We start from the raw sequence: 144,179 nt of genomic DNA on the forward strand, positions 1-144,179 counted from the left end.
ATATGCCCGAGCCCCAGCAACCTGCCGCTCGCCTCTTCCTCCATGCAGCCACCCAGTGTTCTGTGTGGGCGCTTGGAGACCAAGCAACTCACTGCGCACCTCCACCTCCTCAGGACAGCCCCCCCCATTGTTCAGGAAGTTACTCTGAGTCCAAACAGTTTGCCACCCAGCTCTTCCTCTGGTTGCCGCCGGAGCCCCGGCAGGTTGCTCTGAAAACAAGCGCTGTGTTGCGCGGACTCCTCTGCAAAGTTCCCTGCTGTCCGTGTTCACTGCCTCAATGGGGAAAAGGGTATTTTTCAGCCTGGACAGGGCAGCCTTCCCAGGCAATGTTCCCAGGGGCCTGGAACTACCTCCTGGGCCTGAGAGCCTCACCCTTCACAGACGAGTCTCCTTAGGCTGCCTCTCCTCAGAGAATCTGCCTGCAGTCCTGGAACCTTTGCTCTGCCCCTCAGCTTGTCTCTGCAGCTCTTTCACCGAAAAGCCACCTAGGACCTGGGACCCTGTTCTGCACCTAATGGCCTGCCTATGCAGGCCGTCCTCTGGGCAGCTGCCGAAGCCTGGTGGTTTACTCTGAAACCAAGCGCTGTGCTGCGCAGCTTCCTCTGCAAAGTTCCCAGTGGTCCATGTTTACCGCTCCAGTGGGGGGAGGGGTGTCTCACTGGGCCACTCTACTTCACAAAGTTTCCTGTGTTCCGGGGCTACCGCCCCATCCGGGATGCCTCCCCAATGGGAGAGACTCTCCCGGCAGCTATGAGTTGGTCCCAAGTCACTCACTATCTCCTCTTTTGAATCCTGCATCCTGGAGCAACATAAAATGCAGCCACACTCTAGTCCACCATCTTGGAAACCAGACCCACCATCTTGAAAACCAGACCATAAATTTTAATATTATATTTTCATTATCAGTTCAAAATATTTTTAAATTTTTATTCTGATGTATATCTGTGGATTTTTAAATGATATTTCTTAATTTTCAAATATGTGAGGATTTCCTAGTTATCTTTTTATTAAAAATTTGTAAAGGTCTAGCCTGTGCTCAGCATTCAAAATCATGTCATGTTTACTTGGAAAGAATATAAAATTTATATCTGTCAGTTGCATTGTTCTGTACATGAAAAGAAGGTTATGTTTATAAATGATTGTGTCTGTATATGCAATTAATTACTGGAAGTGTTGGATCAGAATTGTCTACCATTTTGTGAATTTGTCTATTTAGTTGTGTACTGTCAGTTTTTGTTTTATGTTTTGAGTCTATATAATAAGGTTTAGAATTGTTTAAAGAAAAGAAAGGAAGTTACATTAAGTCTTCAAACATCATTGGACTTCTTGGCGTCATACGTAATTATAGTACTTTTGTAAAATCACAAAGACAATAATAGGTTGTGATATTTCCTTTCTTAAAGTTTTTTTTTTCTTTAAAAACTTGGGTTTGTAATCCTTGGAGCCAAGCAGGGTTTCTGCTACCTGTTTGTCACTTTCTCATTCACATGAGGGGATCAGCCAAAACACATTTGGACAAAAAGCAGCAATTTTGTTTACCCCCAATCTGCTTCCCTTTTGTACCCCATCACCACATCAATTAGACCATAATTGTACCATTCTCATAACAATATCCATATAACTGAATCTCTGAAGAGTTATTATAAGAGTGTTGTCATACAAAGCCACTGACAGTAGTGAGCAGATCCTGCAAGTCAGCATCTCACAAAAGAGACAGACATAAAGGGGAATGATTCTTGGCAGCTCCAAATCAAACTTGCAGCTGATTACCACTTCTCCATTTCTGAATTTTGGCACAGCAGCCTATATTTCTCCTACCTGCTTTCTATGCTCTAAGTCTTAAGATGGTCATTCCATCCTGGCCCGCCTGGAATATTAAAGAGAAAACTGAGGCTGAAATGGTAAAACAGACTTATAAAGGCACATTCAATCTGTAATGATGCATTGTTCTTCTATTGTCTTAATGCAATATTGTTTTTGAAGCTATTTGCTCTTTTTAATGCACTTCTTGTGACTTTCTAAAGCATATTTTGACTGCATTGTCCTTTTATTTTTTTATTTTTTTATTTTTTTATTGTATACAAATGGAATACATGTTGTTTATCTATTTGTACATAGAGTCAAGGCATATCATTTGTGTAATCATATATTTACATAGGGCAATGTTGTTTGATTTTTTTCCCTTCCCCCCACCCCTCCCACCCCTCTTTTCCCTCTATACAGTCCTTCTTTCCTTCATTCTTACTGCTCTCCTTATCCCTAACCCTAAACCTAACCATAAACCAAATGCTAACCCCTCCCACTCCCCATTATATGTCCTCATCCGATTATCAGTGAGATCATTCATCCTTTAGTTTTTTGAGATTGGCTTATCTCACTTAGCATGATATTCTCCAATTTCATCCATTGCCTGCAAATGCCATAATTTTATCATTCTTCATTGCGGAGTAATATTCCATTGTATATATATGCCACAGTTTCTTTATCCATTCATCAACTGAAGGGCATCTAGGTTGGTTCCACAATCTGGCTATGGTGAATTGAGCAGCATTGAACATTGATGTGGCTGTATCTCTGTACTATGCTGATTTTAAGTCCTTTGGGTATAGGCCAAGGAGTGGGATAGCTGGGTCAAATGGTGTTTCCATTCCAAGCTTTCTGAGGAATCTCCACACTGCTTTCCATAGTGGCTGCACTAATTTGCAACCCCACCAGCAATGTATGAGTGTTCCTTTTTCACCACATCCTCGCCAACACCTATTGTAGCTTGTGTTCTTGATAATCGCCATTCTAATTGGGGTGAGATGAAATCTTAGGGTAGTTTTGATTTGCATTTCCCTTATTACTAGGGATGTTGAACATTTTTTCATATATCTGTTGATTACTTGTACATCTTCTTCTGTGAGATGTCTGTTCATTTCCTTAGCCCATTTGTTGATTGGATTATTTGTACTCTTTGTGTAGAGTTTTTTGAGTTCTTTACAGATTCTGGAAATTAGCGCTCTATCTGAAGTATGGTTGGCAAAGATATTCTCCCACACTGAAGGCTCTCTCTTCACATTGCTGATAGTTTCCTTTGCTGAGAGAAAGCTTTTTAGTTTGAATCTATCCCAGTTGTTGATTCTTGCTTTTATTTCTTGTGCTATGGGTGTCCTGTTAAGGAAGTCTGATCCTAAGCCAACAAGTTGAAGATTTAGACTTACTTTTTCTTCTATAAGATGCAGGGTCTCTGGTCTGATTCTGAGGTCCTTGATCCATTTTGAGTTGAGTTTTGTGTAGTGTGAGAGATAGGGGTTTAATTTCATTTATTGCATATGGTTTTCCAGTTTTCCCAGCACCATTTGTTGAAGAGGCTATCTTTTCTCCATTGCATATTTTTGGCCCCTTTGTGTAGTATGAGAAAATTGTATTTATTTGGGTTTGTGTCCATGTCCTCTATTCTGTACCATTGACCTACCTGTCTATTTTGGTACCAATACCATACCATTTTTGTTACTATTGCTTTGTAGTATAGTTGAAGATCTGGCATTGCAATACCCCCTGCTTTGCTCTTGCTACTAAGGATTGCTTTAGCTATTCTAGGTTTTTTATTCTTCCCGATGAATATCATAATTGCTTGCTCTTTTTGTGCAAGGTACGTCATTGGGATTTTAATTGGAATTGCATTGAATCTGTATAGCACTTTAGGTAGTATAGCCATTTTGACAATATTAATTCTGCCTATCCAGGAACATGGGAGAACTTTCCATCTTGTGAGGTTTTCTTGAATTTCTTTCTTTAGTGTTCTGTAGTTCTCATTGTAGAGGTCTTTCACCTCTTTTGTGAGAATGATTCCTAAGTATTTTATTTTTTTCGATGCTATTGTGAATGGGGTAGTTTTCCTAATTTCTCTATCTGAAGATTCATCACTTATGTATAAAAATGCATGGATTTATGAGAATTGATCTTGTAACCTGCTACTTTGTTGAATTCACTTATGAGTTCTAAAAGTATTCTGGTGGAATTTCCAGGTTCCTCTAAATATATAATCATGTCATCAGTGAACAGGGATAGTTTGAGTTCTTCTTTTCCAATTCATATCCCTTTAGTTTCTTTGGTTTGTCTAATTGCTCTGGCTAGAGTCTCAAGGACGATGTTGAATAGAAGTGGTGAAAGAGGACATCCCTGCCTTGTTCCAGTTTTTAGGGGAAACGCTTTCAGTTTTTCATCATTTAGAATGATATTGGCCATGGGATTAGCATAGATGGCCTTTATAATGTTAAGGAATATTCCCACTACCCCAATTTTTTCTAGTGTTTTGAGCATGAAGGGATGCTGTATTTTATCGAATGCTTTTTCTGCATCTATTGAAATAATCATGTGATTCTTAACTTTAAGTCTGTTGATATGGTGAATGACATTTATTGATTTCTGAATGTTGAACCAACCTTGCATCCCTGGGATAAAACCTACTTGATCGTGGTGCACTATCTTTTTAATATATATTTGTATGTGATTTGCTAAAATTTTGTTGAGAATTTTTGCATCGATGTTCATTAAGGATATTGGTCTGAAATTTTCTTTCCTCAATGTGTTTCTGTCTGGTTAAATATCATGGTGATATTGGCTTCATAGAATGAGTTTGGGATGGTTCCCTCCTCTTCTATTTCATGGAATAGTTTGAGGAGTATGCATTGTCCTTTTAAATGAAAAAATGAAGTAAGTTAATCTTTGGCATGTGGTTCTTACCCAAATACTGATCTTGCTTTTGTGGTTAGAAGGTGGCATGACCACCTAGTAACACAAGCACTTGTAGTCAGAAGGCTATTTGAATCCTAGCTGGTCCTTTAATTCACTGTGTTACCAAGTGCTAATCACTGTAACCTCTCTCAGCCCTATTAGTAAGATAAAGACTGTAATACCTTCCTTTCTGGGCATTTATGAAGATTAAGTTAGATATTCCATGGAGAAATCAGTCATTTGCCTTAGGGACAGTAAGTACTCATTAGGTACAGTTGTTTGTATTATTTTCTTGACCTTTTGGTGACTTTCCTCCATGAATTCTTGACTCATTCACTGTTCACTACCACACTAGGGTACTGATCTGCTTATTGTGGAAAACAGTCAAGCACTCCATCACTTTTACCCTTAATACCACCTTAACCAACTGTCAAATGGTGTCTTACCAATAGTGGGATGCCTGAATGAGAGAGCTCGGACAACTCACTCCTGTGATGTGCAAAGAGCTCACATCCCCATGTTCTTGCCAAAGTGTTTAGCTGGAATCTATTTGTGAGGAAACAATCAGCAACTCAGGAAAAGGGGCATTCTGTGAGACAACTGATCCCAGACTCAGAAAACACTTTATTTCTTAAAAACAAATCAGAAAAAAGAAGAGGGGGCATTCTGTCCCAAGACAAATACCACAGGCAAACCTTGAGCAGATCTTGGTACACATCAAAGCACACTGGAGCAAAAGAGGGAATGACTTAGATAGGTAAATTAATGCTAATTCTTAAGGAATGCCTTTGGTACAATAGCTATTATCAGTAAAACATGAACAATAATAGTACTGTAAAAACATGTTCTTAGGGTGATCCAAGATGGCGGACTAGAGGGTGACTGTATCCCCAGTTGCTCCAGAGCCCAGGAGTTAAGAAGGGGAGGCATTGAGAGACTTGGACCAAAATAGAGATACGGTGAGTCTGCCCACTGGGTAAAGCTCGGCCCAGGTGGCAGGCCCAGATAGAGGTGCCTTATTGGAGCAGGGCAGGGCAGCTAGTGTCTTCCACAGGCAGCCCTGTGCACTCCGACACTGGGCCCCTCCCACACAGCTAGCTTCTCCAGGTTCTCGGAGCAGGCCCCCTAGTGATAGCCTTTCTGATCAGAACAAGCTCCAAGTCCCGGAGCAAGCGTGGCGTGCTCCATCCCACAAGCAGCTTCAGGGACCAGGACAGGGCAGCCAGAGACTTACCCAAGCAGCCCGGCCCCCTGCAGTGGGAGGCGCCTTTCAAGGATAGCTTCTCGGAGCAGACTGCCCAGTAAGAGCCTTTCTACACAGAGCCGTCCACAAGTCCCTGAGCCAATGGAGAGCTTCGATCCGCAAGCAGCCTCTGAGATCAGGACAGGGCAGGCAGAGACTTCTCCAGGCGGCTCTGCCCACTCCAGCTGCAGGCTCTTTCCACGAGGCGATCAAGATGGCGGCCAAGAGGGTGACTACATCTCCAGTTGCTCCAGAACCCAGGAATCAAAAAGGGGAGGCATTGAGAGACTTGGACAAAAATAGAGTCATGGGGTGAGTCTCCCCCACTGGGTGAAACTTGGCCTGGGTGACAGGTACAGATAGGGGTGGCTTATCAGAGCAGGGCAGGGCAGCTAGAGACTTCCACAGGTAGCCTTCCACACTCTGGCAGTGGGCTCTTCCCACACGGCCAGCTGCATGGTGCAGGCCCCGAGTGAGAGCCTTTCCGCACAGAGCCAGCTCCAAGCTTGGAACCAGTAGGGGGCTAGAGGCAGCTTTCTTCGGAAGAACTGCATTATCAAGTTCCTCCAAGACTTCAGGCTACTGAAGGCTGGGAGGTGATAAACTGGAAATCTACTGGGACACTCTAAGCAAATAGAGGAAATCTGCAATATCTCAGGGTCCCAGTGACAGCTGACCAATATGAGAAAACAAGGGAAGAAAATGTCCCAAACAAACCTAGATACTACATCAATAAAACCCAATGACAACACAGCAGAAGAAATGTCAGAAAGGGAGTTCAGAATGTACATAATGAAAACTATAATGGAAGCAAATGAGCAGATGAAAGAGCAAATGCAGGCATTGAAGGAGGAGATGAAAGAGCAAATGCAGGCATTAAATGATTGCACCAATCAACAATTAGAGATACTGAAAAACAAACAAACTGAAATCCTTGAAATGAAGGAAACAATAAACCAAATTAAGAACTCCATAGAAAGCATAACTAATAGGATAGAACACCTGGAAGACAGAACCTCAGACATTGAAGACAAATTATTTAATCTTGAAAACAAAGTTGGCCAAATAGAGAAGATGGTAAGAAATCATGAACAGAATCTCCAAGAACTATGGGATATCATGAAAAGGCCAAATTTAAGAATTATTGGGATTGAGGAAGGCTTAGAGAAACAAACCAAAGGAATGAACAATCTATTCAATGAAATAATATCAGAAAATTTCCCAAATCTGAAGAATGAAATGGAAAACCAAGTACAAGAGGCTTATAGAACTCCAAATATACAAAATTACAACAGACCCACACCAAGGCACATTATTATGAAAATACTTAACATACAAAATAAAGACAGAATTTTAAAGGCCATGAGAGAAAAGAATCAAATTACATTCAGAGGGAAACCAATAAGAATATCAGCAGATTTTTCAATCCAGACCCTAAAAGCTAGAAGGGCCTGAAACAACATTTACCAAGCCCTGAAAGAAAATGGATGCCAACCAAGAATCTTATACCCAGCAAAACTTACCTTCAAATTTGACGATGAAATAAGATTCTTCCATGATAAAAAAAAGCTAAAGGAATTCACAAAAAGAAAGCCAGCATTATAGAACATTCTCAGCAAAATATTCCATGAGGAAGAGATGAAAAACAATGATGCAAATCAGCAACAGGAGGCGCTAGCCTAAAGGAATAGCCAAATAAAGGAGAAACCAAATAATGTCAAAAAACAAATATGAGTCAAATAACTGGGAATACAAATCATATCACAATAATAACCCTGAATGTTAATGACCTGAACTCATCAATCAAAAGACATAGACTGGCAGAATGGATTTAAAAAAAAAATCCAACAATATGCTGCCTGCAAGAGACTCATCTCATAGAAAGAGATACCCATAGACTAAAGGTGAAAGGATGGGGAAAAACATACCATGCACATGGACACAGCAAAAAAGCTGGAGTATCCATCCTCATTTCAGATAATGTGGACTTCAAGCAAAACTAGTCAGAAGGGATAAAGAAGGACATTACATGCTGCTTAAGGGAAGCATAAATCAGCCACACATAACAATCATAAATATCTATGCCCCGAACATTGGCTCATCCACGTACGTCAAACAAATCCTTCTCAATTCCAGAAATCAAATAGACCACAACACAATAATACTAGGCGATTTTAACACACCTCTCTCACCACTGGATAGATCGTCCAAACAAAAATTGAATAAAGAAACCATAGATCTCAGTAATACAATCAACAATTTAGACTTAACCGGCATATATAGAATATACCATCCAACAAAGAACAAATACATTTTCTTCTCAGCAGCACATGGATCCTTCTCTAAAAAGACCATATTTTATGCCACAAAGCTACTGTTAGCAAGTACAAGGAGATAGATATACTACCTTGTACTCTATCAGATCATAATGGATTGAAATTAGAAATGAATGACAGAATAAAAAGCAGAAATTTCTCCAATACCTGGAGATTAAATAATACACTATTATATGATGAATGGATAATGGAAGACATCCAGAGGGAAATAAAAAAATTCTTAGAAGTAAACGAGAACAAAGACACATCATATCAAAATCTCTGGGACACTATGAAAGCAGTACCAAGAGGAAGATTTATTTCATGGGGCGCATTCAAAAAAAGAAGTAGAAATCAACAAATAAACGACTTAACACTACAGTTCAAAGTCCTAGAAAAAGAAGAGCAGACCAATACCAAAAGCAGTAGAAGACAGGAAATAGTTAAAATCAGAGCCGAAATCAATGAAATTGAAACAAAAGAAACAATTGGAAAAATTAACAAAATAAACAGTTGGATCCTTGAATAAATAAACAAAATAGATAAACCCTTAGCCACACTAACAAAAAGAAAGGGGGAGAAATCTCAAATTACTAAAATTTGGAATGAACAAGGAAACATCACAACAGACACTACAGAAATACAAAACATAATTAGAAGCTATTTTGAAAATCTGTACTCCAAAAAAACAGAAAATTTCGAAGACATCAACAAATTTCTAGAGACATATGAATTACCTAAACTGAACGAGGAGGACATACACAACTTAAATAAACCAATTTCAAGCAATGAAATAGAAGAAGTCATCAAAAACCTACCAACAAAGAAAAGTCCAGGACCAGATGGGTTCTCAGCCGAGTTATACAAAACCTTTAAAGAAGAGCTCATTCCAATACTCCTCAAACTATTCCATGAAATAGAAGAGGAGGGAACCATCCCAAACTCATTCTATGAAGCCAATATCACCCTGATACCTAAACCAGACAGAGACACATTGAGGAAAGAAAATTTCAGACCAATATCCTTAATGAACATTGACGCAAAAATTCTCAACAAAATTTTAACTAATTGCATACAAATATATATTAAAAAGATAGTGCACCACGATCAAGTGGGTTTTATCCCAGGGATGCAAGGTTGGTTCAACATTTGGAAATCAGTAAATGTCATTCACCATATCAACAGACTTAAAGTTAAGAATCACATGATTATTTCAAAAGATGCAGAAAAAGTCTTTGATAAAATGCAGCATCCCTTCATGCTCAAAACATTAGAAAAAATTGGGGCAGTGGGAACATTCTTTAACATTATAAAGGCCATCTAGGCTAAGCCCATGGCCAATATCATTCTAAATGGTGAAAAACTGAAAGTGTTCCCCCTAAAAACTGGAACAAGGCAGGGATGCCCTCTTTCACCACTTCTATTCAATATCGTCCTTGAGACTCTAGCCAGAGCAATTAGACAAACCAAAGAAATTAAAGGGATATGAATTGGAAAAGAAGAACTCAAACTATCCCTGTTTGCTGATGACATGATTATATATTTAGAGGAACCTGGAAATTCCACCAGAATACTTTTAGAACTCATAAGTGAATTCAGTAAAGTAGCAGGTTACAAGATCAATGCTCATAAATGCAATGCATTTTTATACATAAGTGATGAATCTTCAGAAAGAGAAAATAGGAAAACTACCCCATTCACAATAGCATCAAAAAAAGAAAATACTTGGGAATCAATCTCACAAAAGAGGTGAAAGACCTCTACAATGAGAACTACAGAACACTAAAGAAAGAAATTAAAGAACACCTTATAAGATGGAAAGATCTGCCATGTTCCTGGATAGGCAGAATTAATATTGTCAAAATGGCCATACTACCTAAAGTGCTATACAGATTCAATGCAATTCCAATTAAAATCCCAATGACGTACCTTGCACAAAAAGAGCAAGCAATTATGAAATTCATCGGAAGACTAAAAAACCTAGAATAGCTAAAGTAATCCTAACTAGCAAGAATGAAGCAGGGGTATTGCAATACCAGATCTTCAACTATATTACAAAGCAATAGTAACAAAAATGGCATGGTTTTGGTACCAAAATAGACAGGTAGTTCAATGGTACAGAATAGAGGACATGGACACAAACCCAAATAAATACAATTTTCTCATACTAGACAAAGGGTCCAAAAATAGGCAATGGAGAAAAGATAGCCTCTTCAACAAATGGTGCTGGGAAAACTGGAAAACCATATGCAACAGAATGAAATTAAATTCCTATCTCTCACCCTACACAAAACTCAACTCAAAATGGATCAAGGACCTCGGAATCAGAACAGAGACCCTGCATCTTATAGAAGAAAAAGTAGGTCCAAATCTTCAACTTGTTGACTTAGGATCAGACTTCCCTAACAGGACTCCCATAGAACAAGAAATAAAAGCAAGAATCAACAACTGGGATAGATTCAAACTAAAAAGCTTTCTCTCAGCAAAGGAAACTATCAGCAATGTGAAGAGAGAGCCTACAGTGTGGGAGAATATCTTTGCCAACCATACCTCAGATAGAGCACTAATTTCCAGAATCTCTAAAGAACTCAAAAAACTCTACACCAAGAATACAAATAATCCAATCAAAAAATGGGCTAAGGAAATGAACAGACACTTCACAGAAGAAGATGTACAAGCAATCCACAGATATTTTAAAAAATGTTCAACATCCCTAGTTGTTGAAATGCAAATCAAAACTTCCCTAAGATTTCATCTCACCCCAATTAGAATGGCGATTATCAAGAACATAAGCAACAATAGGTGTTGGCGAGGATGTGGTGACAAGGGAACACTCATACATTGCTGGTGGGGTTGCAAATTAGTGCAGCCACTATGGAAAGCAGTGAGGAGATTCCTCAGAAAGCTTGGAATGGAAACACCATTTGACCCAGCTATCCCACTCCTTGGCCTATACCCAAAGGACTTAAAATCAGCATACTACAGTGATACAGCCACATCAATGTTCATTGCTGCTCAATTCACCATAGCCAGATTGTGGAACCAACCTAGATGCCCTTCAGTTGATGAATGGATAAAGAAACTATGGCATATATATACAATGGAATATTACTCCGCAATGAAGAATGATAAAATCATGGCATTTGCAGGCAAATGGATGAAATTGGAGAATATCATGCTAAGTGAGATAAGCCAATCTCAAAAAACTAAAGGACAATTGATCTCACTGATAAGCGGATGAGGACATATAATGTGGGTGGGCAGGGTTAGCATTTGGTTTAGGGTTAGGTTTAGGGTTAGGGATAAGGAGTGTGGTAAGAATGAAGGAAAGAAGTACTGTATAGAGGAAAAAGAGGGTGGGAGCGGTGGGGAGGAAGGGAAAAACTAACAAATCAAACATCATTGACCTATGTAAAAATATGATTACACAAATGGCATGCCTTGACTCCATGTACAAATAGAGAAACAACATGTATCCCATTTGTATACAATAATAATAAAAAACAATGTGTTCTTAGCCTTCTGAGCTGCTGGGATTATGGGTAAGTACTACTGTGCTCAGCAAATGTGTCTCTTTAAGCTCTTGTAATATAATCTTAATTGGGTTGTGATAGCAGAAATATAATTTGTATTACAATTTGTTCTTTCTCTTTGTATTTGCCTATAAGCCATAAATTCTTTGAGGACAGGGGCTTATTCTGATCTTTTTCTCTGACCTTTAAACTATGTGATACATGGTAGGAATGGAGGAAGTGTTTGCTTTGTACCACAGATAAATTGATGAATGGCCACTGATTGCTTTTAAGGAACTCTCAGCATTTTCTTGAAGGATAATCCAAGTACACCAATGCCAATCATTCAAAGTGAAATGAGAAGAAAGGTGAAGATGTCACTCAAAGTCTTGTTTCTGAACTGACCTCAAACACTCTTGGGTAAAGAAATCTGCAGAAGAGCAATATTTGTTCAAACTTTTTGGCAACATCAAAACATAGTCCTAATTCCACCGAGCCTGAAGCTAAGACTCATGGCGGGAAAGTGACCGAGTCCAGATTTGAGGGTTGGTGTGGCTCAGTGGGGTTCCCACTCTATGCCTCCCCACTGGGATTCTGTCTTTGGGGAGGGTAGTGTTGTGAGGTGTGGATCTCAGCACTGTCTCAGTGTTAGACTCTCCTTCTCCCCCTTATCCTGACCTAATTGTCCAAAGGTTACTCTAGGTCTCAAGTGACATGTGTGGCACTAATAAAAAACACTGTGTATTAATCATATCTTCTTATTCTGTATCATTGATACTTTGACATCTTTGGGTCTTACTGATTCAGTAGGGACTTTCCTCCACCCCCAGACTTAGCTAATTCTTAGAGATGGCAAACAATTCTCACCTGAGTAGGCTTTTCAAATGTGAGTCAGCCAAGGCAGAATCCATGCCCTCAACATCCTTCTTTACTGAGATCACACTCCCTGGGCCATCATCTGCCTGTCCTAATCACCTTTGGATCAGACAGCAGATTATAAAGGTCAGTGCTGTGTACCAGAGCCTACTGAAATTATTTAATTCAGTCAACCATAAACCTGTCTGCACCACCCTACCTCTTCCTTCTCATGGAAAGCACACTAAGGGCTCTTGCTCACATTTTCCTCTACCTTCCTCTGTCTCTGACTGACCCCATTGCCCCAACCCCCATGTTGCACTCATGCCATGTGGTGACCCCTTTAACTGGGAAGAGAACATAATGAGCTACCTCTTCAGTGACAGGTTACTCTGAACTTTTGGACTTGCCACTCCTAAACAATAATGAATACTATGTTTTAAAACTCACATATTTTATGGACTTGAAGATTTGACACTGGACTTTGCAGACACTCTGGGGTCTGAGATCTGCCCATTGATAGGCTCCCTCTTCCTCTCCCCTTCAAATAGGTTGACTTGTCTATTTTCCTGTTTACATGGTAAGCATTTCTGTACTAGGGATTGAACAAATTGTGCTTAACCACTGAGAAATATCCACAACCAATTTTATTTTATTTTGATACAGGTTCCTTGCTAAGTTGCTCAGTATCTCACTAATTTGCTGAAGTTGACTCTGAAATTGAGATCTTCCTGCCTCAGCTTCCCAAGCTGCTGGGAATACAGCCATATGTCATTGTTCCTGGCTACATGGTAAACCTCTTAATACATCACATGGATCGTGGCAGTTGCCTGCTTAAGATACTACCATGACATTCCAGAAACCAAGGTTCTAATAGCCTGGAAGGACCTGCACCCTGCAGAATTGTAGGCCTTATCTGTTCCACCAATCTTTGATGTTCTTGGACCCTTCCAGGTCTCATCAATTGATAGACCTATTCTGGCTATCTGAAACACCTTCCCCCACTAATCCCCACAGCACAAACCCTCACTTCTCTCACATCTTTGCTCAAATGCCACCTTATCAGTGGGGATACCCTGTCTTCCTTGGCCTACTCTCCTTGGTGACATCACACTTATCACCCTTGAATATACAATATAATTCATTAATTATGCTTTTTGCTCTTTCTCTCTTCTTCCTCTTTCTACCTTCCTACAGTTACTTGTCAGCTCCACAGACTGCAAACTTTGGTCCCTTGATAGATTCCAAGGACCTAGAAAAGAAAATGGCACAGAGTAGACCTAAAATAAATATTATTGAATAAATGAATGTCCTCCTAACACTTTTTGGGACAAAATAGCTGCTTTGTTAAAAGAGTTTGAAAAAAAATAAACCTTGCCTATGGCACCTTGACCCTCTTCATATTTTCTGAGGGTAAAGCACACTGGTAAAAATAAGTTTTGGGGGATGTTGTCCAACAAGGACACTGAGAAGAGTCCAGTGAATATCACTTCTGCTCTGGGCAAGATGAACACTCAGAATAAGAAATATAATCATTCAACCACCAAGACAATAAAATTGGGGAGAAAATTCCATTAACTGGGTAGGAAAATCAGGCCCAGTTGATGGATCTTGTAGGAAATAAACCAGTCTATTTTCAACGGGTAAGAAACACATTGAAGTAACATGTTAGATGCTCAAAGAGCCCTTCACCCTTAGTTCTTTATAAAACAATGTTTTAAAACCCATAGTTAGCATAATATGGGTTGGGCAGTGTGGGTTGTTCAAATGAATAAGAAGATTCTGTAGGGGCATGGAGGAGACAGATGTAACTCTGACAAGAATAGTATCAGCTGCCAGTTTCAGTGAGTAGCTCTGGTGATGTTTTTATAAGTGCTCTGGAGGAAAATATGTCCAGTCATCAGCAATGCAGCATGTGACCTTGGAACTTCATAAGTAGTGGCATGTCAGGAAAATGGAGGCAGATATCAGAGGTGTTCAAGGTTGAGAATGTGGGCAGACCACATGCTCAATGAGTCACACTGGGGCAGACCCTGGAAATTCATTTAAGGGAAAATGAAATGGAGAGGTCAGCTCTCATCCAAGGATAGGACCATGGAGGTACTCAGCACTGCTGCTGGATCACCTCAGTCACCACAAGGAAGTAAATCCAGCCATCAGAAGATAGAGTTCATTATTCCTTGGATTTCTGAAATGCCTCCTCTTTCCTCTTCCATTGTTCTCCATCCCTAGCCTACCCCCTTGGACCAGATGTTCCTCTTAATTTTCCCTGTCCCCTCTTATAACTCTGTGCTTTTGAACATCATCATGCCCTCCACTGCTAGTACCACCATGTCATGAATTCTCTGTACCAATTTCCAACTCATAAACCTCCTTCTCTAGAGGTCTTCCCCAATCATGCACCTGGCCATGGCTTCTGAGCAGTAATGCAAGCTTTCTACTTAGACCACCAAAAAATTCTTGTTTACATGATCTGTTTAATGTTCATATTATGCACCATGATCTTGAAAAAGCAAGTGATGTTTCTGACACTATACATGGTCAATGGTTACTGTATTTTTGAAATGCATAAATGGAGTGCATGGGGAGCAGATCAACTCCCAACCACAAGACAGACCCAAAGAACAATTAATAAATGACTTCTCCATAGATGCACAAACACATTCTCACACACTCTCAACCCTAATCTCAATACTCTGTCCATTTTCTTATCCACAGCTTGTGAGATAGTACTGTTTTGTACATGTATGTTCTGCTTTTATCCATTTCATAATGCTTGAAGTAGAAAGGACAGAACCCCAATTGGTGGGGAAGTTTTAATTTTGTCTCTTATATCTGATTATTTTCATTTTATCCCTTTTTCCCCATTCCTTTTCTTCTTTCTTCCCCTGCAGCTCTGTCAACAAATCAGAATGGGCTACTCTAGCAAATGATTACTCACATGTCTACCACACTGTTATTGGGATTAAATTTAGAAGAAAGAGATTTATAAGGTAGAAAATTGTTGTTAAATAACTCACCCAACCCACAAATCATAAGCTTTTCCTCCTCTTTGCATATTCACACACTCATTAGAGAATGAATCTGACCAAGAGATGCCAACAGTTTGATGGTGTCCTCCATAGAGACAGCACTGATGGTGTAGGCCTTCAGCAGAGCCTGGACCAAACACCCAATGTCTTCAAACTGACAATACAAGGAAGACAAACATGGCCCTCACAAGCTCAGGGTCATCAATCACTGGCTCCTGGGTCCATCAAATCATGGTCTTAGAGATCAAGTGCTGATATCTGGCTGCAGAATCATTGTGAGCAATGTTCAAAGGGAAAACAGAGGAGAAGACATCAGTTGGACATTTCAGCACCATATGCAACAACCCCAAGCTGCCACCTCTATTTGTACTGGAACCAAAGTAGCTCTTCCAGGAAATGTTTCCTTCTTAAAATTTTATTTTGCAGCTTGATTCTCTAAGAAACAGAAAATAACCATTTGTTCATGTACATTCCATTTTTTCCTTCCATTCGGTGATATACAGAAATGTTGGAAAAGCTAATGCTTTCTTTCTTCTGTTTGAAAGTTTTGGGTTTGTATTGCCCTCACTAGAGACATTACCTTTTTTGTACTACCCATGTCCTTCTTTCTCACTCTTATTTCACCCTCTGGATTATGAATTCTTCAAGACCATCACTGGACTGATAGACATGCTCAGCTGCTTCCAAGGTGTCAATCCATTGATGAACCACTGTATAGTGCTCTTTGGTAATAATTTTCTCTGGGAAATATTTCCATTTGTTAATCTTTAATATTCCAAAAGGGAATGGCCTGTCAATTGCCGAGTCTCTAGAAAGTATGTTGTAAGACATAAAAGTGAACTGTTGGCATCTCTTGGTCAGATCCATTCTCTACTGAGTGTGTGAATGTGCAAAGAGGAGGAAAAGCTTATGATTTGTGTGTTGGGGTGAGTTATCTAACAACAGTTTTCTATGTTATAAATCTCTTCTAATTTTAATCTTAATAACAGTATGGTAGGCATGTTAGTAAACATGTGGATATCTGGATTATAGGATTCTTTAATTAGGAGGTAGTTTTATATAGAGATTATGTTTTAGACTAAATAATAAAGTTGCTCAACAGCCAAAGAAACCTATTTTATTGTTAGGCTCTTGGGTAGTGGGTCATGGGAGCAAATAGCTTAAAAAATATTTTTTAAAAATGAATCAAACAACATTACCCTATGTAAATTTATGATTACAAAATTGGTATGCCTTTACTCCATGTACAAACAGAAACAACAAAATCCCATTTGTTTACAATAAAAAAAATCTCAGTAGTGTGCAGTTATATATATAAACATGGGATAACAAAGTCACATTAAAGTCTGTGGCAGTTTTGGGCAAACACTTGGCAGTGGAAAATATATTTCAGAATTTGATTTAAAGCCTGTTATTAGAAGACTTTCTAAAGTTTTTATCCCAAATGGTGGATGTTAGGGGGGAAAGCAAGGAATTCAGAGAGAAAGAATAGGACACAAGAAGGTTTAGTGATTACAGTACTGCAGTATGTGCATGTGTATCTGAGCAGTCATTAATCCACTTGTAAAGTTTAGGGATGTAAAAATAAGATGGTACCTAAATATTAGCAAAAAAATAAACTATATGATATTTATGAGGAAAATACAAAAAGAGGTAAAAATCCAGACTGCAGAAGTGTTGAAAAGTGATTTAAAAATATTTCAGCTAAACAAAACAAAACCAAAACCATTGATGTTACATAAACATCAGGCAGTATAGACAAGGAAAGAAACTGCTGACTTAATTAAGTAGAAAGAAGGAATCAATGAAATCAATCTTGAAAACCTAGAGCAGGCTGTTTGAGTGCAAAACAAATAAATAGAATAACCAGGTTATGTCATTGACAGAACACAGAAATATTCCTTAGGGAAGAAAAAAGGTGTGTAAAAAATCAGGTTGCTACATATCACTTATGTATATTTTAAACTTAGCAAAACTTCATGGTGCTTGCAAACCCAATGATTAGAAATGATGAAAACAGACTAGCAGTTCACAATAATGTTTCCACACTAAGAATAAATGTATTAATAAGATAAAGAGGGATGAGGAGAGTTTACACACAGAGGCAGGTCATACTCCTATGTACTACTGCATGAGGGTACGTCTTAATATTTAAATCCATCTGGAGATGGTCTCATTAGTAAGTCATCTCAACCAAAGAAACAGGAAAGTCTTCCAGGAAATGGAGACAACTGTGTTTATTAAACAAATATATATACGAAATATGTTCCATTAGTGATCAGATTTAAAATTATACTAAATTTGCAATTTCACATTAAAATATGAATACAAAATTCAAATTTTGTGTTATTAGAATTGTTTCACACAAAGGACAATGTACCTATAGTACAGTAGAACTGAACATGTAGTTAAAGTTCATAACAAATGTTTATCATATGACAAAAGGAATGAGCAATTCAATTAAGCATTAGCAGGTGAAGAGTTTCTGTTGTCTTAAAGTCTGTGTGTTATTTTCTTTCTATCAAATGTCTTTTCTGGAAAATGCATTGATTTGATTTTTGATGAAATTGTAAATGAGAAATTCTGTACAGAATGTAGAAAACAAAAGTGTCAGTATCTACTTTGGGGATATATAGAAATGTTGAAAGTTAACGCTCTCCTAATTTGTTCTTTAATTTAACATTTTAAGTCTAATCCCATCACATTATAAGTCTGTTACACAAGCCTGTCCTCTTGTCATTGCTCCTGACCCAGATCATGGTTGGGTTCACTAAATTCCTAAACCAAATCAGTACTGGGCAGTGATCCTCTGGAGGATCACCAACCACACTCTCTTTATTATTTTTTTATTATTATTTTCTAAATTTATTTTTATTGTAATCAAATGGGATACAGGTTGTTCCTGTTTGTACATGGAGTAATGGCAGACCATTTGTGCAATCATACATTTACATAGGGTAATGATGTTTGAATTATTCTGTTATTTTGTCATTCCCCTCACCCTTCCCACCCCTCTTTTCCCTTTATACAGTCTCTCCTTCTTCCATTCCTGCCCACCCCCACCCCCAATTATATATCATCATCCGCTTATCAGCAAGATGATTCATCCTTTGTTTTTTTGAGATTGGCTTATATCACTTAGCATGATATTCTCCAATTTCATCCATTCACCTGCAAATGCCATAATTTTATTATTCTTTATAGCTGAGTAATATTTCATTGTATATATATATATATATGTACACTATATGTATATATGTACATGTATATATATGTGTGTGTGTGTGTGTATATATATATATCACAGTTTCTTTATCCATTCATCAGTTGAAGGACATCTAGGTTGGTCCCACAATCTGGCTATTGTGAATTGAACAGCTATAAACATTGACGTGGCTTCAACTCTGTAGTATTCTAATTTTAAGTCCTTTGGGTATAGGCCAAGGAGTGGGACAGCTGGGTCAAACTGTGGGCCCATTCCAAATTTTCTAAGGAATCTCCACACTGCTTTCCAGAGTGGCTGCACTAATTTGCAACCCCCCCAGCAATGTATGAGTGTACCTTTGTCCCCACATCCTTGCCAACACCTATCATTGCTTGTATTCTTGATATTTGACATTCTAATTGGGGTGAGATGGAATCTTAGGGTAGTTTTGATCTGCATTTCTCTTATTACTAGAGTTGTCAAACACTTTTTTATATACCTTTTTGATTGCTTGTACATCTTCTTCTGTGAAGTGTCCATTTCCTTAGCCCATTTGTTGATTGGATTATTGTATTCTTGGTGTAGAGTTTTTTGAGTTCTTTATAGATTCTGGAAATTAGCGCTCTATCTGAAGTACGGTTGGCAAAGATATTCTCCCACACTGAAGGCTCTCTCTTCACATTGCTGATAGTTTCCTTTGCAGAGAGAGAGCTTTTTAGTTTGAATCTATCCCAGTTATTGATTCTTGCTTTTATTTATTGTGCTATGGGAGTCCAGTTAAGGAAGTCTGATACTAAGTGGACATGTTGAAGATTTGGACCTGCTTTTCCTTCGATAAGATGCAGGGTTTCTGGTCTGATTCTGAGATCCATGGTCCACTTTGAGTTGAGCTTTGATCAGGGTTAGAGATAGGGGTTTAGTTTCATTCTGTTGCATATGGTTTTCCAGTTTTCCCAGCACCATTTGTTGAAGAGGCTATCTTTTCTCCATTGAATATTTTTGGACCCTTTTTCTAGTATGAGAAAATTGAATTTATTTGGGTTTGTGTCCATGTCCTCTATTCTGTACCATTGATATAACTGTCTATTTTGGTACCAATAACATGCTGCTTTTCTTAGTATTGCTTTGTAGTATAGTTGTAGTTCTGGTATTGCGATACCCCCGGTTTCATTCTTCCTGCTAAGAATTGTTTTAGCTATTCTGGGTTTCTTATTCTTCCAGATGAATCTCATGATTGCTTGCTCTATTTCTGTAAGGTACATCATTGGAATTTTAATTGGAATTGCATTGAATCTGCATAGCATTTTTGGTAGTATGGCCATTTTGACAATATTAATTTTGCCTATCCAAGAACATGGGAGATCTTTCCACCTTCTAAGGTCTTCCTCAATTTCTTTCTTCAATGTTTTGTAGTTTTTTTTTTTTTGTAGAGATATTTTACCTCCTTGGTTAGATTGATTCCCAAGTATTTTTTTTTTGAGGCTATTGCAAATGGAGTTGTTTTCCTCATTTCCCTTTCAGCTGTTTCGTCGCTTCCGTATAAAAATGCTTTAGATTTATGCATGTTGATTTTATAGCCTGCTATTTTGCTGAATTCATTGATGAAGTCTAGAAGTTTTCTGGAGGAGGTTTTTGGATCCTCTAAATATAGAATAATTTCATCCACAAATAGTGACAGCTTAAGTTCCTCTTTTCCTATTCATATCCCTTTAATTTCTTTGGTTTGCCGAATTGCTCTGTCTAGAGTTTCAAAGACAATGTTGAATAGAAGTGGTGAAAGAGGACATCCCTGTCTTGTTCCCATTTTTAAAGGGAATGGTTTCAGTTTTTCTCCATTAAGAATGATGTTGGCCATGGGCTTAGCATAAATAGCCTTTACAATGTTCAGGTATGTTCCTACTATCCCTGTTTTTTCTAGTGTTTTGATCATGAAGGGGTGTTGTATTTTGTCAAACAATTTTTCTGTGACAATTGAAATAACCATATGATTCTTATCCTTAAGTCTATTGACATGATGGATAATGTTTATTGATTTACAAATGTTAAACCATGCTTGCATTCCAGGAATGAGCCCCACTTGATCGTGGTGCACAATTATCTTAGTATGTTTTTGGATACGGTTTGCCAATATTTTCTTAAGGATCTTTGGATCTATATTCATCAAGAATATTGGTCTAAAATTTTCTTTTCTTGATGTGTCTTTTCCTGGTTTGGGTGTGAGGATGATATTAGATTCATAGAGTGACTTTGGTAGGGTACTCTCCTTTTCTATTTCCTGGAATACTTTGAGAATTATTGGAATGAGTTCTTCTTTGAAGGTCTTGTAGAATTTGGCTGAGAATCCATCTGGTCCTGGGCTTTTCTGGGATGGTTGATTTTTAATGGCTTCTTTTATTTCATTGCTTGATATTGATCTGTTTAAAATGTGTATGGCCTCCTGATTCAGTTTGGGATGAGCATCTGTCTCTAGAAATGTGTCAATGTCTTCAGTAGTTTCTATTTTGTTGGAATACAGATTTTCAAAGTAGCTTCTCATTATGTTATGTATCTCAGTGGTGTCTGTCATGATAATTTCATTTTCATCATGAATTTTAGTAATTTGAGTTTTCTCTCTCCTTCTATTCTTTAGTGTGGCTAAGGGTTTGTCTATTTTGTTTACTTTCTCAAAGAACCAACCTTTTATTTTGTCAATTTTTTGAATTGTTTCTTTTGTTTCAATTTCACTGATTTCACCTCTGATTTTAATTATTTCCTGTCTTCTCCTACATTTTCTGTTATTCTGTCATTTTTTTCTAGGGCTTTGAGCTGTAATGTTAGGTGTTTTAGTTGTTGACTTTTCATTCTTTTGTGGAATGTGCTCCATGCAACGAATTTTCCTCTTAGTACTGCTTCCATAGTGTTCCAGAGATTTTGATATGTTGTATCATCATTCTCATTGACTTGTAAGAATTTTTTATCTTCTCCCTGATGTTTTTTGTTTTCCATGTTTCATTCAATAGCATATTATTTAGCCTCCAGGTGTTGGAGTAATTTCTCTTTTTTATTTTCTCATTGATTTCTATTCTTAGTCCATGATGATCTGATAGATCACAAGGCAGTATCTCTATTTTTTGCATTTCCTAAGGGCTGGTTTGTGGCATAACATATGATCTAATTTTGAGAACATTCCATGTGCTGCTGAGAAGAAAGTGAATCTGCTCGCTGATGGATAGAATATGTGATATATGTCTATTAAATCTATGATATTGATTGTGTTATTGAGTTCTATGGTTTCTATGGTTGGATTTTGTTTGGAAGATCTATCTAGTGGTGACAGCGGTGTGTCAAAGTCACCCAGAAATATTGTGTTGTGGTCTATGTAATTCCTGAAATTGAGAAGGATTTTTTTGATGTACAGGGATGCACCATTGTTTGGGGCATAAATATTTACTATTATTATGTATTCTTGATTTATGGTTCCCTTAACTGTATGAAATGTCCTTCTTTGTCCCTTCTGCCTAACTTTGGCTTGAAGGCCACTTTATCTGATATAAGGATGGAAACCCCCAATATTTACTGAGTCCATGTGCATGGTAGGTTTTTTTCCCATCCTTTCACCTTTACTCTGTGAATGTCTTTTTCTATGAGATGAGTCTCTTGCAGGCAGCATATTGTTGGGTCTTTCTGTTTAATCCATTCTGCCAGTCTATGTCTTCTGATTGATTAGTTTAGGCCAATAACATTCAGAGTTATTATTGAAATATCTTTTGTATTTCCAGTCATTTGGGCTTATTTTTGGTTTTGAAGTTGACTTAGTTTCTCCTTTGAGTGGTTTTTCTCTAAGGCAGTTTCTCCCTTTGCTGACCTACATTGATGTTTTTCATTTCCTCCTCATGGAATATTTTGTTGAGAACATTCTGTAGTGCAGGCTTTCTATTTGTAAATTCTTTTAACTTTTTTTTATCATGGAAGAATTTTATTTCATCTTCAAATCTGAAGGTTAATTTTGCTGGGTATAGGATTCTTGGTTGGCAAGCATGTTCTTTCAGAGCTTGAAATATGTTGGTCCAGGCCCTTCTAGCTTTTAGAGTCTGGGTTGAGAATCCGCTGCTATCCATATTGGTTTCCCCATGTATGTAATCTGATGCTTTTCTCTCTTGGCTTTCAAAATTTTTATTTTGAAGGTTAGGCATTTTTATTATAATGTGCCTTGGTGTGGATCTGTTGTGATTTTGTGCATTTGGTGTTCTGTAAGCCTCTTGTATTTGATTTTCCATTTCATTCTTCAGGTTTGGGAAATTTTCTGATATTATTTCATTGAATAGGTTGTTCATTCCTTTGGTTTGTATCTCTGTGCCTTCCTCAATCCCAATAATTTTTAAATTTGGTCTTTTCATGATGTCCCATAGTCTTGGAGATTCTGTTCATGATTTCTTACCATCTTCTCTGTTTGGGCAACTTTATTTTCAAGATTAAATATTTTGTCTTCATTGTCTGGGGTTCTGTCTTCCAAATGGTCTAGTCTTTTGGTGATGCTTTCCATTGAGTTTTTTATTTGGTTTATTGTTTCCTTCATTTCAAGTATTTCCATTTTTTTGAGAATCTCTATCTCTTTGTTGAAATGATCTTTTGCTTCCTGCAGTTGCTCTTTCAACTGCTCATGTATTATCATTCATTGCCTGCATTTGCTCTCTTATCTCATTCTTTGTTTTGCAAATCATCTTAATCATGTATAATCTGAAGTCTTTTTCTGATATTTCTTCTACCATACTGTCATTGAATTCTATTAATATAGAATCTAGATTTGTCTGGATCATTTTCTTCCCTTGGTTTTTCATGTTGTTCATGTATCTTCCCTCTACCAGTGCAGATCTGGGGTATTGTATATTTCCCCCTATAGGCTTATAGTGGCCCTATAGGTTTCCAAACCCTTCTCTTTAAGGGGAGATCAATATTAGCAGTGCCCAATTCAGACACTATGCAATCCTAATCCAAATAGGCCCTATGAGGACAAAAACAAAATTGTGATAGTAAAAAGAATGAGTTCATTTATTATCTTCAGTATAACAAACAGATTTGCAATAAGTTCTGGAATTTGTAATGGAGGACAAAGAGGATGTAGAGAGATATAGGATGTAGCTGTTAATGGGATAAGGAAAGAATATACAGAAATTCTAGATAATAGAAAGTGTGAGAGTGTAATCAAAAGTAATTGTATGTTAGCATGCAAAAAGGGATAAATAGACTCTGAGGGAACAGGTAAACAAAATGAAAAGAGAGCCATAATGCAAAGAAATAAAAACTTAAAATTGTTCGATTAAGGAGAAAAAAGAAAATCTACCCTATAACTGTCATATAGTATTCAAACCTCTCAGTTTTCAGTAGCCTGATGCATGAGAGGTACCTGACAATGAGTTTCAAGTCTCCAACTGGCATCTCAGGATGGGATTTGATCCACCTAATAATCTGAGCTATGGCTTCCAGGATTATTGAAGTTGGCTGCTCTGGCTTCCAAATGTGTTGCCAAATGGGGAGCTACATCTCAGGGTGTGGATGTGGTCGGCTGGATGTCCTGGAGGTGTGGTGCTGTTGGTCAGACTTGTTTTCTGGAGATTGGGTGTGTTTGGTGTGGTTGCAGGATCCTGGAACCCGGGTGTAATCAGTTGGTCTGATGTCCCGGTGATAGAATGCAGTCAGTTGGTCTGGGCGTCCTGGCAGCAGGGAGCATTCAGTGGATGTGAAGATCCTGGAGGCAGGGAGAGATTGGTTGGACTGAGGGATCCTGGAGACCGAGCTCAGTCAGTCTGGCCAGTTGTTGTATGGAGCCTGGCTGTTGACTCAAAATCTCTCTTTTTATTTTGATTCACTGTACACAAATGGAGTACAACTATCATTCCTCTGGTTGTACACAAGTTAGAATCATATCATTTGCATAATCATACATGTAAAAGGGTAATAATATTTGTCTCAATTCTATTATCTTTCCTCCCACTGCCCCCTCCCCATCCCTCATTTGAGTCCCAATGCACAAAAATAACTGCAGGAATCTATAATTGGGATAGATCCAAATTAAAAAGCTTTTTCTCAGCAAAGGAAACAATCAACAATGTGAAGAGAGAGTCTACAGAGCGGGAGAAAATCTTTGCTACACACACTTCAGATAGTAAACTAATCTCCCAGATATATAAAGAACTCAAAAAACTTTACTCCAATAATACAAATAACCCAATAAATAAATGGGCTAAGGAATGATCAGACACTTCACAATCTCTTGACAACCTACTCAAGGTTTCTTGACTACACAGAGAAGCCTCAGGGCCAAGTTGGTGTGTTGATTTAGATTGCAGAATTGTGGGTTTTGTGAACATTGTCAAGAGTTTCCTTATATGGTGGTACCCTGATGGTTCTTTTAGTTTCCATGTCCGGTCCTTTGTTCACACTGGTCACAAATGACCAGGGATTAAGTCAGGAAACTCTATGTCTGGGAACTCTAATTCAAACAATCCTTCTCAGTTGAAGTCAACAATACTGTACTTTAGTGTTTTTAAGTATTTCTTTATTGAGCCAGGCATGATGGTACATGCCTATTAATTCCAGAAATTTTATGAGTTCAGGAGTTTGAGGCTGGAGGACAGACCTCAAGGTTGAGGCCAGCCATGGCATCTTAGCAAGACCCAGTCTCAATGCAAACAAAAAAAAAAAGGGCTGGGAATGTAGCTCAGTGGTACAGCACCCCTGGGTTAAATCCCTAGTCACAAAAAAAGAATATCTTCTTGAATGTGACTTTATTCTGTTTCTAAACATGAAGTTGATGTCAAAGATTTTATGGCATGCAAAATTTTGTTTACTGAATTTTCTTTTGTGGTACATAAGATGGTTCGCAGCCCACATATTCCACCTGCTATATATGCTGTGGTTACTTATCTGTTTTGTGAGCTTGTGAGTTTGTCAGAATTATTGACTGTATGAATCATGCTCCTTAATATTTTGTAGGAAGAAATCTCACATCATAGGCAGAAGTGTCTATCCACTGTAGATATATCAGTTTGATGTTTTCACCTTTCAAATAATCTAAGAAAATCTATCTACTCATCATCCAGGAATGAAAATTGGGAAATTCTTTCCTACACTCAGGGCAAGGACTCATTTTTTAATGAAGCCAGTAAAGTGGTCTTTCTCTTTGCCTTCCATTTCCTTGACTATTTTTAAAGCAATTTTATGTGAACAGGAAAATTGAGAGGAAATTTAAACAATATATGTATAATCCCTGTCCCCTCTCTCTATGTACAAGTTTATGTTTTCAATGTACCTGGTGTGCTCAATAAACACATGGCCATTCAACCAGCTGTTTTGACACCACATCGCAGGGCTGAGATGCATATGCAAACACATGGTGATAAATTTTTATTTATTCCACTAGTGGGCAAAGGACTGAAATTAAAGCAAACTCCTCCAGGCAGTTCTGGTCCCCCTGATTGAGCTAATCATCTGTTACCTAAGCAGCTGAATTCACACAGGACCATGTGAGTTGAGCCTGACTTTGAGATCAGATTAGCACTCTTCTTTGCCATGTGGCCAGGATATCCACCTTCCCATCCCAGTGTATTGTGCCCTAAGACTCTGGTTGTCATATGAGGGACAGTCATGAGTTTTCAACCCCCACCCCATATGGTGGTGTGTTTCTGGGACCTGTCCAGACCTTCCCATAGAGAGGTACTCTTCTGTCTCAACAAGGCATCATTCCAGCATCTCATGATGGAGATTGATGTGCCCAGCATGGCTCTCTGCTCCATGCTTATGCCCAAAACTCCTCCACAACTTCATGCCTGTTTGAAGGGCCCTCCACAGCATGCATTTCACCACCAGATGCAGGCTCCAAGCTTCCAAAATTCCATCCTGCCCATCACACTAGGACCCTTCCCATGCAGAGTTCAAACAATGCTCATCCATTTTGTGTCTCTGCTTGTATCTGAGGAATCACTAATTCCATCGTGTGGCACCCATCCTGACTGCACACTTAAACCAAGTCTGGCCTGCAGAATCACTATGTCCCTGAGTCAAGTACCCTCACCATGAACAGTTTTAAACTGACAACTCTTTAACAACCATTTGCAAAATTCCTGAATACTTCCCTGCAGGGGTCCCTCCAGAGGATGTCACTGATCTATTCCCCAGATAGAGCACTCACTTCTGGTTTCTTTAACCACTAACTCCGCCACCAAGTCCTCAGTTCTTGGTCATTTGTGTGCTGGCTCATCTCTGGATGGGGAGAAGGTCCTGGAAGCAGACACTGTCTGTGGGTCCTTGCTGCCTTGGAGATTATGTGTCTTACTCACTGCTGCAGTATTCTGTACACAGGTCCATTACTTAGTTTTCAGTTGCTGTGTGCTGTGCTTTGAGTGTGGCTTCTTCTCCACAGTATGTGTTGAAGATGATGGCCATTGTGGCAGAATTGCAAGTAGAACTTTGAAGAGGCAACTGGATTTTTAGGAGGAATTTTTTCTCATAGGCCTGGTTTCTTTACCTTGGAGGGAGTTGCTAAGAAAGCAAGGTCAGACTTCCTGTTCTGTCTCTTCTACATCCTGCCTTGACCTTCCACTTCTCTGCCATGCTATGATGCAGCAAGGCCATCGGCAGATGTCCTGAGTGAGTATGCATTTCCAGCCTCCTGAACTATGACCTGAGTAAATTTCTCACCTTAATAAATTAGCCAAGCTTGGATATTCTGGCATAGCAACAGAAATCAAACTGAGATACTGCAACCAATCCCCATACACTACCAACACCACCCACTTAGTAGCACACACCTGTGCAGGGTGGGATCCTTAGCACAGTGTGAACAGCTTCCCTACTCAGAGTCTCATGAGGCTGAGCATCTGCCATTTGCATTTTTGTCTATGGCCCAAATAAAGAAGTATCCAGACTGACTCAGGTTTGATGGGACCTTCCCTGGAAGCTGTGGCACTGTGGCTGAGCAGGAGTGGCCCTCAGCTCCTGGACACAGTTTTCTTTTCCTCACTGTATCCCTCCATGATGCAGGCCAACATGAGCAAATCTCTCTCATGCCAAATCCTTCTCCAAATTTGAATCTCTTCACAAGAGCCCAGTTCCTCTTAATGTCTGAACTGGTTAGGTCATGGCAATCTCCCTTTCTTCAGATTTGCTGGATAGGATCTTGGGCTATACCTGCAAAACTTTTTTCCTTATGATGTAACACCATCCCATGGTACCATGCCATTGGATTTAATGGTCCCCTATGTCCAACAGATAGGTGCTGAACTCAGGAAAATCCTTGGGGTTCCCAAGATATCCCTGAGATGCTACAGTTAAAAAGAGCACAAAACCAGAGTGTGAACTGCATCTGCAGTGTGTTCAGGTGGTCTTCATCCAGGGTAAATGTTGGCCAAGGCCATTATCAAAAGGGAGTTTATTCAGAGAAATGTTCTGGATTACTGATCTTGGCCTCTGTGCTAGGAACCATTGGAAACTTAAGATATGTTTGTAATGTGAACAAATAAAGCCTCACAGAAATGTATAGCATGACAGTCCTGAAATTGAAACATCTTTTCAGGCAGCTAGACTAATGTCTGCATTGTGATTGTAAAAAATTCAAGGTCCAGTTAGTAGTGACAACACAGAGACACCAAGCAAGGATAGAAGAGCAGGGCACAAGCCTGAGGACCCCTATCACCCACCTTTTTGCCCCACTGCACTTCAGATTTTGGCCTACGCTAATCTTGCCATTATTATGTGCAGGAAGACCCTCAGACACCCAGGGCAACAGCAAAGGCTTGTCCTTCAGCACCTGGCTCAGAACTTGGCAACCAGCTCAAGAAGACCCAGTCATGCTAGATCGTGACACTGAGCAGTAAATTATTGTGGGACCATTGTGAGTGCCAAAGGTCCATTTGCACCTTCACAGGGAGCAGATGATTCCAAGGGTTGGCAGCCATCAGCACAGTTGTGTATAGTGTTCAGACCATATTTCTGAACAAGATCATATTCAAAGGCATTAATCAGAATTATTCTTGGAGGTGGAGTTTCAAGACGGCAGCCTAGAGGGCGGCTGCATTTCACGTTGCTCCAGGATGCAGGATTCAAAAGAGGAGATAGTGAGAGACTTGGGACCAACTCAAAGCCGCCGGGTGAGTCTCTTCCGTTGGGGAGGTGTCCCGGATGGGGCGGTAGCCCCGGAATGCAGGGAATTTGTGAAGTGGAGTTGCTCGGAGAGATGCCCCTCCCCCCGCTGGAGTGGTAAACATGGACAACTGGGATCATCGTAGAGGAGGCGGCTCAGCACAGCGCTTGGACTCGGAGCAACCACTGGGTCTCTGGGAGGCTGCCTGAGGAGGAGCTGTGTGGTGAGCTGTTTAGACTCAGAGTAATTGCTTCTGAACACTGGGGGTTGCCCAGAGGAAGAGGAGAAGCACGGCGGGTCGCTTGGTCTAGGAGTGACTGCATCAGAGCCACAGGCGGTTGCCAGAGGAGGAGCTGCGTGGTGAGCTGTTTGAACTCAGAATGACTGCTCCTGAACACCGGGGGGTTTCCTGGAGGAAGAGGAGAAGTGTGGCGGGTCGCTTGGTCTAGGAGTGACTGCATCAGAGCCACAGGCAGTTGCCAGAGGAGGAGGCGAGTGGTGAGTTGATTGCACTCAAAGCGACCGCTCCTGAACATCGGTGGCTTGCCTGGACGAGGAGCACTGTGGGTCACTTGGTCTTGGAGCCACCGCCCCTGAACACCCGGGGGGCTACCCAAGGGGAAGGAGGAGGAACAGGGTGGGTCACTTGGGCTTGGAGTGACTGCCTAGGGCTACTGGAGGTTGGCGGGAGGAGGAGACGCGAAGTGAGTTCCTAGTGACTGCGTCGGAAACCGGGCTGCTGTCTGGTGGAGGAGGTGTGTGGCGGGTCTCTGGGTCTCGGAGCTATTGTACAGGGCTCCAGGTGGCGGCTCAGAGGAGGGGCTGCATAGCCAGGTGATTAGGTGCAGAGTAGGGTCCTAGGAGCTATGTGGCTTCTTGCTGGAAGAGCCGCACAGAGACACCCCTAGGGGCGGAGCGAAGTTTCCAGGACTGCGGGCAGATTATCTGGGAGAGGCAGCCTAAGGAGACTCGCCTGTGGACGGTGAGGCTCCCAGGCCCAGGAGGTAAGTCCGGGCCCCTGGGAACGTTGCAGAGGAAGACAGCCCAGCCCAGGCGGTAGTTGTAGATTGAGGGGAACCTCTAGGAGGGGAACTGACCAGCGAGACGTTCCCACCAAGTGAGTCTTCCCTACCAGGAGAGGTTTTCCCACAGGGACGGTTAAACCAGAGACACAGGCACAAATAGGCCTTGCCTCAGCCCGCAGCCTAGTTCCCCATTGGATGACCATTGGTCAACAAGTGGAGACACCTCTGACCACTAGCAGGGAATATACGCCACCTGAGGGTCACCACCCTAGAGAGGCAGCTTCTTCATGGAGCTTCGCATTATCAACTTCCTCCAAGACTTCAGGCTACTGAAGGATAAGAGGGGATATACTACCAATCTTCAGGGACATTATAAGTCCATAGAGGAAATCTGCAATATCTTAATGACCCACTGATTCCTGAACAATATGAGAAAACAAGGGAAGAAAATGCCCCAAACAAATCTAGATGTTACATCAATAGAATCCAACGACAGCATGGCAGAAGAAATGACAGAAAGGGAGTTCAGAAGGTACATAATTAAAATGATTAGGGAAGCAAACGATGAGGTGAAAGAGCAAATGCAGGCATTGAATGAGGAGATGAAAGAGCAAATGCAGGCATTGAATGATCGCACCAATCGACAGTTGACAGAGCAAATTCAGGAAGCGAAAGATCATTTCAATAAAGAGTAAGAGATATTGAAAAAAAACCAAACAGAAATCCTTGAAATGAAGGAAACAATAAACCAAATTAAGAACTCCATAGAAAGCATAACCAATAGGATAGAACACCTGGAAGACAGAACTTCAGATATTGAAGACAAAATATTTAACCTCGAAAACAAAGTTGAACAAACAGAGAAGATGGTAAGAAATCATGAACAGAATCTGCAAGAACTATGGGATATCATGAAAAGGCCAAATTTGAGAATTATTGGGATTGAGGAAGGCTTAGAGAAACAAACCAAAGGAATGAACAAACTATTCAATGAAATAATATCAGAAAATTTCCCAAATATGAAGAATGAAATGGAAAACCAAGTTCAAGAGGCTTAAAGGACTCCAAATACACAAAATTACAACAGACCCACACCAAGGCACATTATAATGAAAATACCTAACATACAAAATAAAGACAGAATTTTAAAGGCTGTGAGAGAAAAGAACCAAATTACATTCAGGGGGAAACCAATATGGATATCAGCAGATTTTTCAATCCAGACCCTAAAAGCTAGAAGGGCCTGGAACAACATTTTTCAAGCTCTGAAAGAAAATGGATGCCAACCAAGAATCTTATACCCAGCAAAGCTTACCTTCAAATTTGACGATGAAATGAAATCTTTCCATGATAAACAAAAGCTAAAAGAATTTACAAAAAGAAAGCCAGCATTACAGAACATTCTTGGCAAAATATTTCATGAGGAAGAAATAAAAAACAAAGAAGCAAATCAGCAAAGGGAGGAATTATCCTAAAGGAACTGTCAAATAAAGGAGGAACCAAGATGTGTCCAAAAAATAAATAAATAAATAAATAAAATTTTAAATATGAACCAAATGACCAGGAATACAAATCATATCTCAATAATAACCCTGAATGTTAATGGCCTGAATTCATCAATCAAAAGACATAGACTGGCAGATTGGATTAAAAGGAAAGATCCAACAATATGTTGCCTGCAAGAGACTCACCTCATAGAAAGAGATACCCATAGACTAAAGGTGAAAGGATGGGGAAAAACATACCATGCACATGGACTCAGCAAAAAAGCTGGAGTATTCATCCTCATTTCAGATAATGTGGACTTCAAGCCAACGTCAGTCAGAAGGGATAAGGAAGGACATTTCATACTGCTTAATGGAAGCATAAATCAGCAAGATATAGCAATCATAAACATCTATGCCCCAAACAGTGGCTCATCCATGTATGTTAAAAAAATCCTTCTCAATTTTAGAAACCAAATAGACCATAACACAATAATACTAGGTGATTTTAACACGCCTCTCTCACCACTGGACAGATCTTCCAAACAAAAATTGAAGAAAGAAACCATAGATCTCAACAACACAATCAATAATTTAGACTTAACAGACATTTATAGAATATACCATCCAACCAAGAGCGAATACACTTTCTTCTCAGCAGCACATGGATCCTTCTCTAAAATAGACCATATATTATGCCACAAAGCTAATGTCAGCAAATACAAGAAGATAGAGACACTACCTTGTATTCTATCAGATCATAATGGATTGAAGTTAGAAATAAATGAAAGAGTAAAAAACAGAAACTACTCCAACACCTGGAGATTAAACAATATGCTATTATATGATGAATGGATAACAGAAGATATTAGGAAGGAAATTTAAAAATTCTTAGAGGTAAATGAGAACAAAGAAACATCATATCAAAATCTCTGGGACACTATGAAAGCAGTACTTAGAGGAAGATTTATTTCATGGAGCGCATTTAATAAAAGAAGTGAAACTCAAAAAATAAACGACCTAACACTACAGCTCAAAGCCCTAGAAAAAGAACAGACCAACACCAAATGTAGTAGAAGACAGGAAATAGTCAAACTCAGAGCTGAAATCAATGAAATTGAAACAAAAGAAACAATACAAAAAATTGACAAAATAAATAGTTGGTTCTTTGAAAAAATAAACAAAATTGATAAACCTTTAGCCACACTAACAAAGAGAAGACGAGAGAAAACCCAAATCACTAAAATTCGGAATGAACAAGGAAATATCACAACAGACACGACTGAAATACAAAACATAATTAGAAGCTAATTTGAAAATCTATACTCCAACAAAATAGAAAATTTCGAAGACATCAACAGGTTTCTAGAGACATATGAATTGCCTAAACTAAATGAGGAGGACATACACAATTTAAATAGACCAAGTTCAAGTAATGAAATAGAAGAAGTCATCAAAAGCCTACCAACAAAGAAAAGTCCAGGACCAGATGGGATCTCAGCCGAGTTCTACAAAACTTTTAAAGAAGAACTCATTCCAATACTTCTCAAAATATTCCATAAAATAGAAGAGGAGGGAACCCTCCCAAACTCATTCTATGAAGTCAATATTGCCCTGATACCTAAACCAGACAGAGACACATCGAGGAAAGAAAATTTCAGACCAATATCCTTAATGAACATCGACGCAAAAATTCTAAACAAAATTTTAGCAAATCGCATACAAAAACATATTAAAAAGATAGTACACCATGATCATGTGGGTTTCATCCCATGGATGCAAGTTTGGTTCAACATCAGGAAATCAATAAATGTAATTCACCATATCAATAGACTTAAAGTCAAGAATCACATGATTATGTCAATAGATGCAGAAAAAGCATTTGATAAAATACAGCATCCCTTCATGCTCAAAACACTAGAAAAAATAGGGATAGTGGGAACATTCCTTAACATTGTAAAGGCCATCTACGCTAAGCCCATGGCTAATATTATTCTAAATGGTGAAAAACTGAAAGCATTCCCTCTAAAAACTGGAACAAGGCAGGGATGCCCTCTTTCACCACTTCTATCCAATATGGTCTTTGAAACTCTAGCCAGAGCAATTAGATATATCAAAGAAATTAAAGGGATATGAATAGGAAAAGAAGAACTCAAACTATACCTATTTGCTGATGATATGATTGTGTACTTAGAGAAACCAGGAAATTTCACCAGAAAAATGTTAGATCTCATAAGTGAATTCAGTAAAGTAGCGGGATATAAGATCAATGCACATAAATCTAAGGCATTTCTATACATAAGTGATGAATCTTCAGAAAGAGAAATTAGGAAAACTACCCCATTCACAATAGCATCAAAAAAAAATAAAATACTTGGGAATCAATCTCACAAAAGACGTGAAAGACCTCCACAATGAGAACTACAGAGCACTAAAGAAAGAAATTAAAGAAAACCTTAGAAGATGGAAAGATCTCCCATGTTCTTGGATAGGGAGAATTAATATTGTCAAATGGCCATACTACCAAAAGTGCTATACAGATTTAATGCAATTCCAATTAAAATCCCAATGATGTACCTTACAGAAATAGAGTAAGAAATTATGAAATTCATCTGGAAGAATAAAAACCCAGAATAGCTAAAGCAATCCTTGGCAGAAAGAGTGAAGCAGAGGGTATCGCAATACCAGATCTTCAACTCTACTACAAAGCAATAGTTACAAAAACGGCATGGTATTGGGACCAAAATAGAAAGGTGGATCAATGGTACAGAATAGAGGACATGGACACAAACCCAAATAAATACAATTTTCTCATACTAGACAAAGGGGCCAAAAATATGCAATGGAGAAAAGATAGCCTCTTCAACAAATGGTGCTGGGAGAATTGGAAATCCATATGCAACAGAATGAAACTAAACCCATATCTCCCACCATGCATGAAACTAAACTCAAAATGGATTAAGGACCTCACAATCAGACCAGAGACCTTGCATCTTATAGAAGAAAAAGTAGGTCCAGAGATTCAACATGTCAGCTTAGGACCAGACTTCCTCAACAGGACTCCCATAGCACAAGAAATAAAAGCAAGAATGAATAACTGGGATAGATTCAAACTAAAAACCTTTCTCTCAGCAAAGGAAACTATCAGCAATGCGAAGAAAGAGCCTACAGAGTGGGAGAAAATCTTTGCCAATCATACTTCAGATAGAGCACTAATCTCCAGAATCTATAAAGAACTCAAAAAACTCTACACCAAGCATGCAAGTAATCCAATCGACAAATGGGCTAAGGAAATGAATAGATACTTCACAGAAGATCTACAAGCAATCAACAAACATATGAAAAAATGTTCAACATCTCTAGTAATAAGAGAAATGCAAATCAAAACCACCCTAAGATTCCATCTCACCCCAATTAGAATGGCCATTATCAAGAATACAAGCAACAACAGGTGTTGGCGAGGGTGTGGGGAGAAAGGTACAGTCATACATTGCTGGTGGGGCTGCAAATTAGTGCAGCCACTCTGGAAAGCAGTATGGAGACTCCTTAGAAAACTTGGAATGGAACCACCATTTGACCCAGCTATCCCACTCCTTGGCCTATACCCAAAGGATTTAAAATCAGCATATTACAGAGATACAGCCACATCAATGTTCATAGCTGCTCAGTTCTCAATAGCCAGATTGTGGAACCAACCTAGATGTCCTTCAATTGATGAATGGATAAAGAAAATGTGGTATATATATACAATGGAATATTACTCTGCCATAAAGAATGATAAAATTATGGCATTTGCAGGCAAATGGATGAAACTGGAGAATATCATGCTAAGTGAGATAAGCCAATCTCAAAAAACCAAAGGAAGAATGATATCGCTAATAAGTGGATGAGGACACATAATGTGGGGTGGGAAGAGTTAGTGTTAGGTTTAGAGTTAGGTTTAGGGAGGGGGGCAAGAATGGAGGAAAGAAGTACTGTATAGAGGGAAAAGAGGGGTGGGAGGGGTGGGGGGAAGGGAAAAAATAACAGAATGAATCAAACATTACCCTATGTAAATTTATGATTACACAAATGGTATGCCTTTATGCCATGTACAAACAGAGAAACAACATGTATCCCATTTGTGTACAATAATAAAAAAATAAATAAATAAATAAAACAAAAAGAATTATTCTTGGAGAATATGTGTGCCTCATAGCTGGCACTCCTCCATGGGGCATCATAAACCATAACCTGATCATATAGAATGGCCACATTTTACTACTTGTTCTGCTTGGGACTCCTGTCCCCCGCTAAGCTCTAAGTGCCTTGTGGGAAAGGATTGCAATAGTTTGTTCCTGCTGGAGGCCCAGGTCCTTAAACAGTGGCTGGTACAACATAGGTTCTCAATAAATGTATTTCGAATGGGGAAAATGACTTCAGCTTGGGAAAAGCTGTTCTGAGCAAAGTTCTGATGGATGCTTCACTTTAGAACCTCTCAGGACCTGTGTTATAATGTGGGTAAAACTCCACAAGGTGGTTTGAGGATTTAACCTGCCCCAGGGGCAGCACCATCATAGGGAGGGCTGTTTCTTATGATCTGAGGAGCACTCAAATGTTCATGTAATTCCAAGGAGGAAAGTGAGGCTCAGGAGGACAAGCAGTTTTCTCAGGAAATTTCAGCTAATCCCCTGTGCTGGAGCCTCTGCCCTGCTTGCATTGGGACCTCCGCTTTCTCAACTGCACTCAACTGTGGCATCAATACATTAATTTCTCCATCAGATGTGGCTATTATTTTAAGTAATTTTCTGGGTTCAAAAGTCTTCTATCACGTGAACTCATGAAACTTGATAGAACAATTCCCAGTATAGGAAGTACATAAAATACCTAAATGGATATATAGATCAAATCTCAGTATTAAAAAACTAATGCCATTAGCCATCTGAATCCGTTCCCTGTAACAAAATTTAATTATGATTACACTCACTTGAGCTACATCAATAGGAATTTAGGAAGAGTAGATCAGGAATCTCAGGACTATTGTTAGATGGTAAGAACTCTGGAGGGAGAGCCTGAGGTCACCAGAGAGAAAGTTGGACCTAGGAACATCCAACTTGGGTTTCCTTCTGTCTCTACCACTGAACAGTGATGAGAATTCAGGCAAGCCACTTCCTGGGTTCCTAATGGTTAGGAAGAAATGTCATTTCAGTGCTGTCAATGGAGTTGACAAGTGCTTTCCTGTCCTGTTACCTGGAGTGCTGTGAGAACACTTGGCTTCCAGGCCATGGTCTCTGGGATCTCTTGAGGAGTTCTGCAACAATGGACATGAAACTGCACTTCTGTACATGGACCTGGAGATCATGGGGCAATGAACCTGAACTCTAGGTGTTGGAGAAGTCTTCTTTTTCTAAAGTTGAAGGATTTCCTTTGAACCTTGGCAAGTTGATCAGAAAAAGCACCTGTATTTTCAAGATCAGACTGCTAAGCAGCAGACTTCCTGTGATCCAGTTGAGATCCCAGTTCTGGGGGCAAACCAACAAAGAGCAAATGCTGAGATTGGCTGGAGGGAAAAATGAAGAGTCCATCTGAACAGAAGGGTAGCTTCATAGACTGCTGTCTGGTCCCTGCAGACCCAGGTGAGGGGTTGGAGGAGGGCCACCAGGCCCAGACACACCTGTGGAACCTCTCTTGCTTTCCACAGGCCCCATCTGGGTTTGCATAATTTATTGCACTTTTCCAAAGAGGGAGGACAGGACTGTAACCTCCTAAGGGTCACAAAGCTACTGAAGAGAGGGAGATCTGAAATCCGATATTTCTGGTGTCAGTCTTTGACCTATGTATTGGATGTCACACCACTTTATTTTAAAGCAGCCCATGAACATGCACCTACATGCTCCTGCAGGTTCAGAGACAATACAGTAGAAAAAGAAATCAGAAACTGCATGAAAAAAGAGAAATAATGGAGGGAGACAAGTAGAATATGTAGAGAAAGAAAAAGTGAAGAAGCATCATGCTGGAGAAGATTGCAGGACTGCTGGTTTACTGTGGATATGGCCTTGGTGGGGCAGAACACTTAGAGGGGGAAGGTGGTGATTTTGACTGAGACTTAGAATCCTCTTCAGAGTCTCCCCACTCCTTGAATTGGGAACTTGCCTGATGTTAAGAGTGAATCTAATTGATGCATATGAAGTACAGATGGCTGATGGGTTCCAGGCAAAGTCTGTCAGAATTCTACAAATTCTATCAGGGATAATGTACTGAGACACAGAATGCACCCATACTGTGGAATTTCAGGACACAGTGCACAGTCATGATGGGTACAATGGCCTCCCCACAGCACCTTACTGAAAGGCAGGAGTCCCATGGCCTAGGAGGCTTCCTGCCACCCAAACATAGGTTAGACACTTCTCTGGAAACAGGCTGATCTCTGAGTTACATCATGAACCCTGGAGGATTATTCTGATTTCGGAAGCAAATTGACCTCAGGCCAATGTCCTCTGAAAAATGACCCATTTCTTTACTCTGTCCATGTGTCTCACAGGGGCAAAGCCCTTCTGTTAAGCAGCCACAGGGCCAGCCTACCTGAGAACATGACATCCTACTGTCACCAGCAGTGGCTTTGCATGGATGGTCACCTGTACCATGCTGTCATGAAATTAACTCTGACCTGTACAAGTTTCCTTCATTTAGTAGACAGTATCTTCAATCTCTGCAGGTTCTGGGGTCAATGATTTTATAAGATGGGGTCCATGCTCCCTGAAGAGAAGCCCAAAACCAGTGAGCCTTTTGCCTTTGTCCTCTGAAAGAAGAAGGTTTGTCCTGCTCTTGAGCAAGCCCACTGTCCAGGAATCATCCCCAGAGGATTCTCATCCTGAGCTTCATCTTCCAGATTTCACCAGGATTACAGATCTGTCTCTGTCTCCCATTACCACAGAGGTGATCTTTCACAATAGTTAATGAATGTATACCACACTTGGGAGTCTACAATACTAAGTATTATGGGTCCTCAGGGGTTGCAAGCTAGCAAGGGAGAAAGAGGACTAGCAGGCAATTGTCATCCAATATGCTGAACAGAGAGAGAGCATGTTACTATGGAGACACTGGTCAGTGTGCCCTACACTTGGTCAGCTGGGCCATGACCTGAAGGACCATCAGAAGATGACAAAATAAAGTGGGAAGGATGGGGAGGGGATTTTTCCAGAGGACAGCATTGGAGAAGCCCAGGGGCCTGCTGCATGTTGTAGGAATCCCAGGTGCTCAGCAGAAGAATAGAGGGTGAATGATGTAGAGTATGTGAGGGACATGGCAAAGGCCTCAGGAGTCTGGTTCACACTTTGATTATCATGCTGAGGGCAAGGCAAGGGAATTTCATGAGTTTGCTGGGTTCCTTGCACATCATAGGGTGTTTAGGAAGATCCACCTGGTTTACTATGTCCCAGTTGGACATAAGGTTGCCCTGGTCCTGGTTTCAGGAAGGACTGGGTGAGGAGTACCCTGGAACTGAGCTTCAGTATTGATTCACCTTCTTTGTCAAGGGTTCTGAGCAGCACGGTGTCAGTGACGCAACCATGAAAATATATTATAGAACCAAAAGGGGATCATACACAGTAAGAAGAAGGTGCAGATCATTTCAGGTCCCAGCACAGCTATATGAAGAACACCACAGTTGGGTGGAACAGGAGGCTTTTCCAGGATGAAAGGAAAACTGCAACGTGTCCACTGAGGGAGGTTCAGCTCTGACACAGGGAAAGGTAGCCAATAGGTATGTCTGAAATGAAAACAGGCACAGTCCACATTTGGGGTCCTGTCCTGGCCATGGGCGTCCTGGGGACCCAAAGGCCCTCTCCCCTGAAATCCATTCTCGTACAGCCCAAGTTGGGAGGACTTTCTTGCCACACTCTGTGTTTTACCAAATGACTCTACCACACTCTCTGGATCTAAACATAAGGGTTTAAAAACTGTCTCATTTTCACTAGAGAATGAGTGGCTTTAAGGCTGCGCTGGGCCTTATACAGACCTTTGCACAGTGCCTAGAGTAGAGACTGTTGATTGTGGATGGTGAGCAGATGTGGGTGGGGGCAGGGAGGAAGGGGGAAGGCAAGGAGGCATGGTGCAGGGATGGCAGGAAGGAAAGAGAGGCAGGAAATTGCCTGGTGGCAAGTTGTTGGCATCAATACCATCCAAGATGCTGGAAAACTAGCAACATCCTAAGTGATGAGCAATGTAGAAAACATTAAACCCATTCTGGCTCTTCCACTATGTGTAATATTTCAGAACAAAGTAATTAAACTTACTAAATACATGGAAAAATTAAAATATAATCACACCCAGTGATAATGTGGAATAGCGTCATCCCTGTACCAGTCCATATGCTCACTACACATCCCTCAATTCTGGGCAGTGCAGCCCATCTCTCCTCTGCTGCCCTCATGCAGAGGCTCCTGTGAACTCAGGGCACATTCTCATATGGCACCCCTGGGGATTGTGGCCATCCTTCTTGGGCAAATCTCACTCAGAGAATCTAGGTAGTTGCAAGGCACATGGTCATAAGTCACCCTGAGGATTCTGGGTAGTGCAATCTTCCCTTGAAGACTCACCTCTAGGCTCCAGGGAGGGCAGAACAGATGCTCAAAATGCAACCTGGTAATTCTGTATAGTACTCATCATCTCTACACTGTTGGTCTTATGCAGAGGCTCCTGGGAGCTGCAGACCCCAAGTTCACCACACACCCCTGAGGAACAAGAACAGAATAACTCATTCTTCATATACAGCCTTCACCTAAATCTCCTGGGAGCTGAAACACTCATGCTCATAGGGCACCCTGAGGATTCTGGGTAGTACAGCCCATCCTATCTCAGCAGCAATACCCAGAGGCACCTGAGATTTCTGTGCCATATGCTCATCACAATCCCCTGAGGATTCTAGTACTGTTAACCATCTCTCTTGTGTGATCCTCATGCAGAGGCTCCCAGGATCTGCATGTCACATACCCACCACACATCCCTGAAGATTCTGGTTAGTGCATCCTATCCCACCTGTTAAGCCTCACTCACAAGATCTAACCCTCCAGGAGATGAAGCCCCACATTAATGTGATAGACATCCCCTACACTGGTACATCTAGCACTAGTCATTATGATGGGGCATCCCTTCATACTGACAAGAATGATTCTTGCAACACACACAGTGTGTAGTGGACTACTGACCTTGCTCTTATAATGTCCAGGAGACTTTTCTCTTGTTGATCAACTCCTCCTGCAGGTCTGCAAGGAAAGTTAGGTAGGCCAATGCTGTTGGTAGACCTAGGCAGAGGATTTTCTATCTTCTTTTATTCTGGTAGGGTGAAGGGTAAAAGCCTTAATAAATGTCACAATATTAATTTTTCATTTAAAAGCAATTTTATCTAATCATGTCCTTTCTTCTAACATTTTTCTCTTTGAGGACCTCAGTGATATTGTTTCTTTTTAGGCAATTTTAATAAAAAGGAATATTAATGAAAGTGCTATTCTTGTGCTTGTGATTTGTCACTGAGTCTTCAAAGGAAAGTACTTGTTGCTGACATGAGACTGCTCTCAGTGACATTGATGGACAGCTGCTGGGTGGACCTAATTTACTGACCATAGACTCAGAGGTATGATGTGCAAAATGTGTTAGTGCTGTGGGATAAAGAGAATAGGTGGTGATATCATACACTAACATCATTGATGAGAACAAATTATGTAAGAGAAATTTCTGACATGCAGATCTATCACCAAGATGCAACACTGCTGAGCCTGAATTTTAGTAGTGGAAATCATAGAGAAATAAGTGGAACTTCTGCAGGCTGCATGGATACACAAAATCAAAAATTCTATTTCCCATCAATGATGCACTACTTATGCCTTGGTTTCCATGGGCCTACAACAATAATATGAGGAAAGGGCTCCCATGTTCTGCTGGGTGGGCACACACATGAATTGCCACTCAGACAGCATATAAACACTGTCCTCCCAGACTTTTCTAGCATTGGGGGTATGATTGCCCACCGCCCAGCGGGGACAATCACAACATGTACACTCTTCTTGATCACAGAAACCAAAAGAACTTTATTCCACAAGTCTCAGACTTATATTGAGAACATCAGCCTATCAGAGAGTAGACTACCAGGAAAGTCAGTCTATCAAGGAACAGTCTCCAGGCAGATACCAGGATTGCCTCATGTACAACAGCCAACCAAAGTTACTTCCTAAAACTTGTATATGAGTGCAACTATGTCTGGCAAGCTGCCAGGCACCATCTTAGAGATCATGCCACGGTGCGGCTCTGGGGCCCTCAGAGCCCACCCCTGACATGTGGGGATCAGAGTTCCATCTTGGGGATACAGTCTACTGTTTTTCATAGAGGTTCATGTTTCATGGACTTGTTACCATGTTTATAAAATGTTTTCTCATCTATTATTTCTTGACCACTTTGTTTAATCTTAGGAGATTTCTGAATTATCTTGCTCTTACTTTGCCTGAAAGCATTATTTTTCTTAATTTTATATTATCACAAAATTTGCAAAAAGGTTTTTCACATTATTCAGAATTTAAATGAGATTTAAATACTTCTGACATTACTCAATAAAATTATTTTTACATAGAATAGACAATTTATGATTAGCTAGAACATTGAAAATTACAAGGACTCATTGCAATTTTTTAAATGAAAAGGCATAACTAGCAAAATCACTGTTTCTTAATATAACACAATTTAAATTTTTTTTAAATGCCATTGGAAGTTTGAAAAGCCAACCTATGGAAAAGGACATTTTACAAATACAATTTGAATAGAGAGGAGCTAATTACAAAGCAATTCCAAATTAACTAAAATGAAACAAGAAGCTCCAGAAAAAAGAAAAAAACAAAGATACATTGCACTTTGTTAATCTAGATGTCTCACAAACCACTATGTCCAATGTTTAAACACTAAAATATTAAGCAGGTGATCTTATCATATGCAATTAATACTAAAGCTGATTTAAGAATGAATTCTGCTTCAAGTCTGCCTTTGTAATCTCCACTTATTCCTTTTTTGCTTCATGATCTTATAAATTGTTTCAATTGCACTACTGATGCATGAGCTCACTACAACCACATTTTTGAAGTTCTATAACTTAAGGTCTTAAAAGTTGGGAAACTGGAAACTATCAGTGATTTGTTATATTATCTAAAATGAACAGAATCTGTTTTAAAAGTTAACATTAGAAGCTGAGGTATGAATCTTAGTGGTGGTTTAACTAGCATGCATGGAGACCTGGGTACAATTTCCAGCAAAACCATGTAAAATGATGAATCATATAATGTGAATATTACTACCATGTCATGTAGCATAAAACTTGCCAAAGTCAGTAATGCAGTTTTAAAAGCAAAACACTAGTTTCAACATAATTTTCTGTAGTTTATTATTTTGAGTTATATTTTTCCTTCATAATTTTTTTTAAAAAAGAATATTGAGATGTTTAATGTTTATATTTGTATTATTTTCATAAGATGTGGATAATGTGTTCTTTGTTCAAATTAAATATTGCTTATTTTTAGAAGGCATAATCTTCAATACCATATTATTCTTCACAAACACTGATAAGCAGTAGTTTTACTTTAAAAATTATTAGATTTCTTCAGCATGCAAATAGGTTATAAACATCAAAGTTGTATCACTAAAACATAATTATATTTAAATTCATAAACTTTTAGTTTAGATCCAAAGTCACTTTAAATGAAGAACTTTTAACCAGTTAAACAAAGCAGTTTATTGAACAAGTCATAAGTTGAAATCCAGGAGCACAGGAGAAAGAGTAGAGTCACAGGATCAGGCAGCACTTAGAGACAGAAAAAAGTTGTAAGGTACAAAACACCTCAACTGTTAACAAAGTCAGCTTTGCATGTGGCAGGGTGTTTGTCTTATTTGGTCAATTCAGATCTTCCTGCTGTGATTGGCTGGGACTCTTTGTTAGTTACAAAAGAATTCTCTTGGTTAGGATTTCAGTGATCTAAATACTAAATTAGCTTGCAAATGGAAATTAATTTGGGGGTGGGAGAGCCAGAGAAGAAGGATGTGTACATGAAGACATGGAGTCACACTAACCTTTCCAGACACTATATTTCCATATGGAATTGTAAACAATAATCCAGGACCTTGTGTTTAAGGGAAAATGACACTGAGGTGCTTCTGGCAGAATGTGACCTATCTCCAACTAACTGCCAGTCTTGTAAAGCTGCAATAATGTCCCTGGGTCTGCAAAATACCAAACTCTTGGGAAAGATGGGCACGGTGCATCTGACTTCATCATACACCTCAGCTGCAGCAAAACCATGCAGATTTCTAGGGTGCTTCAACCGTCGGGCTCAGCACAGGCCCTAGGATATGAGGGAAGTCAACACCACATTTCTTAGGCTGGATCACTACTGATTTTTCTTGAGTTTAAATGTTTAGATTTGTAAATGTTTAGATATTTATGTCTCTCAGAGGTTTAGGAAATAGCTGGTCTTCTGTATGTGCAGATTCACATTATCATATCCAACCAACCTTAGCTGCAAAATATCTAGAAACAATTCTATATGTACTAAATAAATAGTACATTTTTCATTGTTTTTACTGCCTAACCTGTTAGATAGTGTTTGTATTCTACTGGGTATTATATGTAATGTCCATGTGGTTTAGAGCATGCAGGAGGGTTTGTGAGGGTTACATGAAAATACTACTCCATTTTCTATGAATGACATAACCACCCCTGGGTTTTGGTGCCTGAAACCCATCCAAACCAGAAGTCAAAGGATTATCTGGTGATGCTGGCCCTCTGCAAAGATTAGGTGATGTCTGGTCCAGGCTACAGCCTCACAGATATGGTGTTTTGTGTCTCCAGCATCACACTGGTTATTGAAGGAATTTAGCCAAGGGAACAAACTCAGAATCCTCCCAGAGTGACTGGGAGTGTCAGGAATGGGATAGGGTTTCAGTTTACTAACTGATTGAAAGAGTGAAATTCCTTTGATTAGGGTGGGACCATGACCTGCTGGAATTTAAAATTCTGGAAATGGACAGGAATCCAAGCTATTTTCGGACCCCTACCTGTCCACTTTCTATGAATACTCCATCAGTTGTAAAGAGATGTGACTCCTTCTCTTAACTCCACCCCCTCCCATCCCCCCACCCCCCAAGAACCAGTGGGCATTCAGCCTCCTCCCCCTTCTTCTGAGAGCGCTGGCAGGGTGATTTTCACAGAAACCTGGTGATCTCCTGCTGTGAACAAGGGAGCACTGGCTTGGGGATCATGGTGGGGACCACATTCATGGCTAGGGGAGTGCCTGCTCACATAGATGTGTATGGGACTGGCTCACATAGACGTGTATGGGACAGCTCTCCCCAGGCTCTACTCCCAACTCCATGCTCAAGGCGATCAAGACTGGCAGCATAGATAGGAGCCAGGTGGTGCACTCTGGCTGGCTGAGAAAATCACCCCCAGAGAAGAAGTGGCAACTCTGTGTGAGTACGGGAAGTGTGGGTGCTGGGAAAATCCATGGGGCTGGCAGGCAGTAGGAGCAGACTGGAGTGCCTTCTCTAAAGATTCTCCCCAGTTGGAAACTCAACCAATTTCAAAGCTTATTTTGAGGGCTTGGAAGAAAAGAAGTGGATTTCAGGGGGCCACAGATACCGTGGAAGTTCATGCTGAGGATCAAGCAGGGACCAGCCCTCCCCCATTCTTGTGGTCACTTTTAGTGGTTCACAGCTGCTGTTGATGAGCAGTACTGACTGTGCCCTTTGTTTCTTCTAATTTAAAGCTGTAGTGAAAGGAAGATGAGCAGCACCTTTCCACTCTTGTCCAGTGGCTCTTTCTTTCTATGTCTCATTCTTGTCTTGTGAAAGGCACCTTGCATACTTGCTGCTGGTTTTTCTCCTCTGAACCTCCTGGATAAGACTTACTCCTATGCTACAACCTTGAGTCTGAATTTCCATTAAAATTTCTCACAGGGTAGATTTCAAAACTCCAACCTGCATATGCAGCTGAAATGTGATGCCTCTAGTGTCTCCCAGTGAGCACAGACTCACCACATACAGAACACTGCATCCCACACCTACTCAGTAAATGGTGCCACCAGCAAGTCACTTGTCTGGTGAGAAATGTGGAAACCATTTTTGAACTAATGCCACCCAGTAACCCTTGGCTGACTCCCACCAGACTAACTACCCTGGCTATGCATGACCTACCCACCACCTTGAGGCTGAGCATTGCTCATTTCTGACAGCCACCTGGGAGTTCACCTCTGTGCCAGACTCTGTGCTTGGATCATTCACCTCTTATTAATTCAGTATTTTTCACCCTGCCAGCAGGGTCATCTAGTTTTGTCCTGTAGCCTGAGCTCTTTAAAACTAGTAAATGTTTTATACTGAGAAAATTGAAGACCCACACTGAGTCAGAAATGGTAAAGAGAGACCTGGTGCCGTTTACCCAGTCTTCCTGGGTGACCTCATTTGAAACCGTGTTGTGGCCTCTTCAGATGCTGTCAGCAGCACTGTCAGGATGCAGAAGGCCTCCAGTGCTGAGAGCACTTCCTCTCTCCCTTTCTCTTCACCTCTGCCCCTACCCAGCCCTGCTACATCCTTCACCCCTTATATACATAAAGATATCCTCTGTGTCTGTGAGCTGGTCATCTCACCAGTGTCGCCTCAGTGGATTCAGATGGTGTGTTCACCATCTGAACATCAGGTTCAGATGTTTTCAGCATAAGTCTCTGGATACTTGTCCCAGCTGTTAAGTGTCAACATTTCATTTTCTCTTTAATATGCGGTGTCATTGTCCTTGATTGTACCAGTCTTTTGGCTTGACCATTTTCCCACTCATTTTAGTTCAGGAATTCACATGCCTAAGGACATTGAGTGTAGGGTGTACCAGGTTAGCTCAGGCATAGGTAAGAGCCACAGAGTCAGGACCCAGACCCTGGTACTTGGGTAGGAGCAGGCTTGTGGCAAGCAGCCTGCAAACTGATTTATTGCAGGAAAAACCATACATTTTATAAGTTTCTTGCACAATAACAATATGCCACAGGGTATCAGACCACCAGGCTCCTATACAGGTTTCCTTGGTAACACTGGGTCAACTTGTGGCAGTTGTTTAAATTCCTAGATGGTCAGAGAGGAATGCTCCTCTCTGCAAGTTTATAAACTTGAGATATTAACTGCTGCAAGCCAAGAACTAGGATTTCTCCCAAGAATTGAACTCCTTTCATGTGATTGTATTCTCATAGAACATGCCCCCTCAAGTCTTTTGGCATTTTTCTTTAAGCTTTGTTTATTTTATTTTATGTTGAATTTTGATAATACCTTAAGATAGTATCTTAAGACACACTTAAGATAGTAGTCGTATGCTCCAAGTGTGTTTTGCATTTTCTTTCTATCTTTTTTATCATGGGATTTCCTGGGGATTGAACACTGGGAATCTTAATAAATTGATCTACATTCCCCAGTTCGTTCTTTCTTTCTTTCTTTCTTTCTTTCTTTCTTTCTTTCTTTCTTTCTTTCTTTCTTTCTTCTTCTTTCTTTCTTTCTTTCTTTAATTTTATTTTTAAGATTGGGATATCACTAATTTGCTGAGGCTGTCCTTGAATTAAGACTGAGGTATTCCTCCTGATTTGCCCTCCCATATTTTTGGATGACAGGTATAGTCACCACACCAAGTTTGTATTTCCACTCAGCCTGTAACTTGTCCTTTTTATCTACTGAACCAGGGTCTTAACTGAGTAGATGTTTTTAAGTGTATTAATCTTTCCTATTCTAGATTGAAATTTTTTGGCAACTTTGTGAATGCTTAGTTTAATCCTATGTCCCAAAGATTTCCCCTTTTATATAACTTTTGTTTTCCAAAGTGTTATGGTTTGGGTCAAAAATATCCCCCCAAAGCTCAGATGTCAGTAGCAGTGTTCAGAAGTAAGACAACTGAATTACAAGGACTCATCAGTGAGTCAACTCATCTCATCAGTGAGTTCACCCATGTAGTGGAATAATAATTTGCAGCAGGCTGCTTATAGCTCTGTGCTTTCTGGTTACCAGAGCTGAGCAGCTTTCCTGTTACATGTCCATTCACCATGATGTTTCTGCAGTGGAGTTGGCTGACCATGATTTGATACCATAAATTTAAGTAATCCTGTGCTCCTCTGAGTTGCTCTTGTCAGGTGTTTTGTTCACAGTTAAAAGAAGCTCACCAACACACTGCATCTTACTATGTTGTGTTTTCTTTAATTTCCATAGTCCCCTTTAATTTTTGTGTAAGGTTTGAGACGGCTCATTCCCTTTATGGCAGTGGTCAATGACTGCTCTCTCTGCACCATTGTTGACAAGCCACCCTTCTTTCACCGAATTATTCTCTTAGTTTTGTGCAAAGCCAATTGACACATTTCTCTGGGTCTCTTTCTGGTGTTCTGTACCAGTCTCTTGTCCTGTGTCTCTTTCTCTGCCAGTCATCACAGGTAGTCTTCATGAGTGTGGTCATGCCATGAGTCTGACAGCCTGGTGGACTAACTACTCCAGCTTATTCTTTGTTTTCAAGTTGTTTTAGCTGTTATATTTCTTCTACTTTCCAATACAATGTTGATGATAAATGTGTTTGCATCTAAAATGCTTAGTTGTGATTTGTTTTGCCAGAGGAGCGGGGAGCTATGAGGGATTGAACTCAGGAGCACTCGACCACTGAGACACATCCACAACCCTATTTTGTATTTTATTTAGAGACAATTTCACTGAGTGGCTTAGCATCTCACTTTTGTTGAGGTTGGCTATAAACTCTTGATCCTCCTGCCTCAGCCTCCAGAACCACTGGGATTAGAGGTGCACATCACTGTGTCCAGCTCTTGATGTGGTTTTGAGATGAATTTTCTTGTTCCACATGTCCCTGTGCTAAGTATTTTCCTACATCAGGTGGTGCTTTGACTTTTGATTCAATAATCAAAAAAGAGTCAAGAGACTCAAGGAGAGAAGAGTCTTATATCAACATACTCTTCTGTTTGCTTCATGTTTTTTTCCTGCTGATATCACCTAGGCCCTCCTTTCACCATTCCTTTCTAGACAGAGACATCCTCTGGCCCTTCCACAGGGCAGGATTGCTGGTGTCAAGTGTGTTGTTGCCTTCACTGGAGAACATCTCTCTTACCTCTTCATTATGAAGGGTATTATCAATGGATGGAAAATTATGAGAGCTCTTATCATTTGCATATTAAAAATGTGTGCCACTTTTCTCTGGCCTTCATCCTTGCAATGAAAATTTCAATGTCATTCAAAGGACTGGTAGTGTAGAAAACTTTGAGATTTTGCTCTGAAGAAAGGTAACAAAAGTGGGCCATAGCTGGAGAGAACCACAACATCAAGTCAAGCCTCTGTTGTTTTTATCTATGATAGGAGAGGTTTGGTGCCATGAGCAGCCTGAAGGTTCCACACCCCACAGTATTATCTTGGTGAACCATGAAAAACTTTGGAACACCTAGCGTGGTGGCCCAGCAATCCAGATAGTTGATGCAGAAGGATCACAAACTCCAGGAATGCCTGTGCGACTTAGGGAGACCTCACCTCAAAATAAAATTAAGGAGAAAAAATTTTGAAATTATGAGTGAATCTTTTACCTCTTCTTACTCCTTCTGGTGGAGTTCAGACCTGGAGGAAATGCTGGTTCATCCTGAAGAACAACCATGAACAGGATGACCCAGATGTCCTGGAATACTACAAGCATCACCAGTCCAAGAAGGCTTTGCAGATCATCTTCCTGAACCTCTGTAAGCAGGTGAATGGCAATGTGGCCTTTCACAAGAAGGGGCTGCCATGTGGCTTTGTGTGCATCTTGAAGGCCAGCAGTCACACATTTTACCTGGTAGCAGATACAAAGGAGGACATGCATAAGTGGGTGCAGAGCATCTGCAAGGTCTGTGGCTTCCAACAGGAATTTGAAAGCATAGGTACACAGTCACCAGCCTTCTCTAGAGGTTGAAATACTCCTAAGGTTCCTTTTGCAAGTAGAGCAGATGTCAGTCAAGACCAGATATCATGGGGACCTGTGACCCTCACTGTGCTCAAATGGCAAAACAAGAAATGTGGGTCGCAATGAAGCAAAAGTTGTTTTATTACATACCTCAGGCCCCTGGACCCCACTTTCATCTACCAGTGTGTCACCTTCTTCCTCCTTCAACTCTCACACATGGTGACTATCTGCCTTTCTATGGGTCCTCTGCATGACCAGTGTGGCCAATCCTGCAGTTCTTTTGAGAGACAAAAAGTGATTGGAAAAATAAAAACTACAAACACAGATTTTGAAGATAAACCTGCAATCAGGTAAAGCTATGCTCTCTGGTGCAGATGCAGATCTAAAGAGTTATGGCAGCAATCTTTATATATGTCTTATCAGGTGAAAGATTATGCAAGCATTATTTTTTGTATTCAGGAAAGTTACAGAAACTAGGACATCTATATAGCTTTCCTGCAGTTTCAATCCACAGTTGCAAAGTGCAATTTTAGGAGCTTTGTGCAGCTCTCAGGAAAATACATTGTTAAAAGTTACTGTAAGGTGGGCAGGAATAAGAGAAGTGAAACTGGTAAAACATTGTGGTTATCTATCATAAGAATTTCTTTATTCCCAGGAGCTGTGTGCTGAGATCAAGGTCAGAGGTGATAGGACTCTTGCCCAGAGCCTCCACATGCAGGGAAATGCCACAGCAGCTAAGCATCCTGTGCCTTGCACAGAAACATTAACAGGCAGCAGGCATTCCATAGCCATGAGGTCATCGGAGACCCCTAGTCTCAGTCACTGCTCTCCCATCCTCTGTCATTGCTCTCCACAGTCCTCTTCCATCCAGCCTCTGCAATAAGGCTTGGCCCTCAGTCCTGTGTGATTATTGTTGATGTAGAATCCAGGATTCCTCCACATCACCATGGGAGAAGACAGGTGAAGGGGGATCAGAAATTTATTATTGGGTTTTGATGGCAGGTTTCATTTTGGAGTGGTCAGCCAATCTGGACTTAGTGATGACATCAGTAAATCCGTGGGAAGGTACTAACAACAGAATTTTGCACTTTGAAATGGTAGCATTGATGGAATGTGAATAAAATATCAAGTTTTTTTTTTTTTAATAACTTCCTCAGGTTACTACTGATGGCAAACCAGGTTCAGGTCCCTTGGACTTGGGACCAGCCATGTGGGTTTGTGCCCTGTGCTGCTGCATAGGTCCAGAATGCACTCATTCCAGCACTTGGTGCTGCTGTCCTGAGGTCCTATAAGTTTTCAGCAGTGGGTATTGTTTTTTCAGGTTACACCAGGACCCGGAAATTATGTGTCCAGCTGGGCCTGGGATGAAGAGTTGCTGTGAAGACCTGTTTTTTGTCTTCCTGGGAGAAGGATAATGAGCCCATTTCCTCTCATTCTTCATGAAGAGTAGCTCAGATTTTCAAAGCAACTTTTAATTTGCCTTGTGTGCTGTCTCTGGTGGGAAATTCCTTGATTCTCCATGCATGTCTTTCTACCCTTTTGTATCTGATGAGTCTGCAGATGTGTTCAACTGACTCCAAGTCACAGGGCTCCTAACCTTGTGTGTTGATAGGTGCCAAACCAGCCATGGGGAGTTCATCAACAGGCCAGCGACACTGGCTTTGGCACCAAGAGCTGAGTGAGGGGAGGTTTATTAAGTGATCAGGACGATTGTTAGTGTAACAATCGAGTAGTTGGTCAATATTTTGTCTTCTAAATTGTTTGTTCCTTTGGCTTCCTGTTCATGAGAGTATATTCTCTTAGCTAATGGGAGGTTCAGTTATTAGTTGGAAGTCATTAGTTGCATGTCAGAGGTTCAGTACTGTGAGATCTTTCTGAAGAGAACAGGTGGTTTGTCTTCCTTCTCAGTGGAGAATCTAGAGTTTTGAGTTAGTAACTTTCTTATAAAGTGTATTGTGGCTACAAAACCATCCACAAGAGTCTAAGTTTAGTCATCTTAGGAGTCAGCATCTGACCACTATTCATGAAAGAGCTTGTTGTTAATTGCTCTGGAAAGTTCTTCTGTTTTTCTAGTAAGGAAACAATTTATTTCCTGCCTTATACTGAAACTTTGCAGAACTTAAGATATTTCTGTTGACCTGCAATGTGTTTGTGTAGGCATTCCATTTTCATTGCATAAAACTCCCCTGAGGCAAAACATTTCCCTTGCTGTGCCTGTCACAAACTTTCCCACCTTTGCTCTGGATCCACCCCTTTTGTAGGTAAGGAGATGTCTGCATTCACACCTGCCATCCACACCAAGAGAAGGATGTGACAGCAGCTGTGACTTGGCCATCTCTCTGAAAGCATAGACCCAGTATAAATCACACTAAAAAGCACCTCTTAAAGCTAGATAGGAAAGACCCAAAGTCACATAACTGATTGACAGTGGGACTCTGTGTCAGTCAGGTCTGCTTTTAAGTTATGATACCTAGCCTCTTCTCCCCTGACATTTGTCAGATAACTCTGACCCTTTGGACTGAGAGCTCCCCCTCACCCCTCACACTGAGTCCTTCCATAGCCCTGGCTCCCCCTTCACTGACATGTATGAATTAGTGTACTGTGGTGAACCTGACAAAGTCCACATCACCTCCCAGATGATGTGAGCATGTCTTGGCAAAGGCTCTGATCCCTTTGTTAAATGGATCAAATGCTTTTTTCCTTTTTCCCAGTGCTTCATGTGTGCATTATGGATACTTCAGAGAGCTAATGTTGCTATTCCTGAAAAATGTTTTAGTGGAAGGCGAGACCCTGAATCCATCAATCCCATGAGACCCTACTGTGGAGCTCATAGGTGGAGACCTGCTCCCATCAATCCTGAGAGATCCACCCTACTGGACTCCCAGCAGATACACACTGCTATTTTTCATTTTTTTAAGTGATTCATAGAGACCCATCACAAGACTTGTGTCTTTTTTCAGCTGGTAGGAGTTTTGTGGCAATGGGAGACTTTCTTCTTTACACAAATTTTGTCTTCTTTTTCTGAGATTGGCTCTCTTGGTATAATAGAGGCTGGTCTGAACTTCTGGGTTCCAATCCTCCTCCCACCTCAGCCTCTCCAGTGCTGAGACAAGAACATGTGCCTCCACACCCACCAGTCTCTCTTTTTAACACTTCTGGCAACCCCTTGACTTTTTTCCTTCAGCCACCTTCCAATTCTTCACATAATCCACACAGATATACCCAGGATAATGACTTCAGTATCACGACCAGACTAGGAGGGATACAGTTTGAATATTGAGTTCAGGTTGAAGGGAAAAACTTTCTCACAGAAAGCTCTTCCCTAAGGGACCCAGGGATAATGCTCACAGAGAAGGAGCAGTTTCAGAACAAATAAGAAGATTCAGTATCACATGTGGGGTTTGTTTCTGGGGTTTGTTTTTGGATGGAAGCTTCACTGTACCTGGGGGGCCTTGCAGGGGCAGGAAGGAGGAATCCAGGCCACATACATAGCAGGGCATATTACATGTTCTGTCTCATTAGGCTGAATTAAGCACCTTAAATCAGTATAGGGGCCCTTACTCTCCAAGGGCTGACAATGCACCACAGGAAGCCACACTTCCTGGGGCTAGTCCAGAGTTGCAAGGAATAGATGACCTACCCTGCTTGCAGGGAAGGCAGAAGAAGAGCAGGTTTGTGTCAGGAGGGAAGGCACCCCTGGGTGTGACCTTGATGCGCAATATACATCCTTCCTCTGATGACACTTTTCAGGATGAGGCCACTTTCCCACCTCTTTTTACTTTTTATCAACAGGTTCCCTGAGAAACATTTCTGCAGCCAGTCAGAAGCCCTGCTCCTCCAGAGCTGAGAAAACCACTCATGTCTTCAGAACATTCAACAATGAAGATGCTCCACCCTGCCACACTAGATTCAGCCTGCAATGCTGACAGGCAAGTCCCCTGAGTGGGAGGAGGCACAGTCCATCTGGTCCTCCAGAGCACCACAGCAGCACTTTTACCTGTGCCTCCATTTGGACCAGTGCTTGAGTCATGGATTAGAGAGTGTGAGGTAGGAAAGAGAATGACCATCTGACCACATTTGGTCAAGGAATCCTGTGTCCCTGCTTTAGGTCTGTAAGATGGGTCAAGCATGGTCCCATGGACACACTGGATCAGAGGCTCCTATGCCATTTTTTTAGAGCTTTAATTTGGGTGAAGCTTGGTACCATGACAGCACAAGGCCAGGGTTAACTCTCCCCTACTTTAGAACTGTAAGATGGGACAAGTATGTTACCATGATGACACCAGGGCAGGAGGTCCCATGCCCTCACTTTGAAGCTATATGTTGGGACAAGTATATACTTCTGCTGGGTAGGGAAAAATGACCTCAGTGAGCTAACAGGATTATTACAGGCTTGGGAAAATGCTGGGGTGTTTGAAAGACTGACCAAACTGAGCATGCAGTCAGTGTGATTGGCTTGTTGAAAACAGCTGGGGTGCATGGCAGACTAACCCAGATGAGCACGCAGGCAGTGTGATGGGTGTGGGGAACCTGGGTTGCTCATATGGAAGATTGACTCACAGTGAATAAGATGTCAGTATGAGGGGAGTGTGGACATCTGCTGGTGTTCAGAGAAGACTGACCCTGCTGAAAAAGCAGGCAGGGTTAGGGGAGTGAGTACATCTGCTGGGGTATAGGAGAGACTTTCCCAGAGGGAGCAAGGAGGAGGAGGAGTGTGAGAGGGGTGTGGACACCGGGAGGAGTGTAGGGAAGAATGACCAAATTCAGTAAGCAGACTGTGTGAGGAACAAGGATAAACCTGCTGGGTTGTAGGGAAGACTGACCCAACTGAGTAGGCAGGCAATGTGAGGACATGTTGGGTACCTGTTAGGGGGCAAGAAGAGTTACCCACAGTGAGCAAGTAGGCACTGTGATGGACATGCCAAATATTAGTGAGGTACAGGGAATACTGCCTTTCACTTAGCAAGCAGGCAGTGTGAGGGGCATGGGGAATCCTGGGGTGCATGGAAAGTCACCCACATTGGCAAAAAAGTTGTGTGAGGAAGATGAGGAAACCTGCTGCGGTACAGCAAAGGCTGTCCCACAGTGAGCAAACAGGCACTATGAGAGGTCTGTGCAAATGTTCTGGGGGCTGGGAAGACTTGACAGCCATTGTGCAAGCTGGTATTGAGTGGCCAAAGACTGTTCATCAGTTTGAGGAACATGTGGACAACTGGTGGGATGCAGGGTAGTCTGATAGAGCTGAAAAAGTAGGAAGTGTGAGAGACCTGTGTAATCCTACTCTGGTTCAGGAAAACTGACCCAGCTGAGAAAACAGAAAAAGTGAGACATTTGTGGAAACCTGTTGATGTGAAGGTAAGACACCGAGATGAGCAAGCCTGCAGTGTGATGGATGTGAAAGGAAGACTGAACCACAGAGAGCAATCACATTTTCTGATGTGTGGGGAAGAGTGAACCACAGTGAGCAAGCAGAAAGTATAGTGGGAATCTTAGTGTGCATGAAGCCTGACACAAATGATCAAAGCTCCCTTGGGTGAGCAGGACACAGGTAAACAATATTGAGTGACCACATAACAGAGGCACTCGACTCCAATTAAGGAACAACCTTCAGCATGTTTTTAAAAGCAGGTTAGCAATAACATCCCAAGGTAAGAGTAAGTCACAGCTGAAAAATGCAGGTGCTTATGCTCTGTATGCTCCTTCCTGTCGGGGCACCGCAGACCCCTGGCCCTGGGTGTGGCTTGGCTGCCTGGGTGTGGCATAGCTGGCTTGGCTTACTTAGATGCGTATCCAAGATGGCACTTGGCAGGCTGCCAGTATGGTTGGCTTTTGCACAAACAACTGACATCATTTTGAGGAAGTTCCAGGGATTGGTTAAGTTCCCTCGTGGACAGTGCATGATCACTGCATGTCTGCATTTACTGCCTGTATCTGTTCATGCTCTCCCCTCGTGCTCAAAGGCTGATTGGTTACAGTACTGTATATATTGGAGTGTAAGTTCCTCAAAGAGAGAGAACAAAGAAAGAACTGAGAGGATGGGGGTGCGCGCAATAAAAGGGCTGAAAAGAACCAGGTGTCGTGTCTCTCTGCGGGCGGGGAGCGCAACACCTTCCAAACAGTCGGTTGTTTGGGGCTTTGACAAACATCCTCACTGGATTCAGTCCTGCATTGCCCTCCATTCTCTTTCAGGAGTGATGGTTTCTTTGAAGATTCAAGGACCTCATTCTACATGAGGAGTGACCTGGTGGCCCTGCAGGTTGTCCATGATAGTAGTTGTTGTGTCTGTGGGATCTGTGGTCAAGCCCAAGACCTTTGTATCTCATCCAAGCCAAAATGGAACAGCCTAGGGATCAGAGGTTGCAGCTGCAACTTCCCACAGCACCTGGACTGCCAGGGACACACCACAGGCAGCCCCACAAGACCCAAGACAGACAGAGGTTTCATACATTTTCATGGCACCTATAGCAATACCACTCTCAGCCTTCCCAATTCCCAAGACATCCATGATGGATGAAAGCCAGAGTACCTTGGAAGCCGCAGCTCCAGGGAACAAAGCCATGACCATCCCATGCTTTCCCCACAAGCGAAGCCAGGAAGAAACACATCCACAGAGCTGCCCTTCCAGGACCCTGTGGTTAGAAAGAAGAATAGGTCAGTATCTTTCTCTACCATCAAGTCCTGGCACAGAGACTTCCCTGAACTTTACAGCAGCCAGCCTCATGAAGGTGAGTGTCATGTGCATCTAAGGCTAGGGGAGACGGAGGTAGCACAGAGTTCTCACATTTTGCAGGCCCTCATCACCCAGGTCCAAGGCAGGCTTTCAGTCATCTGAGGTCACTGACATTTAGGATGCAGGCCTCCTCTGCCACTCCAGCAAGTTCTTGGAGCACTCCCTACTCAGTGAGGGGAACAGACCCTCCTGGTTAACCACAGTACAGTGTGTTCGAGGATTCATTGTGGCTCAAATCATAGTATTTTACACATCAAACAAAGGACTTAAAAGGAAATCTACCTCAGTCCAAATTGCAGCCAAACCTAGAGGTACTAACAGACTACTAAAACAAAATGAGAAAGTAATGTGATATTCTAAGGCACACTGGCATGTTTGTGGTTGAATGAATTTTTCAACTTTTCTCTCCTCATTTTCTCATGCTTTAATTAATAACCATTATCATTTTTCTTCTAGGACTTTGTTTTTCTTAAATGCTGTATTTTTGAGCTCACAATTTTCATCCTACAGACCTAGGCTAATGATTTTTGATCAGTTCTTTTTATCCAACTCTAGAGTTATTTTTGAACATCTGTTACATTGCAATGGAGATAAATATTACAAGGCATTTGCTTTTGTGTTAAATACAAGCATGCATAAAAATAAAATTTTTAAAAATGGATCCAAATATTTTTAATTCACGTGATTTAATGAGGTTCAGTTTAAATTGGGTGAACTAATAAAAGTAAAATGTCCTTAAAATTAACTCACAAGTCTCCAAGTGGTCAAGCTAATAAAATATTAATGTTTATAAAATATCTAACATCAATTTTTCTAGGAATTTTTTTCAACAGGAAAGAGACGGCAAATACCAAATACTGTCAGTACACTTGTCTGATACCTTGGTTTTTCTAAAATAAGATGAGTGAATTGGAGTCGACATGTATGGGATTACTCAAATGCATTTGTTAGAGACATCTGATTAATTTACAAGGTTATTCCATGGAGTAACATACTTAAAAACATTATTCTTTGTATATTAAATGTGTTCATATTTTCCAGGTATACAAGCCTTTAAAGCTGAAAATTTATCAAGCTGCTGTCCTCCAAATTAAACTTGTCTGTAATGGTAAACCTATCATTTAATGTTCTATTATAGGACCTGTCATCAGCTCCCTTTTCTGGTTCCTGCCCACCTTACAGTAACTTTGGAACCTAACATTGCACACATATAAAGATTGCTGACATAACTCTTTAGATCCACATTTCCATCAGAGAACAAAGCTCCATATGATCTTAGCTTAATCTTCAAAATCTGTGTTTATATACTCCTTTGCCCTTCACTGAAAAGCCCCACATTACCTCTGCCTCACCACCCTGTTACATATTGCAATGGCTCCAAAGTAATCCTGACTTTAACTCATTTAAAGTTGTGTTCAAAAGTTTAATGTTTGCTGTAAAGATTACTGTGATCTCAAATGGGAACTTAGGCAAAATTCAAGATAGGTATTGGGCAAATTGAATGTTTTACTGTTGGTAATTCCATTTTGTATTTTCCTTGTAAACTCTAATTGTTGCCTGATCAATATTTTGCAGAAGTACTGCTTCAAGAGTGAACACCATAAATTAACTTGGAATAGTAAGCCATCACCTATAAAAGAGAAAATGTAAATCCCAATTAAATAAAAGGGGGTAAATAACTGTAAAGTCATAGACATTAAAGCTAAAGCCCAGTACTCTTACTTTATGACTGGTGAGACTGACTTTCTTGATGGTTAAGATCAAACTTAGAGATAGATATTAAATACAGAGATCAAGAAAACTCCATATTTGGGACTTGCCCTCAAAGTCAGCCTGAACCCAGGGAACAAGAGGACTTCTACAAGGAGCTGTGCAACTCTGGGTCACACAATCTCCTGACCAAGGAGATTGATGGGGCCGCTAGAGAAAAAGCCACTCAGTGCATCTGCTGCAGAGGAGGGTCATGGAAAAAAGGGATACATCCCTGATGCTTTCAAGGAAAGCCACGTCATCAAGAAGACCCTGCCTAACCAAATGGCACTAATGGAGCGAAGAAGCTGCTGTTAAGTTCTCTATCAGTGACCCCTGTGGAAACTCAGCTGACTCTTTAACAGACAGGAACAGGTCACTTTGACCAGCTTGATCTTACACACCTAGGAAATCAGTTAAAACCAAAGTATCGCCATTCTTGGGCATTTAAAAATAATAGTAACTATCAAGAGAAACTGCTAGAATCAGAAATTTTTAGTCAGTTTAAGGCCTACAGACACAGGTAGGCTTAATCTGTTTGCTAGTAACAGCTTAAGTATAGAAATCTCTACTAAATGTTGTGTTCACATTCCTGATAACCTAGACAATGTTAAAGTTCCCAAATGAAGACCTGTCCTCTCCAGCCATTGCTCGGCCTTGTTATGGGAAAATTTCTCAGTCCTTCCACCCCCTGGTGAGGAATTATTAAGTTCTGTCATCTTTATAATATGCATTAGCATGTTCCAGATCCTGTAACATTTATATTGTATCAATCTCACTTCAGTACACATGTCTTTTTGTTCTTCTCTCATAGAAGCACCCATCCCCAGATGCCTTTACAGGCTGCTCTCCCCCAAAAAGACTTCTACCATGAACCCCTTAATTGACCTGATTTCTAAAAAGGAACCTCCAAACTGCTTGTCCCACACTGTCCACTTCCAGCTCGAAGAAGTCAGATCGGTCATCACCCCGTTTTCCTACAGCAGTGAAGGAGTTCCTAGTATTAGAGGGGTAAATGCAGTCAGAATTGGGAACAGGCAGTTAGTGTAGAAATTGGAGATAAGTCAAATCGAGAAAATGAAGTCCATGAAAATCATCTGCCTTTGGAAGCCTAGAAGGAGAATAAACTTTTTACATCTCACCTTCAAAACCAACCCCAGTCACCTAGACAGGAAGGAGAGAGAAGACATCAAAAAGAACTGGAGAGCAAGATTTCTTTACTTTTTTATAAAAAAAGAAATGGGGGAATGTAAGGAATCCGGCCTCCCAACCACCTGTCTGTCTGCATTCCGCCCGCCTTTCCTGTTACAGGAATTTTTGACTTACGTTGCCGTAATCTTCCTGCCTCCCACATTACGTTCTAATATGTCATTGGTCCATCAGTCAGTCTGTAATAATTCTCCTCCGTGATTGGTTCCTCCCAGCCCACAAAATTCCAATATTTGAGGAGAAACCATGCGCCATGTTCCTTCTTTTTCTTCTTTCCTTTTCCCCGAGCAGATGTGAATTGTCTGCATAAAATAAAAGTTCCTCGTGTGAGACCTGTGTCTGCGGAGAGATTTTCTGGGAGCTATCTGAACCATAGCTGCCCCTAACAGTGTTTGCAGCAGGTGTTTTAGGAAGTCCAGACTTCTTAGGACCTGAAATTCTCCGCCTGACAGGGAAGCATGTGCAGTGTTCATTGGGCACGACTTGACCTGAGATCCTTCCCCCCCTCCCCTCTCTGCTTCCATTGATTCTGTTCTCACTGCCATTCAGCTCTTCCTTCCAGGTCCTTCCATCCTGGCATTAGTAATGTGCTTTTATTCACAGTGTATTTCAGTGAAAAGTCCTCTCCCTTTGGTGTTGCACTTCACAAGTTACCAGCATGGGTGTAAACACAGAGTCTGGGTCACAGTTACACTTCCCAGAAGATAAGAGACCCAGTGCATGCAGACCCTGCAGAATATGGGTCTCCTTCCCATTTAGGAGGAAGTAGATCAGTGTTAGTGTACAGTGAGATCAAGATCTGCCAAACATCAGGCCACCACCATGGCTAGCTGAGCCAGCAGCTTCCTCACACACATCTCTCCAGTAAAGCAAGGACCCCTCTCTCAACCAGAAGCTGATACAGACAGTGGCACCTCAGACCCTGCAACAGGCAAATAAAGGTCTCCATGTGCTCCTCCCTCTATGCAGAATTGGCCATACTCCTCCCCTCCAAGAGGAATCTGCCCACTCCTTCCCTACCATACTTGGTAGGGGGTGGGCAGGAAAGTCATGAGACCAGATCAGCTCCTCTTCTGTGATCCCATGACATGCTGGTTCTACCCACACAACTCCCAAAACTTAGGAAGGGTACCCAAGAGGCCTGCCACTCAACCACTGTAACCTCCTTGGAGGAAGGAGATCCCACATTGCAACAATTCACAGCTTCTTCTCTGTGCAAGGGCTTGCACCCCACTGCACAGTGGACACATCAGAAGAGTCACTATTTGAAATGAGCTGAAAGGGAAGAGGTACCTGCTGGGAGGGTTCAGCCCTCAGTGCTTCTGAGAACAAGTGACCACCCAGGTCAGAGGGGAAGGGGCAAAGCCTAGGTATGCATCCTGGACAGGGACCAGCATGTGTACCAAGGGGAAGTGTACTCTGGGCCTTGGCTCATAGCCATTAGCAGAATGCAGGAGGTTGGTATATGCCACCGCACCAGTGTCAGCTTTGCTTTATTGATGATATGGTGTCCTGAAAGCACACAGAGGAAAATGACTGAATTGAGCACACCAGTAGCCAGCTAGCATCCCATCCCTGCAAATAACAAAAAATGGAGCTGTCACATTTCATCCAGGAAGTCAACAGTCCTGATGGAGATACTGTTCCCAGAAGAAAGATCAAGGTCTCTCTTGAAGTTGGTGGGTGCCCCCAGATTGGAGCAGGCAATCTATTTTGAGAGAACTCACATTAGAAAACCAATCTATATTTTTTTGATACAGTCTCAAACAAAACTAAAAAATTTGATCAAATCAAATTAAAAAGCTTCTGAACTTCCCAAAAGTAATCGACAGAGTGAAGAGACAACCTCCAGAAAGAGGGAAAATACTGGCAAGCAATTCATTTTAACAAGGGGTAAATGCCCAGAATCTATAAGAAATTCAAACAACACCATGGCAAACAACCAACAAAAAACAAAAAACAAAAACAAACAAAAAACACACTAAACAATGGACCAAAGTCCTAAGTAGACATTTTTTCAAAAGATACATGAGTTGTACCACTGCACGTGCCTAGTGGGAGGCAGCTCAGATGCCTACCTATGGGATCTGGTCAGGAAGACCTGCAACCTTCCCAGCTCCAATTTGCTCTGGCATACACAGAATGGTAATATTCAGGGCCCAGAAATTTCTTGGCCCTAAAATATGCAAAGGAAGAAAATGCAAAACAAATTCCAGGAACAGAAACAGAAGATGGGCAGCAAGGACAAGTCCCTTGGGGAGAAGTCTCCAATGACTTCTGGGGAAATGAAGTCAGCAGTAAACAAAGATAAAAAGACTGATGGTGCAATGGCAGAGGTCAGATCCCTTTGCCCTGGAGGTCCTGCAACAGTGCTACAGGAAAAGACCCAGCAAGTCAGGGACCAGGGTAGACCTAAGATTCTGTTCACTGTTCTTCTGGATAAAAGGCAATGGAGAAAACAGGAGTGGGACCAAAAAGGTCCTCGTGGGGGCAGAGAAGGCAACAAAGAAAAAGGAGGCAGTAAGGCTCAATGTGAGACCAGTTTCAAACCCAAGAAAAAAAAAGTGCCCATTTTAAATTTCTCCTGGGCTACAACTCAGAATACTTTTCTCCCTTTCAACTTTTCTCTCCTGCATGACCATTAATTTAGAAACAGACAAGGGGTGATAGAGGATTAAGAAAAATAAACACTTAGAGAGCAAGGTGGGATCAGGTAGGTACTGTCCTCTGATGGAGGAACATTAACCCTGAGCTGGCTCCACATGTTTCTCATATAGGCTTTATCATCAAGAGGTTATTTGTGAGAATGTTTATGGAAAGCAGCCAGGCTTGAAGGTCACAACATGGGTGAGACATTATGGTTATTTTAATACGTTCAGAATGTTCTATTCTTAGGAGACAGAATTTGTGACTCAAGGTTAAAACTGACATCTCTGGACATTTGCACAGAGAGAACATGCCATAGGAACTGGGGAAAGTTAACCCTATACATTTGCACAGGGGAATCACAGTGAAAGCACACCACAACCACAAGGTAATCCTGTACCTTGGTTTACATCACTACTCCTCACAGACTACCATTAAACCGACTCACCCTCAGAGTCTCTTCTATAAGAGGAATGGTACAGTGAGGGATGTGTCAGGTGGGAGAGGACAAAAACTTATGTGCAAGATCCCAGGCTGTGGGGAAGACTCTGATGGCTTTCAAAATGTCAGCAATCAGATTGGTGCATTAAGGACTGTGACATGCAACTTAGAAGCAACTGAGATGTGTGTCTCACTGTGGGCCCAGGGCTGAGAAGGCAGCTGAGCTGCTCACCTCCACTGCAGGTGTGGTCTACCCTGAAATCTTCTGGTTCAATACCATAATCCCAGGCTTATCTTCAGGGAAAGGACTGCCCATGTGTCACTTCCCCTGATCAGCTCTTAGTGACTCACCTGTTTGGTGAGGCTGGAGGCACATCCAGCCCATGCAGTGTGCAGGCAGGGCTTTCCATGCCCATCAGGCCTTTGACCTGGGTGGACCCATCCACCAGGAGCATTTTACACTAGACATACCACTGATGCTTGGTGTGTCCCAGGAAAGCTGAAAGTGATCCATCCACCTCGCTACTGCCCATTCCTACTTTGCCTTCCTGCCTGAAGTCCACAGTCTCCACAGTTATAATGTGGCCAACCTAGTGGTGGTTATCTTGACATGAATACAGATTTTCACTTCTTTCTTCTGGTCAGTGATGGCTGTTTCTTTCACTGCCCTGTCCCTAGCCAGCAAGAACAGTTGTGCACCATCTGAATGAGGCTCATTTTGAAGATGACTACCTGCCCCCATGCACGGGTTCTTCCACCCTACTGGCCATGGGGGGAGCACGTTTGATTGCCCAGCATATCCATTACCCCAGGAGGCCAGAAAGTGACCACTTTTACTCTCTTATCTGCCCATGTGAAGCCCTTCCTTCACACAAAGTCCTTGTCAGAAGAAGCAAGATCCAGCCACCTTCTGTAGACTGCAGTCTCAAGCCAGGATTGAAAGGTAAGTACGCTCTATCTCTATCCCACCCCTGGACAACAAGCAGGTCTGCTGGCTTTGCTTATGTATCAGATGGATCCTGGACTTGGGGTTTAGACATTAGATAAATCATTGAAAGTCAGTCTTGTTTCTTATCTGTGAATTTGGGGTAGCACTTGCCCCTAGGTTTGTGGAAGGAGAGCCCCAAGGACAGAAATCAGGGCACTGCAGGTGTTCACTGCAGTCAGATCTGTCCCTTATACAGGCCAGGAGGAAGGGCTCCAAGGCCCAGGTCTGCGCTGCCTGGTTCTGCAGGAGGAGGACCAGCAACAGGGTCCCAATAGGAGGAAAAGGAACAAGGGCACCAGCAGAAAGATCCCTGTGTTTGGCCAACAGCCCTCAGTCCCAGTGTATGAAACTCAAGCCACAGAGCCTGCAGAGTCCTCTCCCTCTATTCTGGGCTAACCTGCATGCCCAGAAGTGCTATCAGTGACCATCTCCACTTCAAATGCAGTCTCTTGATTTATTTTACAAAATCATGAACCTGGGGAGAAAACCCTATGGTTAGACCATGTGTCCCATTTTGGATCCTGGACATGTAAATACCATATCAGAAAACCAGGTCAGAGTGAACTTTTCATCCCAGTTTTTGGTGGGGTCAAAGGCTGCCAATGAATGGAAGAGTTAAGAAGGAAGCCAGAGGGCAAAGGACAGGATCACAGATGTGGAAGAGTGACACCAAAATCTGAGGTCATGGCAGGGCAATTGCAGCCAATGTCACAAGGAAGGAGAAGGAGAGACAGCAGGCAGGAACAGTCATGGTGCACAGCACAGAACAAGGTTGCCAGTCATAGTTTGGCAACCTTGGAATAGTTTGGAATTGGCTGTCCTCTGGCCCTGGGGTGATGTACTCTTCCCCAGCCCTTTGGGTCTCCACCCCACCTGTAGCACCATAATGCCAGTCATGTGGGGTGTGGGAAGGAGCATGTGGATGGAGGTGATGTACTGGGACCACGGTCAGCAGCAGGCTGGGCAGTCAGTGGAGCAGAGGTCTCCTGGTGGGTTGTGAGGCAGGGTAAGGCCACAGAACAGATGCAGGGACACATGCAGAGGGCCTGGTGGCAGCTGAGTATGATGCATTGTGGACTGGGTGGTGGTAAAAGGCCCAGAAGAGCATGTGGATGGAGGTGGTGCAGGGCTGGGTGCTGGGGACAGCAGTGGGCTAATAATGAGTGCAGCAGAATTCCCCTGGTGAGACATGGGACAGCAGTGTGCTGGGAATCAGTGCAATGAAAGTCTCCTGGTGGGCTCTGAGACAGGGTGGGGGCACACAGTAGATGCAGGGACACTGCCACAGGGGCTGGTCAAAGCTGAGCGAGGTGCAGGGTGGAGCAGAGGAAAGGAATGACAAGTACAGGGAGCCATGTGTGTGGCAGTGGGACCAGAGACAGTCCAGGAGAGCTGTGGCCAGATACTTGGGCTAGGCCTAAGAGCAGGGTCCAGTGCTTCTCAGTTCGTCTTACCTCTTTTGAACCCAGCATTCCAGGTGCCAGGCAATACTTGGTCTACCTCTCCTACTTACAAGGTCATCCAAAGTCAGGTGTCCTCTAAATCTCTTCCTCTCAACCTATAATGCAATCTTGTTTTTTCACATTGAAATCCTGACCAACATTCTGTAAATATGTTCAGATTCTGATGGCCTTTATTCCCCAGTGTTGCCCCTCGACTGAACACGCCATGAGACTCTATCCATTCCAAGCATGTTCAGGAAGGGAAGGAAACAGGTCTCAAGTCTTGAATGGACTCAAGTAGGTTCTCTTTGTGGTGACAGGGGCATTGGCTAGGAGCATACAGGAAATTTCAGACCCTTAGAAATGCCACCCAAGGGGGCTGCCCATCTTACTTGAAGGGGCTGAAAGTGGGCCCCATCCTGGGCAAGGCTGAGGTGTGATGGTGCCACATATGGCTCAGACATTCTCAACATGGTGTCACCACAGAGTCCTCTCCCAAATGATACCAGGCAGGCCAGTGTGTTAGTCTTGGCTGATGTCACAGTAATAGAAGTCAGGTGTTCTTGGCTGGGAGCAAGAATATGTCCTGTGCTAAGGAGTCATTTCTCTGATCTGTTAAGTGGAAATGTACCAGTGTCTGCTGGCTCAAGTCTCTCAGACACAGGAGAAAGAAGTTCTCTGACATTTCCATGAATGGGGAACTTGTGGCTAAAACACAGCTCCATCCATTAGTAGGGGAAGATAACCCCTCATGGCACACTGGTGCCCACTCTTACCCTGCTTTCCACTGTTCACCTGTGCAAGAGAGAATAGTCAGGATGGTGGTCAGGGCTTTTCAGGGTCACTCAGAGTTTCTCTCCAGCTACAGGGATGGGGTGATGTTCAGGGGAGGAGTGAGGTGCAGGATCTGCCTTCTCAACCAGTCACTGTTCTGTGTCCACGTCCAGTCCAGTGAAGGTCACCATCCACCTTCCATCGTTCCAGGTTCTCCCAGAGAAGGAAAGAAGGTGGTGTTTCCAGCAGGTGTTCTAGGAAGCCCAGACTTCTTAGGAACTGAAAGTCTCCACCTGACAGGGAAGCATGTGCAGTGTTCAATGGGCATGGCTTGACCTGAGATCCTTCCCTCTCCCTCCCCTCTCTGCTTCCATTGATTCTGTTCTCACTGCCATTCAGCTCTTCCTTCCAGGTCCTCCCATCCTGGCACTAGTAATGTGCTTTTATTCACAGTGTACATCTGTGAAAAGTCCTCTCCCCTTGGTGTTGCATTTCACAAGTTACAAGCATGGGTGTAAACACAGAGTCTGAGTCACAGTTACACTTCCTAGAAGATAAGAGACCCAGTGCATGCAGACCCTGCAGGACATGGGTCTCCCCCCATTTGGGAGGAACTAGATCAGTGTTAGTGTACAGTGAGATCAGGATCTGCCAAACATCAGGCCACCACCATGGCTAGCTGAGTCAGTAGCTTCCTCACACACATCTCTCCAGTAAAGCAAGGACCCCTCTTTCAACCAGAAGCTGATACAGTGGCACCTCAGACCCTGCAACAGGCAAATAAAGGACTCCATGTGCTCCTCCCCTCTATGTAGATTTGGCCATGCTCCTCCCCTCCAAGAGGAATCTGCCCACTCCTTCCCTACCATACTTGGTGGGGGGTGGGCAGGAAAGTCATGAGACCAGATCAGCTCCTCTTCTGTGATCCCATGACATGCTGGTTCTACCCACACAACTCCCACAACTAAGGAAGAGTACCTGAGAGGCCCCCCACTCAACCACTGTAACCTCCTTGGAGGAAGGAGATCCCACATTGGAACAATTCACAGCTTCTCCTCTGTGCAAGGGCTTGTTCCCCATTGCACAGTGGACACATCAGAAGAGTCATTATTTGAAATGAACTGAAAGGGAAGAGGTACCTGCTGGGAGGGTTCAGCCCTCAGTGCTTCTGAGAACAAGTGACCACCCAGGTCAGAGGGGAAGGGGCAAAGCCTAGGTATGCATCCTGGACAGGGACCAGCATGTGTACTAAGGGGAAATGTACTCTGGCCCTTGGCTCATAGCCATCAGCAGAATGCAGGAGCATGGTGCATGCCACCCCACCAGTGTCAGCTTTGTTACATAGATTATATGGTGTCCTGAAAGCACAAAGAGGAAAATGCCTGAATTGGACACACCTGTAGCCAGCTAGCATCCCATCCCTGCAAATAAGAAAAAAATGGAGCTGTCATTTTTCATCCAGGAAGTCAACAGTCCCTGATGGAGATACTGTTCCCAGAAGAAAGATCAAGGTCTCTCTTGAAGTTGGTGGGTGCCCCCAAATTGGAGTAGGCAATCTATTGTGAGAGAACTCACATTAGAAAACCAATCTGTATTTTTTGATACAGTCTCAAACAAAACTAAAAATTGTGATCAAATCAAATTAAAATCTTCTGAACTCCCCAAAAGTAATCAACAGAGTGTAGAGACAACCTCCAGAAAGAGGGAAAATACTGGCAAGCAATTCATTTTAACAAGGGGTAAATGCCCAGAATCTATAAGAAATTCAAACAATTCCATGGCAAACAACCAACAAAAAACAAAAACAAACAAAAAACACACTAAACAATGGACCAAAGTCCTAAGTAGACATTTTTTCAAAAGATACATGAGTTGTACCACTGCACGTGCCTAGTGGGAGGCAGCCCAGATGCCTACCTATGGGATCCGGCCAGGAAGACCTGCAACCTTCCCAGCTCCAAGTTGCTCTGGCACACACAGAATGGTAATATTCAGGGCCCAGAAATTTCTTGGCCCTAAAATATGCAAAGGAAGAAAATGCAAAACAAATTCCAGGAACAGAAACAGAAGATGGGCAGCAAGGACAAGTCCCTTGGGGAGAAGTCTCCAATGACTTCTGGGGAAATGAAGTCAGCAGTAAACAAAGATAAAGAGACTGATGGTGGAATGGTAGAGGTCAGATCTCTTTGCCCTGGAAGTCCTGCAACATTGCTGCAGGAAAAGACCCAGCAAGTCAGGGACCAGGGTAGACCTAAGATTCTGTTCACTGTTCTTCTGGACAAAAGGCAATAGAGAAAACAAGAGTGGGACCAAAAAGGTCCTTGTGGGGGCAGAGAAGGCAGCAAAGAAAAAGGAGGCAGTAAGGCTTCTCTGGAGGTGACCTGCATGGAGCCATGGGAGTTGGCCCTCATCTTTATTAAGTTGGCGGTGTGTGAGGAGGCACCAGCCAGAAAGACCAATTGCAGGAAAGAGAAGCAGGAGAAAATGAAGGGGATCTTCATGCCAGTGACTCTCAAGAATTGACTGCAGTTGCTAGAGTGCCAGCAGGCACAGCAAGACCCACTATAAATGGTGCACAGGGAGCAGGCTGCAGGGCAGTTGCACAAACTTGAGACAAAAAAGCAGAACATCTGTCTGTGCAAGGTGGAGTGTGTGATGATCTACAGTAATGCACTCTGTTAGTTGGAAGTCCCTAAGTGCAAGGGGAAACCCCTAAGTGCAAGGGGAAACTCCAGGTACAGTTGAACCAATGGGAGAAGTACTCAGTCCATATGGTGGAGAAAGCAGCAGACTTAGTACAAGCAAAACCAGAACCTGTGAGAGAACAAGGCAGCTGAGACCATGTGGTCCCTACAGATGGTCAGGAGGAAGGGCTGCAGGGCTCCAGGACCTGGAGTGGCCAGACTTTTCTGGGTGCAGTATTCCTCACCTCACAGGCACTTGCAGGCCCTGAGCAGACTCCAGCTGACACCAGCCAGGGCACCTTCACTCAGACTTGCAGCACTGGTTCCTTAATATCAAGTGCCAGGGTTTCTTCATCACAACCAGCCTGTTGGTTTTTACTGTATCTTTCAGTAAGTCCTCAAATTTTCTGATGAATCCATAGTTGCTATAAATTTCCTACCTCACATAAATATTCTTCTCCTGTTTGGGTCATTTTCTTGGGATTGGGAAAAGAAAAGGAAATTAAGTTCAGTGGTCCATATCAGAGTCTCAAGTCTAAAACCTTAATCCTAGTGTTTAAAACATCAAGATGCTTGTGGGTCAGGGAATATTTGTTCCACATGAATAGGAACAGGGTACTGGAGTTGACTGGGGATCCCATGTGTATGATAAAACCTCTAATAAACCACCAAGAACCTTTTCATGACTTCAACTTACAAGGTTAGTTTTTTCTTTTTGTTTTTAATTTTCAAAAGAATACTGTGCTTTCAAATGGGCTACAATGAGCTAAGCACACTCAAATAGAGAGAAAGAGATAAGTAATACCATTTTTAAAGGGAATAATTACCCAAAATGTATACTAGATTATTGACTTACCTCTTTTTACCTGACATTATCTTCTTTAATGTAAACCCAACTGCTCAGGGGGTTTAGGTGGGTTTCTCAATTGAGCCCATGAGTTCCATAAAAGAAGGAACACAAAAACACAAACAAAACCAACAACAGTAAACAGTAATCAGTGTTTCTTGAGAAGTTAGGAAACACTTCAGTTGGGAAGAGTTGAATTGCTACAGAAAGGTGTTTTTATGTTCCATTTCTCAGTCATCTTTTTTCTTCTCTTTTCTCACAGCTGTGGCATGGTGGAATCATGGATATGCAAAACCCCTTTTGCATAGAGAGGAAACTGAGGCCCACAGTGATGAAGGGTGGGGCTCACAGTGACTCAGCTGACTAGAAGCAGGACCAGAATGGCAAATCCCATGTGACAGATCCCAGAACTGACCAACATAGCAGTCACTGGTTTGCAGGTAGGTGCAGAGACCTGAGGCAAATAGACCTATGCTTTCACCCATCTTCATTCCAGTCACTCTGTGGGACCATACCTGGTTGGGAAAACAGTGTAAGCAGCCACTTCACACATGCGGTGTATGCAGCTTCTGCGACCTAAAGGCTGGACTGCTACTGATACTAGGGCAACTCTCAGAAGCACAAAGCACCTCAGGCACTCCCATGAGTCTCTGAGCATTCCCACATCCCAACCACTGATGCCGTCAATAGCACAAGCAGCATTGCTGCTGCTGAAGTACATTTCAAAGCCTACAGTCTCTGAGTGCTGAGATTAATGACACATTAACTAACTCAGGCTGACTCCTTACTCCCTGACGAATGAGCAAGATCAAGGTCTCAAAGGTGGTTTCAAAAGTTAATGATAACAAATCGGACCACCAACAGGGATGAGTTAACAACAGTTTTGCGAACGTGATCAGCTTGTGCTTGACATAGAGTCCTATGGGACTCTCACCTGCATGAACCCCCCACCCCCCTCTTGCATTGCTGACCTTTAAGCTGATTGGTTCCTGCCTAGCCTTCATCCTGCATAAAAGCTGTGTGACTTCCTCAATAAATGAGTTCCTGCTGTGACTGGTCTCCCTGACATGTCTGATTGTCCTCTGCTCGGAGGGCTGGGTGTGGGTGGTCAGTTGGTCCTACCTTTCCTGGTCTGGCCTTGTTGGGGAGTGCTTACTTCCCTTCTTGCTGGTCAAGAAGAGCAAGGGGGCTAAAGACCCCAACATCTGAGCACTTTCTGAGGTTTACATATGTTACTGCATACAGGAGAATAAGTGGCATGCCAAAATATCAATGTTACAATTGATCCACCAAGAACATACAGCAAAATTATGTCCTGTAGTCTAGATAAAATATCATTATCTCAGCCTCAATTACATTGCTTAGAGCAAGGACAGAGAAAATGTTATTGTGATGGAGGGTGTTCCTCTTTGCACAGGCTGCTCATTGAAATGTAATTACCAGCAGACTGACTGTTGAATGCTGGCCCTCAACAATAGGAAAAGACCTTGAACAACACCAGGCTGACTCAGAACTCTGGAGTCTAGGACACAGAAGCCATCTGAGCTTAAAGAGGTCTCATGACCCCCAAGCCTCCCTGGAAACAAGGCCTTCCTTCTTATATCCTGTTTCCATTATGGCATCTGCCACCATCACTCTGTCTTGACACACACCCCTGATCAGACTGTGAATACCTTAGGGCAAGGGTGTTTTCCTGTTCATCAAATTTTTATTGTGATAAAACACACATAACATGCAAATTACCATCTTCACTCTTTTCAAATGCACAATTCAGATATTTATTTTCAGACTCATCACTAAGGATAATATCTAGCTCATGGTCACAAAGCAACCGATGGTTTGATATGCAATTAACTATTTCTATATGTGAAAAACTCAGAAGAGCCTTCATGAGTGGTGACCAAGGCAAAGTCTAGCAGATTCAAGATGATAGAAAAGCACTACTGTACTTCTTGAGTATTATTGGGTGAATCCACTGATGAGGCACATTGGTGTGGCAGCATGGCAGCCAGCCCTGGTGGCCTTGTCAATGAAGCTGGTGAAGGACTGTCCTAAGCATGTCACTGTGTTTGCTTTTCCACCAGCAGCAATGACCTCCTTGTGACTTCCCAAGAGAAATCCCTTCCTGCCACCTTTAGTACCAGGAAGAGTGGTGAGTTCCTCAGCAATGCTTGTTCCTTCTGCAATGCTGAAGGAGTGGCTCCTGTTGATTCACTTCTGACAGCCATTTCCAGGAAGCCTATGACTGAGTCTGAAATTCTCAGAGGTTCATGCCTCCAGTGTCCAGCTTGGGTTGCCTCTGTTGCTTGCCTAATTACTGCTAACCTTTCTTGTTCCTGCACAGTTATAATTTGGGCAGCATTAAACAATAATTATGGCTGCAACTGGAGACACCTGTGGTGAGGAGGCAGAGAGGCAGAGGGACTCTTATGCACACAACAATAGGAGGGCCAGCTTTTCTTTGCACTATGCATCACATGAGAAAACAAACTTTCTATTTTATTTAACTTGTTGGATCTAAGCAGAGAGTTCTGCCATATATTTCACAGTTGGATGAATTCATAATGGGTTCTCATCATTTGATGCAGTTCTAGTTTCAGGTGATTTTCATTTGCCTGTTTTTGAGAGTGAGCCTGTTTTTGAGAGTGAGTTGTGGTTTGCTTATACTCCTCTTTCCCTGTTGTCTATTACTAAAACCCATATTTAAATGAATTAGATGAATTAGAGTGCAAATTCATTTTTTATCATGGTGTAACATACTAACAGACTCAAGACAATATGACATTGCATTACTGTAGGCAGAAGATTGCTACAGGCCTTGTTGGGCTAAAGTCAAGGTGTTAGCAGGACTGAAAAAATTGTTCAATCTTCAGAATAGAGTTCATTTATTTGTCTTTTCAAGTTTCTGCAGGCTGTTCACACTCCTTGGCTCTTAGTTTTATTCCTTCATCTTCAAAATTAGCAATGGCGGGTTGGGTCTTAACACCTCAGTAAAGCTGACCTATCTTCAATCACTCCACGTTTTTCTCATATTCAGAAAAGTTTCTCCACATTTAAAAACTCAGGTAAATATATTGGACCCACTCAGATAATTCAGAATAATCCCATCTCAAACTCTTTTTTGACACAAAAGGTAACATATTCAAAGGTTCTGAGGATTGGATAAGAACTTCTTTGGGGACAATGGTCTGCCTAAAATATCCTGTGAAAAAAGTAACCACTAATAAATTTGATGTTAATGATAGATGACATATAAATGATTCTATACTTAATTCTGTAGTTATATTTAAATTTGTCACTCCTAATAAAATTTTACCACCAGTTAACATTAACTGAGAAGTTATTATATAGCAGACACTGCTCTAAATGCTTTGTATTTATTAGCCATTTAATCCTCAACAATACATCTCTGATCTAGATGTCCTACCTTACTCTAATAACTGGAAAGTAAAATGGAAAAGTGAGATGATCGTTCACTAGTTGGTGGTGAATTTGGGCTTTAAATTCAAGCACTTCAGTTTCATATTCTTAACCATTGTCATGATTTCTCTCAAAATATCTGATCATTGGATGATGTATTGAAATAGAAGCTTATCATTATGAATCATTGCCTACTGTTTTACAGCTTCTATTATGTAACTAGAGTAAAACATCAAGACAGCTTTTTTTTTTTTTTTTTGCCCCAGAAAATTCTCCCTAATTGTTAATGGCAACCTAGTGTGTGGAAGATATATTTGCCAGTAAACTTTGGATTCATAATTTCAGGGTTGGGCTCCTCAGTTTATACATTAAAGATTTAAAATAAGCATACTACAGTCACACAGCCTCATCAATTTCTATAGCAGCTCAATTCACAATAACTGAATTATGAAACCAACTTCGAAGGCCTTCAACAGATGAATGAATAAAGAAAAGGTGGCATACATACACATTGGGATATTACTCGGCCTTAAAGAAAAATGAAATTATGGCATTTTCAGGTAAATGTCTAGAACTAGAGAATATCATGTTCGTGAAATAAGCCAATCCCCCAAAACTAAAAGCTAAATGTTTTCTCTGATAAGCAGATGCTGATCCATAGTAGGGGGAAGAATGAAGGAACTTTGGATTGTGCAGAGGGAAGTGAGGGATGGGAAGGATGGTAGAATGAGACAGATATTATTACCCTTTATACATGTATGATTACACTACTGGTGTGAATCAACACCATGTACAGCCAGAAGAATGAGAAATTATGCCCCATTTGTGTACAGCATGCCAAAATGCATTCTGCCATCACCTATATCTATTAAGAACAAATTTTTTAACAAGAAAAAAATTTCAGGGTTAGATCTGTAAAAAACTATTTATTTTGACAAATTGAGTTGATTGGTGAGATAAGATAAAATTCAAAATAGTCTACTGAGGACTGAATTGTGTATTCCCCAAATTCATATATTGAGGCCTTAATGCCAATGTTACTGTATTTGAAGATAGTGTCTTTACAAAGTAATTGAGTTTAAATGAGTTCATAAGAGAATGGTTCTAATTCAATAGAATTTACAAACTCAAAAGGAGCAGAGGGGAGAAAGAAAAAGGGAGATAAAGATTGAAATAAGAATCTCATTTTCATTCAAAACATTTTTAAAATGTTATTTAGGAAAAAGATTGCCCCCTACCCTTCCCTACTTCACTAGAAGTCCTGAAATAGACCTTGAGTGGATTGATGAATTGCCCATACCAGTTCTGTTCTGGGAAGAGGGACAAAATTCTTCCTTCATAGATGAAATCTCTCTCTCTCTCTCTCTCTCTCTCTCTCTCTCTCTCTCTCTCTCTCTCTCTCACACACACACACACACACACACACACATACACTTTTCCTACAGTTCTGGTGTTGAAGCCACGGATTCTCTACAACTAAGCTCCATCCCCAGTCCTTTCTATTTTTCAAGACAGGGTCTTGCTGAATTCCCATGCTAGGCTTGAACTTGCCATTCTCCTGCCTCCACCTTCTGAATTACTGGTAGTATAAGCATGTACCACTGCACCTGGCATAAAATATGATCTCCCTTTAAGAAGACTTCCCCAGGATTGGCTGCCCCCTCCATTGAAGAATAAGTGAGTGAGGGCCCAGGAAATGCCTACCTATAGTTGAAACAAAGGAATCCTCCTCATGGTCCAAAGTCTGGAGAACCATGGAGGATGGAGTAAAGCTTGGAACATTGTCATGAACCTTGTGAAATATTAGGGACTCCACAAAGCATGGCTAAGGCAAGTCCATATTCAAATGCCCAAGACCTCAAACTCTGAGCAATTATATGTATCTTATAAAACTAGGAACAGAGGAAAATATAGTAGGTTTTGTAAAGTCACCCTTTTTGTTGCCTCTTGGGGATTAGAAGGTCTTCTCCAAATGGATCACATCTTATGACACAGAAGTCTGGGCTCTTCCAAGGAACCTGTGCTAAATGCCACCAATCTAAAGAGAAGACAAAGACTGGGGCCACTCAGTGACCATGCATCCAGGGCATTTTAAATTAAAACAGACCCTGCAAACAAAACAGAGCCACAAGGACATCTGACAGAAAACAGAAACAAAACAAATGAACACCTGTAGAGGGCACTGATACCAAGTTTGCCTTCTGTGTTTTTGGACTCTTTCTCTAGTAATAATAATTAAGATGAATGAACCACATACTCTGTACCAGGAATTGCTCTCAACCTTTTATATTTCATTTCCACCAAAAACTGTTAGTTTTTCATCCTATAATAAAATAACTGAGGCAGTCTACTTCATAAGGAAGTTGATTTTGGCTCCTGTTGTGGAGATCTGACATCACCACAGGTGGCAGTGAAATTCTTGATGGCAGTGTTCCAAGATGGTGCAGGAAAACTCATGGCAAGAGCCAGGGAGCATGTGTGTGTTTCTGTCTGATCTCTCTCCCTGTCCTTTTAAAGTAACCAGGATTCGATCATAGTGCTCCCCCCTACTGACCTTATCTAATTCTAATCAACTTCCAAAGGAACTAAGTTTCCACCCTCTTACTTTCCACAGTAGGAACTGAATTTTAACCCATGAAGCCTTGGTACATCAAACTGAATACAAATCATAGCAATCTACATATGGATATTTGTGTCTTTTCAAATTTCCTCTGTTGAAACCCATTTGCAGTGTGATGGCATGAGGAGGGGATGCCTTTGGGATGAGATTTGGTCATGTGTAATGACACTGCAAGAAAATGCTATCTCTGAACCAGGAAGCTGCCTGTGAACAAGAAAGATATCTTTGAAACAGGAAGCAGTCTGTGAACCTTGCACTTACACACCTAAGAACTGTAAGAAGGAAATTTCCATTGTTTACAAGCCACCCAGTCTATGATATTTTGTTATATCAGACTAAAAAAAAACTAAGACAGAAATGGGAGGAAAAGAACAAAATAAAAAGAGGAAAACAGGGAGCAAGAGGAATGTGTTTTCAGTCAATTTTCTGAAGCAAAGCAGTGTTTTCAGAGAAAAGAAAAGATGCCTCTGTTGGAGATCTGAATTCTTGTCATGTTAATAAATGGGCCATGGAAGCAGCTAGCTGCACCTTATTGCTGCCATGGGAGCTATTTACACTAATCCTTTCCCTTGTAGTCTGGCTGCACAAGAATAAAAATCCCCAGCATGAGGTATTAAAAGAGACAGAGGAAGCACACAAATCAATTTACAGGGTTTCAGTTGACCAGTTTTCTTCATTTGAGTCCTATTAGCTCTGATAATATATCCTCAGTACTAATCATCTAGGGGGAGAGAGGTAACCTCCATGTGTGTGGATGCAGGTGGGCCCATGTCAGCCTTCAGCACTTCTGAGGGTTCCAGCTTCCCAGGGTGAAACCCAGAGAAGACAAAAGAACATAGCATAAACTTCCATGGTAACTGTGGCCCAAATCTCTGGAAATTCACTCTTTTCCTCCCAAATCCTCAATATAAACTTTGAAATGGTTTGAGTTTCCAGGGAGACTGGCTGAGAAAATTTGTAGAGAAGGTGCCCGTCAATACCTACCACCCTCCTGTCCCCACCTATGGCCCATATATGCTCTGGATTCCCCAGCAGCCACACCTGCTGGCACTCACACAGTTGCAACTTTTTCTCTGGGGATGATTTCCTCAGTCAGCCAGTGTGTACCACCAGCATGCTATTCATGTGACCTGCAAAGATTGCCTTACCAGCAGATTTTGGGGACAAGCCAGGGACAGGATGGGGGTGGGGGAGGAAGACATGCACCCAACCCAGTGCACACAACTGACAGACTTGACCCTTACTGTGGGGGCATCCGGAATTCCATCCAGTGCTTGACAAAGATCCTCTGGAGGATGTTTGCAAAGACTCATCCTAAAGGGAATTGCCGGATGTTTTGCTCTGGAGCATGTTTTTTTCTGCTGTGTTTTTCTGATAATATATTACTTATTTCAGTCTGAGCAGATTGCTTAAGGGGACGAGGGGAAAACAACAAATACTACAGAAAATATTACCTACAATCTGAAAAACAATGGGTCTTTACCACTAACAAAGTCAAAAATAATTTTGTCTCTGAAAGCCTCTGAAGAAAATAGATAAAGATCTGCCTTTGTCTCCAACAGGCTGGTTAAATTCTAACAATGGTGGTGGGGTAAAAGAATAAGTTTTCACAACATTCCTTCCTTCCTACAAAGAATACATCACCCCTATAATAAACGTTGGTGCACAATGCCCTGTTCTGGAAAGAAGAGCTACATAAGACAATGTAAAATATTCAGTAAAAAAACTTGGCCATGAGAACCACTGTGACCGCTGCCTTCCTGTAGCCCTTAATTCAGCAATTTAGATATTAACCAGATGGACCTAGTAGAGATGGTCACATGAGATTACTTGTCTATCGCTTTAACCACGAGAGTAATAAGAATAGTCTTAGGTCACATAGAGTTTAGATATTAAGGAAATAAACATTGTATTAGCTCATTGACTTAATTAGATATTCTTAAAACAATTGTGATTAGGTAAGGATAATCTGTAAGGTTGCTGTTTTCTGCCTATGCTTTGGAAACCTCTTTAATATTAACCACAAGACTGCCAGTATAGCCTGAAGAAAAATGTATATAAACCCAGCCTTCCCCAGAATAAAGTGGGAGTGATTGCACCAGAACTAGAGTCTGTCTTTCATTCTCCATCCACCGCTGACGCTGTCTCCCCGTGCCCCGTTTACCTGTGTGGAACCCATGGACTCCTGCTAGGGCTGGACCCCGGCACCTTACCTCAGGCTGCTGCGGAAATGAATGTGCACCACTGAGCAGGTGGGACGAAGCTGAAGGCCTTCTGCCTCTAGAGGGGAGGGGAGGAGTGAAGTGGAGAAGTCACATCTCTTTATGGCAGATGGAGTTATTTTCATAGAAATTAGACATGTTGGGGACAGAGGACTGCCTGACTTAATGTCCATTCACAGAATTTTAACTTCCAACAATTCAGCACCCCTCTCCAATCAAGGGAGGTTCACACTTTCTAACTAGTTTGTAAGGCCATATCTCATCCCATGCCTGGCTCTCCCCAGGAATATTGTGAGAATTCAAGGTCAACTTCCTTTTCTGACTTCCTTTGATATCAGGTGTGAAACTGGATACAACACAATGCCAGAGCTATGATGGTGTAGCCTGGACCAGAAATCACCCAAGTTCTGCAGAGGCCCATGGTCACCAGTAATCTTTTAACTGCTGACTTGGATGGGGTCCAGTAACCCCATAGATATCCAAACTGGGAAGGTTTAGTCATTCCTAGAATATGGCATAGTATTCACATATAATACAGGCATATCCTCTTGCATATTATAAACAGTCTGCATATTAGAATAAAAAATAGAACATAAACACTATGTAACAAGTTATGCAGTAATAACAAATAAAAAATGTACCTCTGTTTATTTAGCACAGGGTTTCACTTCACCAGTTTTCTTCATTTGAGTCCTTTTAGCTCTGATAATGTATCCTCAGTACTAATCATCCAGGGGGAGAGAGGTAACCTCTGTGTGTGTGGATGCAGGTGGGCCCATGTCAGCCTTCAGCACCTCTGAGGGTTCCAGCTTCCCAGGGAGAAACCCAGAGAAGACAAAAGAACATAGCATGAACTTCCATGGTAACTATGGCCCACATCCCTGGAAATCCACTCTTTTTCTCCCAAATCCTCAATATAAATTTTGAAACAGGTTGAGCTTCCAGGGAAACTGAGGGGAATATTTCTAAATATTCTGCAGTTAAGGTTCATTGAATATGAATTTGTGGAACCTGCATACATGGAGGACCTGCTACACCCTAAACTCCTGAGAGACATAAATATTTAACATTTAAACTCAGCAAAATCAAAAGGATGACCCAACCTAAGAAAAGCACAACTGACTTCTCTCACATCCCAGGGCTGGAGCTGAGTTCCACAGTTGTAGCACCTGAGAAATTTGCTCAGTTTAGCTGCAGAAAGGTATGTGATGAAGTCAGGTGCACCCAGCCCATCTTTCCCCAGAGGATGATCTACCTACACCTGGACATTTCTGCTACTCTACATGGCTGGCTGTTAGGTGAAGGCAGGTTACCTTCAGCCAAAACCTCCTTAGCATCCTATTCCCTTAAGTAAAATGTTGTGGGTTGTTGTTTACAATTTCATGTACACAACAGATTCTTGATTGGTTACTGTGATTCCATGTCTTCTGGGTACAACTCCTCCTTCTCTGGCTCTCCCTCCCCAAATGTTATTGTGAAATTAACTCCCATTTGCAACTATTTTAATACTGAAAGCCTAGCTAAGAGAATTATTTTGTAACAAACAAAGCATCCCAGCCAATCATAGCAGCAAAGTCTCAACTGACAAATTGAGACAAATGCTATTTGCAACCTGCAAAGCTGACTCTATCCAGTGAGTTGTTTTTGACCTTGCATCATTTCTCCATCTCCAAGTGCTGCCTGATATTATGATCCTACTCTTTTGTTCTCATATTCCTGGATTGTGTCATTCTTTTTTTTTATATATACTTGTTCAATAAACTACTTTGTTTAACTTGTCAAAGTTTCTTAATTTAACAGTGACTTTGGGATGTAAACCAAACGTTTATTATTTTAAAAATAATTATAATTTTAAAATATTTAAGTTATAATAAAAATATATAAAATATATTTATATTTATAAAATAATAATATAATATATCTTTGATGATTATTACCTATTTGTATGCTTAAGAAATTATTAATATTTAGATTAAAACTGTTGCTTATCCAAATGTTTGTGGACCATAATATGGTTTTGAAGATTTTGCCTATTCAAAATGAGCAATATTTAATTTAGACAAAGAATAAAAAATCTAACATCATCAAAACCTTATGAACATAATCCAAATCTTATGAAGATGAAAAATCTCACCATTACATTTTACAAATTCTGAAGGAAAAAATAAAGTTGAAAGAGTCAACTACAGAAAATAATATGAAACTAGTCTTAACTTTGAAGACACTGTTACTGACTGGCAAATTTTATATCAAATGTCATGCTGGTAGGATTTGTTGTGCTCAGACCTCTGGGTTGGTGTTGTGCCCAAGTCCCCAACCATCACCAAAGAGACCACCAACCACCACTAAAGAGACCATGAGGGAGACCAAACCATATGCAACTGCAGAGTCATTTTATTCAAGCAGCTGCTCAGGCACTTGACACAGACCAGCTTAGCAGTCAATGTTGAGTACCCTGAGCACAAATTTACAACATGTTTTATACCCTTCAGACAAAGGGACTCATTTTCTCTTTTACAATTGGAGGGTTTGTGTCCTTCTTTGCATATCAGGATACATTTTGGCTGCCAAATTTTAGTCACCATAGTAACCACTGGTCTATATGAGCTCAGTGGTGAGGACAGCTTGACCACAGTCATGGGGGGATCCCCCATTACCCTAGCCACAGCCTAAATTAGCTGCCAAGGTCATCCTGTTATCTAGCTAGTCTGACTTCAGCTCATCTGTAGCTTTTCATTTTTAACCCCTTTTTTGCATCAGCAGCTCTGTCAACTTTTTAAGTTAACTTATTGGGACCTTACAGATTCATATTGCATTATTTATCACTTTACAAGTTTTGGTGTTTGATAGTGGACCCAGGGCTGCATGCATGCAAGATAAACTACCAATGATTTATACCTCAGCTTCTAATATTAACTTTTTAAAGACTCTGTAAATTTTAGCTAATATTGTTTTATACATCCCTGGTAGTTTCAAGTTTCTTATGTTTTAATACTTTAACTTATAGCACTTTGAAAAATTTGTGCCTACTTAGCATATGCACTGACAGTGAAAATGAAAAACTTATAAGCTCATGAAGCAAAAACAGAAGAAATGGATATTGCAAATGTGGACTTGAAGAAGAATTCATTCTTAAATCAGCTTTAGTATTAATTGCATATAGTAAGATTATTTTCTTAAAACTCTAGTGATTAAAATACTAGACAAAGTGTTTTCAGAGACATTTAGATTAACAATGTACACAACAGTGTTTTTCCCCCACTTTCTGAAGCTTGTTAGTTTAATTCTGGTGGTGAGTGAGTTGTCTCTGAACATAGACAGGGACTGCTTTATTCCACTCAGCTCAGAATATGCCTCACAACTGAGGGTCTGATCCTGCTGGGTGGGAGATGGTGGTTGATCACTTAAGGTGTTTTTCAAACACTGATCCCTGGCATCAGAACCCTGTGACCCTGACTGTGATGTCACCTTTACTGTGCACCCAAAGTTGGTTTGTGCAATCCCCCTATTCCTTATCTTCTTCACCTGTGCAGCCAGGAATCATACTTTGATAGCATGGTCAAAAGGTTTCAAGGTGGTTTATTGGGTCTGATACCTTGGTGGCTAAGGCAAGGCATAGTTTGAGATCTGCCTCCATGTCAGGCTCCTTACTCAGAGCCTGGTGGGCACTGGCATCCATGCCATTTATCAACACACTGTGTACTTGTTGATCATTTGGTTCAAACCCAGACCTCCTCCTTCCCCACAATCATCACTGCCTTTCCCAAGGTTTATTTATTGGGTGGCAACCTGTGTTGTCAAGGACAGCCAGGTCTCAGCATGCTCTGCTTCCTGAGTTGCCAGGAGTGAGGACAAATCAAGATGCTGGTGTAACCCTGTGATGAACTCGACTACCATGTGGCTGCACAGAGGCTGGGTGTGGTGGCACTAAATGCAGAGGTTTTGCTGCAGAAAAGCCAAAGGCAGGCATGTGTCTGAATGGTTCCACCAGGGTGCTGAAGAGCTGGATGTACCACCAAGCCTCTAGAGGGGCTAGTGTTAGGTGCAGGAGGTCACAGTCATGATACCATCAGTGGTATGGCATCAGCATTTCTTACTGACTGTGAAGCAGGCCCCAAACTGCATTCTCCCTTCCTCCTCATCCTGGGTGAATGAAGCCATGCCAGCAGTGGGCACCATGACCATCTCTTCCCATATTCTTATCCTGGCAGAATGACATAGCCCATGAATGTGGACAGTGTACATGAAGGTCAAGTGGGGGCTGTTGGGCCTGTTCCCACCTCTAGGCCCCAGGGGGCTTCTCAGGGTAACTGAAATAAATGTGTGGGAAGGACTAGAATGAGTTATGTGTGCTCTCTGAAGGGTGCCTAGCACAGCGTAGGTACAAAATAATTGCAATGGCAATTATAATTTTTAATGTAATGAGAGGTAAGCAAATTTTATTCTATTGAGCATTCACTACCTTCATAACCATGCATGTGTGAAGCACAGAAAGATTTAGTCAGCTGCTGAGAGTTCACATGAAAGCTGTGAACAAGATTCTGGCCATGTGTAGAGCTCAAAGCCTCTGTTCTTCATCCCAGGGTCACTGCTGGTTGGGGGTGCAATGCATGCCTCACTCCAAGGTTGCTGAGTCCCAGGGCCTCATGTTGTAATAAGAAGAGATGAATGCCTTTAGGTATCAGACAGATTTTCTTGTGTGCCACCCATGGGCTTGTGAAAGCAGGAGACGGGTCCTCAGAAATCCAGCAGATCATGGATTCGGGTCTCAGATGCCAATAGGTCCTCTAGATGTTCACAGTCTCTTAGGGTATGGCTCAGCAGAGACCAGGGCACCAGTTCATGTGGCCTTCCCAGCATGACTGTGAGGGGTGTTTTTTCTTCTGCTTGTGGTGCTGGGAGGTGCTGGGTGTGAATGGCACTTCTTCCCTGGAGCTGGCCATGGGCTATGGGGAGTGAACAATAAACAGGGTGTGCAAGATCACCTTCAACAGAGGATTGGGACATGTCAGGTATTTGTTGTGAAACAAGGTGCTGATTAGAATAGTGGATAGTGCAGCTCTAGGCAAGTTTTGGAAGATTCCTGAACAGGACAGGGCAGCTGGCCATGTGAGCAGGTGCCAAGGTGGAAGGTCAAGGAAACAGGCCAGGGGTTGAAGGGTACTTGGTGCCTGGAGCACATGGAAACCATCTGGAGCAGAGTGTGTGGCAACTATGGACAAGTGTAGAAACAGGCAGTGGTTGGGTTTGCTCACCCTTACATCAGGGTCCTCCAGGAGGAGGAGTGAGAATGGGAGAATATGGGGGGTAGGCAGAGAACATGGGCTCTGTTCCCACTATGCTGGTGTCCATGAAGGGTGGTGTGGAGGGGATGCTCAGTGGTAAGAAGTGTCCCAAGACTCCAGTTGACTGGTGTTGGCCAGACTTGGATGTTTTGTAGAATGGTTGATGTGAGATGTCAGTGTACCATGCTCGGTGTGGAAACCCAGGAGTATGTCTCTTTATTCTCCAGGATGCACAGGGCTACAGTGTGGTCAGAACCACGGTCGGGTTATTAGGTTGTGTGAGTTGTGAGAGCAGCATCTGGATGTTCAGGCTACCACAAAGAGATGGCTCTTTTGTGTGCCACAGTTTCCTTACAAACAAGTTCAGTCACAATAGAGATAAAGCCAGCAGTCTGGACACCCCTTGTTCAGATTTCATTGTGAGTTGTAATGAAATCCCTCAGGGTGCATAGAGCAGAGTCTGAGTCAGCACCTCAGCAATTTCTGGGTCAGAGGATTAAACTCTCAGGTTTTGAAGCACAGAACAGGGAGAAAAGCAACAAGATGTGTGGAGAAGTTTCTAGGAGTGAAAAAGGCAGAGAAGCAGCAGACTGGGAGGTGACCTTTAGTTTGACCAGATAATGGGCATGGGTAAGCTGGCATCAGTGGTAAGTGATTCTGCTGCAATAGGAACAAGTCACGCAGGGGAGCAGTGGGAGGGGAAGGAAAGGTGAGAGAGGTGACTGTGTTCACCTGCAAACAAGCTTGTCTATGTGGAGTCAGTGGTGAGGTGACAGTGAGTCTCAGGGAAGCAGGGTTGTGGGACAAGTCTGTTCCAAATGGCCAGGCATAAGAAGGCCTCCTGTGTTTGAGTTGTGTTGTGGGACAGATATGCCATCTCAGGGACAGGAGAAGCAGGTCATCAGAGGTGAGGTGTCCTGGTGGAAGGGGCTTGAGATGAGAGGAGAATCATGGGATGAGGGGCCATGTGGGGCAACAAGGGGAGGCATGGGAGACAGAGGGCTAATGCTCAGGAGACCAAGACCAGACATGAGTGGATAGGGCATTTCACAGAAAGTGCATGTGAAGTGGGGGTTAGTCCCTCAAGGGGCCTGTGCTGAGCAGTGGAGGAGGGATGCACTCAGAGGAGCAAGGTAGGCTGAGATGCACACCAGAGTATTACTTAGGGGCCTCCTGAGCCAGAATACTTCAGTGCTGTGTGTTTGATCCTGTTGGTGAGGCTGTGGACAGGAGAGGTGTCCCCTAGGAGAAGGCCAATAGATGGGGGTTCAGGGAGATGGGTATGGACTGTCTCATAGAGCCAAGTCCTGAGCAGGGAGCTTGTGGAGGGTTTTGTTCTGTATCCACCCTCCTCACTATCCTCACCCATGACTTCTCCAGCCCTTTCCCCTTACACCTCTATGTCCATTCAGAGCTGACAAAGTCATGGCTGCTTGTTTTTAAGGGAGAAGCAAATTCGGATATATTCTCAGACACATGTTACATGGAGAGACAGAATATCACGTCCCCTGCCCGCAGAGAAACACGAAACTGGATCGGGGCAAGTTCTTTATTTTCTGCAGTCTGCTTCTTCTGGCTGGCCGGCGGCAGCCGCTCTTGCAAGCGCCTTACATTACATACAACAACCAATCAGCTTATAGATCACGTGGGGAAAGCATGGACAGTAATGGAGCATAATAGTGCGCATATAGCAAGCATGCAGTGTCCACGAGGACCCATGGCCAATCACATTAACTTCCTCAAATAACGCCACTTGTTGGCAGAGAGAATTAGTCTGCTGGAGGTACCTGGTTTTTTTCTCAGCACTTCCTTGGCACCTTGCCAGGCGCCATCTTGGCCACGCCGAAGGGCTGGGGGTACCCCGACAGCTCCCCCTTTTTTATTTATTAAAAGAATGCTGGCTCGGGATCGTGCCTGTCTTAGGCGGAGTGGTCAACCATCGTCCTTACCCGTCATCGGATAACTGCAGAGCATGCTACAGCTCCTGTCTTAGGTCGGTATGAGGTTACCTTCTTCCTTACCCATCATTGACTACCGATCCAGCATGCTCAGCCAGACTTGAGGAGAGCTGCCAGCCTCTAAGGCCATCATGGCTTGATGGAAAATGATGCGATCTCTGGCATGAACTTGGCGTATACACATGATAAAGCGTGTGAGGAAGACAATTGCAATAGTCATTAGCACACACAATGCTCCCATTCCTGCCCACTGCTTTACAAAACTGAAGGAAGAGGATAACCAATTTTGCATTTCAGTTATAGGGGCTACATTAACTCTAGTAGAATTAAGGCTAACAATTTGTGATCTAAGAATGACAGTAAGATTATCAAATTTATAAGACCAATTGGCACGTAGCTGAGTAGATATGATTTTAGACAAATTTGCTGCATAACTAAGATTATGATAAGCTATAGGTGTAACACACAGTCCTGGCAGATGATAAATACACCCCACGTTTAACAGTTCTTGTAAAAGGTCCATCTGTTCTTGAAGTAAGTCCACACGCTGGTTCACCAAAAGTAGTCCTGCTTTTGGGTGTTGATCCACTGTTTGTTGAGTAGACAGAGCAGTAGCTGTCTGCTGGACCACCTCATTAAGCTTAGTTGCTGACTGTACTGATGTCATCAAGGCTACAGCTGCTGCGTGGGCTGCTGCTGCTGATGCAACTATGGTGGTAATGACTGCTACGGTGATTCCAAAATCCCTCTTATTTCTGGAAAGCAATACTGGCAATTCATCATCTGTAACAGAAACTGGCATAGGCAGGAAAGTAGGGATTCGCATGATGACCGCTCGGGAGAAATTGGTAGCATTCCAACATTGAGAAAGGTAGCATCTAGATTGAGAACAATTAAGATTTGTGCTATTAGTGTTAGTTAGTAAAAACATAAAAGGAGGGAACACACAGACTGGGGTGGACAAGAATGAAAGATTTTGAGTACAATTAGTAATAGTCTTGGCTCCACTCCTTCTAATGCTAGACCACTTCCTAGAATTCCATTCGCATTGTCTGAAAGATCCTCCTTTAAGAGCAAAAAAGGGTTGTAAGTTAGTATATCCTGAAGTCAAAGTAAATAGCAACCAATTATCAAAAGGATTAGTGCGCCTTCCATCATAATCATCAAAGTCATCAGTGGTACGCTGAGAAGTAAAATTTGGTGTGAAGAAAAATCCATGTTGAACTGGAGCTGCTTGTTCAGCATTTTGACAACCTGTCCAGGTAGGAAGTGTGGAAAATTTTGGATTACATGGAGGAAAAAGTCTGGGAGTTTTAAATCCATTAGTGGGCAATGGTAATCTGTGAGGTATAAGTCCTGTAATCAAGGTGGCTGCCCCTTTCCATCTTTCGTCTGATATGGTTATGTGTGTACCATCAACAAAGTAAACACCAAGCGAACTGGAGCGTTCGGGTGGAGCATCAGGAGAATCCCTGGATGTAAAGAAACCCTGTACCTGCTTTTGGAGAACAATACAAGGGTTAAAGTCATTACTACTAATAGCATTATCCTCAGGTATATCAAAGCACAAGGTTCCAGGGAGGGAGAAAGTGGAAAAATTATATAGATGAGTATCTGAATCAAAAGACGTAGTGGGTAATCCTGTAGCCATCTTGATGGTGAACAAAGGAGGAAGTAAAGAGGAAGTATTAGTTAACGGTAAAGGATATGGCCAGGCTTTAACTATCGCCCATAATTCTCGTGTCTTCACCAGTGTCAACATCATCATTAGCAGGGCGCTTATCAGCACGATGTTCTTCATCGTTACTTTGATGTACCAGTCTGGTCAACCTTTCAGGTATCCAAATTGGTGCTTGCTGATCCTGTGGGAAGACACAAACAGACCCTCGGACACACCGAAGAACTGGATCTGGACCTTTCCATGTACCTGTGAGAATATCTTTCCACTTTACCCACATTTGAGTACTTGCGGGATTAGCATGTCTCTCTGCAGCCGTGCTTCCATTTTTGTCCACATTTAAAAAATTTAAAATAAAAAGTACTAAATTTAGTTTGTCTTTAGGTGCTCTAAAGTCAGCACCTATTCCCCCTTTTTGTTTTAGTAAACAATTTTTTAATGTTAAATGAGTGTGTTCCACTATTCCTTGTCCTTGAGGATTATAAGGAATTCCTGTGATGAGCTGTATACCAAAAGTTTTTGTGAATAGAAGAAAACTTTTAGATGTGTAAGCTGGCCCATTATCAGTTTTGATGATTTTTGGAACACCCCAGGCTGCAAATGTTTGTAAACAATGTTGTGTAACATCTTTAACCTTTTCACCAGTGTGAGCTGAGGCCATGACTACTCCTGAAGCGGTGTCTACTGAAACAGGAATATACTTGAGATTTCCAAATTCTGAAAAATGAGTAACATCCATTTGCCAAATATGATTAGGTAACAGTCCTCTGGGATTTACTCCAACAGACTGTACTGGCAATAGGGTGGCACAATGTTGACATGTTTTAACAATTTGTCTAGCAACATCTTTAGAAATATTAAACTTTCTTCTAAGAGTAGTAGAATTAACATGAAATTGTGAATGAAACATCTTAGCTTGTTCAAATAGTGTAAAAAAAAAGATGGTTTTTGTGGCTTTATCAGCCTTAGCGTTTGCTTTGGCAAGTGGTCCTGGTAGGCCAGAATGAGCTCTAATATGTCCTACATAAAAGGGGTATTTGCGGTCTAAAATTAGGGCACGCAAGGTTCGAAAGTAAGGAGCAACTGTGGATCCATCGGGAATATAAGGCACAGTTTCTAAACAAGGTATTGATTGTACTATATAATAACTGTCAGATAACAGATTAAAAGGTTGATCCTTCATGATATTAAAAGCTAAGACTACTGCAGCAAGCTCCACTACTTGGGCAGACGAGGAAGGGAGAATGATGGTTTCAGTTTTATCTCCAACTATTACTGCTCCCACTCCATTTTTAGATCCATCAGTAAATATTGTTTGACAATGACGCAAAGGCTGCGTCCTTGTAATTTTTGGAAATATAATTGGAGTATTTTTACAAAACTGTATCCATGGATGTTTAGGATAATGATTATCAAATGTTGCTGTGGTTGAACAATATAAAATAGCCCAATCATCATCATGCTGAATCAACCACTGCATTTGTAGTTTAGTATAGGGAATAATAATGACCTTAGGGTGACTTCCAAATATGGTAATACAGGCCTCTAACCCTTTATATATCAACTGAGCTATTGCCTTAGGAAATGTTTGTAACTGTTTTGTGGGCAATGCTGGGAGATTGATACTCTGTAAAGGTCCTCCTTGCCATAGAATTCCATATGGGCTATGTTTTTCTGGGATAATAATTAACATTAGAGGTTGAGATGGATCACATCTTTCTGTATAATCTGATTGCAATCTCTCTTCTACCAACGTGAGAACCTTTTGTGCTTCCGAAGTAAGGACTCTCGGAGAATGGAGATTAGGGTCTCCTTTAAGTATATTAAATAGAGGTTTCAGCTCTCCTGTGGTAATCTTTAAATATGGCCTAATCCAATTTATATCTCCAAGGAGTTTTTGAAAATCATTTAGATTTTTAAGCTTATCGGTTCTAATGGTTAATTTTAAAGGCTTTACTATAGTAGCTGTAAGCTTAGTACCTAGATATTCTTGAGTTTCTCCCATTTGTAGCTTTTCTGGAGAAATGTTTAAGCCATATTGTTGTAGAGTGGAAATTAAAAATTGTAAAGCCTTTTCCAAGAATTGTCTGTTTTTGTGGCAGATAAGGATATCATCCATATAATGATAAATCAACAAATCTGGAAAATTGTCTCTTGTAGGTTTTAAGGCTTTATCTACATATATTTGGCATAACGTGGGACTATTAGTCATGCCTTGAGGCAACACGGTCCACTCAAATCTTTGGTCAGGCTGTGCATGATTGAGAGACGGTAAGGTAAAAGCAAACCGCCAACAATCCCTTCTATGTAATGGGATTGAGAAAAAACAATCTTTTAAATCTAAAATAACAGTGGGCCAATTTTTAGGTAAAGCTGTAACTAAAGGCAATCCCCATTGTATAGGACCCATAGGGAACATCTGTGCATTAATGGCCCTTAAATCATGTAATAGTCTCCACTTTCCAGACTTTTTCTTAATGACAAAGATAGGAGTATTCCAGGGAGAAGTAGAAGGTTGTAAATGTCCTGCCTGTACTTGTTCTTGTACTAATTTATGAGCCGCTTCTAACTTTACTGTAGTAAGGGGCCACTGTTGAATCCATTGTGGCTCATCATTTTTCCAAACTATTGGAATTGGTGTAATAACAGTGGCCCCTACATAAAACCCAGCCCTCTGAAATCATTTTTTGGAGGAGGTAAGGGCAAGGGTTGTAGTGATCCCTGTTGTTCTCGACCTAACCCTTGATTTTCTGTATATTGCATCTTTTTCATCATATGTGTCACAGGTTTAGAATTAATATTTGTTGTTAATTTAGCATTCATTTGAGTTAAGACATCTCTCCCCCATAAGGAAATAGGTATTTTACAGATATATGGTTGAAAAATCCCTGAATGGCCCTCATTATCCCTCCAGGACAGCGAAGCAGCACTCTGGTTAGGTGATTGAGCCACACCCAAACCTTATAAATTTTGATTAGCTGTAACTACAGGCCAACCTTTGGGCCAAACTGCTTCACTTATTATACTTTTATCAGCTCCTGTGTCCAGTAATCCTATAAAAGGTTTATGTCCCACTATTAACTGCATTATGGGCCTATCTTGGAGGTCCATAGTAAAATTAGCCCAGGGTCCTCCTGTAGACCCAAATCCGTTAGTTCCCCTTATTGTCTTCTTACTAGGCCATAAGGAATGCTGACTAGGTAAAATTAACATTTGTGCTATCCTATCTCCTGGAGAAATGACTGTAATTCCTTTGGGTGAAGAAACCATAGCCTTAACTTGTCCTTGAAAATCAGGATCAATTACTCCTGGGTGGACTATAAGACCTCTTAAGGTAGAAGAACTTCTGCCTAGAAGCAATCCTACTGAATTTGCCGGAATATTTCCTTCCCAATCTGTGTCTACCATTTGTACACCCATATCAGGGGTTAATATGAGTCTGGAGGTGGCACAGATGTCCAATCCTGCACTTCCTGAGGTGGCTCTTCTTTCCTGAGCTTCATTCCCTTCTCGGTTGGAGGATACCACTGTCGTGGCACTTGTTGAATCACCCCGTATATTTGTTGTGGGCCCCGGGGTGGGCCCCTCACCCCGTTTTTTTGTAACTTGGGGTTAGTTGGTAAAAGATTCCCTTCTTTGTCCCTAACAGAATAACATTCACTAAGCCAATGATTTCCTTTTTTACACCGAGGACTAACTTGGGCCCCTTTTCTTGGCCATTGTTCCTGGAAGGGCAACATGCTCTCAAGTGTCCCATTTGTCCACATGTGAAGCAGGAACCAAGAAGTCCCCCTTTTTTACCCCCTCCTCTTTGTGCTAATGCTGTGGCAAGAACAGAAGTTTGTCTGTCAAGTGCAGCAATAAATGCAGCACTATTTCCAGAGGCCTCATTAATATCTTTGCAGACTCTTAAATAAGTAGTCAAGTCTTTATTTCTCCATGGCCTGATGGCATCTTTGCACCATTTATTGGCTTGTTCATAGGCTAACTGTTTTATTAATGGCATTGCTTGATCAGCATCTCCAAAAATTCTGGAAGCTGTTTGAATTAATCTATCAACAAAGTCTGCATAGGGCTCATTACTTCCCTGGGTAACTTTTGACAACTGTTCTTGTAAATCTCCTGACCCTTGCAGGGTTTTCCATGCTTTAATAGCAGCCACAGCAATTTGAGCATACACTGCAGGATGATAATTAATCTGTGCCTGGACTCCCTCATAAGGCCCTGTTCCCATCAACATGTCTCTGTCTACCTGCGGATTCCCTGAAGTTGCATTGCGCCTTGCAGTGTCCATTGAAATTTCCTGCCAAGCTGTTTTCCACATAAGATACTGTCCCCCTGACAAGGTTGCTGTAGCTAAATTAGTCCAATCCAAAGGTAGCATATTTAAGAACATCATGGTCTCTACCAGTGAGACTGTAAAAGCTGATTGAGGCCCATAAGTGCTCACTGCTTCTTTCAGCTGTTTAACCATTTTAAAATCTAACAGCTGATGAAACCTTTGATTCTGGGCATCCTCAAATACCGGATATGTAGCATTCTGTAAGGAGGCCCACCCTCTATGTCTGCTGTGGTTTTCCTTTTCCTTAAACTCCATAGGTGGTGCACTAGGGGCAGTAGGTGTATTAAGCCGTCTAGGCGCTAGATGGCACTCAGGTTGCACGCTTAACTTTCCCACAGCTTCTTCAAGCTCCTCCCCAGTAAGTTCTTCTTCAGAACTTTCTCTTTCCGTATAATTTTCTCTTTCTGAATTCTGAGAACATGATCGTTCCTCTTTAATTTCTTCTAAGATCTGACTTCCTTCTTCTAAAGGCCCCTTTAAATCCCTAAAAGGGTTTTTTGATTTACCTTGCTGCATCAAACAAGATTTAACAAGCGACCATATTGCCAGTGTTCCCATTGGCAAAGGCTCGCATCTCTCCGCATCGCGCAAATCCTCTCCTAGCTGTTCCCATTGAGGAAGATTTAATAATCCCTCGTCTAAAAACCACGGAGAGACTTTCTCTACAGTATCAAGAAACTTTAAGACTGTGTTTGCCTTCAATGGAGTTCCGTGATTTTTTAAGAGTTCTCTAAGAGGCCACTGCATTCTAATCTTAGACAGATCCGTTCCCATGATTAAATTTTACAGTACTACGAGGTAGTTTACTAGTTTAAACACACAAATGAAAAGACAAGCGCGTGCACACACACACTCTCTCACGCACGCACACACATACACTGTTTGGTACCACTGTATAAATCTGTATCTGGCCACTTCACTCGTCCCTCCTATGGGGATCCTTTTGTGATGAATTGTCCCTCCCACGGGGATCCTTTTGTTATGACTCGTCCCTCCTACGGGGATCCTTTTGTGATAAATTGTCCCTCCCACGGGGATCCTTTTGTTATGACTCGTCCCTCCTACGGGGATCCTTTTGTGATAAATTGTCGCGGCTCCGCGAACCTCGAGACGTCTCACCTTTTGTACTCTCGGACTAATTTTTGTCTTGATTTGAGAACTTATGTGAACTTACCCTTATATTTTTTCTCGTTCCCGGGTTTCGGCACCATTTATCGCGTCCCCTGCCCGCAGAGAAACACGAAACCGGATCGGGGCAAGTTCTTTATTTTCTGCAGTCTGCTTCTTCTGGCTGGCCGGCGGCGGCCGCTCTTGCAAGCGCCTTACATTACATACAACAACCAATCAGCTTATAGATCACGAGGGGAAAGCATGGACAGTAATGGAGCATAATAGCGCGCATATAGCAAGCATGCAGTGTCCACGAGGACCCATGGCCAATCACATTAACTTCCTCAAATAACGCCACTTGTTGGCAGAGAGAATTAGTCTGCTGGAGGTACCTGGTTTTGTTCTCAGCACTTCCTTGGCACCTTGCCAGGCGCAATCTTGGCCACGCCGAAGGGCTGGGGGTACCCCGACAACAGACAATGGTAGGTTTCACCACAGGGAGACCAAAGTGAGTGGAGAGAATGGAAACCTTAATGGTTGTTAACCTTGTGTCTGTGCATCTGCCCAAAGTAGGACTGCACATCTTCACAGCAGTGGTAGGTAGTGCACAGCAGATCTAGACTCAGAATCTGGATTTAGGGTGGATGGCAAAGCTTAGCACAGAAGTCAGCACAGATCACTTCACTTTTTCTCTGCAAGCCTGAGAAAGCCTGAGCATGATAAATTATGGCACAAAATCTAGCAGAGAGCAAGGTGGAGACCAAGGATACTGAGTCTGGTTCAGGGTCCCAGGATGGTGTCTTGAATGCTTTGCCTGCCTCCACACTTGAGGCTGTTTTATGTCACACAAGGGCTGCAGTCCTCCTCCCACCAGTGGGCTGTGGGCTTTCTTTCCTTGCAGGATTGACCACCTCACCCAGGAGCAGTCACCAGCACATGTTTCCAAATGAGGGTCCAGACTCAAGTGTTGGGTCAGCAGAGGTGGGCAACTTCTTGGTGACAGAGCCTCCACCACAGGCTCCTGATCTTTTCCTCCCAGAGATAAGCCCTGAGAGCCACTGTCTTGTATGATGCTGCCTGTAAGGCATGGGGTAGGGCATTGACTGGTTTACAGCCTTGCCACCTCAGACTATGTAGACAGATGCCTTTCTTTATGAATTTCTGAGAAGTGTAATAGTCCCTCCAGTCTGAAATGCCCCAAACAACACTATTTTTTCTTTCTTTCTTTTTTTCTCTTTCTTCCTTTGGTACTGAGGATTCAGTTTCAATTCTCTGGGGCACAGTATGACTCATTTACTTTCCCTGTCCATTTTATTTTTGATTTTCATATAGGGTCATTGGAACTGACCATGAACTTGCCATCCTCCTGCCTCAATTCCCAAGTTGCTGGGATACAGGTGTGCATCAGTGCATCTGGCCTAAAATCTGTAGGTCTCCCTTCAAACAAATGAGTGTACCCAAGTAGATGTGGTCATAGAGTCCTTTGAGGGGTGTTCAGGGATGATCCCTTGTCTATGCCCACTCCAGGACCCAGCAATCACTTTCTATGTTTTGTTTCCAAAGCAAAAGGGGTTGTGATTTTGATCAGCATCATATCCAAGCTGTGGGTATTTTTTGTTATTATTGTTTTCTTTTTGTTGTTTGTATGTTTTTTGTTATTTTTGTTTGTTTTTGGTAGCAGGGATTGAATAAATGCAGAGGCACTTGAAAGTTGAGCCACATCCCCATCTCTATTTTATTTAGAGACATGGTCACACTGAGTCGCTTAACACCTCATTTTGCTGAGGCTGCCTTTGAACTCTCAATCCTCCTGCCTCAGTCTCCTGATCCTCTGGGATTATAGGCATGTGCCACCCTGCCCAGACACGTTCCCTATTGAAGGGACTGTGGAGCTTCCTGAAGAGAGGGAAAGGCATTGCGATGGATGGCATCAAAGCTGTGGACTGTCAGAAGTGGGAAAAAGATGACCAAGGCCTCCAAGCTGGGGAACATGCCAGGGTACTTCATAGTGGAATTTTGACGAATGGTGAGGGGATGGTCTGGGATCCATTGGAGTGGAGGGGCTCATCACCACCCAACCTGTTCCAGTTGACATCTGACCTATATACACCAGGGGCCACAAGGACCATGTCCCCAGGGTAGAGGGGACTCCCTATTCTTCAAGGTAAAGGCCAGGGCACCCAAGGTAGGTGCTCAGTGAGGGCAGAAATGCAGAGACAAGTTAGAAAGAAGAAGTGGCCCCCATTTTTCATGTACTGCTGGCTGAAAAAGCCCAGTGTTTAAACCCTAGATCAGAGACACCCTTGACATCATCTTTATGGTGGGGAGCAGGTATAGGACAGATGCCTTAGAACCACCCTGACCCTGCATCTCTCTCAGCCTCCATGTGGCATTCTTTACTCTCCTTTTCCTCTGGCTCCAGTGCCTTCTGTCATACTTTCAGGAACCCAAGGACCTGGAGTCCTTTAAACCAACTCCACTGTGTGTGACTGACACAGTGATCTGCAGGTGTTTGGATGAAGCAGCCAAAGTTTATCAGGGTACCATCTGTGTCCTCCATGAAGACACCACCATGATGAAGTTCAAGAATGTACCATCCCTGCAACTCATCTACCTCTGCCACCCTAGGATGCTTGGTAGTGATGGTTGTCATTTCCTGTTTCAGAATATGATGCATACCCAGCATGAAGTTGGGTTTTATTTTGCATGATTTCATATGAATCTATTTGTTCTGCATAAACACAAAGATCACCCTGTTGGCTGCAGCAGTAGTTCATTCATCTTGGTGAGCCATGTTGTGTGGTGTGGGTGGTTGGTCTTCTGTGAAGGACACTTGAGTATTGTCATTGGGCAGTTATGGAGAAGGTTGCTGTGAGTTTGCCTGCACTTGTGTGCTCTGCAGTCTTGTCTCCACTCCCCCTGCATACATAGGAGGAATACAAGTGGCCAGGTCATGTGAGGCATGTGTGGACCTGCTGTCCTCAGTGACTCTGCCTGCCCAGCACCCTTGTTCCACCTGCTCCCTGACTGGGTCTTAATGGCATCTCATTTCCCTTCAGGACTCTTAGAAACCAAGGCTATCATCTCTATATGGTCTGCAGGGAAGGGCAGAATATGTGTGCACAAGTGAGGCTGACTTTAAGAATTCTGGGGCTCAGAAAGGGATGAAATGAAAGCGCTGAAATGGTGACAGGCTCTGAATATACCCTGCTGTTCTTTCCAGTTCTTATGAATCCTCTCAGCCTTCCACAAACATCCAAATGCACAGAGAAAAGTGATGATGGTCAGAATGGGCTGCAAAACCATCCACCAAGTCCCTCTTTATCTTCTTTAACAGAAGAGTGAAACTGGTTAGAGTGTTTAGTTATTTTTCCACCAGCAGGTGATGGGTTAAACTGCTAAGTGAGGCAGGAGGTTTTAGGGTGGCTTTGAGCCCAGCCAGCACACATGCAATCAATATTCCTTTTCTTACAGTAGTTACTGAAAGGCTACTAAGTCTCTGAAAAGCTGTATCAAACACCAAACAAAACCCTGAAAGATTGCAAGATTGAAAGGGAACTCAAAGCAGCCTGTCAATGCCTAGAGCCCAAAGCCTTTGTCTGCACAGCTGCTTCTTTTTATCATGGCTGAGATTATGAGTTGTTTAAGGGCTGGGAAAGGTGTCAGAAAGACAGCCTACTTCTAAAGCCAGACCAAGATTAGGATGGTTGTATGAGAATTCTATCTGATTTCTCACACACACCCAAAACACTTTATGGCAGTCTAAAACAAACAAACAAACAAACAAACAAACAAAAAAACCATTTGAAGACATAATACATGATTACTCACAGAGATCTAAACCAATGTCTAAAAGATGTCTTCTCCCTAGATGAAAAATGGAAAACTACAATTTCAGGAAAAACCTTCTCATTTTTTCTTTTCTTTTTTTCAAATTTATTATAGAAAGATGACACCAACATCCTTATATTTGACTGCTGAACAATTGCTTATGGAAAACTTGTTTGCTTATGGAAAACTTGCCTTTACCCTGTCTGGAAGAAGAAAAGCTAGAGGAAGTCTTTTTAATTGCATAAAATATTACAACCAGTATTGTTGGATGCGGGAATGTATGATTTTTGTTAAGATTACAACTAACCAGGACTTATTTCTTGATATGATAACTCTTGTCCCTAGGACTCATGAGGAACAAAATTAAAACTCATAATTATTTGTCAAAAATATTAACAAATATTGGTTCCATGGCATCCTCCATTATTGGAATTAAAGCAATTTGCTTAACCAACAGTGACTCAGAGAGAAAAAGTCATGAAAGAAGATTTTATGAGTGAAAACTTCTGATGTCCCACACACAAATTTTGCTCTACTTCAAATGTCCAAGCTTATGGAAGACTTCCTCTTACATCTAGATCCATAGTGGAGGAAGAGGTTCCACTATGAGGAAGTGAATTATAGATGAGAAAATCCTGAAAGTAATATTTACTCTTCATTTTGGAAAGTTTCCTATGGTTCTCTAATATTTCTGTAGGATATGACAAGATCCCTTGGTGTCCTAAGAATCTTCAAAAATCTTCAATCTACATACCAAACAGGAGGAAGAATGAATTTTGTTCCAGAGTAATATTTTTAATTCAATCAGCTTATATGGCAGGGGTGGGTGAAAGAAAAACTTTATACCATTTGAATAAATAAAAACTGAGGAAGAGATTGGGAAAAATATATCAGATATGAATGCCCATATCTGACTTCTTAGACCTCTTTATAATTAACATAAAGCTTCTAGGAATCAGAGCTGAAGCCTTTATGAAATGAATTTGCATTTGCTCAGCAAAATCTAATTTGAAAAAAATTCTGTTTCCACCCATGAAGGAGTTGCTGGTATCAGATTTATCTTCTTACATTAAAAATAATATAAATAAATAAATCAACAAGAAAGAGTTTCACATATTGAACAATTGACAAGATAGGCTACCAAGCTATTTTTTAAAAAGGAAAATAAATGAGGTGAAGCCTGCAATTGACCAAGCTTACTGCCTGACAGTAAGAAAGGGTGACAAACTCCCTGAGTTGAAGACACAGACTTCATAACTCAAAGGAGTTGAGGTGGTAGTAATCAGAAAAGAGAGTATTGCACAGAGAGAGAACTCCAGAGATTTGCAGTGTGTTCCTTCTGATTATTTCTCTCACTAATGAACAGCAGTTGCATTGGAAGACATAAAACCAAGAGCTTGAGAAGAGACACCAGAAGGATCAAATGAGATCATTTTGGGAGCACACACATGTATGAAGGCAGTTTGCATTCCTGTTAGAGTGAAAAGACTAACAGAGTGCCAAGCAGTGTCCTCAGAAAAGTATCACCACAGTGTGGGGCCAAATTGGCCCTGGATAAAATCGTAACAGCTCAAAAGAAAATCTGAAAATAATCAAATTATTTCCAAATAGCCTAACTACTGCATTCCATAATGAAGCTCTCAAAATCCTTCAGGAAATACCAGAACTCCATCATCCAACAAAGTACAATTTACAATGTTCAGCATCAAGCCCAAAATTTCCAAGCAAACCAAGAAACATAACAAAAGAAACAAAGCAAGAAAATATATGCCATGATGAGGGGGAAAATAAATCAATACCAACAGACCCAGAAAAGATATAGGTGATAGAATTAGCAGGCAATGACTACAAGTCAGCTATTTAAAATATACCTCCAATGTCATGAATGTTGATCAAAGTTTAAACATTCCAAGGAGAAGGGTAAATATATATATATATATATATATATATATATATATATATATATATATGTGTGCGTGTGTGTATACACACACACACAAACACACACACATTTATATAATCTTCTAAAGATAAAAATGCAATATCCTAAATAAAATGTACACTTTGCGGAATTAATAGAATTTAGACAATACAGAAGTACTAGCAACCTTAAGACATGACAATAGAAACTATTCAAAATTAAGGAAAGTATAAAAGAAAATATTTTAAGAAATAATGGACAAAAATTCTCATAATTTAATGAAACTTACTCAAATCATGGATCCAAGAAGTTTAATGAAACCCAAACACACACACACACACACACACACACACACACACACATAGAATAAAATTACACCAAATTTCATAATCAAATTGCTCAAAACAGTGAAAAAGAGAAAATCTTAAAAGGAAGAAAAAAGATCTAATGGGCACAGAATAACAGAATAGCAGAGATAAGAATGACTGACTTCTTATCTGAAACAATGCAGTACTGAAGACAGCAGGGCAGCATCAAGGAAAAAACTGCAATGAACAGAGACATCTTTTACTAAAGACAAAATGAAGGTCTTTTTCAAACATACAAAAGCTGCAACAATTTGTTAACAACAGACCAAAACATTTAAGGAAGTCCTCTTTACAGAAAGAAAGTCATGCTAAATGGAAATCTGAATCTGCACAAAGTAATGAAGAAAACCAGACATTGTAAGTATATGGGCAAAAATGGCATGATTCCTTGTCATTTAAAATAGGTGGAAATGTGGCGGGCAATTTTATTGCATCAGTCACCTGCTGCTGAGTAATATGTCACACTAAAACTTAATGGACTAAAGCAAGTCTTATCTTTTCCACTGGGTATGGGTCATCTAAATAGTTCTGTTATTCTGAACTATTCTTGTCTGATCTTGGAGGGTTCACACTCATGGATCTGCAGTTAGCTGGGAAACCAATTGGATGTGCTAAACAAGGATTGCCTTAACTCAGGTGACTTAGCTGTACTCCCTGAGGTCTCTCATCTTCCAGAACACTAACCTGACTTATCCTCACTACATGGCAAGATCTACACTTGAGTAAGCCCAATCATGCAAAAGGCAAGAGGCACACTTTTCAAGGTTGTGCTTCTATTACATTGGTTAATCTTCCATGATCTAAAGCACGTCACATGGGCAACCTTGGAGTCAGAATGGGAATGACTGAATTTTTTTTAAATTTGAGGGTAAAGATGTGATTATAGAGAAGACATTGATTGGGGATGTTAATTAAATCAATCCACTATGCACATCTACTTTATGCCCATGGACGAATCTACCAAACTAAATATTCCATGCACATATACATATGAACTGCATAAGCTACCTAAAGTTTTTCTTTGCTTAGATAGTTTTTTAAATTCTTCATTGTCACTCATGATAATCTCAACACTATGGGTAGCAGAGTATTAAGGAGACAGGGACAAAGTAGAATAGGTACATAAAGAAAGAAAAATTAATGTATTGTGGAAAGACATGCTCACAGCACATTAGACCTGGGATAATAGAGAAGATTGAGAAAAGCAACCAACTAGGCAGACAGAGAGATAAATAGGAAAAGAGGGGCAAGGAAAGAAATGTCAGACATCATAGTAAAAAAACTGATAGTGAAAAGCAAACTTTCTCTGGCTAAAAAGTTTATTTCATGCTTTCTTAAAATCTTAATTTAGAACTGCTAGGTAAAATTACAAAGTAATTATCCTGAGCATAAGTCCTTAAGGAAGGAAGGGAGGGAGGAAGGGAGGAAGGGAGGAAGGGAGGAAGGGAGGAAGGAAGGAAGGAAGAAGGAAGGAAGGAAGAAGACAGATACATAGCATAGTCTTCTTTGGGATATACATAAATAATTTTTACTAATTTGTAAGAAACTGTTAATGGAGAAGTTGAACAATAGAACTGAAGGTATGCCAACAAATTCTGGGGGAGCAGCCTGCGCTAGTGTCTAGTGGGACTACTCTATTGTAGTATCTGGATCACAAGTGAAAACCCAAACCACACATAAATTGTCGTGTCCCTCGCCCGCAAGAAAGCACGACACAGGAATCTTCCTTCAGCAGTTTAATCAGGACCTTAATATTATAAAACCATGGTTTTTCTTCTTCTTCCTCTTGAGCCTAATTCATACACTTTTATACTCTTGCAATAGCCAATCTACTCCTGCCATTTGGCCTATGTTCATAGGTGCTCCCATTTGCAACAGTTGGCTTAACCAAATATGGGCTTGTTTACCTAGAAAGCACTTCAGGAAGCCAGCGCCATCTTATCATGGTGGCAAGGCGGCTCGCCACAGCTCCCCCTTCTTTATTTTATGAACACAGGTGAAGGTAGAGGCCCTATCCTACTGTGCAAAAGTGGCAAATAGTGAACATCAGTCCCAGAGTGGCGCCTTCTCTGGGCCTGATATCACCTAAGCCGATGCCTTTTGTCGTAGGGTGGGACGTGGACATCAAACCCACATGCAATAGGGCATGCCTTCCTTGAGGTTCAAAAATAAAACTCTCAAGTGCAGTGCTTTGCCTCATATCCTGTGTCCATGAAGACATAGCGGTATGGAAAACCATACTAGGGGGAGCTTATCCAGCTTACACAACTGCAAAGGCCTGAGGTAGGAAAACACATCACCCTACTTGCCAATGCTGCACAATACAGGGGCACCATAATGAACACAAGGCATATAGTAACAGTTCTCTCCTCCAACATCATTGTTACAGCTCAAGATCAAAAGTGGAAGTTACAAGACAATTGAAGCCTTAATTAGTACAAGAAATCCCCAGGATGTAAATACACAGTCCTCAAAGAAAAGTACATAGTAATTACAGCAGTACCCTGTAGACACCTAGCGTAAATGATAATTCTAACTCTAACAGAGATATACTAAAAATGTCACTTATTCCCGTGCCAGATTAGCCAACCACACAGAAGGTGACACCCCTTGTTCAATGGCTAACACAGCCTGAATTAGCACCGCCTTTTCACGTGCTTGACGCACTCTTAGCTTGCAAATAAACCAAAGGCAAAGGCAAATACCTGCAAGACAAATACATCCAAAGATCCCCACACCAACCCATTCTTTAAAATAACTAAAGGCAGAGGTGAGCCAGCTAGAGAACTGACTCAAAGTAACAGGCTTAACACGGGTGTCATTTAAAATCGCAATCTGCAATAATTGTTGAGTCATCATCTTTTCAGCTTCTAGGGACCAATTGCCTGCAAGAAAGGCGGAAATCAAGTGGCTTTGATTTTTTGCTTCTTCATATCTTACTGGAGGTATACACATGTGTTTATGATTCCCGATACATCCAACTTGTGCAATGTTGAAAAGTTCATCCAACTGTACTTGTAGTAAATCTATCCTTTGATTCGCCGCCAAGATCCCTGATAGGATATGTCTGTTGACGCGGTCCTGGGATTCTAGCACCTGTGCAGTTTGCTGTATGACTTGATTAATGGTTTGTGCTGTTTGAACTTGATTGGTCATGGCTAGAGCAGCGGTAGTGGCTGCAGCAGCAGAGACAGCAATAGCAGTTATTATGGCTGTGGTAATGCCAAAGTCTCTCTTTTCTCTGAAGAGGTGCACCAACGGAAAATTATCTGGATTGACCTCCACTGGGACAGGTACAAAGGTGGGTACCTTTACAATCACAGCAACAGATTCACTACCGTTCCAACACTCTGAAAGCAGGCAGGTAATATTATCATTAGAACAATTTAAAATCACTTCTGAACTGTTTGATAATAGAAATAGAAAAGGGAGGGGCAGGCGGCAAACAATGTCTGTCAGCCGCAGAATTATCATGTGCATCCAAAGTTAAAAAATTAATGGTAAAAAGAGCCAAAGACAAACGCTCTTTAGGAGTACAGCTTGCTCCTATTCCCCCTTTTTGTCTTTGTAAAAGTTCTTCAATCGTTCTATGAGCTCTCTCCACGATTCCCTGACCTAGGGGGTTGTAAGGTAAGCCATGAGTCAGTTGCACTCCCATAGTGGAGCAGAAAGAGGTGAATTGTTGACCAGTGTACACTGGCCCATTATGTGTCTTCAAGGAGCATGGAAGGCCCCAGGCGGCCCAAGCCTCTAGGCAATGGGAGATGACATGATGGCCTTTTTCTCCTGCCAAAGCAGAGGCATGCATAACTCCAGAGAAGTATCTACTGAGACATGAACATATTTTAGGGAACCAAAGTCTGCAATATGAGTTACATCCATTTGTCAAACCGTAAGAGGTCGCAAGCCTCGGGGGTTAACACCAAAAGAAGGGAGATGATGAAATGGAACACAATGAGAACAATCTAAGACAATCTGTCTCGCTTCTGCTCGAGGAATAGAGAAGCGCTTACGAAGTGTTTGGGAGTTAACATGAAACTTATTATGAAAGTCTCGAGCACTGTCAAGAGAAGAAAGAAAACAAATTGTGCGGGTAGCGGCATCTGTCCTTGCGTTTCCTTCAACAATAGGTCCAGGGAGAGCCGTATGAGCTCTTATATGTACAGGATAAAAGGGTGCAGAATGGCCCAAAATCAAATTTTGTAACTGAGTAAATAAAGATGAAACCTTGTTGTTAGGATTGATGGCACCTACAGTTTCTAACACCTTAAGTGCTCCTTAGAGAAGTCCTCTTATTCCCTGGGTTCAGGCTGACTGAGGGCAAAAGATCCAAATACTGGTGTATCTTGCCTTCTGTACTCCAATCTCTAAGTTTGATCTTAATCATCCAGCAAGCCAGTCTCACTAGTCATAAAGTAAGAGTACTGGGCTTTAACTTTAATGTCCATAACTTTACAGTTATTTACCCTTTTATCTAACTGGAGTCTGCATTAGTTCTGGAAGTCACCACTATTTGTTTTGGTATCTGTTACCACTATGTGTTAGGTGATGGCTTATTATCACAAGTTACCTAGGTTGCGTGTTCTTGAAGCAGCTACTTCCGCAAAACATTAATAGGTAACAGTTTTATAAAATGAAATAAGTAAGAGTAAAAATATATTCTGCTTGTATAATAGCTATTTTGAATTTTGACTGAGAACCACATTATATTCCCTATTTGAGATCATAGTAATCTTACAACAAAAAAAACCAATCTTTTGATTATAACTTTAAATAAGCTAAAGTCTGACTTATTTTGGAGTCACTCTAACATGCAGTAAGGTGGGAGGCAGAGCCTTATCTCAGGTAAGGCATGACTCTTTACAGATCTTAAGTGTTCTAATCCTACAACTAATTTTTGCCCCTTTTGCCATGACCAGCATGACCAAATTTTTAAGTTCAGTGAGGGTCAAAGGAGTATTAGAAAATAAAGGTGTATAAACACAGATTTTGAAGATTAAGCTGAGATCAGATGGAGCTCTGTTCTCTGATGGAAATGTAGGTCTAAAGAGTTATGTTAGCAACATTTATACATGTCTTATTATTAAGTTAAAGACTATGTAAGCATCATTCTTTGTTTTTAGGAGAGTTACAGAGACTAGACCATCTACATAACTTTTTCTCACAACTGCAAAGTGCAATGTTAGGAACTCTGTGTAGCTCTCAAAGAAGTCCACTGTCCAAAGTTACTGTAAGGTGGGCAGGAACTAGAGAAGGGAACTGATGAAACACTGGATATCTAGCAAAACAATTTCTTTCGGCCCAAGAGCTGTGTGCTTGATATCAATGTAAGAGCTGATAGGACTCCTGTACAGAGCCTCCCCAGGGAGGTTACTGCCACAGCAGTTAGGCATCTTGTGCTCCTACACAGGAACACTTCCAGGCACCAGGCATGCTACAGTCATGAAGTCAGGGACCCCAATCTCAGTCATTGTTGTCCCATTTTTGCTATAATGCATTATACTCTTTCTTAAATGTCATTTTAAGAAGTTTATATATATTGATTTCTGAGTCCATATAAACATTAGTTAACACAGTCTAACATTATATCCAAAACAGGAATCAATCAAAGAAAGGCTGAGAGAGCTTTTAAATTTTCTTTTGTGTAGCAAAATGCTTTTACCTTCTACAATATGAACCTTTAAACAAATCAGGCTGTCACTAACTCTTAGATATATATTTACATTTAAATTTTTATCTCAGTGAAATAAGTAACCAATGTTACATATACCTTACTGATAATATGTCCCATAATAGAACATTAAATGATAGAAATAAATCCCCAATTAAAATTTACTCTTTATAAGTTTAAGATTACCATTACAGACAAGTTTAATCTGGAGAATAGCACAGCTTGATAAATTTCCTGCTTTAAAAACTTGTATACCTGAAAAATATGAACACATTTTATATACAACTAGAAACCATTTCACAATTACCTTGACATTTTTTTTTGTTACCAAATTTAGTTTCTTAAGAAAAAATGCAGACTCTGTAACACAGTACAATACTTTAACAGTTGTTTAACCATAATTGTATAAACCCCAATTGTCGGGGTTTCCAGGACCCCCAGCCTTGGGCACGGTCAAGATGGCGCCTGACGCTGAGACAAAAGCGGCCAGCTATACAGTAAACAACCAGCGAATTCCAATGATTGGCTAGTTAACGATGTGATTAGAGCATGCCCCCCTCGTGTACCTATTCTATGCTTGCAGCTGTCCGCGGTTTACCTCGTGTGCCCCCCCGATTGGTTAAAGTGTATATAAGCCTGGTGGGTGGGAGAGTAAGGGAGCGGAAGAAGCTGAGGGCGGAAGAAGCTGGGGGCGGAAGAAGCTGGGAGTGTGCAGAAGCTGAGAGAAGAAGCTGAGAAAAGAAGCTGAGAGAAGAAGCTGAGAGAAGAGAAGCTGGGAGTGCGCGGAAGCTGGGAGTAAGAGAAGTGTAGGAGAGGGACTGTGCATAATAAACTTCCAAAGCTTCAAAAAAAAAATTTTTTTTTATATAAGTTAAACCGGTTATAAAAAAGTTAAAGGGTATCGGGATACGCCATCAGCGGTCCTGACGCGTGGAACGCGGGTTAAAAGGTATCGGGATACGCCATCAGCGGTCCTGACGCGTGGAACGTGAGTTAAAAGGTATCGGGATACGCCATCAGCGGTCCTGACGCGTGGAATGCGGTCCAATTAAAGTGAAAGTAGAAACACGTTTGAAGCGGTCTAATTAGGGTGTAGGTAGTACGTGAAAAGCCGCTATAAAAATTCTAATGCACACTTGATAGTTTTCCTTTCAGTAATCTCATTGCTCCTGGCAGCTAGGCCACTGTTTGTTATTGTAACTGCCATACCTAAAGCTATTCAAATTAGTAACAATGGGGTCTGAATGCAGCAACCCCTCAGGGAGCTATTAAAAAACCATGAGATGCCATTATTCAGAATGCAGCAACCCCTCAGGCAGCTATTAAAAAACCATGAGACGCCATTAAAGGAAAAAACAGCTAAAGTATTTCTCAATACTGTGGAAAGGGCTTCCCCTTGGTTTTTGGATGAGGGCTTTTTGAATACCCTACAGTAGAAACACTGGGGAAGGACTAGAAAATAAGGAAACCACTGTATGATCATATGTTCAAACCCTAGTAGAATAAGCCCAGGGTTTATAGAAGAAAAGCTGCTCAGTGTGCCACAAGGGGGATCTTCATGAACAGGATCTAATAGCAACAGAAAAGAACTCTTAAAGAGAATAAAGTGAGGAAAAATTGAGTGGTGGTGACCTAGAAAATAATTGCTCAAAAAATCTAAGAACAAGGGAAAAAAGGGAACTAAGTCTAACACAAAGAACCCCCAAAAGGAATAACCAAGTGGTAGTGAAAACTTAAGAACAAGGGGAAAATGTAGGAGAAACCTAAGCCTAATAAAAAGAGCTTCAAAATTTGTAGAACCTGCCCGTATTTGAGGAGCAAATGGAGATACCATCAACCATTAGAAAAACTTTAAAGAGGCAGTTAAGACTATTGGAGACAGCTATGCAGAGCAGTGTTATCTGGAAGACAATGTCTAATTGGAGAGCTCAGTGGTGAGAAATAGCTGATTGAAACTGCTTGCAGAAACATAGTGGCAAAGTTTCCCGATAGAAATGTTGAGATGTTAATAGGAGAAGGCCAATACGCTTCAATAGATGCACAAAATCAGCAGCAAAGAGATAATGCCCTAACAAAAGAACAAGAGATAACTATAGTAAAATCTGTTACACCTTATGCCCCAGGACTTTGCCCAAGGCGCAGAAGGGAAACACGTTGGGCTAATGAGTGCAAATTGGTTACTGTTGAGGGAAAGCAGCATGCAAGTGATGCTGCTCCTCCTCGCAATGGCGAGTCTGAGCCTTCCTCCAATAACAAAAACTCAGACGGAAAGGCAAACCCGGAACCTATGGGCCATTGTTAGCCTGGCCATATTTTTCATTTCTAACTAACACATTTTTTATCCTTCCTTTTCTTGTTTTTCACCAATTCCTCTACAAGCCTGTCAATTCTACTGATGATTTTTCAGGTCGTGCTGTTTTTGGTGACAAGGATATCTTTAGCCTTACTTTGCTTGAACAGGAGGAATTTCTGCACTTTGCCATTGGAATCATACTACAAATCAGACCCAGAGTAGAGCAACTCGTTCTGCTGACCCTAGCTGTAATATTGCTTTTCCTCCCACGTCAGCTTGTGTATTTCCTCCCTTTTATGTTTCTACCAACTAACATTTCTAATAATACCTCTTAACTGTTCACTAACCGTGTGCTATCTCTCACAATGCTGGAATGGTTCTTTTGCCACCTGTGCAATTTGCACATTTCTATCTTCCTACCAGTCCTAGTTTCTGTTGCAGATACAGAATTGCCAGTGCTATTATCGAGAAGCAGGAGAGGCTTTGACATTGCAACAGCCGTGATCATTGTCATCACAGTCCTTGCAGTAGCAGCATTGACACAACCATAACAACGATCATTTGGCCGAGAATGCAGCTGCAGCCTTGCAGACCATAGAGACTCTATCAGAGAGTGGACTCATTATAAGAACAAGTGGATACCTTGCAAGAACTTTTGGGACTGGGATGCGTTTATTCCCTGAGAGCTGTTTTGTGTTGCCCGTATTGTAACACTACTGGGATGTATATTGTTTCTGTATTTAATATGGCTATATGGTTTTTCTTCTGTTTATAGATTTGTCAAACAGCGGGCAGGCTTAGGAGCTATGGTGGTACTCCTCTGCCTTGGCCTCCTTCTCTTCATTCGTTTTGGCATGCATCTACGAGCTAGCCAATAGAGATCAAATTATCTTTCATCAGGCCATGACCGCCCTAAAGGCCGACAGCCCCCCATTAGTATGGATCTTGATGCTGGACCGGTAGTCAAAGACGGGTAATGAAGGAGGTGGCTGTGTACCAACCTAAGACAGGAGCTGCAGCATGCTCTGCAGGCTCTGATGACGGGTAAGGACATATGCTGACCACTCAACCTAAGACAGACACGGTCCCGAGCCTTAGTTTAATAATAAAGAAGGGGGATCTGTCGGGGTTTCCAGGACCCCCAGCCTTGGGCACGGTCAAGATGGCGCCTGACGCTGAGACAAAAGCGGCCAGCTATACAGTAAACAACCAGTGAATTCCAATGATTGGCTAGTTAACGATGTGATTAGAGCATGCCCCCCTCGTGTACCTATTCTATGCTTGCAGCTGTCCGCGGTTTACCTCGTGTGCCCCCCCCTGATTGGTTAAAGTGTATATAAGCCTGGTGGGTGGGAGAGTAAGGGAGCGGAAGAAGCTGAGGGCGGAAGAAGCTGGGGGCGGAAGAAGCTGGGAGTGCACAGAAGCTGAGAGAAGAAGCTGAGAAAAGAAGCTGAGAGAAGAAGCTGAGAGAAGAGAAGCTGGGAGTGCGCAGAAGCTGGGAGTAAGAGAAGTGTAGGAGAGGGACTGTGCATAATAAACTTCCAAAGCTTCAGACGTTTGTCGTGTCTCTCTCTGTGGCCAGAGGGAACGCGATACCCAATTTTTAAGACTAATTGTTCTAAAGAATAAAACTTAATAGACACAAAGTTAAGAGTAAATTAGTGTTTCTAAGAAATCCTTGTCATTTTACCATGTAATTTTACCATGTAGATTAAACTTTGGTGTATATCAGAACATTAGTATTTTACCTTAGGAAAAACCTTTAATAGCTTTAGCTGTCTCACAGACATACAACTAACTTAGTTTCACACAAACATGTTGAAACTTGCCCTTTACTTACATAGACTTTTTTAGCACTTACTTAGACCCTCATGTATTTCATCACACAAGCACTTTCTTACCCAGAAACATTTTCTTTTCCCTTTTACTAAATATATTTCCATACCCAGACCCTTTTATTTTCTCTTTCCTATCTGTTGACCCCTTTTTGTTCACATTCTGAAACAACTCTTATGAAATTTCTGAATTTAGATAAATTGCTCTATGTTAATAAGATTAAATATTGTGTTGTTTATAGTACTCTAATTGAAACACAGTTGAAACCTTTGGGACCCTTTGTATATAGAATTGTACTTGTTAAGACATAACTCTTAGTAACCTTGTTTTTAGTTTAGTGATGACACAAAGCAAGTTTAAACCCTTTTTATTTACCAACCTATGAAAGCACCAATAATGTTTAAGTATGATACTCCATGGAATTTAAGGAGTTAAGAGTACTTGATGTTATTTAACAATTAGCATTTTAACTTTGCAAATTAATCAGATGTCTCTACAAACACATTTGAGTAATCCCATATATGCTAACTCTAATTCACTTATTTTGTAAAAACCAAGAAAGCAGGCAGGTGTCCTGAACAGTATTTGCTGTCTCTTTTCTGTTGAAGAAAAGTCCTAGAAACAATTGGTATTAGACATTGTTTAACATTAACATTTCATTAGTTTGACCACCTAGAGACTTGCAAGTTATTTTTAAAGACATTTCACTTTTATTAGTTTACTCAATTTAAATTGAACCCTTTTTAAATCACATGAATAAAAGTATTTGGATCCATTTTTAAATTTTAATTTTAGGAGCGCTCAGTTTTGATGCAGACAAGACATGACACCAGAGAGCACGACATACAAATAACACAAAATCAAAGGCCTTGTAACTTTATAGGTGAATCTCCATTGCAATGTAACAGATGTTCAAAAACTTTAGTTGAATAAAAAATAGAACTGATCAAAAAGAAAAAAAATTATTAACCTAGGTATGCAAGATCAAAATTATGAGCTCAAAAATACAGCATTAAAGAAAAACAAAACAAAACAAGAATCCTGGAAAATGAGTTAATTCTGTGTAGCAGTCCAGAAGTTTAAAACAGACACCCTTTTGTTTTCTTTTTCTTATCTTCAGGTTACCCCCCTTTCCCGCTGAGACTGTTGCAGTTTACATTCCAATGCAGGCTTCAGCAAGGCCAGGCAGGGGGGAGGGAGGATCACCCAGGACTTTTTAACCCTTTTTCTTCCTGGTTGAGAAATCAGGTTAGGTTTGAATGCAGAAAATCACAAAACATTATTTCTTACTACTTTTGAGGAATGGAGCTGCTGAGATCTCTTCCTAGGGGGAGGACTGCTTCAAGGACATGGGTGTTCCCTCCCTAGGTGGCCATGGAGCTGCGTGGAAGGGATCAGGAGGGAGGCCTTTTTCTGTCTCTTGTTATAGTTTCTCTTGATCCAACAAGCCCTTATCTAAAAACCAAGGGGCTTTGTCTTCTACAGCTTTTAAAAACTTCCTAGCTGAGGAAACCTCTAAAGGTGCTCCATTAGCCTTTAATAAAGCCTTTAATAGTCCTTCCATGTGAAGGAAGGCAGCGGCTAAGCCTGCATTTGTTAATGGGCCACCTATTTCTCTACAAGCTTTCATCCAAGCCTCTATGTCTTTGCTTTTAAATGGATTAATAGCATTTCTGCATTCTCTTGTACATTGTTCATATACTAATTGTTTAATTAAAGGCATAGCTGCATCAGCATTCCTGAAGATCTTCCCTGCTGCATTTACCATTCTAGCCACGAAATCTGAAAAAGCTTCTGTGGGACCTTGGACAATTTTTGTTAAGTTACCTCGCACTTCTCCTTTATTAGGGAGTGCTTTCCAGGCAGCAATGCAGATCTTATTAATTTGTTTATAAACCTCTAATGGAAAGCCTGTTTGCTGATTGGCAAATCTACCTTGCCCCAGAAGCATATCCACATCCCAGGCAGGTTTGCCCCTAGCTTGGTTATGTGCAGCCTGTTCATTGGCCCCCTCTAACACGAAGGCTCTCCAGTCTAAATATTTACCTGGGGAAACACAAGCTTTCACTAAACTGGCCCAGTCCGAGGGGGTCATGCAGAATCTATTGAGCCCCTCTATTTGGGCGATAGTAAAAGCAGCATCCACACCATAAGTGCGGACAGATTCTGCTATATTTTTTATCGTTTTAAATTCTATGGGTTCCTGATGTCTTCCCCCATCATTGTCCTGGAATACAGGACAGGCAAACCCCAACTCTACATGGGCAGCCCTCCAAGCTGCAGAGTTAAAAGTTCTACCCGTGCTCGGAACCCCTCCCACATACAGGGGAGGATCATAGGCTAGAGCTGGCTTCTGTTCTTCCTTATAGTCCTTTTGTCTAAAATCTTTTTGCCTCTTAGTTCCCCCTTCTTTTATCTTCACCTTTCGTAAGTGCTGCGTTAGCTCTTTCACTTTCTCATCACCGTCTGATTCTGACTCCCCTGTATCTTCTGGTGTTCTAAGGGCTTTTAAATCTGGGTATAGTCTCCTCTTTGGAATAGCTCCATAAACCTGCTCTCCTGTACTATGTTTACTGGAAGTACTCATAGAATCCTTGGACTTCTCCTCATGTAGTTGTTCAAGAACTTCCTGTCCTTTATAAATAGCTTCCTGACATCTACCATCAAGAATATATCCTTTTACTAATTTCCATAGCGGTATCACCCCTTTCTCCAATTGTCCCTGCTCCTGAAGAAAATCCAAATCTCTTTCCAACTTATCCCAGCTGGCAGGAGTCAAGCTTCCGGAGACAGCAAACCATGGGGCTGCTTTATCAATTCTTACAAGGAATGTTTCTAAAGTACTGCATTTAACCTTGAGCTCTTTGGAGTGCAACAAAAAATCTAAAGACTGTATTAATGAACTAGATGGAGAATTGCCCATAATGAAAGCAGCATTCAGAGCAAGCAGAATGAAAGCAAGAACAAAATATTTTACTTTGTTGATCGACTATACAAAGTCGATTAAACCTTTGCTGATCGACTATACAAAGTCGATTAAATCCTAGTCCACAGACTAACCTTTGCTGATCGACTATACAAAGTCGATTAAATCCTAGTCCACAGACTAACCTTTGCTGATCGACTATACAAAGTCGATTAAATCCTAGTCCACAGACTAACCTTTGCTGATCGACTATACAAAGGCAATTAAATCCTAGTCCACAGACCCCATTTACCTGTGGTACGTACCGGTGCACCCCCTGACCACTGAAAGTTCTGATTCCCGGGTTTCGGCACCACTTGTCGTGTCCCTCGCCCGCAAGAAAGCACGACACAGGAATCTTCCTTCAGCAGTTTAATCAGGACCTTAATATTATAAAACCATGGTTTTTCTTCTTCTTCCTCTTGAGCCTAATTCATACACTTTTATACTCTTGCAATAGCCAATCTACTCCTGCCATTTGGCCTATGTTCATAGGTGCTCCCATTTGCAACAGTTGGCTTAACCAAATATGGGCTTGTTTACCTAGAAAGCACTTCAGGAAGCCAGCGCCATCTTATCATGGTGGCAAGGCGGCTCGCCACAATAAATGATTCATTGGAGTGATATAAGTAAACAACAACACCATTATTGCAAACCAACATTCACACATGACATGCATCTATATGGAGAGAATGTTTGTTTAAATGATAGGCTTCATTTTAAAAACCCTATTCAAAGAGAGATGATATGGGTTGCTGAAGCAGTTGGAAAAATACTACCCAAGGGCCAAATCCAAACTACTGCCTCTAAATATTTGTAAATAGTTTTATTGGAACACAACTATACCAATGCATATTATGTACCACTTCTTTCATGAGTCATTGTGATAGAAACCATATGGTCCACAAAACTTAGAATATGTATTACTTATCCCTTTACAGAAAAAAATTGGCTAACTCCTGGTTTAGTGAAATGAACATCAATTTGAAGTTGAACAAACCTGGATTCCAAGTTTCCTCTTGCTTATTTTATCTCTGAGCATCAATTTATTCCTCTTTTTTTCAAAGACTTAATAATAAGTAACTTGTAAGGAGTTGAAAGGATAAGGAGACTAGTATCTGGCACAGAAGAAAGTGAGAACTATTACTACGCACATTAATAAATAACAGATACTATTAATAATTTAGTCTTTACTATGTAATTTTTTAAAAAACAAAAGATGAAGTCACTTCCTTTTTTAAAAAGTGTAGTTCATTAAGGACCTAAAGATGAGAGAAAAACCACAGAGCCAAGGAAAAAACTTAAATCTCTGTGATCTAAGGGCTAAGATAGTGTTAGGCAAGAGCCACCAAAATGAATGGATTTTATTTCAGAATGAAATAATTTACTGGACTTTTCAAAATGAATGATCAAGAAGATTTTTTTTTCTATTAATAACAACAAAATCTGGGGAATAAATGACTAGAAACTGCTGCAAATTGACAAGAGAAAAATACAAGAAACCCATTTTAAAATAAATAAAACATGTTAGGAGATAATTTCTATAAGGAAAGTCCAAAGAGATGCTCACACTCCCTAGTGATGGGAAAAATACAGCATAAAGCAAACCTTTTCTACTTTAAAGCCTTTGGGATGTTAAAAATGAGAAAGGGGATAGCACACATGTCCTTGTGGCTAAGGGGAGTCAGGCACATCACCCATCCCTGGGGAAGTGCCAGCTGCTATATTTATTCTGGAGGGCAGCCTGGTAATGCCTGATGGAAATAAGAATGTGTGAAAACTCTGACCCAATTCTGAACAGGCAACACAGAGAACTTATAGCACAGCTCAATACCACACACATACAGGTGTATGGCAAACAGTTTACAGAGGTGATCCAGATGTCCCCTTCACCAGGGGAACTCCTGACACCTAATTCCTAGTTGGTACCATTGAGTGGATGTTAAGTTCTGTCAAATGCATTCTGTCCATCTGTTCAAAACACATGATTTGTCTCCATTCATCTGTTGATATGGTGTGAATTACATGAAGTGATTTTCAAATGTTAACCTTATCTTGAATTCTTAGATACACCCCATTTGAGAATTATGTGTTCCACTTGAATACATTGCTGGATTTGATTTGTTAATGTATTGCTTAGGGTGTTTTGTTGTGGTAGTAGTAGTGGTGATTTTTGTTTTGTTTGTTTGTTTGAGTTTTGGTACTGGGGGTTGAACCCAAGGGGGCTTAACCACTAAACCACAGCCTTATCCCTTTTTAATATTTTATTCAGAAACAGCATCTCGCTTAGTTGCTTAGGGCCTTGCTAAGTTACTGAGGCTGGTCTTAAACTTGCAATCATCCTACCTCAACCTCTGGAGCCACTGGGATTACAAGTATGTGCCACCCTGCCTGGTTTGCTTAGGGTTTTGCCTCTATATTTATGAATGAAATTGGACTATGATATTATTTTCTTATATAATTATTTTCTGTTTGGGTATCATGTTACACTGTTCTCAAAAAATAATTTCATAGAAAATTGGTATATCTTCTTTAAATACTTTTAAATCTGAGCTTGAATTTTCTTTATGAGAACAATTTTAATTATAAATTTAGTACTCCTCTATTAGTCTTTATTATCTAATTGAAACTGCACTATTTGACCAACATGATATAAAAGCTTATATTATCTACCTTATTATGATTTTTTTCATTAAATTTGATTTTTAGATTCTTAGGGAGAAAGTTCTCATCACTGGTTTTTTAACATTTCTTCCTTTCTATGTAAACATTTAGAGATATAAATCTCCTCCCAAGAATTGTGAGAGTTGCAATCCACAAATTTTGATGTTGAGTTTTAATTTTCATTCAGTTAGAAAACATTTCTACTTTTCCTTGATCTTGCTTCTTTGACCAATTAGTTATTTAAAAGTATGTTTTTCATTTACAAATATCTGGAGATTTTCCAGATATCATTCTTGAATTAATTATCATGTTCATTCTGTTGGCATTAGATATCATACTCAGAATTATATAAATGACTTCAAATTTTTTAAAAATTTGTTTTGTGGCTCATTATATACTCTTTTTTTGTGAATGTTACATAAAAATGTGTATTCTGCAGTTGTCAGGTATAGTATTCTATAAAAACCAGATGGGTTGGCCTGTAGTGTTGTTCAAATCCTCTATAGCTTACCTTGCCACTTACTGAGAAATGAATATTGACTATTTCACTATTATCCATTTTATCCTTTTTTTAAAAATTTGTCCTTTGAAAATATACCTAACAGTAGAGTGCCAATTATAATTCTTAAATTGTCTGTTTCATCTTCATTTCAATAAATTTTGCTTCATGTATTTTGTAAAACTATTTAGTCCATACACATTTTATGTTATTTTTTTCTTAATAAATTAATCATTTTATCATCATAAAATATTCCTTTGTCTCTGGCAATAATCCTTACTCTAAAGAATATTTTATTTGACACTAATATAGCTATATAGTTGTAACTATAACATTCTCATATTTAGTATTGGCATAGTATGGATTTTCTTTTATTTTTAATCCTTCTATATCTTTACATCTAATGTACACCTATTGCTTACAGTATACAGTTGGGTTTTGTTTTGTTTTTATACAATCTTAGAATTTCTCTTTATATTCTTTCTGTATTCTTATCCTACATTTTATTTCAGCACATAGTATAAGTATGTATATATGCATTTCTATTATCTTATTTTATAGTCAACTGTCATTCAAATAAATTTTAAAATAAGAGGAAAATTTTTATTTTGCCCACCATTTACCATTTCCAGTGCTATTCTTGCCTTTATATAGATCCTTATTTTCATCTTTTCTTTTTTTTATTGTTTTTGTTTGTTTGTTTTGCCTTGTTTTGAGAGGGATTCTTGCTATGTTGTCCAGGAAGATCTTGAACTTAAAATTCTTTTTCAGCCTCATGAGTAGCTGGGTGCCACACCGGTGCAACCAGGCTTTGTTTTTTTTTTTTTTTTTTAATTTGATTTGATTTGAGAGGTGTGTGTGTGTGTTCCTATGCAAGTGTTCTACCACAGAGCTACACACTCCAACTCTCCAACTTCTTCATCTGGGTTCATTAATGTTAAACTTGGAAGATTTCATTTAGCATTTCATGTAGTGCATATCTTCTGGTGAATAATTCTTTTAACTTTTGTTTTTCTGAAAATGTCTTCTATTGGCTTCACATTTGAAGAATACCTTTACTCTCTATAAAATTCTAAGTTATAGTTTAAAGTGCTTTAAGGTCATTTTTACTGTCTTATGGTTTGCACTTTTCCCAAAACATAGAAAAAAAAATCATTCTTATTCATTAGTACCCTGTAAAGGATGTGTTTTCTTTCTGGATAATTTTAGTATCTTTTATTTATCCATTTTTTAGTAGTTTGACCATAATGTGAATGGATATGACTTTATTAGGAGTGATCATCTGTGTTGTTTTTTGAGATTTATAAATGAGTACTCCAATTTTTGAATCAATTTTGAATTTTTCTCCACTCTGATATCTTTTAAGATTTTTTCTGTAGTGATACCAACATCTTGACTCATTTTGTGCATCTAAATTCTATGCACTCAAATTCTATGCACATAGAACTATTTAATAAAGTCTGACAAGTTGCTGAAAATATGTTAATTTATTTTTAGTCTTTTATTCTTTAGCTTCAGTTTGCACAGTTTATTTTTCCCTTTTTCACTAATTTATTAATATTTCATCCTACAATGGATTAATCTGTTCATTGTATGCAGTATTTCTTCAGATAATACATTTTTTCATCTCTAGACTGACTATGATCTTTTTTATCCCTCTCATAAATTCCATTTTTAGGTTCTCAGGTCATCAGGGTTCTTTTGTATATTCCATTTCTCTATTAAATTATTTTTTACTAATTATAAGATTTTATATTTCCCTTATACTTTGAACATAAATACTCTTAAAACTAGGATATTTAAAACAAATGTTTCAAGGAGCTGATATCACTGCAGAAAAAAATATCTTAAAGATATCAGGGTTAATCTTTCTCTTTTAGAAATGCAAATCAAAACTATCCTAAGATTCCATCTCGCCCCAATGAGAATGGCGATTATCAAGAATACAAGCAACAATAGGTGTTGACGAGGATGTGGGGAAATAGGTACACTCATACATTGTTGGTGGGGCTGCAAATTAGTGCAGCCACTCTGGAAAGCATTATGGAGATTCCTTAGGAACTTGGAATGGACCCACCATTTGACCCAGCTATCCCACTCCTCGGCCTATGCCCAAAGGACTTAAAATCAGCATACTACAGACATACAGCCACATCAATGTTCATAGCTGCTCAAATCACAATAGCCAGACTGTGGAACCAACCTAGATGTCCTTCAATTGATGAATGGATAAAGAAACTGTGGTATATATATACAATGAAATATTAGCTATAAAGAATAGCAAAATTATGGCATTTGCAGGCAAATGGATGAAATTGGAGAATATCATGCTAAGTGAGATAAGTCAATCTCAAAAATCCAAAAGATGAATGATCTCACTGATAAGTGGATGATGACACATAATGGGGGTGGGAGGAGGGCAAGAATGGAGGAAGGAGGGACTGTATAGAGGGAAAAGAAGAATGGGAGGGTTGGGGGGAAGGAAAAAAATAACAGAATGAATCAAACACCATTACCCTATGTAAATGTATGATTATGCAAATGGTATGCTGCTACTCCATGTACAAACAGAAACCACATGTATCCCTTTTGTTTACAATAAAAATAAATAAAAAAAAGTTATCGGGGTTAAAATTTTTCAAAATTGACCAAAAATTTGGAGTACTCTGTTTGCTTTTCATTGCTGTGACAAAATACCTGGAAAACAAACTTAAGGTAGGAAAGATTTATTTTTGTTCTTGGTTTTAGAGGTTTAAGTTCATGCTCCATTGCTCTGAGCCTATGGTGAGACAACACCTTGGCAGAAGGGTATGGTGTAGTAGAGCTGCTCTCCTCATGGTGGCCAGAAAACAGGGAGTGGTGGCCTGGGATAAGAAGTATCCTTCCAGGGCATGCCCCCAGGGTTCTACTTCCTCCAATTAGGCCCCACCTCCTACAATTTCCAGTATCTCCCCATAATGCTACCTAGCCATGTTTTGGTCAGCTTTTCTATCACCATGATCAAAAGAACTGACAAGAACAACAGAGGAGAAAATGTTAGTTTGGAGCTCCTAATTGCAGAGGTCCAGTCCATGGGTGATAAAATCCATTGCTCCAGGCACAAAGTGAGGTGGAACATCATGGCAGCAGTGTGTGACAGAGGAAAGCAGTTCAGGACATCATAATGAGGAAGCAAAGAAATAAAACTTCACTCACCAGGGACAAAATATAAACCCCAAAGCCATGCTCACAATTGCCTCTCTTCTCCAATCACATGTTATCTGCCTTCAGTTACAAACCAGTTAATTCATATCAGTGGATTAATTTACCAATTAAATTAAGGCTTTTATTACCCAATCATTTTGCCTCTGAAATTCTTGCATTTTCCTAAAGCATAAGCTTTTGGAGACACTTCATATCTAAACCATTACAAGATATGAATCCACCAAAGGATTAAACCACTGATGAAGTCAGAACCATCATAATCACTACCCCAAAACCCCACCTATGAATAATGCTGCATAAGAGATCAAGCCTTCAACACATGAACTCTGAAGCACATTCCAGGTCCAAATCATAACAATGACCCATTTATGAATCTCAAAAAATAGCAAGCTGGATTAATCTACCTGAAACTGTATCAATGCACATTATGATCAAACTACTAAAGAATTGATAAGAAGAATATATTTATCTGATAAGTCTATCATATGTATAATTTAGGGATCAGTTTCTATTAAATTATTTTTCTTCTAATAATGGAACATATTTTGTGCTTCTTTACATGTCTCATATATATTGGTTGTAATATAGATATAATGCACACTATATTTTTGTGCATCTGAATTTCAATGTTTTCCTGAATGGAATACTGGGTTTTATTTTAGCCCACAAAACATTTCCTTGTAGACAGTTTGGTCCTTTTAAATCTCATTTTGTGATATTTCAGAGTAGATCAAGAGTATCATTTGTTCTAGGGCTATCATAGTCTTTCTTCTGGAAAATTGTCTTTTTATGTTCCCTACTGAATGCATACATCACTGTACTCACTGGTTGGACCTCCAATATCTCCTAACACTGTCTTAAGTTCAGATCAGCTTACAGTCCCAAGTATGTGCCCATTATCCAACACTTGTCCTTGACCAGGCCAAATGGAATTGTATTCTGCAAGTTTACAGATTAGCATTAGAACAACACATATTTCTGACTATCTTTCCCCATGTAACTCTCTTCTGCTCAGTATCCCTCCTATTGGACAAATTCCAATTTCCTCAGTAGCTCCAAACTCTGACCTCTGAATTCTTGGCTCACTGAGAATGCTAGGTTCTACTGGACATGTTGTTCATGCCCTGAAGTCTTAGAGTGTTTCCAGGCAGAAACCCACTGGTTTATAAGTGATATAAATGTTTCATCATTTGTCATGGTCACCACATTCTCTGTCATTTTAGATGCACTTTCCAGGGTCAGCTTAATACAACCCATTTGCCTTTTCCTGTGCTAGTGTAATAGCCCTAGTTAGATATTTTTCATCAAATTCTGCCTTTTAAGCACATCATAGCATAAAACATCCATTTATAACTTTTTTGGTTACATTTAGCATTCTCCCTATATTTTTCAGCCTGAAGTTGGTTTTAGGATAAAAAGATCAATTGGAAACAAGCCATCCAGGAGGTAATTAATCATTTGCAAACAGCACCTATGGCCATTCACAGAAGGTGAGAGTCAAGTGCAGAAAAGAAGTGACCTGGCATCCTTTCAGGGTTATTGCAAATTCTGCTAAGGTTACCCTCATTAAAATTGCTATTAACTTTCCTTCCCCATCAGGATAGTTAATTAATTCTGCCTCATATTTTAAGATTAAGGCAATTAAGAAGAAAAATTAGAGTTAACTTGTCCATACATGGGGTAAACTAATTTCTTTAGGAAGCTGTTAATAGACCCTAAAAAACGGTCTATGAAAATAAAGTTGCTATAAATTTTTCTGTGCCCTCAAGTTAAAAGGCAAAAATCATTAGTGTGCAGATATTTTATCCAACCTTATGCATTTGTTCTGAACTTGTTTTCTGCTTTCTTTCCCTAAATAATAATTTCTCTAAAAAAATAATTTTTATTTAGAAGATTCAGGTTTAAAAAAGTATTTTACACAAATTAAGGCAAATTTTCAATGAAAATAAACAAAATTATAAATACAAAATACCTAGGACCTTCTCAGGACCTAGTTAGGGCTAAATTAAAATTACAAATTTGTTGTTATTGACACTTTCATTAGCAAATTCCATTATTATAATCTTCTGTGATATATGCAAGGACATTACATTGTATTCTATTATCAGTAATTTTGTGTTATCAGTGATTAGTTCACTCTATTTTCTCCACCCTTTTTTTGTAGCATCTACATGACCAGTTTGAATACTAATCTTTGAGAATAAAATAGTTAATATTTTTAAAGCAACAGACTGGGAAAATTTTCTTAGAAACTCATTTAATCTTGATAGTATTTTATGAAGAAGCTACCATATCATGTTTTCCAAATTTCATAGAGAGGAACACTAAAGAATAGAGAGGCACATCACCAACCTAAATGTTGGAACCAGTCCATGCACCCAGAGCCAGGTTCCAGAACCTGGGCTACTGACCATTTTATTCTCCTGTTGCTCATTTATTCATGGATGTGGAGGTTTGTGAGTATATGCATGATTTTAACTCAAGTCCTGGACACCAAGGTATTATAAGTGTCTGAGTTCAAGGACAATTTATCAAATGCTGATTGACTGGTGCTGCATGCTAAGGGCCCATGGAATCCAAACCAGTGCTCCAGAGGACAGAGGGATTTCTCTCTCCACCTTCATCCTAATGCTATTCTCAGATACAAGTTGCAATGGTGATGGGCAGGAGCTGCCCTAGAATGGACATTAAAAGACGTTTCAGGGAAAGCTGCTTGGAAGAATCATATGTGAATAGTCATTTATTTGAACCTCACTGGAGATGTCCCACTGGGTACTTCCAAGACTCAGTAAACATTTATAACACCCCTAAAATTTCCTTTAGAGCAAACAAATCAAATTGATCTTTATTTTTGCTATATTGTCCCAGTGATTTTATTAAGTCTAGAACTGCTGATGGGTATGAAAAGATGACACTTGGTATGAATAAAACAAGCACATGCAGATAATCAAGGACCCTCTTCCTGTTTCACTTAGTGAAGTAATAAGAGTTGCAACTATGTGATGAATACTACATATAAAAATACTTACTTATAATTTTGGGGGAGGTGTACCAGGGATTGAACCCAGGGGGGACTCAACCACAACACCAGCCTTTTATATATATTTTGTTTTGAGGAAGAGTCTCACTAAGTAGCTTAGGGCCTTACTAAGTTTCTGAGGATCCTTTGAACACATGATCCTTCCTGAGCCACTGGGACAGCAGGTGCCACAGCTCCCAGACCTACTTACAATTCTGATCATTCAGATGCAATAGGTCTGAGGTGAGCCCAGATATTTATATTTTAATAGCGATTTTTATGTCCAATCAGAATGGAGAACTGCCTTAGAAGAGAGAAGAGAATGCCTTGTTATGTAAGTTAGAGGGCTGAGAGGGCACATAAAGGAACAACCAATCAAGTTGTGGGATTGTGGGATACAAATGACTTTTTGGTGGAAGTGGAATTTAACCTAGCACTTCAGGATAAGAAAAGTTAAGTAGCTCAGATTAAATACTGTAAAGAAATAGCATATTCAAAAATTCACAGGGCCTAAATAACAATACCTGGCAAAAGTCAATTATAACTGGAGGTTTGATTGACTGGGTGGGGCCAGTAGGGCTGAGGGTGATGAGAGGAGGGACTAGTAAGGTGCGGACTAGAGAAGAAGGCTGATTTTCATGGTTTCAACCAGAAGCATGAACAAGGTATGTTCTGTCCCCATCTCCTAGGTTATCCACCTGGGACTTGCCACATCCCTCAGAAAAACAAGGTCTTCCTGCTGCCTGTTACTCATGGAGGTGTTAATGCAAGCTTTCCTGACTTTCTGCAGCATAGACCAGCAACCAGTCATGAAAAAAAAATAGAAAAAACATGTGTCTCTCTTAAAAGTTATTCTCAAAAATTTTCACATATGAATTCTGTTTTCCTATCTGCTTAATATAAACTTGTATGTTATACCCATATCTGTATTGGAAGTCATTTTGTGGGCAGAAATATTCATTTTAAAATTAAATTTTAATTACACAAATAATACATGAACATATTCTCTATATAACTGATTAAAGCAGTAGACAGAAATTGTATCTCACTTCTTTGCCCATCCTGATTCCTTCCCCAAATGTAACCACATTCACCAATTTACTGTGTATTTCCATACTGTTTAATATGTATTTATAGAAGTTACACAGCATTACTTTATGTTTTTTAAAAATATTCATAAATAGGATAATTCTGGGCTGCTTCTTCCACACAATTTTTCATGGAGATTGAAAAAACACATTATTCAAAATAGATAACTGATAAATAAAAAGCTAATGAATTGATTATAATTTCAAAGTCTAATGATTTCAGGCTCCTCCATGCAGTAGACCTAAGTTTGAATCTTGGTTCTACTATTTACTAATAGTTTCACTTTGGGTAAATCATAACTTCCCTTAAGCCATTTCTTAACCTTTAAAATAGAGCTGACACTACTTAACTCATAGGATTATTATAGTAAAGCACCAAGAATCCTGTCTGTTCTAGAAAAAAAAAAAACTAATGTGTCAATTTGATTTCCCCCTTAACTTTATTCACTCATAATTAGTGGTTCAGCATCCTTCGCCTTTCAACTAGATGGGAGATTGAGAAACACAATCTTCCAAATGACTCTTGGAAATGTCCATGTGTATGTCCCCCTTAGTGTGATCAAAATCATGATGTTCACCTCTCTAGGTGGCTCCTCTCCTAAGGAGCTTGTGTCTGGTCTCTGTTTCTTGACCCCATCTTTGCACCTTGGTGGCTCATGGTGCAAACTGGTCACTTCTGCAGTTTAAATCCTATTGTGACTGGCCTGGATTAAAGTGCTTCACTTGTGATTAACCTCTTAGTTGCCATCATCTTATACACTAGCTCCCAATTCCTCATTAGCCCTAATTACCAAAAACCTTTTCCATTGTTCAAAGTAATATTCACCATTCTAAGGCTAGCATTCAGGCTATGTACCATCTGGCACAAAGTAGCATTTCCAAATTTGCCTTCTTCTTCTCTCTATTGACTCATGGCAAGTTTCTGGGTCTTGCTTTTGTTGCCCTAAATATCTCAAATATTTCTCCTAACAGATTGTGTCCATATACATTCAGTTTCACCAAGTCAGAATATAATGTAGTAAATTTAAACACAGAATGTGGGACCAAATTGTGATAATCACCTTTCTATTACTGTAACAAATTACCTGAGAGAGTCAATTAAAAGGAAAAGATCTATTTTGACTAACATTTTTGGAGATTTCAGTTCATGGTTGACTGGTCCATTGTTTGGGGGCTTGTGGCAAGTCAGCATATCCTGGTGGTAGCATATGGCAGAGAAATCTGTCACCTCATGACCAGAAGTGGGAGAAAGGAGGAGGATGGGGTTTGGGTCCTATAATGACCTTTCATGACATCCTCCCAATGTCCAGAAGATTCACTAGACCCCACCTCTTTAGGGTTCCATCATTTCCTAATACTGTCATGTGTGAGGAAGAAGCCTTTATCATATGAGCCTTTGAGAGACACTTATCCTGAATCACAGCATAAACTTACCTTAGCTTGATCCTGGTTCTGTTCCCAGTGAATTGTGTAGCTTTTATTTTTTAATATCTCTTTTTCTCACTTATCAAACAAGGATAATAATAGAAATGACTTCATAGAATTTTAATAACAAATTATGATCACATATGTGGGAAGTTGGGATAGTGATCAAAGGATACAAAATTATATTTAGGTAGGAGAAGTTCAGAGAACCTATGTTAAATATGGTAACCATAGTTACTAACAATGAAGGGAATTCTTGTAAATTTCTGAGAAAGATTTGAAGGGTTTTCAAAAAATAAAATGAAAAGTGTGTGAGGAACTACATATGTTAATTAGCTTGATTTGGCCCTCCTGTAATGTGCACATATTTCACAAAATATGTTTGCATGATAAACAGATATAATTGTGTTTTATTTGAATACATACATAAGAAGATAATCCTATACATATGTTCACTCCTTCATGTTGCCTTAGATCCTTCCCATGAAGAAACAGAGTCACATCAGTCCCCACACAAACCACCAATCTCCAGGATAGACAATGCAAAGTCAAAAATCTTCCCCATTCCCTCATCCCCCTCCCAGCCCCCTGGGATGTGGGAGAACTTATCTGTGACCAAGAAAAAGATAATGTGTCTGAACAAGCAGGAAGAAGACTGGTGCTAGCCAATTTGCTACTATCAATGTACTCAAACCTCCTTCAAATGACATTGCTTCCTTGGGGTCCACCATGATTCCTGCAAGATATACATTATTCCTGAACAGCAGTAGTATTCCAGTCATGCCTCTTTTGAGGTAACTACAACTTTACACTTCATTTCCCTTGATCAAAAGTTTTTCAACCCCAAAAGTCTGCAATTGGTTGTCTGAACCATAGCATAAGCATGCCTTAGTTAAAATCCTAGTTCTGTCCCCAAAGCTACATCAGTTGTATAAGAACATCTCAGAGAAGTAGTTTAGATGTAAAAATAGATATTTCTAAAATATTTTGAATTTTTATGAGATATAGGAACACACCACTTGAAATAAAAACTCCATGAGAAACCTCAAAACATAAGGCACATATAAATGGCAACTTTCTTGGGAATAGAGACTAACTTCCTTTCTGAGACTATCAGTGATGTTAAACAGGACAGTCATAAAATTTATGTGAATGAAACCCAACAGTCTGTGATGTGGCAAATTATCTCAAAGGGAACTCTATTTCCCATTTTCAGGATGTTCATGGGTCTCCATGCAGTGACCCTCAGTAAAAGAAAATTCTGTTGTCTTTATTACAGAGAAGCTATTCTACACATTACACATGCAGTTAGTACCCAGAAAAGGGGGAAAAGAAACAGCATAACAGGAAAGGCATGGCCAAGATCGGCTTCTGAAATACAGATAATCTGTCTGGACCTAAGTCCTAAAACATAGCTTTCTAGCCTCATGGAGAAAGAATTTTAAGGATCAAAGAAAGAAAACTAAAGAGTGATGTCCATGCTGCAATACTGAGGCAAGTTCTATTAAGAGAACCCACTGTCTCAAACACAATAGGCATTCTGTCAATGCTTGTTGAATGAATTCTAGACCACATCCCAGAGTTATGAAACTTAGAAGAAGCTTGAAAAATCATCTAGTGATTGGCAGCCCAGAGATTTTAAATAGATTACCTAAGATCACAAAATGAACTAATGGAGGAGGTCAAACTAGACTCAAAGACTCATCTCTCCATTCAGTGTTCTTTTTCTGAGAGTCAAGATGGGTCTTGATCTCCAACACCTTTGCTTCTCACCTTCCAGTAAGCCATTAGCAATTAGGCTCACTAGTAGCTGCCCAAGAATTTATGAGCCATTTAGTCCATCTGACCCAGAAAAAAACCTGAAGACAACAGGGGACTCCACAAAGGCCATCTGAGCCAGGAGTCTGCTCCTGGCTTCTTTCCTACAGTGCTCTGTGATAGTGAGAAAAATCACATTTTCTATGCTGCTACTTTCAGCATTGTTTCTAAGCAAACATTTGTGTAACCATCACAATCCAGATACCTGTTATAGGAGGGCAAATTGAAGCATACTCTAAAAAGAGAGTATGTAAAAGAGAACTGTTATGCAAGCAGTTCTCTGAGCAATTAAGATCAGTTAAACATTTTACAAAACCTAATTCTGGCTTAATTTATTCTCCCTCTTTTTCTGCTATCATGGTAATTTTTATACTATTTTCACCCTTATTATCACTGTGTTTAAGTAAATAAATGATATATCCTGTACCCCAGTAAACCTGAGAGCACTATGAAAGTTTCCAGGATTCATCACATTTGATTACAGAGACTGCCATAGAGATGGTGTATCATTGACATGTGATCATTGGGTGTCTGACTTTGTAAGGGACCTTGCCAGTGATCACTCTTTTAGGACAATCAAATAAAAGGCCAAATTACTTTTACTAATTTTCCAGTTTTATTTCATTAACTACAGTCATACCCAAATATCTCCTCTGTGTCCCTTCTGGCCCCACATTTAATCTGACTCTGGTGACTCCACCCAACTGACACACATGCCAATAAGATATTTAATGAGCTGTGGTTCTTAAAAACTTATTTAACATGGAGATCAAGTTTTTAGCTCCAAAATTCTTAACATCTAATTATGATATTGTGACATTTATTAAAGAGAAATAAACAGATTATTTTAAAGAAAATGTTTTTACTAAGCTCCCACAAAACCTGAAAAGTATAACGTAAGAGTTAAAATGTTTTACTATTATTATCAAATAATTTCTTCAGGGACCAGAAGAAAATAATTGGGATTCCCTAGTAATCCTCCCATTAATAAATGAACAAAATATGAAACTGATGAGCAGTCACTGAATTATTGAACCCCAGGGACATCTGCTCCAAATTTATGAGTCAAAAATCAAAATTACATGAACTGATAAATACACAATCTTCACAGACATCATAGACAAATTAAGGAAATTATCCAACATATCAAATGCAATTCAGTATAACATCAAACCATTAGACAAAAATCCTCTACCAAAAAAGAACCATATACATTATGGTCATGTGCAGATGGAATAATGGCCAGATGGAACAGTAAACTCTGATGCTTGGCAACATAATCTTAGGCACAGTGAGTATATGTCATGCAGAAAGTCAAGAGGAGTCCTCATAGAATCATGCAAATAAGGCTCAGAAAGTACATCCTGGGACAATAAGAGAAAAGGTCCTGGATTTTAAGTAAAGATGACAAGATAATATGGGTATGACAGAAAAAACAAGATGCTTAAGTGCAGTGGAGTCAGGTGCTATCCATAAATGTACTACCCATTAGCTGTGGTGTTAAAATATTAGATCTTTTATTTCCTCTAGAAAAGGAAAGTCACAAAATCCACATCATAAAATGGCCATGATTCAACAGAGATTCTAATCCTGGACATATCAGAGCACCTGCCCTCTGTCCTAACCTGTAAAGAAAACATTGGTTTGAGTGAGCACTTTAGAGTATAGAATTTCTCACATCACATAATTAGTACAGAGCCACAGATTCCTGCCTTCTCTCTAACTTGTGCAATGGACTGGATTTCAAAGTGACTACCTGTGGCATATACAATGCTCTGTTCATATCATTTTTTTGCCTGGACAATAACTGGAGGAAGTTTCTGAGTCTCAGGTACAATTAGATTCAGATCTTGGAACTGGGTACTCTCCAATTTGATCCAGGTAGAAAAGGATTGCCACCTCCAGTCTTGCCTTTAACATCCTTTTGGAAATAATTGTACATCTTTCAGTCACTGGTTTTCTACCCTGCTCTGTTAAATTATTTTTCTGTCCCTTAACAATGGTTTTTGCCAATCCTATAACTTCCTGGTTGATTTTAATGTCTAAAACATAGCCAAATCCAGTTTTCTGCTTAAAACTGCACTATTGGAAGTTCTCCCTTTCCCAGCACAAGCTAAAACTATGGTACCAGCTTCCCAGCATAGGGAAAGCATGAGGAAAGCATGTGTATGACTGCCCCTCCCTCTAGGTAGAGACTCTGATGATGAAATCAGGGAGGAAGGATAGGATGTAGGCTCTTCCTTGATGATGGTCCATGTGTAACCCAGGAGGATGAGTCTCAGACTTCACTCTGGTTCATTTGGGTTCTACTCAATGTTTGCAGCCTCCTTTGCTGTGTTGGTCTTCACATCAGTGCATAATTTTCTTGGGGTTAGTGCTAATCTAGTTCTCTCCAGAGATCATTCTAGGCAGAAATTCTTTCTTTTACAAGCCTTGATTGCTATACAAGTCCCTTCCCTAATGTTTGGTTCACTTTGCTAAGTCTATCAGTCTCTGGGTAGCCTGAACCTTCCAAGGAAAAGTGAATAAGATGTGGGGGAGACTGCTTCAGATTCTTCTTGGGCACACCTTTATCCTAGTCTTTTCAAGTCTGTGCTTCTGTGTAATACAAATGGCACCACTGAGCCAAGCCAGGTTCTGGTTCTTGTGTTTTTGTGAAAGCTCATTCCCACTCTCCCAAGTGGGCCAGAAGATATTTCAGTTCACCAAGTATTTCATCCAGGAATCAAATGACCCTTCCTTTAAGAACTCCTGATTATTTTTCTTTATTAGTACATAAAAATTTTACATATTTATAATATACCATGTGATATTTTGATCCATGTATATATCATGTAACTTTCAAATCAGGATAGACACATCTATCTTCTTGAATATTTATCATCTCTGAGAGAGCTTTCCCACACCTCTGGGTTCTGTCATCTGAGGCAGATGCAGTCCCTCAGAAAGTCAGGTCTATTGGCCCATGAGATAGCACTTTATCTAAATCCAGAGATGAAGAGATTGAAGTCAGATTCACTGTGGACATGACTTGGAGATCTGGGGATCTGGTTAGATTCCCCCATGCATGGGGCCCTTGACAATGATACTAGGAGAATAGACAGCCACAACACAGCCTGGGAAGCATCACCTCACATTTTCAGGAATAGGATATCAGAAAGAAGTGTGCAAGGCTTTTATTTCATATGTTCATTTACTGCCTTTTCTCTTTAAATTTACTAAGAAAGCAGTGTATTTTGTAACTGAGAGATATTCAGAGACTGTACTCTGAAATTTGAAGTTGGAGAACATTTAAGGCAATTTAGTGATGCATAACCGTATCCCATTTCATGTTACCTCTAACACCAGGATAGATTTTACCTTCTCTTGGAAGGAAATTAAGCTTTACTAGCTGCCCATTCTGATTCTTGGAAGAAGTTGTATTCACTCCCTGCTCTGAAATGAGAATGGAGTTGTTCTTGATGAATTCAAGCAACAATGAACCTCTGCCTATTCCTGAAAAAACAAAGGCACTTTCTGTCATTCTTTGAAAGCTTCAGAGATTCCCACCCTGCTGAGTCCATTGATGATGTCCTCATGTCTATCTTTCACTATAACATTTGAGGGGTGGTTGATGCCAGGGCTTTTGGCACCACAGTTCAGAGAGACAGCAGCAAAGCACATAAACCAAAGCTAGTCTATAAAGAAGAGGGAGGATCATATTGAAAACATGTAAAACCTGGGTAGTTTTCTCATTGATCTTTGAATGATGGAAGATGGTCTGCTGTGAGGTGAAGGATGACCCAACAGCAATGAAGCTGTCTGTAACATCAAGAGCTTCTCCTTGGATATGGTGCATAACTCAGAATTACTGCAACCACCATAGTGTCAGAAGCCATCAATTGTCCCAGACTCACCTGCTGGGCTCAGAGTCATAAACCATAGTGTTAAAACATCATATTTCCCCCAGACAGAACCCACACTTATCTCTTTATCATCCAGATCCCCACCCCAAACCTTTCCATTGATCAAGTCCAGTTATTTCTCCAGGTACAGAGTCATGGCACAATATAAGAACATCATTACTCTTCCTCACAGGTCACAGAGAAGTATTTCCTTCTCTTTCAGATAAATTACTGTCTGACAGCACAGATCCTTCCCTATGTGTGTGCTGCATACAGAGTGAGGGGCAAGGGAAGCCTGGGCATCTCCTTTCTGAGTTAACCAGTTATCTCCATCATTTCTGCCACTTAGTCAAAAGGTTCTTCATGCCAATCTATATTAGACTACTCTCTAAGCCAGAGGATGAAACTTGGAAGTATGTCTTGTCTTTGAATTGGAGCCATTTTAGAACTCCTGAATCCCATCACCTTAAAAATCAGTAGTTCCCTATGTTGATAATCCTACTCTTGATTTAAACCCTTCCAAGGAAATGAAGCACAATCTCCCCTAAAGCTGTCACTGACATTTCATTGATGGAAACACCTAATTGCTAGAAAATGTCTTCTGTAGAGTAATGCAGCATCTACTTCTTTATAACTTTCACTTATGGGATCACAAAACATGAAGTATCCATTATTATGACAGGCATTAAAGAAGCCAAACATTGACTCTGCCCTCAAGAGAACATCTCTCCTGTGATCCAATCCTTATCTCTCTCAATTTCTCATTACTAAAACTAAATATAGTTTTCACAAACACCTTCTTTCAATTCCTCTAGAAGAACCCTTTTAAAACATGGGGGCTTATATGTGTGGCACATACCTGTAATTCCAGCAGCTCTGGAGGCTGAGAAAGGATCACAAGTTTAAACCCAGCCTCAGCAATTTAGAAAGGCCCTGAGAAACTTAGCAAGACCCTGTCTCAAAATAAAAAATAAGAAAGTAAGACTTGGAATGTGATTCTGTGGTAAAACACTCCTGGGTTCAATCCCTGGCATTGTGCACACGTGTGTGTATATGTGTGTGTGTGTGTGTTTGCAATTGTGGCAGTGTAACCATACTTAGCAATGAGCATATCAGTGATACATGTGGTGGAACCCTTGCCTTCCTGTGCCTATTCTTATTTACACAAATAATGAGCAAAACTGATTAAAAGTTGCATTACACTTTGGTTCATATTATAATAGCTTATCAGCTAAAGCTCAAGCAACAGCTCTAACAAATATTTTATTTTAAAACTATATTTCCCCCTATTTAATAATGCAGTTTACTTTTTCAAAAAATCCTAAGTAGTATTTTGTGTTTATTCCAAATTAAATTATAGTCTTTGTTTCATCATTTTAATTTGTTTGTCTCTTTTAGATTCTGATTCTCATTCACTCTACTGAATTTCCCTTCTAACCTCCTATCATGCCCAAATGTGATCAATGAGTCATGCCCTCCTTCAAGTCCAATGGGAACAGGACAGTGGAGGCTAGAAATATTTTTTAGATGAAGGGGATCAAGGGAGCACAAGGAAAGGGAAAGTACTAGGGAACAAAATTATTCAAATTATATTATTTTGTGCACACATATGAGAATATAACAAATCCTACTCTCATGCTTTATTATAATGCACCAATAAGAAAATATGTAGATAAAAATATCACTTAGTTCAAAGCTAATATGAATACATTGGCCAATATTCTCTGAATGCATTTTCAGGTAAACTCACATATTTCACCAGCTTCACTTGCATGCATTAAACACTTCCTGACTCTGCTATATGTCAGTAAATACAAACTTCTAGAACCTTTTCTCTGTGCTCAAGAGGCTCACAGTCTAATAGAGAAATGTCCATGTAAGCAATAAACATCACTTTCTGTGATGGGTGCTGGGACACAACTGGACCTGAAGTCTCACAAACTCAAGAAGAAGCACCGGATTCTACACAGAGAAGTTGATTAAAACTCAAAAACAGTATAAGGCATTTTCATCTCCTCTCTTTTCCATTGGTTTTTTGGGGGTGCAGTCTCATGATTGTGAATAAGTACAGACTTTGGCTGCAGTCCTGACAATAAGGGTGACCTATAAAGGAAAAGTGTCCTCATCAGTGAGGCACATGTGGCACATATCATCCATGTGGGGCTACAACAACATTTCTGCTGTAGAGGGACAATCAGGAAGGTCAGGAAAAAGGTCAAGGAGCAACACAGATGTTTTGTGTGGCTTGCTACTCCAACCCCCTCACCCCAGCTATCTGTTCTTCATTGGATACTCTGAATGAAGGAAGGTTTTGTTTTATACATTGGAGTTTTCTTCTGAAACTTTTTTCTCACCAAGAGTCCTATCTGCTTACCTAAAGACTTCAGAGTTTTGAAATCCAAATCCAACTCAGACTACTTTTTCTGCTGCTTATTTGCTGTCATCACTTATCTAAAGTAATATTTGCAGATTGCCTAGCTGACTCAAGGAGGATCATGTTTGAAAATGAAAAGAGAAAATGTTGGTAATATTTGCCAAGTATTGCCCTGCCTTGAATGAGCTGGCAACCATTGGTGGGTGAGGAGAGAAAGAGAGAGCTCTGTGTGTGCAAAATGCATGAGAAAGCATAGCTTGTCAGCAATCTGTTCAAGACTACATCAAAATCTAGATATTCCCCACCTAGTCAATTTCTCTATTTGAATCATTCAAAGACAAAATCCAAACAAAATTAGATCAGTCAAGCCAACTTTGTTATTCAAGACTCATTATTTTTAATAATTCCTTCTTTCCAGAGGGCTCACAATCCATGTTTAAATATTTTCTTCCTAAATTTGACCAGGGATTGATATCATCTTTATTGATGTGTACTTTTCAGAATTTATCTCATTCCCCTTTTTGAAAACCAGTGATTTTTCCCATTTCAATCTTCCATCATCTTCTTTCTTCCAAGCAATTCTACAAATAATGCAACAATTTTAAATATTTATCTAGCATGTATTATGTTACAGATACTGTCCTACTTGTTTACCACTTTTAAAATTCAGATTGGAAAGTCCCAGTAGCGCAGGAGGATGAGGCAGGAGGATAGCAAGTTTGAATCAATCTTAGGAACTTAGCAAGGCCCTAAGTAAGTTAATGAGACCATGTTTCCAAATTAAAAAAAAAAAGACTGGGAATGTGGCTCAGTGGTTAAGTACCTCTGGGTTCAATTCCTGGTACTTGGTACCAAAGGGGGAAAAAAAAGAAAAAAGAAAAATCAGATTAATAGCCATGCTTTCCATCTCTTCCATCACAGATATAATGTCCTTAATGTAGGCTATGGAAGCAAAATAGACCTTATTCTTTTTCCTTTTGCTGATCAATTATACACCATCTACACAGGATCAAGTCCATCCCTTCCTTGTTCTCCAGGAGTTAGATATGGATGAATGAAGCCCTCTGTTTTCTGTAGCACTTTTCACTGTTTCTCACAGTTTTGCCAATGTAATCTTTGCAACTTTGTTTCCCTTCTTGGTGTCTGTCCTTAATATGAATCATTAATTCAGTCTTCCACACATGTTCTCTTTAAGATTCAGTTTGAATCAAATGTCTGTTATGGTCCAACTAATTATGGGGTCTTCAATACAGAAAATACTCCACAATCATAACAAGGAATAATGTAGATCTCTACATTCTCACATGGGAAATCATACTCTTGGATGAGAATGAGACAAAAAAACAATATAAAGTTGAATTTTATTTGAGTTTTTTTAAAAAATCATATTTAATAGAGGTAGTATTGTATAAACATTATGTCATTAAGTTTCAAATTTCCTCTTAAAAACATTGAGCTCTTGTAGGCTTTAGACTTCAAGAATGGGACACAAGAATGGGCTACAGATTCCTCCTGTAAATGAAGGAGACATAAGTACTTAGTAGCTTTAGTGAAATAGTAGAATGGAAAGCCAGGCTTGGTGAACCCATCACTAGAGAGACTTCACAAAAAGAAGCCCAGGTAGAATTATGGAGGAGACAATTCCAATTTTTCTAAACTGAAAAACAATGGAAAGGAAAGAACCAGAGGTCCAAGAGATGACAAGAATTCTTGAGCATTTGGGTTTCAATTTTCAGTCTAAGCCTGAGCCTAAAGAGGAGAAGTTGTCTTCTGTAAGAGAAAGGAAACACCAAGTTTAGGGGATTGTCTTCCTCATGTCTGATTCTGTGAGGGAGTGCTGTCAATACAGTGGGATCTGTGTAGTTAAGAAGGTGGAGTAGGAGAGAGACGGAGCTCTAGTTTAAACTCTTTAGCCTCCTCCCTTTTGTGAGGCAGGAATACCTTGGGTGGAGAAGTAACAAATGCCAGATGGATCTATGTTGCTTGCTAGATTCTGTTCTTCATTAACTTTGTGAGCATCTAAACTTTCTTAAATCTTGACTGAGTTCACAGCCAAGCAACACTACAACCTGTTGACATCTACTTGACTTCCACCTAGCTTCCACAGGCTAGCTTCTTAGAAGGAATTCAGGAGATATGAATGGGTTAGTTTTACAAACCAAAGCCAATGGTAAAATGACATAGCCACTACATGGAATAAAAACAATGGATTTAGAAATAGCATGTTCACCACCTCAGAGATGGTCCAATAGTAAGTATGGCTACCATGTCCAGGAATTAAACAGCCCTCATGATCACCAGATTGCATTCAACCTCCTTTTGTTTTATAATATGTGATCTAATCCCTGGTGTCAGAAAATGAGACAGCAGCAACATACTGAACATCAAAATAGATGATAATAACAACAGCTAATATGTATTGATCACCTACCATGTTCCAGGCACAGAGCAAGCACATTATAAAAATGTCCCAATTAATTTTCATAGCAATCCTATAAGATAGGTATTATGATTATCACCACTTAACAGAGACTAATTCACCCTAAACAAACTTCTATTACACATTTTTCAGATAAATTTTGTCTTTACTCAAGATGTACTCAATAAACAGCATTGGAGAAAGTTCATAGCAAGCATGTGCACACATGGAGAATATACCTGGCCACCTCACCTTGTTGTAGAGTGTGGCATGGCATAAGAAGGGAAAGTGCACATTTCATTCTTAAGTCATTAAGAAATCATTACCCCATGTACATATATAATTACGTGAATGGTATAAACCTACATCGTATACAAACATAGAAATGAAATAATGTACCCATTTGTGTACAATGAATCAAAATGCAGTGTGTAAAAATAAAAAACAAAAAACATATATAATGGGATAACATTTCAAAATAAATCTTTTGTTATAAAAAAAGGAAATTAGGGTCAGTCAGGCAGGGTGGTGCATGCCTCTAATCCCATTGGCTGGGGAAGCTGAGACAGGAAGATAGCAAGTTCAATGTGAACCTCAGCAAAAGTGAAGCTCTAGGTAACTCAGTGAGATCCTGTCTCTAAATAAAATACAAAATAGGGCCAGAGATGTGGCTCAGTGGTTGAAAGCCCTGGAGTTTAATCCCTGGTACATTCCCGTCCCCACAAATTAGATCAAAACTAAATACGGTCAAGGATATCTGAAATTTCAACTCATCAAATCTTGAATTAGCAAAAACACTAACAAGTTGAGAAAAGGAAAGATAAATGACTTATATACTAATAATACATAACACAGTATATAACTTGATTAAATGAGATAACAAACATTATTATATATCACATATCACATACTAAATATTATATATTGCCACTATATATTTTGTCTTTTGTATATTATATAAGCCCAAATGCTGTGATCTGCATGTCTCATAGACTCACAGAGAGCAGCCTCCAGCTGCCAACATAATATGGACTCCATAGAGATGTGAGTTAAGACTTCATCTCCTTCATCATTTTTCTGCAACAAAAGTGTCACAGAAGAACAATAAACCAATGTGACTGAGCTCAAGTTTGCATGACTTGACTGTGCTTCTTTTACACAATTACAGCTGTACATTATTTTATAAGATAGGATACCATTCACAAACACCATTCAAAATCTCTCTGTTCTTCCTCAGAAGTAAATTGGAACTCAACAAGCAATGAAACGTTGAGATTCACTTTTGAAAGATAAGACTCCCTAGCTCCTAAAAACATAGTACTTGTTCTCAGAACTTTTTTGAATACAATTTAATCTACTCAAACCGAACCAGGAGTTGTGGCTTTGAAATAAGTGAATATGTGTAATTCCAAGCAATGTCATTATACTGTCCCTTAAAGTATATGACCAAGACGGAGCTTGAGTTATTATTTAGGCAGCAGAAAAAAGTAAAATTGATAGATTTTTTTATCCTCAGTGATAACAGTAATGAGGATGGGTGAGTCCTGGGTTCTATATAAAGTTCTCTCTAAGGAATTAGAGGTTGAAGCAGAAAAATGAAAAATGATACTATGTGAAAGATGGTAGGAGAAATATTATTTATGACAAAGCATTATCTAGATTTGTTTGGATTATTTTCTTCCCTTGGTTTTTCATGTTTGTTCATATATCTTCCCCTCTAGCAGTGCAGATCTGGGGTATTACAGATTTCTCCCTATAGGCTTATAGTGGCCCTATAGGTTTCCAAAACCCTTTCATTAAGGAGAGATCAATATTAGCAGTGCCCAATTCAGACACTATGCAATTCTAGATCAAATAGCCCCTATGAGGACAATAACAAAATTGTCATAATAAACAGAATGAGTTCAAATATTATCTTCAGTAAAACAAACAGATTTGAAATAAGGTCTGCAGTTTCAAATGAAGGACAAAGAGGATGCAGAGGGATGTAGAATGTAGCTGTTAATGGGATAAAAAAGAATATACAGAAGTTCTAGATAATAGAAAGAGTGAGAGTGTAATCAAAAGAAATTGGATGTTAGCATGCCAAAAAGGGAGAAAGAGACTCTGAGGGAACAGTTAAACAAAAGGAAAAGAGAGCAAGAAAAGTAAAGAAGTAAAAACTTAAATTTTTCAATAAGGAGAAAAAAGAAAATCTACAATATAACAGTCATATAGTAATGAAACCTCCCAGAGTTCAGTAGCCTGATGCATGAGAGGCACCTGACAATGAGCTTCAAGCCTCCAGCAGGTGCCTCAGGATGAGATTTGCCCCACCTAAAGATTGGAGCTATGGTTTCCCAGATTATCTGAGATGGCCACTCTGGCTTGGAAATGTGTTGGCAAATGGAGAGTTTCAGCTCAGGGTGTGGCCATGGTGAGCAGGAGGTCCTGGAGATGGGATACGGTTGGTCCAGCAGGGGTCCTGGAGGTCCGGTGTGTTTGGTGTGGTTGTGGGATCCTGGAGGCCAGTTGCAGTCAGTCTGGAGTCCAGGTGATAGGGCACAGCCAGCTGGTCTGGGAGTCCTGGTGGCAGGGAGAAGTCAGTCGATGTGAGGGCCCTAGAGGCAGGAAGTGATCAGTCGGGCTGAGGTATCCTGAAACGGGGCTCAGTCAGACCAGCCAGGGGTCCTACTGGGCCTGGTAGTTGTCTCAAAATGGTGGCAGCCACGTGTAATCAAACCTGCATGCACTGTAACAGTGAACTTCCAGGCAACAGCAGGCAGCTGGTGCTCCACTGGCAGTGGGTGATCAGGTTGCTGACTGTTGTCAGACGATCCAGAAGTGAATCTCATGTGTTGGATGATGGATAGGTGTGAGGCAGGCAATGGACAGGTGAGAGGCAGGTAAATGGCGGATGATAGGTGCCTGACAGTGAGCAATTTGCACTCAAAAAAGGTGTCGATATGCTGGCAGACTGCAGGTGATCACAGCAGACAAATGGGGTAAACAGCAGGGGATTGATGAGCAGCAAAACTGCCTTACCAAGAAACCAATATCCTCTGCTTGAAACCGGAGTTATGGAGCGACAAGGAACGCAGCCTCCCTTTATTCCACCATCATGGATCTCCTCACAAAGCATTATCAGAGACTAATTTCCTAGGCTTTTGTTTTCTCCTGCAGGCTGATGTTGCTCCCTGATCTCAAGAAAACTTTGAGCCATATTGATGAGAATTCATCCCCAGATTTTAAGTTGCTCCATGGCCACTCCTCCCTCACCCTCAAATAGAAGAGGAGAAGTAAATCAACTTTGTAAAACTCTGTAATCCAAGGAAACAACTCAGTTTAATTGGTGTTCTTTCCTGTCCAGATTGTAGAATCATGTCATTTCTAAGCCCTAAATGATGACTTGAATAACACCATGTGCTAAAAATCTTTTTTCCAAGAAAAGTACTATGTCACTACTGCTGACTTCCATTTGTCTCAAGTATGCATTACTCCCTATAGATATGCATTACTTTCTCCCCAGAGATTTGAGAAAAAGACCAAAATTAGCTATCAGAGATCCCCAGTTCTGGTCCAAACTGCACCACTAACAAGACAGTAAACCACCTAATATTTTAATAACACTTTCAATTTGTATGAAGTCACTGTTTAATTTGATCCCTCTAATAGCCTTAAGGGCCAGAAAGGATGTAGCCACCATCTGGGAGATGAAGAAATGGAAGTTTCAAGAGGTTACACATTCAGGAGAGATTTAGAACCCTGAGGATTGGGTGAGTGACAGTCATTTTCAGACTAACAGGACAGAGAGCTGTGATCACCCTGTGATCAGCCTGCTGTGTCTCTACCTTTGCCCCCTGCCATGGAGATATCTTTACTCTAGCTTTCAGTTTCTGTGAAGCTCCAATATTTATAATATCAGTTAGTCTAATTTTTCCCTTCCTATTTTTGTTATGTAGACCAATCTATTAGAGGTACATGTTGGAGAAGAATTTGTCATTTTAATGCTAAGAATCCAGATAGAAACTTTGAAATGTTAACTGACCCATGTGTATCAACATCCAAGAATCACCAAATAAGAACATCCACTGAACCCCTCCCAGACCAGGAATGAGCATTGAATCTGCAAGTTCTCTCTGCTTAGCTCTAATTGTAGCCATGTATTAGGGGGAGATGAGGCTGTTTACAGAATCAGAGAGGATAGACCAAGGACTATGGCAACAGGCCAGGGAAAATTAACCAGCACCTATATTTAAATAAAAAAGTCCAAGAAGTCTCAGAAATTTTGCCTAAGATTCTGGAGGTCCTCTTTGGTCTCTGAGAAAGTCTACAAAGCCTAGGACAACCAGGTTTCAAGGGAACAGTGCTGGCATCAAAGCTACTCACTTAGGTCATAGAGGTTTTTACTGTCACCACTGCTACTTAAACTCCCCTTTTTTGACTCAGTTCTCTTTCTGCTCCATCCTTCTGCTTCTTGGTTTCTTTGAGTCTCTATTTCCCTGACTGCTGAAGGAGAAGTTGGATGAGATGCTATCTAAGATTTACAGCTCAAATTCTAAAAATGCTGTTCCTTTTAACAGCATCTCAGCCTAGTGCAGATCCCTTCCTCATCACCACAGACACTCATTTCCTTTTTCCTACTCCATTCTCACTCTCTTCCAAAAAGAAAAATGAAATGGGAACTAAATTGTCCTGCTCAAGACTTAATGGCAGCTCCAAACTGTAATTCTCAGTGAGAAATCCTATGCACCAGTCTCGTTGTGGATAAAAGATCATTATGTATGTTTACTTAAGACCAGACAAGCCTCTCTTTAAAGTTTAATTACCAAAGAATCAGACAGTTTCTATATCCTGAATGCCTGAGTTAACATGGCATTTCTTTTGCTGCTGTTCAAACTCAATTTATTTCCCACCCTTCTCTTTCCCATTACAGTGCCACCCCGGTGAATTGCCGCATGCTCTTTAAAAAATCCATACAATTCCCAAGCAAGGAAAGAAAGTTGGTTGGAGACCCCTAGTCACCACTGGATCAAGCCTGTGTTGCTCCAGAGAATCACTAATTACATCTGAGGACAGAGAAAAGAATAAGTAATAACTTGACCATCAATTTCAGGGGAAAGAAAAGAGAAAAAGAAAGTGAAATCCCAGTAATCAGGAAATAAAAGTGTGTCTTGAGTAGGCAGTGTGTCCCTATAACTTTTAGGGGCATTTTTGCAATGGGGAGATATTTCCTGGGTTAGTAGGAGCAACACATCCACTGTTCTCCAGGATGGGTGGGGATTGATGGGTGGGGGTGAAGGTCAGATCATTATCCCTGATTCACAAAACAAACTGGTTTTCAGCCAGGTTCTATCCAGTGATGAGACCCTAACCTCTTCCCACACCACTCTTCTTCCCATTTTCTCAATTCTTGATAATTGAAACAAAATTTCATCTATATGTGTTTCTACCACTCTTCTATATGGTCCCAGGAGGCTTCAGTCCCCTTTTCCCCACAACTCCTCTATCCATATCCCTTTACCCCTTAGCTTTTATCACTGTACTTTCCAACACACTTACATCAGTCATAGTCTGTATTTGTCGATTTGAATTCATAGTCACCTTGAATTCAGTGTCAAATTCTCTACACTCTAGAATTCCAAACCACAGACATACAAAGCTTGATTAATTAAAACTAATAGCATGAATTTCATCTTGGTCATTAATAATATGCCTTGGGATGGGAATCCATAAGACAAAACTGCTCCACAGTTCCTTTTTAAAGAGTTCATAAAATTTATTTGAAAGAGGAATAGGGATCCAGGGGTGGCATTCTCCATGTGAAAATATTCACAGAAACTGGCAAGACAGATGCTTGTGAAGGAAAAGTCCCAACCATCACACAAATGCACCATTCAGTTCTCCTTTCAGGAGGCACCTGCTGTGAAGAACACCTTCAAGTGACAGGTAACAGCCACTTAGCCTTTGGGATCTGTTGCAGTGCTTGGCCCAGGGGCATAATCTCTTTGAGACAATGGGGATTCTAGGATCTGCCAATTTCTTTTCAGCATAGAATTTGTCTAACAAACAATCACTACCTATAACTCCCTCTTGGACTCAATGAGACTTCCTCAGAGTTGCTGTGAAGTTTGAGGATCCTCTAACCCAATCCTCCCTCCTTTCCCCTCTCCATTAGTAGGTGTCAAATCTGAATCATAATCTGCCTATTTCCTCTGTCTATTCCTGCCTGCTCTTCTCTTTTACCTTTCATGGGCTTGACTTCTGATAAAGATAATCTTTTGCATTTTTAATTCTGTTTTTGTGTCTGCTCCCTCTAAGTCCCAAACTGCCATGCAAGGAGATGTAGACTTCTCAGGTGAGGAGAAAGCTAGAAAGGCTGTAAGAAAACATACTCATTTGCCTTTTTTATCCCCAGTACATGGGGAGATGGAAATGACACAAGCACAGATGTGGATTAATGTGTGAATGCCACACTGCTAGCCACCAAAACAAGTTCCCATTTGGTCTCCAGGGAGTAAGCCACACAGGTCACTGGATAATATACATAGTAACCCTGAGTCCCTGCCAGCAATTACTCTCAGACCTTCAAGAAGGTGAAAAATTTTGAATGTTTTTCCACCATGGAAGGGCTAATGTAGCAATTCCAGGCCCTCTCTGCCTGGAATGGTGTCCTCATTTCACCTCCATGGACCTCCACATTGATTGGCAAGGTGGGCATTGAGTTTTTCTGTAAATATTTGCAAGCACTCTAAGATTTACATAGATTTTTAAAAATCAATCAACAAAATGAACAAAAATCCATGTGTAATTTCCACCTGCTATCATATTCCCAAACCTAAGTGAAAGCTACACAGTAGACTCTGTGTTATCATTCAGATTTCAGCTCAAATAAGATTTCTTGGAGAGATCTTCTAGGATATCCCATGACATCCCACATCCCATAACTCTCTTTTATTTCTTCATGGAACTGACTACTGTCTGAAATTTTCTAAATTATTTGTGTACTAGTTTAGCTTGGATTTCCTGCTACAGAAAGTATATTTCAGGAGAAACTATCTTGTCCACTCCTGTGTCCTCAGAAAATAGAATTCCAGGAATAGATTTTAATGAGCAACAGAAATGGCCTCCATTTTCTTGGAGCATGGTTGATCTGGGGGAGCAAGAATTTAGAAAGTGATTGCAGAATCTTTTACAACCTCACTTGAGGAATCTGAATTTCCACTCAGAGGTCTGTACTTTTTCTTTCTTATCCTTTATTCACTATTCCATTTGCTAAGAAAAAAAAATCAGTTTTAAAAGAACCATGCCAAATTCAACCCAGAGGAAATTATTTTTGATACCAATCTAAGTCTATAGTTAGTGTGTGGGGGTAGTGGGATAATGGGAATTGAACCTAGGGCCTTGTGCGTGTTAGCAAGAGGTCTACCACATCTTCAGTCCTATAATTTTTTGTTAGTCACTTATATTTATCAGTAATCAATTTTTAAACAACCTTCCCAATAGGTTTATATTTTTATAAGTTATTTGTATATGCCACAGTACTAATGTATTATGTGCATTTTAAAACAAAGATTGAAATGTAAAGAGATGAGATAAAAACAAATAGAAACAAATTCTATTTTTTTCCTGTTTTCCTCTTTTGTATCACCTTGTTCGTTGCCTAGGATATATACAGCCTATTTTGGGCATTGATGAACAAAGCAAATTTTGCCTGGAAATGAAAATGCCAGGGGTTGGAAGAGGGATGGGATCTAAGTACAAGGAGAAGCACAATAGAATTCTTTGTGGTGTTGGAATTGTTCTAAATCACATTTGTAGTACTGGTAATGAGAATTTATCCAAGTATTTAATCCCACAGAACACACCAAAACCAATGATTATTACTATTTGCAAATTTCTAAAGCTCACCAAAACAAACAGAAAATGAACCTAGAGAGTATACAGACACTGGCCATTTTGTATTTCTAGCCAGGTGAAAAATTCTGTTAAAAAAAAAAAAAAACAGCCTAGTTCTTCTTTTTGCTCCAGAGATCAGAGTCACATGAAAGCACAGAAAATAATAGACCTTTAACACCTAACTGATCCCTGAATGCCATATCCAACTGTGGCAGTTGAATACAACAACCTTTCTCACTCCCCATGCTCTTCTGCAACATGACATTGACCTTGCCTCTTGCCTTTCTCTTGAATCTGGTCTTGCCTTAAAGACTTGCTCATAACTGAAACACACATGAACTTATGGAATAGGTCAGAAAAGGCCATACAGTTTCTGGCCAGATCTCTAGAGTACCTCTCTTAGAACCTAGCCTCCATGTGGAGAGAAGCTCAAGTCAAACAGAGAGGTCACACTTTGTATAGTTGACAGCCCTAGATGAGACCAGTTTTGGGTCATCCTATCCCAAGTTGGAACTTCTGGAAGTCATAGCTACCAGCTCTTTGAGTCATCCCCAGATCTCTGAGTCTTTTCAACTGAGGCCCCAGAGAGTGTGGCAGCAAGCAAGTAGACCCAGAGATTCCATGATCATCATGAAAGAGTTGTTGCTTGCTACTAAATTTTGGGATCAGTTTGATAGACAGGTACTACTTGAATCCTACAAATTATCCAATCTACCATTCTTCATTGCTAGTAGAACTCATTATATTTGAAGAGCTCTGATAAAAATACCAAATTGCCCATCTTCCCTTGCAGTTTACTGTGGTTTAGTAATGGAATCATAACCATTGAGAAGGAAACAGAAGTGGCTAGTTGATACTTCCAAAATTTAAGAATATCATAAAATAACTTTCTTTTAGAAACAGAGCAGATAGCTGACTTCTTTAGCCTTGTGGCTCCCCCTCCCCTTTCTCTCTCACTCTCTCTCTCCTTTCTTCATACCTGGCATGTCATTTTACTTCCAAAAGGGCAAGAACCAGATTACCACTATGAATTGAAAGCCACAGTTTTGAAATGGCAGTGTAAAGTGACAGAAATATATTGATTTCATGGTGATTTTATGGGGCCATTATGCCTAGACTGAACTGCTGGCCTTTCTGTTACAGAAGAAGAATACACTCTGTGTGCAGGTAATTTTAAAAAATTGTATATACAACCAAACACAGCTGGTACCAAAAAGATGGTGCAGCATGTAAGAGAACCTAAAATTTGTCTTTGTTGAATTTGGCCAATCAGTACTGGCTTCATGGTGGCTACAAAAGGTTCCATACTTGGTTTAAGGTTTTGCTATTCCTGCCTTTAAATTTTAAATAACTTGATATTTAGGTTTAGGCTTTGTAAGTGAGTCCAAGGAGCAATGATGCATGCACACAAGCAGAGGAGACAGATGTCATTGGAATGTCTGCTGACTACCTGGTAGTACTTGTGATATTCCATAAGCACAGGATGTCAAGGACTCACAATGTATAGATGCCCAGGGAGGTGTAAAAACTGCACTAGGTAGAGGCACTGTATCTCAGACTGCAGACACAGGGAGAGGCACTGACAGTCCCACAAGACTACTCTTCCTATTTGAACTAGAATTTGCTTTGAATGCAGAAGGAAATGCCATTCTGTGAAAACTGAATGACCAAGAATTCTACCAGATCCTTGCTTACTTCCACTGCTTCCCCATGAAAGCTAACCACCTATGCTAAAAATGGTGACCTAGAACACTATGAACTGAATTGTGTTCCCCTCCCCAAAAATTCATACATCAACACCATAACCCTCTGTGTGACTATGTCTAGAGACATGGTCTTTAAGAGATAATGAAGGTGAACTGAGGTCATGGAGAGAGAAGAGTAAACTATAGGACTGTGACTTTATAAAAGCACAAAAGAGAACAACCTTTCTTTCTCTCAACCATGTAAGCACACAGTGAGAAGCACCATTTTGCAGCCAGGAAGAGGTCCCTCACCAAAACTCAACCATGTTGGCACTCTGATCTCAGACTTCCAGTCTCCAGAACTGTAAGGACACAGATTAACCACCCAGTCTAAGACATTTCATTCAGTCAGCCTGGACTAACTGACACATAAGATGAGCAGGAAATATGGGCAACTCATGACTCCCCTTCCTACCAGCCCTTCTTCATTCATCAGTAAGGCAAAGGGACAGAGTATTGGTAGATAGTGCTAAATTGTGATGCTCATTTCCATTGCTCTGGTAGGAAGAAAAAAGAAAAACATGTCAAGTAATGAAATTCAAACTGTAATTACACTGATTCCACAAAACAAAGTGCTCCTGTATTTGCACTTAAAACATTGCATAAGATAAAGACTGTGGGAGAAAGGCAAAAGTCTTATATTTTAGTACTTTTTTTTAATAGTAAACAAATGGGATACATGTTGTTTCTCTGTTTGTACATAGAGTAAAGGCATACCATTTGTGTAATCATAAATTTACATAGGGTAATGTTGGTTGATTCATTCTGTTATTTTTCCCTTCCCCCCATGCCTCCCATCCCTCTTTTCCCTCTATACAGTCCTTCCTTCTCCCATTCTTGCCCCCTCTCCCTAACCCTGACTCTAACCCTAAGACTAACCCCTCCTACACCCCATTATGTATATTATCAACTTATCAGTGATCATTCTTCCTTTGTTTTTTTGAGATTGGCTTATCTCACTTAGCATGATATTCTCCAATTTCATCCATTTGCCCGCAAATGCCATAATTTTATCATTCTTTATGGCTGAGTAATGTTCAATTGTATATATATGCCACAGTTTCTTTATCCATTCATCAATTGAAGGGCATCTAGGTTGGTTCCACAATCTGGCTATGGTGAATTGAGCAGTAATGAACATTGATGTGGCTGTATCTCTGTAGCATGCTGATTGTAAGTCCTTTGGGTACAGGCCAAGGAGTGGGATAGCTGGGTCAAATGGCAGCTCCATTCCAACTTCCTAAGGAATCTCCATAATGCTTTCCAGAGTGACTGCACTAATTTGCAACCCCACAAGCAATGTATGAGTGTACCTTTTTCCCCACATCCTTGCCAACACCTGTTGTTGCTTGTATTCTTGATAATCGCCATTCTAATTGGGGTGACATGGAATCTTAGGGTGGTTTTGATTTGCATTTCTCTTATTACTAGAGATGTTGAGCATTTTTCCATATGTTTGTTGATTGCTTGTAGATCTTCTGTGAAGTGTCTGTTCATTTCCTTAGACCATTTGTTGATTGGGTTATTTGTAGTCTTGGTGTTGAGTTTTTTGAGTTCTTTATAGATTCTGGAAATTACTGCTCTATCTGAAGTATGATTGGCAAAGATTTTCTCCCACTCTGTAGGCTCTTTTTGCATGGCTGGTAGTTTCCTTTGCTGAGAGAAA

Source organism: Sciurus carolinensis, unplaced genomic scaffold (assembly GCF_902686445.1).
Source record: "Sciurus carolinensis unplaced genomic scaffold, mSciCar1.2, whole genome shotgun sequence".
Classification (NCBI taxonomy): domain Eukaryota; kingdom Metazoa; phylum Chordata; class Mammalia; order Rodentia; family Sciuridae; genus Sciurus; species Sciurus carolinensis.